Genomic DNA, 134,326 nt, shown 5'->3' with positions numbered 1-134,326 from the left:
GGACAGGGAAGCTCCAGCCCTGGTAACCGTCGCTTTTGCCAGGCTGCTCATTTGAGCTACATGCAGCCCTGTGCTTTTGCCCACGAGCTATCTGTGTTTGAACCAATATTTACTGACGGCTCTGTGTACCAAGATAGTCAGCAATCCCTCCGAGTGAGAGTGGAGCTGGAACCAGCCATCAGGCCAGCTTAGCAGCTCGGGTTGTTTACCTTTTTCTTTAAACATACTCTTGAATTTCAGGCTGGTGAAAGGTGGCAGCTTGACAGCTCTGGTGAGCCTTTACCCACGCAGCAGGTAGAGCGATGGCAACGCAAGCTTCCCATGCAGCACACCCCCTCCGACCTGCCCACCCGCTGCACCTCTTCAGTACCGTGTCCAGCTCTGGAGCCCTCAGCACAGGAAGGACACGGAGCTGTTGGAGCGGGGCCAGAGGAGGCCCCGGAGATGCTGGGAGGGCTGGAGCCCCTCTGATGGGAGGACAGGCTGAGAGAGCTGGGGGGGTTCAGCCTGGAGAAGAGAAGGCTCCGCGGAGACCTTCCAGCCCCTGCCAGTCCCTAAAGGGGCTCCGGGAAAGCTGGGGAGGGACTCTGGAGCAGGGAGGGGAGCCATAGGACGAGGGGGAAGTGTTTGAAACTGGAAGAGGGGAGACTGAGATGAGATGTGAGGCAGAAATTGTTTGCTGTGAGGGTGGTGAGCCCCTGGCCCAGGTTGCCCAGAGAAGCTGTGGCTGCCCCATCCCTGGAGGGGTTCAAGGCCAGGTTGGCCGGGGCTTGGAGCAACCTGGGCTGGTGGGAGGTGTCCCTGCCCAGGGCAGGGGGTGGCACTGGGTGGCCTTTAAGGTCCCTTCCATCCCAAACCATTCTATGATTCATCCCAAACCATTCTATGATTCATCCAGGAAAACCCCTCTGAGCAGCGGGTGGGGAGCAGCCGCTCAGCCCGTGGGGGGCTCAGCGTCTCCCCACCGCTTGCTCTGTAAGTGACAAATTGAAATTTAAAGACAGCCGGTGTTATTGTGGTGCTTATAAGGGATTGACAGCAAACTGCTATCAAATAAGCCACCAGGTTGTCAACAAGCTTAGGGGCGGAAGCTTTAAAATGAAGGCAGCTCTATTTCATTGCTAGGATTTTCCAGTTTTCCAAGAGGTTTTTATTTATGAAGCCATTCTAGGTACAAATTAACTTACCCTGTCTCCTGTTTGTTATTAACTCTAGAAGAAGCTGAGATTTGAAGGGTTCATTGCTTACCCTGCTGGAAAGGTGTGCTTTGCTTGGTGCACTGCAATATTTTCCAGAGGCGCTCGCAAGAGCATCGTGGTGCCCACCTCTAAGTTTCCAAAGTGACCGGGCTTTAGAGGAGCTGTTTATTCCCATGTGTCCTGCTGCGGGTAAGCCCAGCAATCTCACACAGACATGCTAACTCGACCCATGGGGCTTCCCGTTGCCGAGGCAGGGCAGCCTAATCTTTGGAGAGTGCAAAATTGTGCTTCCACGCTGAGCTGAGCATGGGCTCATAACTCTTAATAAGACCAACTGATTTCCTAAGGTGCTAGAAGATAAAGAGGTGGCATAAGGAAGGCAGGAAACCTTGAAATTACTGCGCTGGATTGGACAGATGACCTAGATAGTTTGATTTTCTGCTTGCAGTGACTTTTATCAAGTACCTCAGGTGACGATCTGAAAACCTACTGCTTCCGAGGTGTATGCAAAGCAAGGGAGCAGTTGTGATTACAGAAAATAAACTGGACAGGAATGGAGAATTAGTTGCGAAATTTGTTTTGGGGATATTTTAGCTACTGAAGCTCTTCCTTCTGTTCCTCTGGACAACTGATGCCCATATAAGCGTTTGTCCTTTCTTGGGTCATTGAGTTTCCATTTTGGATTGTCTCGTGGGGATGTCCTTCCAGATCGCAGTGCAGATTGTATCGGTGCCCTGCCTTCCTGATGTTTCCATGGACTTTCGTCCTGCGGCGCATGAATTTCTCAGCTCGTGGTTCCTTATTCCCCGTGACGTTCCCGTGTTTGTTTGGCTTCACACACAGACTTATCCTCGATCTCTGCCTGCCAGCCGTCAGGCAGGAGTGGAAGCCAAAGATCATACACTAGCCAGTTGTGCAGTCTCAGCCCATCTTCAGACTCATTGAGCTCATTAGGGAGGAAAATGTAATCAGCTGTCCTTCAAGGAACGGGATGTGACAGGAAGCAATGCGAGTCAGCAGGTCAGTCCTTAACAGCTGTCAGAACAATGTGCACAGTACAGCAGCTCGGTCATTCTGCTGAATCAAGTCACGGGCTCCATGGGCTGGAGTACGCACGTTCAAACCGATCCCTGCAGAGATCGGAGTGTGTCACGACAGCAGATCCTACACCATCCCTGTGGCCGCTTGTATTGATTAGACACTGAAAATAGGATCCGTGTTTTACATGTTTAAGCTTCCAGTGGTACCTCTCAGTCCTGGCAGCCCTCGTGCTCCTGTCGGAGGCTGGGACTCACTGCGCTTGTGTCACCGTGCGTTGGGAAACTGAGGCAGGGAGAAAGGACCGGCCTCAGGCTGAGATGGGAACTGCAGAGGTCTCGCACCTCTGTTCCCTTCAGGCTGCCTCTTCTGACCTCGAATCCTGTGAGACTAGGGGGTTTAGGTTGCTTTTAAAAGGTCTAGTTACCTCAAAGAACCTTTGAAATAAGCAAAATGATCTCTTGAACCTAAATTATCTGTCCTTATCCTGTCTCAGCTCTCATTGATAATCGTCTTTGTTGCCTTTAAAAATATTTATGGGAGATTATTCTTTGGCAATGATAGTCATGTTTCATTCTCTTTTCTATTACACTGGGCTTTTCTGTCAATGGTTTCCTGATGTCTTGCCGTTTGGTATTGTTAGGTTTATGTATTGCGGTTTTAAGATTTTAAATGGGTTCAGAAATACGCTTGCTTGTGGTAACCGGATAGTTTTCCCCAGGAACCGTTACGGAGGTGGCCACGAGATCTCAGTTTATACAAAACTATATTTTTTGTATTTTAGCGTTCTCATAGTGATGTCGATTGACGTGACCGTCACCTCTGCGCGGCTCTGACCACCATCGCTGCAGCTTGTGTCTTCGTCAGGCAATGCCAACGCGATGGCCTGGACACATCACCCCTTTTGCGTCACTACTCTCAGTGTCCCTGGGACTTTCAAAACTCTTTGAATTTTAACGACAAGCCTTTCCTGAGCCTTGAATGCAAAGCAATGCAAATAAAGTTTAATAATATGTAAGGCTTGATTAAGCCTTTATCGTTCCAGTTCAGACTGGAATCGAGGTGGGATCGAGGAGGTCAGACCTGCGTTAGGACTGTTGTCTCCGGGTCGCAGTGGGACGTGGAGGGCCTGTTGGGTTCGTACTGGCAGCCTTGAACATTGGTGATCGGAGAGGATGGTGGTGTCTTCACCTTGGTGCTGAGCTATTAGCACAGATGATAACAGTTGCCGTTTCAGAAGGCTATATAACCTGTGCTCCTGCCCCAAAAAAGGATCGGCTTTTCAGGAATCATTCCTGACGGATGTGTATAACCTGTTCGTAAAACCCTTCAGCGACAGGGAGGCCAACATTTCCCTAGACAATTTCTTCCAATACTTTTCTGTCTTTACAACTACAAAGTGTTTGGGCTTTTCCCCCTTCAATTTGTGACTGCTCTTCAGCTTTCTGTTACCATGGGAAAGAGGACAGTTTCTCTTTGGTCTCTCCTCAATGCATTCATACAGGACACATTCAAACTCTTTTTCTTTGGCCAAAATACTTCTCGCAGCAGTTCTGATGAGACCTTTTTTTCCATGACCTCCAGGTATAACATCTGTGACACATTTGTTTGGAGGAAACTGTAAGATTAGGAAAAACAAGCTGTTCTTAATTTTCCTTGAAAATAAGCTATTGTTGTAGCTCTCCAAGATCCGTGCTCATTATAGTACTTTGAAACATTCCCAATCTCAAGGCACACGCAATCCAAGGGGATTCAACTCATCTGTTTTCTCTGATTGACTTTTCATCTGGGAAGATTTCAAGAGCTCTTGGCACAGCTTTATGGGGACATTGAGCGCTGGGATGTCCCCATGCTGCGAGGATTAGCTTCCCAGTTGAGAGACCTACATGTGGGATGACTTTACTGGTGGAGGCATAGAGCTAGGAGAGACCTTCTGAGTCAAATCCAGACTGTCCATGCACGGTCCTAGGATCCCGTTCTTGAAGGTACAGTGCTCCACCCTCAGCCTCCAGTGTCCCCCCCCGCAAGGCCGTTCCATAACCTGAGTGCTCTCAGGGTTATGAAGCTCCTTTTAAATCCCAGTTATATTTATTTGTAGCCAATTTTTTTTTCCCAATTGGTTTAATGCCAACATTGTCCTTACGCTTAAATAAGCGTCTCGGCTCTCTCTTGGGTGCTTTTATGTGTAGCAATCCTTCCCCTTCTGGCCTTTGTTTTGTTAGGCTAAGCAAACTGAGATCATCTGCTGTAAAATCTTCTTTTCTCCTTGTTATGCTTCATGTCAAGGAAGCATCTCAGCCATCCAAAATCTTTCCCACACAAGCTATATATGTAAAGCATCTCTCCATGACCATGTAAGTGCCATCGCCTCTTAGGTAAACCCCAACTATTTATAACTGTGTTTGCTGGATGTTGGAAAAGGAGCTTTAAAAGCACATACGTCCAAGCAGAACAAGAAATGAAAAGTTTGGCACATCTACCTGGGGCGAGGGGGGGTGGGTTATAATTCGACAAGGATGCTAGGGCTTAGGCTGTTGTGCTTCTCGAAAGCGCTGTTGGAGCCCCAGTGCTGGATCCTGTGATTCATTTGGGTCTCTGCTTTGATGTTTTGTTGAAAGCCTTCTTCAGTGGTCTGGCAGAGGGAGACGTTGGTTTGAACCACTGGCTCGGTAGTATCTAGGTGGAAGGAGTTTGGCAAAACCTGCCTCTGCACCACAAAAATGTTGCTTAGAGATCTCCCACCAGTCTGGGCCTGAGTCTGTTTAGCTCCTATGTGCTGATCTTTGATAAGGAACTTTGAAAATATTTTTTTTTTTTAATGAAAACCGGTCGCTTTTCATCTTTCTTCGCACTCAGAGCTAGAGGTCCTCTTGACATGGTTCCCACGAGACTGGTGGTATTGCCCCTTCAGCCCTACAGGCTCCCAGTGAGCAGCAGGTTTCTGAGGACGGTGGGTTTAGTTGGCACCACTCGGGGAAGAGGTGCCAAAAAGGGCTCAGAAACGATACTGTGATTTAATGTGCAAGAGCAGTGAAGCCACAAACTTGCGTCCTGCTGTCCTGCAGGTCCTAGAGATGGACATTTAAAAACTCTCTTAGTTGCAAAGGCCTGGAGCTCTTATTTTGTGCAGATCTGTGCTATAAAGAACAGTTGTGCTTTTCATAGTCGTGTGTAGGTTTGACACCTGAGCAGGGGACATCTGAGGGCTCAGACCCCATCCTCCTTCTTCCTGGGGGGCCTGTGGGTGATGCTCAGAGCCATGGAACTGCATGCCAGTGACTGAAGTACATTCCTCCATGTGAAAGGAATGGGAATGGGAAGGGACTCGAGGACAAAGAGGAAAAAGGATCGTGGCGAGGCTTTGCATGACTTGGGGATCGCCCTGCTGTGCTTCAGGGCTCGGGCTCCACTCCCCAGTCTAATGCCCCCAGCCCCAGCGGTGTTCAGCCCCCTTTGGGCTGTGCTGCCCGGGAGACGATGCTGAGGATGCCCACGTCCCCCTGCTCCCCTCTAAAGCCTCTCAGCACCAACGTGGTGCCAGCGTCCATCCTCAGCACGAGCACGCGCTCTCCTTGCAGGGAGCAATCCCGCTGCCGGCTGGTGTTTGCCTGGAAGATGAGGAAGGGCCTCCCGTGGCCGTAGGGTGGCCGGACACCCTGTGTGAGTGGAGGGGCTGGATCCCAGGAGAAGCCGGGCCAGCGGCATGAGGCTGAAGCAAGCACTGCTGCGAAGTGGCTTCCTTCCTCCCCCAGCCTCCTGTCTGCCTGCAGATAGGATGGTGCCGCACCAGCAGCATTGAGCGTCGCTTCCCCCGAAACTCAAGCGCTGGTTTTCTCCGTGCCAGAGCTGCCCCGTCCCCTCTCCCCTCCCCAAACCAGCCCTGGCACAGCTGAGGCTGCGCCGGGGCTGAGTAAGGGTGACTCAGAGCTGGGTTCAGCCATCCCTTGCCCGCGCTGGGAGAGGAGCTGGAGCGGGTCCCACCTCGCGATTCAGCATCTCTCCCCCACTCCTCCTCCCCATCACCCCGCACCTCCACTCCTCACCACCGGCGGGTGGAGCAAGACTGAACTGGTCTCTGCATGCGTATCGCCTTTGTCTGGTGTGGGTGAACATAAACTGCTGGAGGGAAGCATTTTAACGATGAAAACCATGCGGGGCTCAATTGTTCCCTGCATCCGTGGAAAATTACTCCTGCTCTCTCTCCCCTTCACTTGAGCAGCTCCAAAACATGCTTGTAGGGGAGGGCGAGGAGGAGGGAGGTGTATGTGCTTGTGGGGTCGGAGCTGCTGCTTTTTTTTTTTTCCCCTCTGCCTCTAAATGATTTATTCTGAGAGACTCTCGCCTTTGTGTCATTGGGAAAAACACACAGCAATCAGAAAGCGTTTTGGGGCCAGCCATTTAAATGTCACTGGGAAAAGAATAGAAAGAAATGAATCCCCAACATCCCAGCCATGCGGCCCCATCCCCCCATCCCTCCCTCCCCTTCCCATCTGGCACAAGCAAAAACAGATGGGAGAGGTGGCCGTGGCGGGGCCGCGGCGGAGGGTGCTGGTCCTGCTGCTGGTCCCCCTGCCACCGCTGCCGGTCCTGAGCACCCACCGGCTGCGGGCTCCCCTGCGGCGGGGGGCACTCCCCTGGGCAGAGCGATGTCAGGGACACGGGGGCACACACTTGGGCACGGGGTGAGGTGCTGGCCACGGGAACCCGCTGGTGCTCAGGCTGCCAGTCGCCATCCCATGAACCTGCCCCAGGAGCTCTGGGGGTCTGTCCATCCATCCATCCCTTCTGCAGCTCTTGGCCTTTGGGACGGTCACTCTCCTCCTGACTTTTCCCCACGGATTTGCTTTGCCATGGTGCTCCATTTTTCTTTTTTTGCCTTTTTCAGACCCTGCCTTTTTTTACCGGAATTTCTGGCTCGTTCACTCGCCCACGTCCTTTATTCTTTTCCTTCTCCTTTTTACATTTCCCCCCTCCCTCCACTCCCGGTGCTGCCCAGCTTTCCTCTTTATCCCAGGTTTCCTCTTTATCTCCTGCTCTCGTTCTCGTTGTGTTTTCTTTGTGGTCCTGACGACCACAACGTTCTTGGGTATAAGAAAAGGAAAATCCCAGCAATATGTGGCTGCGAGGTTTTCATTAATGATCGGGGCTGACGGGGCTGGCTTTTTTATTCCCTGTGCAAACCATTCCTTCCCTCGCCGCCCCGCGTTGCCCCGCACTCCCTTCCCCTGCCCATCCCCGGTGCTGCGAGACACGCGCCAGCCGCGCCAGCTGCCTTCAGTTGTCTGCACTGTGAGGATGGAGGTGGGAAAGCTCAGGGCAGAAACCTTCCTGGGATAAGCTCTGTCCTGGGCTGGGATTTGTCCCCAAAAAGCAGGGAAGAAGGGGGCAGCTGTTGCAGGTCAGCCAGGCGATCGGTGCCGTAGCAAGTCACAAGCGGTGAGCGCCCGAAGGAGGAAGGCGGCAGCACGGATGATGTGTTGTGAAAGGCATTAAGCTAAATAAATGGAAATTATAGCCTGGGTGTCGAGGATGATTTCTGGCTGTGGGATGTGGCAAGCAGTGGATCGTATCTTGAGACAAGGAACACAAAAACCTGTTGTTTGGACGCTGGAAACTGAACTGAACAAAGCTCTGGAAGATACCATTGTATAGTTGGGGACGGTGGATTTAGGATTAAACCTGGCAAGAAAAAATGCAAAGTACTCCAGTAAACTCATCTAGGATCTTCTACAACCCGTCTTAGTGCATTTATTTACCTTTGAGTGATGCGGGGAGCATGGCAAATGTTATTCCCGCTATTTACAGAAAGGGAGGCTGTGGCACTGCGAGGCGCTGGGATTGTCCCTGGCCAGAGCCCGCAGCGGGTCTGGACTCAGTGCTCGGCCTCGGTCAGCCTGTGGCTCTGCCCCACACCCTGCTGCACCATTTCCTCTGGTTTGTGCGCTTCAGCCCCGTCCTGCTGCAGGAATGCAACGAGCTGCCCCGACAGGCTGAGCTTCCCTCACCCGTGGTGTGAGCTGGTGCCTGTCTTCAAACATTCCCCTCGCATAGGTGTTCCTGGCACCTGCAATGCTTTTTGCACCCAAGAGTCTTGGGCTGGGCTTTTTTGCATATATTTTTGCCTTTTCCATTTGTTTTCTTCTGCTTTGAAATCCCCGGTGTCCTGCCGGCGTCTGTCTGAAGCCTGGTGAGAGCCTTCTTCCCGAGGCAGGGACGGAAGAGGAGCAGCCTGGTTTTCATCCCAGGTACCAAGTTGCGGCGCTGCAGCCTGGGGCTGCCCGTGGGATTTTTTTTTAGGGATGGTTCATGAGCCACCTGATTCCTGTGTCAGTTCCTTCACTCTCTAGTACCCAGATTCAGGTTTGTGGCAAAACCCTGGTTCCCACAGGGAGCGAGGGAAGGGAGAGAGCTGGAGGCAGCTCCTGCTACGATCAGGGAGCTCCTGTCATTCCTCTCTGTTCACCCATTTTTTCCCCCTGAGACCTTGAGCTGTTTCAGCTTTCTCGACCCTGCCTGGGCCTGGGCAGGACAGCAGGGAGCGATATTTAAAGCGGTTGGGAAACTGCGGCTGAACTCTGAGCAGCTCTGCAGTGACCTCTCCCTTCTTGGTTTTGAATTCTTCACCTCCCCCTTTTCCACGTAAGTGGAGAGCTGCTCTATTTAGGGACCGGTGAACGCCCCGTCAAAGGCGTCTCCAGCAAGAGGTTTCTGTTTCTCTTAGGGTCCCCGTTCACTGGCTTCCTCATGGTTGCTAAAAAGCCACCAGAAAGATGGTGTGGGGAGGCAGGGCTGGAGCCAAGCTCATCTTAGGTGTGGCTCCCAAGCCAGGCTCTTTGGCAAGCAATTCCTCGCTCCAGCCTCCCCGCTGCCTTCCCCACAAACCCGGCAGCCTCTCCCTTCTCAGTACTGGAAATTATTTCACTCCGAGAAATAAAGAATCGTGAAACTGAGGTCATGGGACCAGTTAGTTACATGAAGGGAAGCAATCCCACAGCATTTTTTCCGTATGAATAATCCCGAGAATCCCTTTTTGGGCACACGTTGCATCCCGCCATGGGCACGGTTACACCGAGAGGCATGCACGGGGCGAGACAGCCAGAGCCCCGGGGAAACTGGAGAAACGTTGCCCGGCGGCGGGTGGGTGCAGGGGGCTGGGGCTGGTCTAAGTCCAAAGTAACTCTATCAGTTTCGCTGGAGTTAGCCCAGAAGTTACGTCCGTGCCACTGACATGGCAGCCTTGACGGTTTGACATCTAGGGTTAGAAGCCTGAAGGACAACATGTAATTTAAGCCAACGGGGAATTTCGTGGCTGTGTAAGATCAGGAACCTTCATGCCGGGAGGCAGAAACCAGGGCAGCAGCAAAACGAGCAGCTGGAGCAGAGCATAGGTTAGATCCTCCCGTCCTGCGCTGCCCAGGACTTTATTCACTGTTTTCTTGCTACACCTCCGCCTTCGTCTCATTTAGTTTGTCAATCAGCCTCCCTTTGCGCAGTTATTGTATCCCGGATTGGCAAAAGTTACACGATTTTACCGCTTATGCCATTTTCTGGCCTGTTTATGTCCCGTAAATTAAGTCAATGATGAGCTTGGCATGGGATCTGGAAGTTTTTCACAGCAGGATCAGTTTCACCCCTTTAATTAAACATTACAGGTTCCTCATGAATCATACTTCGTGCTGTTCAACTTTTATGAAAAGCCTTAACATAGTAATTTATGGGAAATCTGTTTTGATGTGCAGATCTGGGCCTGGCTTCTAGCCTTGGACGCAACTGCGAAGCTCCTGTAAATCATCTGACTTTGCTGGATTTGTGTCTGCCCCGTAAGTGCCGAAGAGCCGGCACAGCCGGGCCAAGCAGGCGAGCAGCGCCGCAGCCGGCCAGGCTCGGGCTCTCGAGTCTGAACTTGGGCTCTCGAGTCCCAGGGCACGGACCCATCCTCCAGGTGGGATTTTTAAACCCTTTTCCGAAGTACATCCTCACTTGGCTCCTAGCGCATCCCCTGGCGAGGAGACCCACCACTCCCTGACGTGTCCGTGCAGAAGACCCTTGCTGGTTTTCAACCTGTCGCTCGCTAATCCCATCTGGGACCCCAGTTTTTGTGCGTTGTGAATTAGAGAGTAACTGCTCCCTCTCCGGAGCTCTCTCGGGTTTTTGTTTCTCTTCCAAGCTGACATTTTCCTCTCTTCACTCTTTCCTCGTGTGGAAGCTCTGCCGTACGCACCATCTGCTCCCGCACCCACCCCCTTTTTCTTCCTTATCCGTGTCTTTTTGGAGGCGAGTGTGGCAGCGGTCGAGAAGTGGGTGCGCAGGGGATTTCTGCAAACACAGGATGGGCTTTTCTAGCATCATCTGCACCACTCGCCGCAATTCCCCGGGGTGCCTTTTTTACTGTCGTAAACCCCGCGCTGACATTTGCACAGTGACATCCACAGTGACTGGAAGATCTCTGAGCAGCGTTAGCTTCATTTACAGCCTCTAATTGCAGATGGGTTATTGCTTTTTAAAGAGCCAAAGCGTACGTGATCGTGCTGTCCACCCCACCCCGCTTTCTAATAGCTGTAGAACGCACTGACCAGCAACAGGTAAAGTGGAAGGAGGGATAAATGTCCCCAGGGTGGATATTTTTCCCTCTTTAAGCGAAAGAGAGAGATGCGGATCCTCATGTCTGTGCCTGGGAGGGCAGGCATGGCTCCGCTGAGTAGCACCCAGGAGGGCAGCAAGGCTGTCCCTGCCTCCATGCCCTCTCCTGCCTGCACCCCAGCCTGGGCTTGTCCCCAACAAGGGACATGAGGGGCGGCGGGGATGGGGACAAAGGACAGAAATGGGTGGGAAAGCTCCTCTGGGCACAGCAGAAGTCGTCCCATGTGATAGTTTGACCAACAGCAAATTTCGGTTGCTGTCCTGGTGCCTTGCCCCACGCACCGGCACGATGCTCTGGTCCAGGGACAAGTCAAGTCAGGTATCGCTGGACCGGGGTAGGATGGTTTCAGACAGGTCATCGGGCACGAGGTGCAACGGGACGTGCTCTCAGAGCGGTGCCTAAAAGTTGTTTTTAAAAAAAAACCCCAAAACTCTTTGCAATGTTAGCTTATGTAAAACATCTGCTTGGCAGAGACGGACACGTGTCCAATCGCGACGTGGGCGTCAGATCATTTCCACCCCTCTTCCACATTAGGTTTTTTTGCCCGTTATTCCCACTGCTCTGCCTACTTGGGCCTATTTATAGAGCGCCTTTCATTGGAGTCTCTAAGATTTTAACCTTTATTCTTGGAAAATTATTCACTTCTTGGACCTGCCGTGGAGCAATTACTCACCAACGCTCCTCCCCAGCCTGACTTCAAAAGAAATTCCCACGAGGCAGCCCAGAGCTGGGAAGCTCCCTGCGGCCAAACCCCAGCTCTGTCTTGTGCCGCGACCTGTCTCGGCTTGTCCCGCCGTTCTCAGCCTGGCTCTGCTCTTCATTCACCTGCAGAAATGGTTCGGTGCCTTTGATGCTTCTCCGATGAGATCATTCACCTCCGAGTACAGGAGCAAAACACTCCAAATGGGATTCTGGCGTGGGCTGGTTGGTTTCTCCGAGCTTCTTCCTCATTCTTATCAACGCTTATAAATACTGAAAGGGGGGGTGTCAGGAGGATGGGGCCAGGCTCTTCTCAGTGGTGCCCAGGGACAGGACAAGGGGTAACGGGCACAAACTTGACCATGGGAAGCTCCATCTCAACACGAGGAGGAACTTCTTTGCTGTGAGGGTGGCAGAGCCCTGGCACAGGCTGCCCAGAGAGGTGGGGGAGTCTCCGTCTCTGGAGACATTCCAACCCCGCCTGGACGCGTTCCTGTGCCACCTGCTGTGGGTGACCCTGCTGTGGCAGGGGCTTGGACACGATGATCTCCAGAGGTCCCTTCCAACCCCTATCATTCTGTCATTCTGTGATTCTCTTGCTCCTCACCTACTGGGCCACCACAGCTTCTGTTGCTGGTGCTGATCACCGTAGGACAGAGGAGACCCGTGGTGACCATGGAGCAGTTTGGGGGTGGTTGGTACCGCAGCTGGAGATAGCTTCTGTGGGCATGAAAGGGGGGAGTTGCCTCTCGCCCCACACATATTTCTATAGCCCCCTCCTTGCGTTATGTAGGGTTGGAAATAATGAGTGTTAATTAGCTGTTAGACGTGTGTGTCACCTACGTGGCTTACAGGTGGTGTCTGGGATCCATCCAGCGCTGCCCGCAGCTGATGGGGATGGCGGGGGCTCTTCCACCCCACATCTCTGGAGGGGCAGAGGTCATTGTGTGTGTCTTGTGCTCTTCTTGCTTTTGCTGTTAAAATCCCCAGATGCCTAGAATACGAAATCAGCTGCAGAGACCCGAGGCTGGCTTGGGGACGGCGCTCTGCTGTGCCGATGGGACCCGGCTCCTTCCCGAGACGCAGAGGCCTGAGCCTGGCGAACGTGGCGTTTGGAGACTGGGGGCTGTTGGTGCCTGGGACTCCTGCAGCGTTTCCTATGGAAAGAAACCCCTCGTGGTTTTGAACGGCTAATTTGGGGCCTAACTTGGGGCTTGAGGAGGAAATTCTTTCAGGCTGTTGTTTGCATTTCACTGGAACAAAAAAAAAAATAAAAAAAACAGCAAAAGGACTCAGCTGGCTTTGCTTTCATACCTCCCAGCGTGAAGCAGGCTGGGCACATGTGGGACGGGGAGGAGAGAGGGGAACCGAGGAAACTACGGGTATTCGTGTTTAAACATTTATCTCGGAGCTGTGTTGCGAGTGTGCATCCCTTTAATGGGCTTCACTCCTGCCCCTGAGACACCGCTCGAGGGCAGCCACGCTTCAAAGTCAAATGCCTGCCCCAGAGCTGGGAAAAGACAAGGCAATTCCTGCCCAGTGCCCTGCCAAAACCCCCCTTTCCAGCTGCTGTGCCTGGGTTTTCTTCCTAGGATGGAGCCTACACCTCGATCCGGGTCCCTGGTCCCTTAGTTGGGATGTACAACCAAAGTCACAAAATCTTCAGTGGTCGCTCGAGGAGTCCCTAGAGAAGAGACGGGAGGGTACAGCCGGGGGACGGAGCCTGGCTGGCAGGGATGCTGAGCACCTTGCTGCTGGAAGCAGGCTGTGGAGCGGCTCATCTCCGGCTCTTCTGCCCACTCACGCACCAGTGTTGCCATTTTTTAATAATTCCATCATCACTTTAAATAGCTGTTACTACCAGAGCCTGCAGGCTCCTGCCTCGAGTCCTCGCTGGCTGCGCACGCAAGCAAACGCCGGCACGTTGCCATCTCCCGTGCGTGTCTCTGCATCTACCTGCCCCATCCCGGGGCGCATTTCATTACTTTGTGCCTTCTTGCCAAGAAATACCAGACTGGTGGCGTAGACAATCATGGGAACTAATTCCGTCTGTGCCAAACTCTGCTGTGGTGATCCAAAGCGTGATCATGGAGGGCTGCGTCCTGCCCCGAAATATGGCATGGGCGTGAAACCGGAGTGAGAATGAGGTGGTTTGGTTTCTTCAGGAGGGAAAAGAGAAGGGTCAGTAGTCAGAACAAGCCTCGGTACGCACATTGCCATGTGGTATTGGTGAGAAAACAGCATAAAAACAGGGCAGTGCTCCAGAAAACAGCATAAAAACCAGGGCAGTGCTCCAGACTGAGTGATTGCTTAACTCGGGAGCCACCCGGGTGGAGGTGCTGGTCCAGGTCCCTTTAAAAACCTTCCCCGAGCCAGGTGGGCAGGAGCCCACTTCCATTCAAGGTGCCCATGTCCATTCAAGGAACCCATTTCCATTCAAGGTGCCCACTTCCATTCAAGGTGCCCACTTCCATTCAAGGTGCCCACTTCCACTGAAGGTTCATTCTTGAATCTTCTGCTCTGTCATTCATAAAAAAATTCTGCCTAAGCCTGTATCATTGGTGATCAGGTCATTGGTGATCGCAGGCTGGCTTTTCCAGGACATTCACCTTCTTCTGATGGCGGCGGGGAGCTGTGAACGAGCATCAGTCCTAAAGATGGGCCTTTTTGATACCAAAGAGCCACAGCTCCGTAATTTCCTCATCAATGTAGTATAACCCCATGGATTCAGAGAAGTTGCCTTGGATTTACACCAGCAGCACTCCTTCTGGCCTGCAACCCAACATCTGGAGCGAAGCATTTGCAATTCAGCAATGCCCTTGCAGGCTGTCGGTATCAACGGTGACCTCGGGAGTGTGAACGACAGCGGCATCTCCCCTCTCAGCGCCGCACGCATGGGCTCTGCGCAAGCTCCCGGCTGCGGGTGCCGACAGCAGAGCGACGCTCCTGGAGGGCTTTTGTGTTTGTGCTACGGGGTGGAGGGGAGATTTAATTGCTTGGCTGCTGACCGTCGGCTCCAGCCAAAATCACGCTGGCTCTGGCGGGGCAGAGCAGGGTGCTGGCTCCATGGGCTCCGGGTTTTTGGTGGTGTGGGGTCAGCAGAAGCTGGGTTTATGGCAAGCGGGGTGATGCCCCGTTGTCTGTCTGTCTTTCTCTCCATCTGCCCATCCTTTGCTTCAGCCAGCCACAGCCACAGGTTTCTGGTAGTTTGGTCACGGCTGTGGGGAGCCTCAAGCCTTATTTTCAATAGAAATCTCATTGCGTGCTGTTGGAGCAGGACATGGTTTAGGAACAAATGACCAGCAGGGACTCTACTCTGCTCTGGCGAGACCCCACGTGGAGCACTGCGTCCACTTCTGGAGCCCTCAGCACAAGAAGGACATGGACCTGTTGGAGCGGGTCCAGTGGAGGGCAATGAAGATGATCCGAGGGCTGGAGCCCCTCTGCTGGGAGGACAGGCTGAGAGAGCTGGGGGGGTTCAGCCTGGAGAAGAGAAGGCTCCGCGGAGACCTTCCAGCCCCTTCCAGTCCCTAAAGGGGCTCCAGGAAAGCTGGGGAGGGACTCTGGAGCAGGGAGGGGAGCCATGGGACGAGGGGGAAGGGTTTCAAACTGAAGGAGGTAGATTTGGATTGGATCTCAGGCAGAAATTGTTTGGTGTGAGGGGGGTGAGCCCCTGGCCCAGGGTGCCCAGAGAAGCTGTGGCTGCCCCGTCCCTGGAGGGGTTCAAGGCCAGGTTGGCCGGGGCTTGGAGCAACCTGGGCTGGTGGGAGGTGTCCCTGCCCAGGGCAGGGGGTGGCACTGGGTGGGCTTTAAGGTCCCTTCCCACCTAAACCATTTTATGATTCTGTGATTTTGGGAAAGGACTAGGAGACATTAAAGATCAGGAGCTTTGATGTCTTCTTATTTAGCCCGGGAGGATAAGAGCCAAGAGCTCTACAGTTCCTCCAGCGCTTCGAGCAGGTTAGATGCAAAAAATTATATATTTGCCTTGTTGCGGTGGAATTGCCTGCACTGGCCAAAGCCTTGTCTGCAGGATCATGCTAAGGGTGGTGGGTGAAAAGGAGAGAAAACTGAATAATTAAGGATGTGGCTTTGGGAAAGGGAGTTTGCTTCTATTTTAAGGCCCAAATTGTTTGTTTCTTGCTTGTTACTATCACATAATATATTTCATTTGGCATCACTTTATGCAAGTAGGGGGAGGGAAAGCTGGAGCAGAAGAGAACTTCACTCAAAAACCTTGTCCCCAGGTCCCAGCCTTTTCTGCGCTGCTTATAATTAACAGAGCAGTTTGGAGACCAGCTATGATTTTGGAGAAGGAAGGTCATCATCAAAGTTTCCAAACCTCGGAGAGGAGACAAAACACATCCGTGAGGACCCCAGCAAGTGCCTTACAGGGACGGGCAGCACCAGAGCAGCCGGTCCTGGCCTTGTCAAGGGGGAGATTTTATAGAGAAAGAGGAACCCAAACCTCTCCAGCCTTCCTTTGCTGTCAAAAAGAAACCAAGAAATATGTGGTGCGAGGCAGGGAGGAGAGAACAGACAAGCCTGGCGTGTATGAAACTTTTGCCCGTGGTTCCTGAAGTCTGCTGAATTTTAACTTGGGAAATCCGTGTCTGATAAGAGAGAGAGAAATGGGGAACTGGGCAGGGAGGCACTGGCAAACTGGGAAACCCCAGCCGAGGATCTGGGGGGGATTAGGAAATTCCTGCTATTTTTTGCTGTCGCTGCATCGCTTTCTGCTGTACTTTGCGGGGGACTTTGTACTTTTGTGACCCTTCTAACCCCAAAGACCTCTAGCCAGCCTGCCTGGGCCATCTCCTCCCGCTGCCACGTCGCCCAGCCGGCACGAGGGTGCTGGGGCCGAGACTGCTGAGGGCTCCGAGCATCCCCCCGCGATGGCAGAGGGGGGAAAAGGCATTTCTCTAGGCACGGGCTGATTGCTTTTGAAATAGCTGCTCGCTCCCACTGGGGCTTCATGGTGTTCTTAATGGTGTCAGGGCAACCTGGACCTGCTCTGCGGTGGGGTGCCATCGTCCCGGAGAGGATGGCTGCTGTGAGGAGCGAGGGAACAGCCCTGTGCCCGGGGCAGCTCCGGTAGCAGAGCCCTCTGGCTCCCGATGCCCTGTGTTGTTCGGAGCGGAGGGAAGCGGCTCCTTCGTTGGCTGGGGTTTGGTTGGGAATGGGTCGGCATCTGCAGCCCCCTCGGTGCCAGTGGGGGGGAACCGAACCTCACTGGGTAAAGGCACCAACAAACCAGCTGCTGCCCTCCTGCAGGAAAGTCAAAACGGGGAAGGTTTGTGATCATTGGGATATTCCCAGGCTGTCCCAGCACTCCTTACCCAAAGCTCCACTTTTCCTTTAATCTCCTTTTGCCTCAGTTTCCCCTGACATGGCTGTTTCAGACAACAACCCCCAGCAGTGGCCCTTCAAGGGACAAACATCGCGGCCGCTTTCCCGGGTCCCAAATGGCACTTCCAAGGACAGCGCGTTTGAAATGTCGTGTTCAAACACGGTCGTGTGCTTGTGTTCTCCTCGGAGGTACGAACAGCTGTAAATCTTCAAAGAGAATAATGATTAGCCCTAAGCGGTGCTGGGCTGTGAGAAAACAGATCATGGAACAATTACTGAAAGCAGCGGAGACTAAAAGTAGCATTTAATGGGATCCAGCGTCTTCTGTTCCCGCTGACCTGAATGCTGCTCCTTTTGCCAGGCAAAGGGAGCAAAAACCTCTGAGATTCGTAAGTTGGAGTATTTAGGTCGCACGTGGATTAGAGTGTGATCAGATTGGCTTTAATGTAGAGCTACTCTGAACACCTATAGATCATACGGCGCTGAGGGACCGATGCTTCCGACGGCTTTTAGCAAGGTGACGGGGCCAGCCCGCTGAAGGACTCTCCCTGCGGCGGCACCGCGGCGCTTTGTGCAGGTGTTATCAGCCGTGTGTGATAACGGGGCCAGGAGCATGGCATCCCCGTGCCACGCTCGTCCCTGCCCAGACATGGGTGTCATAGTGCGGGAGGAGGTGCGGGGCAGAAAGGGCTTCCCGCATCCCCTCTTGTCGCCTCTTCTGCTCTTCGCAGAGACCTAACAAGCTCATTTCATTTAAGAGCACATCTGGACAGCTCTCCCTGTTTACAGACATGTGTTTTCTGCCCCTGCCAGCCTGATCTCTGTCACGGTGCTGAGTGGCACCAGCCCGTCCTGCAGGGGCCAGCGTCTGAGGGCAGGAACGTGGCTGCTCCTTGTCTTGCTCGGCTCTGCCAAGCTGAGGCCTCTCCCCAGCACGATTCCTCCATCGCCACTGGGAAAGGTGATGAGACAACCCAGACCCTGAACAGGATCAGGTCTGTGTGTCTGGCACGGCCGCTGCCCTGTCCCTCCATGGCCAGCTGTATCTCCAGGCTGGAAAGCCAGAGGTGACATGGGAGAGTGTTTCTCTGATGGATGTGATCACCTTTGCCGTCCTGGGCGAACGAATATGCCTACAGGTGGTTAAGCTGGTGCTTGGTCTGCAACGTCATGCTCCTGAAGACCCCGTGGTGGTGTGTCCTCCCAGCCTGGGCCATACGCAGGATGTCCCCTTGCCTTCAAACAAAGACCCATAGTGTTTCTGGCTTGTCGTCCCACCAGGCTCACCCACGGCTGAAAACTCAGGGTAAGAGGAAGAAGAAGGTCCTCGAAGATGCTGCAAGCTGTGACTCTTTAAACCAGGGGCTGGCCTGAGATGGTCCTTGTCCCACAGAGTTCCCATCTTCTCCCTTTCCAGTTCCACACCATGTCAAACCCTCGCCCCAGGAGAGGAGGCAAAAGACAACCCTCAGCTGGGTTTTCCCGGGTACCCAAATCACTGAAGCTATGGGGAAGGGCCCAGGTCTGAGTTCTCCGCTATCAGATGCTTTCCATTAGCTGAACAGAGCGGGGCTGTGACCCGCAAGCATCCAGCCAGGGCATCGCACCGGGGCAGCGGAGCCCGGCCAGGTACCAGCTGCGGCCATCGGCTTGTGCAGAGGATGCTCCGTCTCTCACTGGCTCCCTCCGGCACGGGCAGCGCTGCCCGGCCCCGCTGCAATGCCTGCTGGCGTGAAGCCACGGGAACATCCAGCTTCCAAAATGCTCCGGGCTTTCAATTAGCTGCACCTCCACCAGGATATTGCTCAGCTCAACGTATCTAAAATCTCCCGTGATGATAGATCGTGACTTGACAGGAGAAGCACAGCTGGCGGAGGGAAGACGTCTCTTCATTTCCTGTGACTTCCCGAGCGCTTCTTAATAACGCCGGTGCTCGTAAAGGTCTGTGGTTCTTGCAATCACGTGGAGAAATAATCTCCCTGGCTGACGCTGATGTGTTGCTACCTCGGGGTAAGGAGGCACCAGCTGTGTTTCAGCACCCAGACATTGCACAACCGCCGAGGATGGGAAGAACTGATGGATGCTGCATCCAACTGAAAGAGGAATTTTGGGTCAGCAGAATATTCTTCTCAGCACTGGGACGTGGCCAGGTTGCTATGGGGACACCTGTGCCTTTAGGTTTTTGATTGTGCAAGGAATCGGGATGCTCTTTCACCTGATTTCCTTGAGAAATCATGTTTCCGTGATCCTCTCTCCCAGCTGCCAGCCCTGCTCCCCCCTCCGATGGCATCTCAGCCCGGTGGCAACCTCCAGCCACATCTGAGAGAAGGGTGGAGGGCTCTGAGATACAAAGCACTCCAACAAGCCCGTGCAACACCTGTCCTGAGCATCTCCGTCAGGTATTTGGTGCCGGCAGCGGGGGGGACACTCACCTGTGTAGCCTCGGATCAGCCGTCACCCACTGCCACCCCCAGCCGCGCAAAGGGACGGTGCCAGCGTGGAGGTGACGGGGCTCTTGCTGGAGCAGGGACTGACCTGCAGAGCTGTGCTTTGCCCAGGGGACCTGGGCTTAGCAGACAGCATCCAAACTCCCGTCTTTAAAATCAGGTCAAGAGCCCAACCTGCCTCCATGAGGGGCTGGAGGATGAAAACTTCAAGGGCTGGAAGGGTGTTTTTGAGTCCCAAGCCTTGGGAACCCGGCTGGGCAGGTCTGGTGGAGCCAGGGATGAAATCTGGGGGAAAAAGCCAGCCTTGTGAGCCAGTGGGTTGGGGCCAAGAGCCAGGAGAGCAGGAAACCCACCTGCACAACCAGCTTGAGCATCCCCGTGGCAGGAGGAGAAGGAGTGGGGCTGGGGCTGCCATAGCAGCAGGGGCTCTGGGGAGAGGGAGAATTGCATGGAGAAAAAGAAAATTCATCCCCAGAACTAACCTGTGCCGAAAATAATCAGTGACTAATTTTATGTCTTTGTGATTGCCTTTTAACTGCGAGTTATTAAAGACGGGGAGAAAGAAGGCGATGTCCTGGTGGGAGGATAAATGAGCGTTGCCATAGAAGCGAGGGGATGCTGCAGCACAGCTCAGTCCGCCTGGACCACAAACCCCGAAGCCACGGCCAAGCACGGCGGCCAGGGACGCACCCCCGTGAATCCCAGGCAAGCTGACAGCCTGGGAAGTCAGAGAAGACGGATTTGTGTTATCAAGCCAAAGCCAGAGAGTCAATATTTAGCTTGGACATGGAGCGCAGCCTGTGTGCAGCCGGGCCCCTGTCCATCACACTGCTTCATTGCCCTCCCGAGCTTTTCCACCAGCAGCCTTCTCCCTGCCTGGTCTCGCAGCCGGATCGTGTTTCCCCCTCTCCGAGCCAACCCCGTCCCAGAGACACTTTTATCAGTCTCGGGGCAAGGGAGAAGCCGAGATTTGGGGAGGGGTTTCAAGGGATTAGGAAAGAATTTGCCTCTGGGAATCTCTTTCCTCCACCTGCCTGGGATAAATTGTCCGATGGAGATGGAGGCTTTGCAGCTCGGCGGGGAACTGCTCAGAGCTAAACGTGTGGAGGCAAAAATGCTCCCGGTCCCTCCCTGCTGCAGGAACTGGGTGTTGAAAGGTCCTGGAAAGGGCGAGGAGAGCTCTCTGTCCCGTGGCCCCATGCAGGGACGAAGCGGGAAGGTGTTTTGCCTGAGCTCTGCGCATGCAAACGTTGCCCATTCCACCCCTGGGATCTTTCCTGGGCATCCCGGGAGGCAGGAACAAGCTTGCAAAGCTGCGAGCACCATGGGAAACATGATTAATGGGGAGAAGCAGGGATTTTTATTTGGCCTCTATGATTTTCTGCGTTCATTGTGTCCCTATGAAGCAAACGTGCCTTGCCAGTAATAGCCCTGACCTTACTGGGGCAGGAATAAAACTCTGAAAACCACCTTTGGCGTGTGCGCCCGCAGCCCTGGCACGGCGTGGGGGGGCGGCCTGTGGCTACGGCTCCATCCCTTCCTCCATCTGCGTTCGGCTTCTGCGGCGCGTTCTTTGTACCGCAGCAGGGCTCACGGCGTGCTCGGTCCTGTCTCCGCCAAAGAGGGGAAATCCCTGCCCTGGAAAGCAGAGGGCTGCTCCCGGGTTCATTTGCTGAACGGTCCTAACGCAGGACCGTGACCCAGTCTCACCGGGTGGCCGGAGCCCTGGAAAAAGGCTGAGTCCCCTCCGGGATGCCAGTGCCCGGTTTATTCCTCCTTTACATCTTGCCATCAAAGCCCTTTCACATCTCTGCTAAAGAAAAATGTTAATACTGCAGGCGTGAAATGTCAACAGTTTGGGGGTTGTTTTTTTTTAATCCTGAAGTCTTTCAGAAGTGGCGCCCTGTAAGAGAGATGTCCTCAAGGCAGGATGCCTCCAGGATGATCCGGGCTGGTACCAGCCATGGCTGCACCACCTCAGGGACAGGCACTTCTGCCTGAGGCTGTACCTGCCCCAGCTGAGCTGGGGACCCTGGGTGACCTTCACAGGCAGGGCCGGAGCCCGATGGTCCTTTTCGGCTCCCCAAATCAGAGATGCTTCAACTCCTCGCTACCTCCTGCGAGCGGGAAGCTGCACTGAGGACCACATCCCTCCCCGCATCCCCAGGAGGTGCCAGTGGCTGTGGCAGAGCCCCTGGGGACCTGGCTGTGGGAAGAGAGGGGCCAGAGAGCAAAGGACCTGCTCTAAACACTGGCAAAAAAGTGGTTTTCACTGGGGTTGTCTAAGCACTGCTGGTCCCAGGGGGTTGCTCCTCCTGTTTCTTGCACCACCTCCTTAACTGTGCCTGGTGTCTGATCTGCCTCTCTGCATCCAGGGTCCAGCAAAGGGCCCCGGAGATGCTGGGGGGGCTGGAGCCCCTCTGCTGGGAGGACAGGCTGAGAGAGCTGGGGGGGGTTCAGCCTGGAGAAGAGAAGGCTCCGGGGAGACCTTCCAGCCCCTTCCAGTCCCTAAAGGGGCTCCAGGAAAGCTGGGGAGGGACTCTGGAGCAGGGAGGGGAGCCACGGGACGAGGGGGAAGGGTTTGAAACTGGAAGAGGGGGGACTGAGATGAGATGTGAGGCAGAAATTGTTTGCTGTGAGGGGGGTGAGCCCCTGGCCCAGGTTGCCCAGAGAAGCTGTGGCTGCCCCATCCCTGGAGGGGTTCACGGCCAGGTTGGACAGGGCTTGGAGCAACCTGGGCTGGTGGGAGGTGTCCCTGCCCAGGGCAGGGGGTGCCACTGGGTGGGCTTTAAGGTCCCTTCCAACCTGAACCATCCTATGATTCTATGATTCTATTCCCGGCACTGTGTCCATCCCACAGCTGGCTCAGAGACCCCGGGTTGGGGAGCAAACGACCCCTTCTCCCCGCTTCGTGCTCACCCGGCGGCGCTCACAGAGGGACAGTCCATGTCCCAGGTGCGTCCCCTGGAGAGCCGCATCCCCCTGTGCCTGCCTTGCCGGCGGCAGCCCCTGCTTTCGATGCCTGGGGCTAAACTGCCTTTTCTGGGGCTGAGGAGCGGGTGCTCCGGCTCCTGGTGATTGGGTGCTATTTTGCTCCGGCACCGTCCGGCAGCTGTTGCTGTTTATTACCCCGGAGAGCCGGAGCCAGCCGGGGGGCTGGAGGCAAGGCAGCAGTCGCGGTGGTCAAGCACCAGGTACAACTTTTTGTGGCTTTTAACCCTTTCAGTTGGACGTGGGGCAGCCCACGGGCACAGCCCGCAAGGCAGTGCTCGCCCCACTGCCGGCCAGCAGTGGGTCGGGGGCCATGGGCCCCATCCCGGCGCTGCCATGCGAGCGCGCACAGGGAGAGCGGGGCAGGCGGGGGGACTATTTTTGGAAGTTTCTTTGAAGTGAGTCAGCGATAGAGGCAACCTCGGGAGCTCGTGCAGGAAAAGTCCCAGCGACGGCGGAGCAGAGCCGATTTATTCATTGAATGGCTGTGGTTTTGTGCATTTAAGAGAAGATCTGGCATGCGGAGCATGGCGTCCGAGGGAGTGGGAGCGTGGGCAGCGCCGGGGAGGGGATGGACGTGGCGAGTGGTCGTACGGGAGGGCTCCTGAGCAGGAGTCAGTGTGAGCCAAGGGCTGGAGCTGGGCTTTGGGGCTGTGTGACATGGGCAAGTCATCCCTGGCATCGGTGGCCATCCCTGGCATCGGTGGCCATCCCTGGCATTGGTGGGCATCCCTGCCCTGCTTGGCCTGGGCAGTGGCCGCTTGCTTGGTACGTCGGTGCTGGAGCTGGTCCCATAGGAACCAGCCCCGGGAAACCTGGTCCTGCGGGTGACATGACCCGTCCTGGTTGGGGATGAGGATCCTGCGCGGGCTGTAGAGCCCTGAAATGCATCTGCCTTCTGCCGGGGCACCACCCCACCTCCCACCCCGGGGGGAACAGCCCCAGGCATGGAGCCGGTCGGCTCTGGGACCGCGTTAACGCCCGCGGGGAGCTCGCTGCAGGGGGAGGATGGCTGCCTGCCCGGCCACGGCACGGCTGTCACAGAGCCCTGCAGCCGTTGTGGCACAACCTGGAAACGCACCTCGGGGGCTGGAGGCGGTTTGGGCTCCTCCTTTGGGCTCCTCCGTCCTGGTGCAGCCTGAGGGATGGAGGTGTGGGAACAGCCCAGCCAGGGATCTGGGAGCGCGGCGAGGCCGTGGCAGGACAGCCGTGTGCCGCGGGGCACTGCTGACCGCCCGCCGTTTGTTTTATCCCTCTCGGTTTAGTGAGAGTCCCTCGAAGTGACATGGCAGCGGGTTCCCGGGAGGTGTTGGAGAAAGACTTGGGATGCCCCGAGGCTACCGACGAGCTGCCCGGGCAGGTGGGGAGCCCTCAGAGGCAGCCCAGGAAGGACGGGAGAAAAGGTACCTTGTCCTCACCACGAGTCGGTGGCCAGGAGGTGCCGGCTGTGGCCGTGCAAGCGCCACTGCCACGGTGTTCGAAGCCCCACAGGAGAGGGCTCGGCACGGCAGAGACGGCTCTTTGCGGTGCAGTGAAATCAAGAGGCAACTTCGGACATCGAGGGGCACCCGCACGGCACCGACCCCACAGGGACATCGGCCACGGCCAGGGCGAAGAGGAAGGGAGGCTCATCGCCTCCTCCGTCTTCCTCGGGCTCATCTTTGCTCAGAAACAGCGTGTAGCTCAAAAACACGACAGGCACCTGGGGGAAAAACTCTTTAGGGAAAAATTCACCGTCTTTGTTGTTTCTTTGGGGCTGGGAACCCCCTGAGCCAATGCGAGACTCCTGGGGCAGCTCCTTCGCTTCCCAGCAGAGAAAAGACCAGACTCACCATCGCTAAAACAAAGCCGAAGACTTTTTTTTTATTTCCTCTTGAAAGCAAAGACCTTTCAGGTCGCGGTTCCCCGGCCAAAAGGCTTCCTCTTATTTACCTGTTTTGCTTCCAATATCGTGTCTTAGATTCCATCCTGGGAGCTGGTGGTTTTTCTCAGCGTTCATTCTTCCACCGGGGGAAAAATAAACTAAATCCGGCTCCAAGGGGGCAAAAATTCTGGTGAGGGCTTGCAAAGATGCGGCGTCCAAATCCCAGCGGAGCGAGGGCTGTGCCCGGAGGTGCCGGGAGGGCTGAGGCCGCTTGGCGTTGGGGCAGGTCGGTGCATTCTCCCCCCCCCCCAGAGACCACCCCGGAGCCAGGGGCAGAGAGACCCCCAGGGAGCCCAGCACGCTCCCCAGCCCTTTGTTGCGTCGAACCCCTGCAGAGCCCTCGGGACCCCTCCGGTTTTCTCCCCCACTTCACAACTGGGAAAAGCCCCGAGAGTCATCCCTGCGCTTCGTGGTCCTCTTGGGTGGCTTGAAGTCTTCTTTGAGGTCTGGTTGCTCCATGGTGCCTGGAGTTTGTCCTACTGTCCTGGCTACAGCCCGAGCTGCCTCCAGCCACGTGTTTTCAGGGTGTCCACATGCACCCTGGGCAGTTGGTCCCCCTCAGTGCGTCTCGGCACGGAGGTCACCGTCCCCCTCGGCTGCAGCTCCCCAAGGACATCCAGGATGATATGGGCTTGAGCCATGTCTGTTGAGTCCCATGATGTTTTGGGGCTCAGCAGCCACAGACCTGTGTGGTTCCGCTCTTACACCCCGACCTTGCCGCGATGGCCGGGTGGCTTTTTGCCTGTCTTCTGAAACCTCTCCAGGGGTGACCCGGCTGCGCTAACGGGAGAAACGTGGCTGTGATGTCCCCGCTCTGTGGGCTGGGTGGCAACGGGAAGACACCTCGTCCCCAGCCCCTGGTGTTTCCCACCTAATGAACGGCACCGTGCTTGTCTTTAACAGATGCCGACGCGCCGGTGAGCAGCGACGGGGAGAGCGGTAGAGCCCATGTAAGTGCGCAGCACCCCGGGGCCGGGGGCTGGGGGGGGACTGTCCCGCGGTGGCATTCCGCCCAGGAGGGCTCTGCAGGGTGTAGCAGAGTGTCCGTCCCAGGGGAGCCGAAATCCGTGTCCCTCAGCTGTCGCTGTCACTGATCCGTGCTGGTGGGCAGCTCTCCCTCGGGGCACCGATCCGCTGACACACACCAGCAGCCAGCCTGGCCACCAAACCCCCCCGTCCCCAGCAGCACCGAGCCCAGACCCCCAAATCGTTGCGTGCACCCCCTCCTCGTGGTGCCCTGACCCCACCAGCCAGCGTGCCCTGCATCCGTCCCGCTGCCCTCGGCGGGTGTGCGTAACCCTGCTCATCGGGGGGCGAATCCAGCCCCAGGGCTGCTCTGGGGTGGGCTTGCTCAAGCGCAGCCCGGGGGGTCAGCAGCCGCACCCCGGCGCCTGCTCTGCAGCATGGAGCCAGCTAGTGGCTAAATCCATCTTAGCAGACCAAAAAAAAAAAAAAAATCACCCCAACGTGATTTTAAGGCTGTCGATGCAAATACACGCACTGGGGCTGGGTGCTGGAGGAGCCGGGGATGAGCCTTGTCTGGGGGTCAGCAGGGGCATCGGCTCAGCCCTGGGGGACGCGGGGAGCACCCAGGGGACCCCTGGGTCCCTGAGCACCCCTTGTTCTGGGAGGGGGCACAGACATGCACCGTGTCCCCCATCCTGCCCGGCCACGCTTCTTCCCTTCCCCGCGGGGCCATGCGATGCTCTTACACCCCCGGCCACGCTCGCCCCCTTCCCCGCAGGGGCTAGAGGAGGCGAGGACCCGGCTTGGTGTCTCTGAGCAGGATCCGGACGAGCCTGAGCTGAGCATGCCAGAGCCAGCGCCTCTCAGCGTGGACAAGAAAGTGGCGGAGAAGAAGCGGGCGGAGAAGGTGGGAGCCAAAGGCAGCGCTACCGCACCTCCAGGTAGGTGTGCGGAAAAGCCCTTTTCTGCCCCAAAATGGCCAGCCTGGTCCCAGGTGGTCACAGAGGCATAGATCCTGTCCTGTGTCCCCGGCCAGCCCAGGAGCACGGTCTGGCCGTGGAGCAGTGGCGGGATGAGCTCTGCTCTCCACAGTCCCCTGGGAGCCCAGCGACATGGAGATGGGGCTTCCCATCCACCTGCCAAACTCTGCTCCTTCACCTCCTCCTCCTCCTCCTCCTTCTCCTCCCCCGGGCAGGGAGCTGCAGAGGCAGGAGCACGGAGCAGGGCAGAGGCTTTCCCCGCTTGAGCCCCAGGGGGCTGTAACGCCCTCGTGGCCCAAACACCTCAGCCCCAGCCCCCCATGACACCCTTTTCCCCACCCCTGCAGTGCAAACGCCTTATGCTGGCAGCGGTAGGGCCGGCAGCTCCTGCCCCTGCCCGTGTCCTTCCCAAACCCACCAGCACGGAGCCCTTTGCCGCTTCCCAGCTCCCCCAGTAACGCTGTTTCCCTTGGGGGTTCCCCAGTCCCCAGGAGCCTCCCCGTGCAGAGGAAGGTGGAGCCCCCCAGCCTGGACCCCGCGGAGGAGCCGCTCCTCTGGGAAGGGCTCACCCTCAACAAGTGCATCCTGGTGGCCTCCGTCGTCGCCCTGCTCAGTGTCACCTTCCAGGTGCTCCAAGGTGAGCCGGGAGCCGGACGGAGGGGGACAAGGTGGCCAGACCCTGCTGCCACCTCCTGCCTCCTCTCCCTCCTCTCCCTCCTCTCTTCCAGCGCCATGCTCCAGGGAGGGAATCAGCCGTGGCAGGCAGGACCCTCCACCGCCTCCCCTTCACGGTGGGTTCGGATGCTCCGGGCTGCCCCGATCCCCAAGACGGGGACACGTCCCAGGGTGGGGTGGTCCTGGCACCCCATGGCTGGGACATCGCACCCGAACAGCCTTGTCCCCGGCTGAGGGTGGCCTGTCCCTCTCCCCTCCCAGAGGTGGTCAGTGCCAAGGAGGAGGAGGTCCAAGAAGTGGTGACTGCCCAGCCTGCCCAGCCAGAGAGCAGCATGTTCGAGGCCGGTGATGGTGACGATGATGGTGGTGATGACGGCGATGATGACGACGAGGCTGACAGCAACCTGGTACGGGTCCAGGGTGGGGGGAGAAGCAGCTTCCTCAGGGGGGAGCATCTCATCCATGGCGGGAGAGATGGAGAGAGGTCCCAGTCGCTTGGGCTGCATCACCTCTGCCTGGTCCCTTCTGTCGCCCCCCAGGCAGAGCCCTGGATCTTCAAGAAGTGGTTTGGCCGCTCAACACCAAAGGATGAGGATGAGGATGAGGATGAGGATGAGAATGAGAATGAGAATGAGAATGAGAATGAAGAGCCTGTGGATGTCCCCGAGGAGCCACCAGCTGTGATGGAGGTGAAGAAGAGCCGGGAGAAGAAGCCAGAGAAGAAGGAGGAGAAGGCCCGGGAGGGTCGTGCCACCCAGGCGGAGCGGAGCAGCCGGAGGGAGGCACGAGCCAAGGACAGGGCACAGGGGGACAAGCCCAGCAGAGCCCCCAGGGCCCCCCGGGAGCCGGAGCAGCAGCCCCAGAGGAAGCGGGGCCGGGAGGGGAAGGAGAGCCGGCGGGAGCGGGACGAGCCCAGGAAGGAGGGGTGGAAGGGCCGTCCCGGCAGGACCGACGGCGGCAGGGAGAGCCCGAAGCGGGACTGGCGGCAGCAGAAGGGCAGGAAGCCCTGGGAGCCGGTGGCCACCCCGGGGAAGGACGGCACCGCCAGGCACAGGGAGGGCAAGAGGCGCGACTGAGGCTGGGGCGACCGGGGGGCTGGATGATGCTGAATCCAGGGGGGTCCAACCCCGCTGCTGCCCCCGGCAAGGGCACCCTGCTGCTCCCCGCCTGCTCTCCAGGGACATCCATCCCCGGGCAGCGCTCCAGGATCGCCGAGCAGCGGCAGAGCGGCCCGAGAGCCTGGCACAAGCCTCCCCGGGGACTTTGGGCCCCCCTGGATTAAACGCACAAAGGCAACCTGAAAGGACCGGGGGAAGGAGCGTCTTCGTCTGGGCTTCATGCTATTTCTCCATCCCCACCCAAAAATCCCCCTTGCAGCTGGTTTTTCACTCGCGGTCCCCGAGGCATCGGGGCGGCGCAGTGGGCACAGGGATCCCCGTGAACAGAGTTTGGCTCCAGACTGTGTAGCTCTTCGCTTCAGTTAATGGTTTTATTTAAAGCAAATCAAGAGAGAAGTGGATTCGGGGTTAAGGAAGCCAGGCTGCAGCCGTCCTCGGAGGGATGTTGGGGGAATGACCTCGCCGGACCCCGGTGCCATCGCTGCGGGGTGATGCGAAGCTTGCTGGTAACACAAGAGGGCTGGAGAGCCCATCACCCGGGGATCCCTTCGGGCCTTCCCTTCCCAGAGTCGCTTTTAGGAACGGAACACAAGTGCAATATCACGCAGCGCTGTAGCAACTACAGGAGACGTTCACAGCCCCAACCCACGGCAGGTTTCAGTATTTGCTAAATCAATAGAGGTTAAAATAAACTATTTTCATTTTTAATAAGGTATTAAATTGAATGTTTTAAAGAAAAAAAAAACCAAAAACAAAACAAGAAAAGATCTTGGCCCTGGTTATGTTTGTGTGTTTTCTGTGCCCTCCCACCCCCATCCCCAGCACACAGGGGCTCAGGGCTAGTGGATCCCTGTGTGGGCTACGGGATGGGCCCGGTGTGTGCTGTGCCCCCGCCAGCCCCGTGGGGACACTGCAAAGCACCAAAGCTCCCAGCACCGGCGGGGCTGCAGCCGGGACGAGCCCAGGAGCTGCTTTCCAGGGCATCGGACCCTGCGGAGGGGCCGGGCTGAGCTGGGAAGATGATCCGGGGGCAGGCGGGCTCCGTGCTGACGCCGGCGGGGACGCGGAGCAGGTGCTTTGGCAGCCGTTTGCAGCCTCTCCTATTAATGGCGTGAGCAGCCCGGGAGGTGTAACAGGATCGCTCCCCTCTCTCAGCCCTCCCTCCCCTCGTCCCCCGCTCTGGCAGCCCCCTGGGAGTGGGGTCAGTGGGGGGCGACGCAGACGGGACCCAGCAGGGAGCCCCGAGCCACCACCAGCGGCTCTCCATGGCCCCTGGCTCACACAGGTCAGGGAAAGGCAAAGCTGGTCTCCGCTTTGGGGGATTTTTTGCCTCTTGTTCTGCTTTCGCAGGTGGAGCCACGTGGCCGGCGGGGGCTTAGAGACAGGCCGAGGGCTGGGAAATGGCCAGAGGATGCTGCAAGGGGGGAACTTGGAAGAAGCAACGTCTGCCCTGCCCAGCCGCGACAGGAGCAGAAGGCAAGGGATAAATCAGCGCGATCCTGGACGGATCAGCCAAGCCTTGCCCTCCTGCGGTGCCGCATCCAGCCCAAGCCCCGCCACGGGGTCGGAGCCACGCTGCGGCACAGCCCCATGGGCACCTGGGGCATCCCAGCGTCGGGAGCCAGCGTGGGGCAATGCCGGGCTGTGGAGCAGCCCCCAGGGACCGGCACGGCTGCAGAACCCAGAACCAGAGCGATACTAACGAGCCAAACCGCGGGGAAAGGAGAGGCGGGGAGCTCCCGTCTCGGCGAGAAAAGCACCAGCTCCCCGGCTGCGAGGGCGAAACGGAGCGGGAGCAGGGCCAGGGCGAGCGGGGAGGCGGCGGGGGGGGGCACAGCTCTACCGACAGCCGCACTCCTCTGCCACCATGTTGGGGAACTTGCGGACCTCCAGCCCCTCCGCGGAGAGGCTGATGATGAGCTGGTCGGAGTAGCGGACGGGCACGCAGCAGGGAGCCCGCTGGAGGGGTGAGCCCCGCTCCTGCATGCCCAGCAGCAGCACCGTGTGCGAGTAGAAGCTGGGGACGCGGGTGGAGAGGGGCAGCTTGCAGGGACCCTCGCAGTTGTTGGCCGCGTAGATGGTGGGCATGACAATGAACTTGCGGTCGTGCAGGTCGATGGTGAGCTCCTGCAGGCGGCAGTGGGCCTGGTGCCGCGCGCTGCGGTTCTGCCGCAGCACCTTCCGCCGCTCCTGCCAACGCGCCCGCACCGTCTGCAGGGCCTTCAGCAGCAGCAGCGCGTGGAGCTTCCCAGAGCCGGGCGGCCGCTCAACGGCTTGACCCTCTCCCGGCCCCGGCGGGTAGTAGCAGAAGCTCAGGAGATGCTGGAAAAGCCCCGTGTTGGCTTGGAAAGCCGGGATGTCCCTCAGCTCCTGGATGACCGCCTGCAGCTTGCCCATCAGCAGCTGCAGCACGGTCCCCTCCGGCTGCCAGTCCCCCAAGTGCTGCTCCAGCACGGCTCCGCTGTCCTGGGGGAAAAGCAGCACCGAGGGCTCCTCCGACTGCACCAGCCGCTCCAGCGCCGCCTCCTCCGACAGGTTGAGCAGCTGGTGAGGGAGGGTCTCCATCACCTGGAAGTCCAGCCAGTGGCGGGAGCTGGGCTGGGGGGGCAGCTCGCTGGAGGGGCTCAGGACCCGGTGGATGAACTGGGTGAGGATGCCCAGGAACTGGCCGCTGCTGCTGCCGGGCGCTGGGGACGAAGCGTTGGCTTGGCTCGGGGCGGTGGGGGACAGCAGCTCCTCCGTCCCAGCCTGGGGTGGGCTGCGAGGAGAACACAGCGAGGGTCACAGGGTCCCCTTGTACCCCAGGGGTCCCTGCCCCACATCGTCCCACCGCTGACCCACGGCAGAAGGGCTGGGGCTGCCCCTTTCTCCCCCCAGCTCCCAGCCCCTGCGTTTCTCCACGGCTGCGGCCAGGGCCACGGACCTGAGCTGCGGGTACGGAGCCATGTCCACCACCCCGTCGGCAGAGAGGTAGGAAGAAGGGGCCAAAGCCACCTCCTCTTCCTCCTCCCACCGTGACTTGGCCAGCAGGAGCAGCACGGGGGTCATCCTGGTGAAGCACTTGTCATCGGAGCCAAAAAGGAGCTGCTGGGTCTCCGTGGGGGACAGGGGGGCACCTGGTGACGAGAGGAGCCGGTGGGGAGGATGGCGGTCAGGGACAGGCTCATTACAGACGGGCTTGGGAGGATCCCAAATGCCCAAGGCAGGATGCAGAGGGCACGGACACCGGTGTCCCCCACCGCCGCGGGCTCCCCGTGTCCCTACCTCCGTCCCCGCGACGCCTGATGGCCAGGGAAGCCTGGAAGCTGAGCTGCTCGCTGCTGCGGGCGACGGATGCTACGGTGGCTCCCAGGACCAGGTACTGGGTGTCCCTGGCGAGGCAGAGGCTCTGCAGGGAGGCGAAAGACCCACCGAGGCCGTGGGTGAGGCGTCACGGGGGGAGGACACCCAAATGAGCCCCCCGCTGTGGTCCCCGCTGGCTCCGGGTCACCCAGTCCGCGGTGGCCCGGGGTGCAGCGAAGTGGGAGGCTCGGGACCACCGGGAGCAGAGCGGGCAGGGGGGCTCCCCCCCAGCCCCAGAGCTGCTCGGGGGGCCGTGGGGGGCAGGGGGGACCCCCGGGTGGGCAAAGAGCCCCGAGCGGCCCCAGACCCGCTTCTCCCGGCAGCGGGGCCGCGGCTGCCGCCCCCGGGGAGGCTGCAGAGCCCCGGGGAGCCGGGACCCCCAGGAGGGGCTGGGGACCCCGGGCCGTCCCTCCGGCCCTGCCGGCAGCTGGGGACAGGGCAACAGCACCATCTTCAGGCACGGCTCGGCCCGGCGGGAGGGTGCGACAGGGCAGGGATGCTGGGAGGGGACGGGAAAGGGACTGGGAGGGGACGGGAAAAGGACTGGGAGGGGATGGAAAAGGTGCTGGAAGGAGATGGTAAAGGGACTGGGGAGGGGATGGCAGAGGTACTGGGAGGGGATGGGAAAGGGACTGGGAGGGGATGGGAAAAGGACCGGGAGGGGATGGAAAAGATCCTGGAAGGAGATGGTAAAGGGACTGGGAAGGGGATGGCAAAGGGACTGGGAGGGGATGGGAAAGGGGCTGGGAGGGGATGGAAAAGGTGCTGGAAGGAGATGGTAAAGGGACTGGGGAGGGGATGGCAAAGGGACTGGGAGGGGATGGTGAAGGGACTGTGAAAGGATGGGAAAAGGACTGGAAGGGGATGGAAAAGTGACTGGAGGGGATGGCAAAGGTGCTGGGCCAGCAGAGCTCAGACACCCCCCTCCCACCTTCCCTGCACCCAGGACTGGACCCCCCCAGCCACGGCCACCCACCTGCTCCCGTGCCAGCCCTGTGCCCGTGGCCAGCAGCTCCTCCCGGTGCCCGGCCCCCGGCCCCTCTCGCCGGCCCAGGTAGAAGAGCAGCAAAGCCACCCGCAGCTCTCCCAGCGACCGGCCCACCTCCGCCTGGAAAACCAGCTTGAACGACAGCTTGGCCTGGGCTTCCCACTGCACTGGAGAGGAGAAGACAGAGCGGGGTGAATCTCCCCTCCGGTGGCTGTGGGCATCCCGGAGGGCGATGGGTGAGGAAGGGGCTTCGGGCCGAGCACCGGCCCCACGCGGTGGCCAGAGCACCCAGGAGCCAACAGGGTGGGGGGACCCAGCAAATCCCCTTTCTGGGTTCAGGGAGGGGGTCAATGGGGCAAACCCCAGCGAGCCGGGGGCTGCCTCGCTCCCGGAGCGGCTCTGGCAAATTTTCACGGGCAGATCCCCATGGAATTCTCTTCTCCCACGGCAGCTCCACCGGTGGCTCGGGGACATTGCGGCCGTTGCGTCGCAGCCAGCAGCGCTGCCTGGGGAAATGCCACTTCTCCACCTGCCCAGCACCGGCGAGTTCAGCCAAAAACCCAAAATCCAGGAGGGGAGGAAGAGATTTCAAGAGAGGAACAACCGTGACCCTCTTGCTACAGAGGATTAAACCCGAGGGGTCAGCCAGGGTGCCGTCCCTCGCGCACTGCACTCACCACTGCGGCGGGACGGCGGGGTGCACGTTGCTGTGTTCCCTACAGGGCAGCTGGACCCCGCGCTCCCCGGCGGCACCGAGCGCCAGAGCCCGGCATGTGCTGCAGCCGACCGCGAGCAGCCGGGGCTCACCCCACAGGAGGAGCGGCCAGATCCACCTGTCCGACCCTCTCTTCACTTTTCCCCATTGGGCAAAGTTGGGACGGGGCCCGAACCCACGTCATTAAGGCAGAAAGTGAGAAACACTCGTAATCTCCAAAGCAGAGCAGACGCCGCCGAGACTGCGGCACCTGGGCATTAGCCACGGGCTGGGACAAGGCACCCTGCTGCACACCAGCTGTCATCACTACCAAAGCTTCTTAAAAATGTACCCGGAAAGACATTTTACGGCACCGCTTGCCTAATTTTCAAAGGAACCCAACCCCGCCCATTTAATTCTGTGTTTAAATGTCTGATTTAGGGCAAGGAAACAGCGTCGGCCTGCCCGAAGCCAGGCTCGGGCGCGGGGGTTTCGCACCAACCTTCCTGCAGATGCAGCACGAGGAATCGGTCCTGCCCCGGCTCCAGCACGTGCGCGTGGATGCGCTTGAGGGGATGGAGAGCGGCACCCGCCGCCCCGGCCGGGCAGAGCCCGAAGGTCTCCAGGTGGCTTCCGTCCCAGCTGCTGCCTTGCCTCAACAGCTTGATGAAGGTGCTTTCGTAGTGGGTGAGAACACCCACAACTTCCAGGTGCCTCGGGGTCGGCCCGTCCTGGTCCATTTTCACCCTGCACACGGGCCCTTCCAGCCCCCCCAGTGGCCACGGGTGCAGGCTGGAGCTGGCCCAGCTGACGGCCCCATCCTCAGCCATCCCCTGGAGGCACCTTTCTCCTGGGTCAGGCTTAGAAAAGAGGCGAGTAGCCACAGCCATCCTGGATCTTGCCGCCGAGCTGGGTCTCGCTCTTTCCTGTAAACTCACGTTTTCTCTCTCGCTCTCCCCCGCTTCCAGTCCCAGCTCCTCCGAAAGCCTTTCCCCCGCGCTCCCCTTCCTGGGCAGGGCTGCGGAGGGGAGCAGCAGCACCAGGCAGGGCAAAAGCACCCCAAGAACAGCCCTCATGGTCCCACTTCAGCTCCTCCCCAGGCAGTCGCTTGAGCGGCTCACGCACATCTCAGAGCACTGGGGCGGGAGGGGAGGACGGCGTCTCCCTTTTAAAAACCGGTGGCCTTGAGTTGACAACACACCTCCCTCGAGAAACTTGAAGGCTGTCAGGCCGGAGAAGAGGGAGGGATGTTTCAAAGAAACTTTTTTGGTTCTATTTTTGGGTTTGCATCTAGTATTGGAAATGTAAAAAAAATTAAAGCTGTTTCCCTCACTCGTAGGGATGCACGTCCTTGACTTCAGATGTTTTCTAAAGGAGGATGGACGTCTAGACTTGGATCTTCATGGGGACTGGCACATACTATTCCCATCAGCAGTGAAACACCGGGAGGGAAGAATTGGCCAGACCAGGAGGAGGGAGACGAAGACAGATAATGGGCAGAAACTAAGTAAATGTATGGAAAGCGCCGGCCTCTCTCCCCCCGCGGCTGGCACCTCGCACGCTGCAGTTTGAACACTGAAGTGTTGACTTAGAAATTCTCACGACACATGTATTATAAGGATTTTTCCCTCTCTAAGATGCCAGTACTCACTCTAACACTTGGAATTAGCAAATCCATCCCAGGGAAACCTCCCCCCCCACCCAAGGTATCGCCTTTTTTTGGCAACAGAGGGCAGGGGGGAAGGTACCTGCAAAAAAGCTCCAGAGCACACTCGGACCCTTCTCTGGGGTTCCAAAACTTTGCAGTTTGGAGCTCAGGGTCTGGCTGCAGCACGTCACGAATGGGCTGCGCACCCCAACTGGAGGGGGACAAAGGCACCGCACCACGGGGCTGGTGAGGGTGGACCTCTCTCTCCTCCAGGAGCTGACAAAGGACACGCAAAGGGGAGACCCACAGAGGCTGACTCGGGCATCGGGCAGCTCCGCTCGAGCCAAAGCGCTTCTGGGGCAGCCAGGAGGGGCTGGACACACTGCCCGGCTCCGGGCGGGACCTGCGTCAGGCCAGCAGAAGAGCCAAAGCCTTCGATTCCTCCATCAAAGGGGCACGCAGCTGCAGGGCTGTGGCCAGTAAAGCCTCCCCTGCGGTCCGTGAAACGAGCCAGCCACTGGCCAAGAGCCCGGGTCGGGCACCCCGTCCCCCACCAGGCACCCCAGCATCCCACGGCGAGACGTCCCAGTTCAGCGAAATCAATCCTGGAAAGGACAGAGGGGAGAAATCTCAGAACTTCTTTTCCTTTTGAATGGGAACCAAATGATAGTTTGAAGGAAGTATTTAGTATAAATAAAACCACAGAGGACTAAAAGCTTGCCAAAACTAATCTAGGCGTGGGAGGATATATACAATAAAAATCAGACATGACAGCAGGTGCTTCGTAACGTTACGGACAACATTTAATGAACTATAGTAATAAACAAAGACTTAATATCACTGCAGCTTTGGTGATTTCTTTTGACTAAACATTCCCAGAGATCTCTGCCACCGCCGCAGAGGAGAGCACCGGGGCTGCGTTTGTGAGCCCACCTTTGGCATGAACAGCCCAGCCAGCAGCTGGGGGGGAGCCGGGCAGCTGCGTGCTGGGGAAGGATGGGGATGGGTGCCTCTCTGAAACCGTCAATGAAATCCTGGCTGGTGCTTTTCAAGGACTCCCAAGACACAGGTCAAACCCATTTCCTCCGTCGAGATGTTTCCAGCTTTCAGCTGGCAGCACCGGAGCTAGAGTACGGTGCCCTGGCACCGGGCCGAGAAAGGTTTCCGAACGCAGCGGGAGCGATGCTCTTCCCATCGCAACCGTAATCCAGCAGGAACACAGAGAAATTCTGCTTGCCCTCCAATCTGCCCACCGCTGCCATCACTGGGGATGCAGTGACAGTCCTCACCGTGCGCCGATGACAAGTCTCCCCACCACCGAACGAACGGCTTGATGGCGGGCTGGAGTTGAATAGCCACTGCTGAACTGGCCGGTGATTTCTGGGACGCACATGAAACACTCCAAGAGGGGCAACACCTTACGCCAACACAGCTGAGCCCGGGCCGATGGGGCTGTTCAGTTAGAATGAGGTGAGGAGCCTGGAGATCTCCAATCCTTTGCCTCCTCTTTGGAGAATTTCCAAAATGTAACCAGACTGGGAATGTTTTATATGTTTAAGAGCTAAAGAAAGCGAACAGACGGCAACATTTTTAACCAAGACGCAGGAAAATTGAAAACCTTTTAATGAACCTACGGGATCTAGTCAAATTCACGGGCATACAAAACAGGAATATTTCTCAGAATTAGTCGTGATCTGCATATAAAAAGATACGAGCTAAAGGAGTCCAATGGGACCGAGTCCAGGAGGGGCTTCAGTTGGAGGGAGGCGGAGGGGGGATAGTGCCCGGCCCCTCCGCGGGGAGAGGTGGCCTCATCATGGGGGGCAGAGGAGCAGGGGGAGGTACACCGGGTGCTGGTGGCAACTGAGGTGGCACTGGGGGCGGCGGCACTGGTCCAGAGGGAGGCATGGGAGGCAGGGTCATGCCTCCCGGAGGAGGTGGCGGCATGGAGTCTGGCAGAGGTGGCCTTGGGGGCAAGCCATTCATCAGCGGAGGTGGAGGAGGCCGCTTCACGGTTGGGGGCCCTGGAGGGAGGTTTGGGGGAGCCGGGGGCTTCTCCATCTTGAAATGGAATTGAAGGAAGAACTGGGGAGGGGAGAAAAGCAAAGAGAAGGGAACCATTAATCCTCAGGACAGCTCAGACCTTTCCTGACCTCCGCAGACCACGGCTGCCTTCCCACCCTGGCAGCATTCACGACCTGCACCAGACTTGTCCAGTACTTTAACTCCTCTGAAACTTGTTCTAAGCACTAAGCTACCCGTGATGGGGTCAGTATTCCCCCCGGGCATTCGTCCCCTGCTCTCACATGCGACACCCAATGAGTACACCCACGCCGCAGGCTCACCAGAGACCTGGGTGCAGGAAGCATGCAGCGAGGAGCCCCAGGGAGGACACCGTTGCAGGTTTCTGCACCGTTCCGCTGCTGCTGGCAGCAAGCGAGGATTCTACCTCCCAGGTTAAATTCCCACACAGATCACACACAGGAAGCTCTTTCTGTCAGGAGGAGCAACTGCACAATTGCATTGAAGGAATGAAGATTTTTAGCACCAAAGCCAGCAGGGATATAGTGGATGCGCCCTCTCCCTGCACTGCCTTTCCCCCCAAGCTGCTCTGCCCCCTGCTCACTCTTTAACCCTTAAGAAAGACGTTGCGGTGCTTCAGCTACCTGTTTGGTTTCCCTGTTCCAGTGGGTCCAAAACTTTCCCTCTGCTTTGTCGATTTCTCTGCTTGGCACCTGCAACAAAAAAGAAGAAGGAGCTATTATTAGCACCACCAGATTAGCTCAATGGCCCTTTTTAGCACCAGAGCCTGCAAGATAAGCACAGCTATTCCAGGCCTTTGTGAGATGCACTAGTCTCGGATGTTATTAGATAGAGATGGGGACAGGAAAGAATTAAGTTACCTCCCTATCGGTCAAGGACAAGTGCGCTGGCAAAAAACCCTCTCCTAACATCTGCACAAAGGCTGAGGAGCAAAGCCCAGAAGGCGCCTTTCTGTGCCAGACACCGCGAATTCAATGGCTCCCCAGAGCGCAGCACACAGCCTAGTTTTCATGCCAGAGTCCTCCACTAATTCTCAGCAGGGTTTAATGACTTCCAGTCATGTCTTCTTGACCCCCTGCTTTCCACTCCATTAACACCCTGAGGGCTAGAACAGAAGTCTATAACAATGTTCACTGGGAATTAATGTCTTGGAAAACATGGGATTATTGGGAACTTTCCTAATAATCGGTTAATCCCAAATCTTACCTTGAAAGCTATGGTTTCATAGGGCTCCGCTGCCATCAACAGGTATTGCCAGCGTCTGTCGGGGGGCTCGATCCTTTGCTCGTAGGCTGACATGAACCGATGGCGAGGCATGATACTTTCTGCAATCTCCGGATAATCAATCTGTTGGGGTGATATTGCAGCATTAAGGGGAACATCCCCTTTTCACTCTCCCTTCATACAGAACAAATCCCTCAGCTGTGAAGCACAGTGAGGTCAGTTCCAAACAGAAAACTTAGTGCCACCAAAGGAAACAGCCCAACAACTGCCATCGTGGATTTGCTTGACACAATCAGCAGCAGAGGACTAGCAAGGTAAGGCCTTTCTTTTTTTTTTTTTTTTTAAATTTTATTTATTTCATGAATCCTGCAAAGAACTGCTCATTTAGCAGCACTCGGATAACCCAAACACCAAGAATTTAACAGCAGCCCTACCTGGAAGAGAAGGCTCTGCTGGCCTGTTTCTGGATCTCTCTGTTTGGTCACTGTAAAGAAAATACGAAAGCTCAGAACATCACATAGCAGGGTTAGAGCAACATTATTTCTGCCCTAGGAAACACATAAAGCTTCTAACAACAAAGCATTACAAGATTTTTCTCCCATTTATTTAAAAAAAAAAACCTGCCACATTGTCTTTAACCGAAGCTACTAAGGATCTCTAGCAAAATTCAGCTGCCATGGGGCAAAGACTCTGCGCTGCAGAGCAAAGCTGGGAGATAAAGCAGCCAAGTTTTGTACTGAAGGCCAACACAAAACAATGGGGAGTTCAGAGCAAAAAAACTTGAGCTATACATGCAATGAGTGATTTAGGAGCATTAGTGAAAGATGGTCCAGCGCAATAAAAGAAGAGAGTCTGAAATAATGTCATCGTCTCCTGCATGACTACTTATAAGAGCTGAAAGCCTGAGACATACCAATCTATTATTAAAACGGTTCTCACTCGGCTGTCAGCAATAAAGAGATGTTCCACGGGTAATTTAAACAATAAAGGACGTCAGGAGATAAGCCCATATCTTATTCATGGACAGATCTGCTAAAAAGACTAATTAATAATTCACACCCACAGCACTGCACTTCAGGCAAGCTCCAGCAGGCATTAGGTGTCCCCGACGACAGACAGCCCTGACGTACCTTTATAACCCGGTCGTCCAATTTTCACAAATTTCTTCACTTCCACTTTGACTTTTTCTGGTGCGGGCTGGGCAGGGGCTTCCTTAGCTTCCTTGGCAGCTCGACGGGCCCTGGATTCATTTGAAATGTGCCAAATTTAAAAGGGTAGCCACACTTGCTTCTAAAGGATACGCAGTGAGCAGTTTGAATCCCTCGCCAGGGAATATTCGGCGCTTCACAGAAAGGATGCCAGGAAAACCTGCATTTTCTCTTCCACATGCACCACTACAGGCCAGTTGTATCCGCGCCCTCCCCCGACTAAAGGCTGTCATCTCAATTATGTCATCCACCCCCAACATGACCTTGGTGCCCGTCTCCACAGACGGATTTGAGAAGATTTACTTTTTGAAATAAAAAAGAAAAAAAAAAAAACCACAAGCTAGTCATCTAAACCAAACCAAACTGGATTTCTTAATGTAAAACTTACAAGCTTCTCCCAACCTGTATTCACAAAACCAGATGCTTGTAACTAGACTCAAGACGGTTTTAGAACTGCTTCTCCCCCTTCCTTCAGGAATCCCACAACTGGCTTTGAACTTGAGCTCAAAATGGAGCTTGTCAGCGGCATTTTTTGGAGCAGATCTAGGCTGTACCTCCTGGCTAGTGCCAGGCTGTTCACTAGGAAACAAATTCAGTCAGAGAACACTTGAGCACCATGTGCTACTGTATAACGGAGTTCAAGATTTATAGATGCACGCAGGCATTGTTTTAAAGTGCTTCAGTAACGGAGAATAAAGCTACAGTGCAGAATGACTTACAAATTGGTCTGATGCTTCTTCCCCTGGGTATGTGCTAAGTAACTTCCCTGAAATAAAAAACAAGGCAGAAGAAAGTTAAACGAAGACAGGACTGTTCCTACACTGACAGATACTTGTCACAGGAGAGAGGATATCACACGTTGACAAGGATATTTTAATCCTTAGGAAAGAGGAATCTTACTCAAAAATTGCAGAATGTTCTCAAGTGCCGAACTGTCAGAAACTGTCAGGCTTAACACACACACGAGCCGGTACCCACCCATCATCTCTTCAGCAGTCAGCCATCAGGCACGTCCCCGGTTCTTGCGTTTGAAGCTGCTATTATTCTAAAACACCTGCTGCCGCGATCAAGACAGACAGCTCTTCAACTCACCTCATTGTTGTGCAGCGTTAGGCAAAGCTTGCATTCATAAGAGCCCAAGTGATTTTTCATAAAATAAGGGTCCTGGAAAAAGAATTGTTAAAACGTTACAAGCAAAATACATGGCAAAACAACAGAATAATCAAAATACTGCCCAACTTTTGCTGCACTGGAAGAACTGAGTTTGTAGATTTAAATTAATAGCATAACACTGCTTTAGGACTATGAAAACAGAGAGAAACAAGAGCAGCTTTGTTAATTGGTGACAGCATACCAACTGCAGGCAAGAAACGGCAAAATACAATCCAGTCCCGAGAAGACTGAAAATAATGTCGTAACAGCTACTCGAATACGCAAATGCTGGCACCTCTCTGGTCAGCCCCATCACAAATGTTTCTCGTTTGGCTCACACATTACCAGAAACAGAAATATTTAATTTCAATCCACTAAATCTCTTGCTATTTCGCTCAGGCAAAGCTCTAAACCTGTCCTCACAACGGTCTGCAGGACGGCAGCCCCGTGTCTTTTCTCTCCTGCACAGGCAGAGGCCAGGGCTCACCTTGTTGATGTCGATGGTTTCCAAAGCCAGCTGCCGGAGCCTCTCCCTGCGGTCTCGGTTACTTTCTGAGGCAGAGGCTACGCCTCCGCTTCCAGTTTTACCTCCAGGACGATGCTGAAAATCCATGATGGGGATATCTGTGCTTCAGCTACTTATGGAGAAAGAGTCTGGAAAAATGAGGAAAAGCAACATGAGTGATAACCAACGCTTTTCCTACCCTGGAGCTCACACCACTATTTAGACCCATCAGGAGCACCACAAACCATGCCCTGGAACTCCCCACACAATGCCATTTCAAACGGAGCTGGTCTTGTACCACTGACACAGTAAGTTGAGTAGAACTAAAATGATCCAAAATAACAGGTCCCCAGAGCCCTTCCCATCTTCTCACAGCCCCTTCTTCTCCAAAGAGACGTACTCCTCCCCAAAATGCGCAGCGACTCCCCCCAGCACCCCTCACCACCCTCCACCTCGATAGCGAGCAGCCCCAGAAGTTGCCACGGGCCAAAGCCTCTCTTCACCACCGAGGTTCGGTGCTGCCCCACCACCCTGACGCCCCCCCAAGGCCCCAGAGCCACCCCCACAGTCCCAAACCCTCTGTGAGGGTCAGAGGCTCCCCCTATATCCCCCCAGCAAGGCCAGGGCCTCTGCACACTGTCCCCAACCACCCCGTGAGGTCTCAGAGTCGCCCCTTCCCTCAGCAAAGGTCTGTGCCCCCCCCCCCACACACATCCACCCTCCAACAAGGAAGACCAGGGAGATCCCCAGCTGCTCAGCAAGGTCAAAGCCCCCCTCAAACACTCCCCTGCAAGGGTCAAAGCCCCCCCAGATACCCCTCAATTCCTCAGCAAAGTCAAAGCCCCGCTCCAGTATCTCAGCATGGGTCAAGGCCCCCCTCAAAAAGTGCCAGCTCCTCAGCAAGGGCCAAAGCCCCCCTCAAACGCCCCCAGAAAGGGTGGAAGCCCCCCAAACACCCCTAAACTCTTCAGCAAAGGTCAAAGCCCCCCCCCAGTATCTCAGCAAGGTCAAGGCCCCCCTCAAATGCTCCCCAGCAAGGGTCAAACCCCCCAAATCCCCCCCAACACCTCAGCAAGGGTCAACTCCCCCCAAGCACCCCCCCCCCCCCCACCACAGCAAGGATCACACACACCCCCCAACCACCGCCCAGCCCTTCATCAAGGAATTAAACCCCCCCAAGCACCCTCAACCCCTTAGCGAGAGTCAAAGCCCCCTCAAACACTCCACAAGCGCCCCCCTGCACGGACGGAACCCTCCCCCACCCCCCGACAAGGCCCCCGGGCCCCCCCGACACCCCCCCGGCCCGTACCGGCGCCCACGGCCCCGCTCCCGCGTCGCGCTTGCGTCCAGCGCGCGACTTCCGGCTTCCGGCGGGAGCGCTTCCGGGGCGGGCGGGAGCGCTTCCGGGTGGCGGGGCGGGGGCGGCCGGGGCGATGGGGCGGCCGTAGGGTCTCGCCATGAGGTACAACGAGCGGGAGCTGCTGTTCCTGGCCCGGCAGCCCGCCGAGAAGGCGGCCGAGATCTTGATGCGGCTGCCCAAGAAGGGGAGCGGTGAGGGGGAGCTGGCGGGGAGGACTGGGAAGGGCTGGGAGGGGGCTGGACGGGGAAGGCCTGAGAGGAAGGACGAGGGGAGGCTGGAATGGGGGGGGCGGGAATGGGGGGAAGCTGGTAGGGGCGTAGGGCAGGACCTGTGGTAACCGGAGGGCCAGGATTGGAGAATCGGGACTGGAGTCGTTGCGGGACAGAGATAGAGGGGGACTGGGGGAGAGGGATGGGGAGAACTGGGCGGCAGGACTGGTTGTGCTGGAGAAGCGGGATTAGGAAACTGGGAGTGGGACCAGAGCAAGACTGGGAGTATTGGATAGGGGGTAGGACTGGCTGTATTGGGTGGGCAGGACTTTGGGGTGTTGGGAGGCAGGACTGGGAACAGACTGGGAGGACTGGTGTGTAGGAGTGGGGAGCAGGAGTGGCGGCACGTAGACCAGGGGGTACAGGATCGAGGGGGGCTGGAGCAGAGGGGTGGGGTGCGGCTGGGAACAGCGTGGCTGGTTGGGGCCACAAGAGGCCGCGGTATCGGAGGAAGCTCTTTCCTGAAGTCTCCCGGCAAATTTCCTTGCAAACCAGCACTGGAGTACAAGTGTTAAAGAAGCTCCTTCCCTTGTCCTGGGCCTTTCCTGCGCCCGAGGACCTGCAGCGTTCTGCTGGACTGTGTCCCTCAGAGGTGACATCTGTGCTGGCAGCCCCAGGCAGGGGCTCCCCCAGGGTTTGGAGTGTTCCCTGGGAGTGGCCGAGGTTCCGTCGGCCGCGTCCTGTGTGTGTCCATGACATGGTGCCGTGGGTTCTGTCTGCCCAGAGGCCACTCGAGAAGCTGCAGAGTGACTTTGTCGCCTTGTCACCCTGTGGTTTGGTTGATTGGGTGCCATGCTGGGCGCTGACGGGTGGAAGGGGCTTCCCTCTGCCCCCCCCCAGTGCCGGCTGGCTCAGCCCTTCCGCCCACCTCAACGTTCTTTTTCTTTGCAGTGTTAAAGAAACGCCTCGTGAAGCTCGTTGTCAACTTTCTCTTCTACTTCCGGACAGACGAAGCAGAGGTGTGGAATCTGCTTCTTGTTGTTGTTGTTGGTTGTTTTCCTGCCTCTCTCTCCTGTTTCTGTGAATTGATTGTGTGGGTACAGGGACAGAGCCAGGACAGAGCACCCACGTTTCCTCTTCCATCAACTCAGTGAAAACTCGTAGGGGTGAGAAGCAGCACTCCCATCTCCCTGCACCCAGGTGCTTCTCCCATGAGCTTGGAATGAATCTGTTAAACATTGCCCCAAAACTGCAAAAGGTGGAGTCTGTAATGTTTGTTTGTAGGACTGTGCCTTATTGTGCCAAACTGTGAGGGGAAGCTTATGTTTTGCTCTCCCAGGAAAAGAATTAGCCTTATGTCTTCTTTTTTTATGCCAGGAATTTAACTTGTGTGCAATGCTGATTGTTACTGGGAAACTTTTGTGGCCGTACCCTGTCTGTATTGTTATTTTGGGCGTGCAGAAGCCCTGCTTGGGTCTTTCCCCAACACTGGACACTTCTAAGATTCAGGTGGACAGGGTGCTGGGCCATCTTGTCTAGACCGAGCTTTTGCCAAGAAAGGTTGGACCAGATGGTCCTTGAGGTCCCTTCCAACCTGGGGTTCTATAATTCTAGAAAAACAGAAATGAGGGCTGGGACCTTGGGGTTCCGTTTCTGGCTTTGCCGCTGCTGAGATCTGTTGATTTTTAACGAATCCCTTGGTAACTGTTGCTAAAGATTCTCTTGTCCGAAAATGAATATAAAAGCAATGTTAATAATGCGTGCAAAGAAAGCTACTGTGTGCACACTGGTGCTACAAACAAAGGGACTGGAGAGCTTTTAGTGGCATTTTTAGACTGACTCCATCATGAATATTTTATCCAGATAAAGGCTGAGCTCCTGTTTTCAGAAATACCCTTTTCTTCCTTCTGCCGAAGCACAGTCACTAATTGCTGCTTCGCTGAGCTGCAGTTGTGGTTCCCTGGCTGGGGCCGAGGCGCTGAGGGGTCGCTCCGGCACGTGCCTGCGGCTCCTGTGCGGGTGTAGGACGAGGCTCTGAGGACACGGCCCGTCTCCTTCGCTGTCTCTTCCACTGGCTCCTCTGCTCTCTTCTTTTCTGCTGGTTATTTGTAAGCACTTGTGTGTGTTCTGTGGGAGGTGAGTTCTTGAATGGATCAAAAAGAGTTCAGCAGGTAGCTGGAGGGTGCTGATGTCAAACCATTGTACCAGAAATACACCATAAACCAGGGTTTTCAGTCTCTTCCCTGCTGCCTTATTTGCCTCTCGCATTTTGTTTGGCTTGGACAAAAGAATTCGCTTGTGGGTTGCTTTTGTTTATAGCTTGTATCACCCTTTGGTTCTCCTGTCCTTGCTCAGTGTGTGCTGGGTAGCAAATAGTTCCTGCCATTTGTCTGTTTGTCCTGAGCTGTTCTAGTTCATGACACACTGTTAACCTCCTGCAAGGCTTCAGGACTTACAGAGCACAACGGGAGTCGTTCTGTGTGTCATGTTAAATATTTCGTCTTCATTTGATTTACTGAGCAAGGAAGCAAACTTCTTTGCTGTCTTTGCATCACAGAAATGAATGCTAAAGCCCAGACTGAATCTGAGCAAGTAGAAATGATTAACACCTAATTAATGTGCGCAAAGTGTTACAGGTAAGACTAGCCCAACGAAGCAGGTCAGCAGACACAAAAAGGTTGATTAAAAGAACATGGAACTTTCATGCAATTAGACTGAATTACTTTAAAAGTACCACCAGGTTATAAAACTTGCTTAAAAGGCAAACTCTGTGGGTTTAGAGCACTGTCCCACTGGTGGATGGCGCGAGTTAAACCCTCTCTCCGTGTCATTTCCAGCCCATTGGAGCTCTGCTGCTGGAGCACTGCAGGATCATCAAAGAGGAGGAGAACGTCTTCTCAATCAGTGAGTTCTGCCGATGCATTCCCTTTGCGTTCCCCTTACGGCAAATAGTGCTACGTGAAAGGAAATATTTTACTGCTTAGTTCCTGCTTTTCCCTCGGGTTCTCTGGTAACAGTGGGGTTAGTGCTCCTCAGCCCTTCTCCTCACTGGGATTTGTGCTCCTCAGCCCTCTCCTCCTCAGCTGCTGGTTGTTCCTCTGGCATTGCGTCCCCCATCCCGAGGACAGCTGTATTTCAGCCGCGTTTCATTGCTGTATTTCATACAGCTGTATTTCAGCCGCGTTTCATTGCTGTATTTCATACAGCTGTATTTCAGCCGCGTTTCATTGCTGTATTTCATACAGCTGTATTTCAGCCGCATTTCATTGCTGGCTGAAAGAGTCGGTGTGATTCGCGCAGCTGCACGTGAGGAGAGAAGCAGTAACAACAGACGAGACAACGGCTTGTGGCAATCCCTCTCTGGGAGGGTTCGGTGCTGACAGATCGCTGCTTCTGTGCTATTGCACTTTATCAGAAAAAACGTGAGCCTCAGATAAACCACCTGTCGGGCTAATCTAGCACCAGTCCTCCCGCCACGCCGTTTGTCCTTGTGTTGATAGCCGTGGCTCCAGCTGGTTCGTGGTGTGTCGTCCTTTGTAAGCAGCCTTTCATCCAACAACTAATCATTGTGCGAGAGGTATGTGGCGAAAATAACAGGATGTTTCTCCAAGGCCATCCCCGTATCTTTTGGCCTGGTTGTCGGGCACAGCTGCTTTTTTGTGCAGAGCCTTGTCTCCTCTTTTAGCCGGGAGAGGTGGTGTTCTCGCTCTCTCCAAAGGACCCTCAAACAGCCTGAACGTACCGATCTCTCTAAGCACCGCGCTCCGAATTTCTGGGCGTTTAGGACTCTTGGGAGCTCTGGTGAATGAGGATTCACGAGAAAAGTGTTAAAACCGATGGCAGTTGGTGTCAGATTGTGTCTCTGCACAGTAGCCCTGAGGGGTTTGATGCAGCCTGACCCAGTTATTTCTCGGCAGCAGCCTAGATCTCCGTGGACTCTGTACTAAAGAGCAGAGCTCTGGGGACAATGTAATTAATTAGATGTCCTGATTCTGTCTTGGTAAAGAACTGGAGTTGCATGGGGACTTGCGTTCCACTGTGCACAGTACCAAATTCCCAAAAGCCTCGAGCAAAGACAGGTCGGTGCCTTCTCCAAGTGCAGTTGAACTCCTCAGATGGCTGCCCTCTGCGTATATCGAAATCACTTCCTCGGGGCCATTTTCCACTTCGGTTACTAAATCTCTGGTGACTGCTTGCAAGGAGGTGCGGGGAGTTTCAGTCCCGAATCTGGCCTTGCTGGTCTGGTTCAGTTCCAAGCTGTCGCTCTTGGTTTGAGAAGTCGCTCTTTCCTCTCCGAAGTCTTTGGCTGCTATAAACTGTGGGCAGCCGCTCTGGGCCAGGCACGAGCCACCCAGGCTAAGGGGGAAGGGACAGAGGCCTGGGTTACCAACTCGCTCACAGATCATCTTAGTTGATCAGAGGTGCTAATTGTGGCCTGGCAGAGTCTGGCTGTTGCCAGGGAAGGAGAGAGTAGAGCGCAGGCAGCTCCACCAGGACCTCCCACATCTCTTTTCCTTATCCCTGGCAGGTTTCGTTGAGGAGCCGGAGAGGAAATACTGCTTCGAATGTGACAGTGAGGAGCAGTGTCAGGAGTGGATCGAGGCACTCAAGCGAGCCAGGTAGGCAGAGCCACCAGCACGAGCTCTGCGTTCGTCACTCTGTGCTGTTTTCTGGGATCAACTTGTGGTGAACCCGGGGCAGAAAGTGGTCGTCTCCTCCCGAGCAAGCTTCCCTCCAGCTCTAAATAGCATCTGAAACTTCTCCACATCCTTTTCTGCTCAGCCTGCCGCATGCTCTGTTCCTGTCTTACAGCTATGAGTTCATGAGGAGGTGCTTGATTTTCTACCGGAACGAGATCCAGAAAATGACAGGGAAGGTGAGTCCCTTGAAGTCAGCTTGTGAGGTGGTGACCGGTGGGTTTGGACTGGACCTGGTGGTCTCCGGTCCTGCCCCCGGCCCTGCGCAAGGCTGTTTGCTGCCGTGTGTGTGAAAGCGATCCCGTAGCAAGCCAGCTCCTGGAGCCATGGTCAGCCAGACCTGAGACTCTTCCTCTGCCGAGCAGCCCACGTTGTCGTGCTCAGCTCCAGCCCTTGTACACGCACGCTTCCAGTGGTGGAGCAGCCCGAGGTTTGTAGCCGGACGGGTCTGGCCTGGGCTAGCGCAGACTCCCACGGGTGCTCTGGAAGAGGTCACAGGCAGCTCTGGCCAGATCAGAGCGTACGTGGGTTGAGATGCTGCTCACAGCTCTGCCAGGCTCCTCGGAGCGTCCTGGGCAGAGAGGGCTGAATACAGCCCATGAACCTCGGTTATCCGCTGTCCTCCTGAGGGCTGCTGCACTTCCTGCACCAGAAACGGCAGCCAGGGGCTGGACTGGGGTAAATCCAGCACGCAGCCGGGAATCAGTGCCCGGCTCAAGCCCAGCCCCAGCTGCAGGCTCCCCCCTTGTCTCATCTCACTGGTGCCTTCCCTGTACCTTGCTGCAGGACCCCCTGGAGCAGTACGGGATCTCCGAGGAAGCCCGATTCCAGCTGGGAACACACAAGCAATAACCCCCTCGCCTGGGCTGAACTGGCTTCTTGCCCCGGAGGGTCACCCCCAAGCTCCCCCAGGAAGAACAGCAGCAGTTCCCCACAGCGGTGACCAAGTGACTTTTTAATTTATTAGCCAAATAATTTTGTATGATTTTTTTTTTTTTTAAAAAGGGAATTCATTGCACATTCCCGCTTGCCCCAGCTGTGGGGTCAGCCAGGCTTAACTGCTCCCTGCAGCCTGTGCCCTTGAGCCGACACCGCCCTCCTGCAGCGGTGGGAGTAAAACCCAGAGCCGGGGAGGCAGGGACTGAGCAGCTCCCAGCACCTGCTGTCCTGTCCTCCAGCTCCGACGCAGGCCCTGAGCCAGCCCCGGCCCTCCTCTTCCTCCCTGGCCCTCTCCTGCAGGGAGCTGCTGGGCTTTTCTGGCTCAGGATCTTCCCGCAGGCAGGGCAGCCCTGGCGGGTTGTTCATCCCCTTGCTGTAAGAGGATGCTCCGGCTGATTGCGTTTCTGTGCTTGCAGGGTTAACCCTGTCGTGCCCTCTTTTCATTCCAAAGCCATTTCGGTTGCCGAGACCCGCAGGCAGAGCCTGATGGCCAAGCCTTTGAGCAAGGAGGAGCGGGAAGCCTTCCTTTAACACGGGGAGAGCTCAGCCACAGCTCGGGCTGGCAGGGAGGGGGCACCCACTCCCCCCTGTCAAGGCAGCAGTGTCTGTGCAGCCACCAGCACCTGCCTCTTGGGGTTATTTTCTCCTTTTTCCTTCTCTGGGCAGGCGGTGCTAATTCCTAGAGGCTTGATGAAGCTCATGCTCCAAACCATTAGAGCACTCTCACAGATGCATTCGAGAACAAAGCTGCGAAGCACAAGGGAGCCGAGCCAGGGCTGAGCGCTCTGTGGTGTGATCCTGCTTCCCTCTGCAGCGCTGGGGGCTGGGCTAAGCCCTGCACTTGGCTTCCCGGAGAGGAAAGCCAGATGGAGGGGGTTGCAAAGACAGGAACTGCTCCGCTTTGGCTGGGTGGTTGAGCTTCAGGGCATGCCGAAGTTAAGCCCAGGGAGCGCGCGAAGGCTGGGCATTAACGCTTCATTCCCTGAGCCGCCGCTGCAGGTTTTCTCCCCTTTGTGAGCGTCCAAAGGGAAAGACCAGAAAACTGCGCCAAGGTCACGGCGAGCTGCCAGGAACAAGGGCTGCCTTCCCTGGGGCTCCTGTAACCCAGAGATAAGCGTTAAGGAACAAAGTCTCTCCTGGAGGCTCTGCACCGTCAGCCATCGCTCCGGCTGCAGGAAGGAAAGCTGCGCCCAGCGCTGAGGGACAGAAGGACACTCCCCACAGGGACAGAGAGACATTCCCTGCGGCGGCAGGGGTGCAGCTGGCTGCAGCAGCAGCCCTGGGACTAGACTGGGAAAAGCTCCAGGAAAGGCCCCTTGGGAAGGTCCCAGGTAACGTCGTCAGGCAGTTGATGACGGAAGGAACTCGAGTCGCTGCTGGGGCAGGCGACCGCAGCAGAAGGGCAGTGCCCAAGCGCTGGGCATGGCAGCTCTGGGCTTGGAGGGCAGTTTTGGGTCTCTTCCCCTTCGGCCGGGAATCGACACCAAACCAAGAGCCCATATTGCGAGCTTTAAGTGGCCTGGCCTTTCCTCTTTACCTCATGCTGCTGGGTACCAGGAGAGTGGCAGATGTCACTGATGCTTTATTTTTAACCTCAAAGCCAAGATTTTTCCCTTTCCCTCCGATGGTTCCAGGTGCTTGCTCCAGAAATTACCAAAATAAGCAGAGGGGCAGCTGTCCTGCATAATAAGCTGAGGCATGACAGGGTGGCAGCAGAAAATAGGGCAGTTTTGAAGACAGATGGCAACTCTGGGGGAAGCAGCAATGAGGGATTAAAAGCAGGAAGGTTCGAGAGCCTGTGCTTTAGGGAATTAGTGTCCTCAGATGACTTCAAAGTGCATTTTAATCCTCACAAGCCTGCTCTGCTTTACCTCAGCACAGGGGCACGTTCCTGCCGTGCTGGTGGGGGGTCACGCAGCAGCTTTACTTACTGTGAAAGAGGGATGTGTCTGTCTGGTCGCTGGAGAGAGGACGGACGGACGCGCTCCGGGCGCGGTGGCAGGAGGACCAGAGCTGCGCTGCAGCCGCTGCTCCCTCTCCGGCGGCGCGGGCCGGGCCGACGTGGGCTCCCTGTCACAGGTCTCCCAGCTCCGGCGCTGGTTTACCAGCAGCGAGCGGTGCCGCAGCTCCTGCCAGCCATGTCCAGGGGCAGAACATCCGCGTCCCCCCACTCGGCTCCCCGAGGTTCAGCATTAGCGAATTCTTCCATACGCAAAGTCAGCCCGCCTAGAAACGAAACCCCGGGAGTCCTGCCAACGTTCAGCCATTTCTAGCAAAGAAACCCCCAGTGCTACAGCGAAGGGTCACCGTTTCTGCCAGCCACCTTCAGCGCTTCCCACCCGCGTGCCTTCGGGACTGTCACTCCCTACGCGCCTTTCAGAGCTGACACCCACCAGCTCCACTGTACGTACAATGGGCATTTATTGGGTTGGTGTTTTTTTGTGGTTTTTTTTTTTTTAAGATGTTCTGGGGAACAGTTGGGCGAGCGAGAGATAATCCCAACACTTATTTAAGAGGCAACAATGACATTTCTTAACTGAATGTAAGACAAATGCTGTGAAGAGTTACACGGGCCAGGGGCAGGCCCAGTAACGAACTTGGATCAACTTGTAGAGTAGCGCGAGGACACTGGGGTAGGTTTCAGGAGTGAGGGACGATGGTACTTCTAGACACTTCGAGATCTGCATCAACTGCTGGTGATTTATAGACAATTGTTTATTTTTCACACTCTGGTCACTGCATTTTGTATGTCAGTTCCCAGGAGCGCAGCGTACAGGCTCCCTGACTGTGGACTGAAGCCGTTTCTCTCTTGTACAGTGACCATTGCCAATAAAAACTTGTTTTAATCTTTTGTGGCAGTCGGAGGTGGTGTGTGAAACCCCAGCCTTGGCCGGGGAGGGGTGGCTGGAGCGGGCTCGGGGTCCGGCCAGGGCGGTGGCCGGCAGCCCCTGGGGTCAGCACAGCCGGGATCGCCTACGAGCTGCAGGGGCTGCGCTGGAGCTGCACCTTCAGCCCCGGCTGCTGACGGCTCCGTAACGTGATTTTTAGAGGCCTTTTGCTACCGGAGCCGAGCGCTTGGCTGTGGCTCGAGTGATGAACACGGTGAGGAAGCTGCGCTGGGTCAACCTCGAACCATCTGAAAACCTGCCTCGCGCCAGGAGCCGTGCGAGGGAAGTGGGGGCTTCCGCTCGTTTTTGGAATCCTACAGCGAATTCACCGGGGAAGCCTTTCGGCCCCGTCCCTTCCCAAGTGCAAATCCGTCACCTGGCTGGTTTCGGTTTCATTACGCTGGTGAAATTACGGGCTAAAAGGGAAGACGGGAAATGTCCCCGGGGTGGGGTGTAATGTCACCGGCGTGATAAACCCCCAGAGCTCAACCGTCCCCAGCGCCGCCCCGGGCCGGGGGGAAGCGGGGGCTGCCCCAGAACGTCCCCATTCCTCGGCGGCCACGGAGGGCCGTCCCCGGCTGCCGCAGTGACACTCCACAACAGTACGGTGTATTAAAATACATACACTTTAATATAAAGACAAAACTTCCAAAGCATCGTTTCAATTACAAATCAAGGTAAAGACACAAGAAATTAAGTGGAGGGAGGGGAGAAAAAAAACCTAACTCTTACATTGTGGAGAATTAGAAAGGCAGGGTGGAAATATATATATTATACATACATATATACACACCAGAAGAATTCACGCTACTTCTATGGAAGAATGAAAGGAATGACAGGACAACTTACCGGTATAAAAAAAAAAAAAAAAAACCAAAACAAAACAACAAAAAAAAAAACAAACCAAAGAAAAAAAAACCAAACCAAAAAAAAAAGATAAATTAGGGGAGTTTGCATTTTAAATAATTCAGTTTAATAGGCTAAATTATATAAACTAATTCCTATTCACTAGGAAACATCCCATATCACTGTTCTAAGAAAATGGGTTTGTTTTTTTTTAAAAAAAAATCCATTGAAAAATGGATTTTTATTAGTAGTTAAAAGTTTACTAATCAATTCCTGAGCAACAGCAACCTCATAATCTACCGCTTTCCCCATCGAAGTCCCACTCAGCGAGGGCAGGCGCTCACTCCTAAAAAGTTTTAAGTAGAACAGAGACCTAAAAAGTTGGGTTTTTTTTTTTTTTAATTGGAAATGGATCGCTTCAACAATTAATAGGTTAAAAGAAAAAAGCCAAGCAGGATGGACCGACCCACTCCGCCACCTCAGCAACGCCAGAAACGAGACCTTGCTCGCGAATGATTCGACTGCACCCGAAAAGCCGCCAGATGTACCATGGAAAACCCAAAGGATCACAAACTTGAGAACTTCAGGGTCAACAGCGTCAAGCTTTGAATTTTAAGATGTGATTTTGTATTTTAAACGATAAAAAAAAAGCTTCCGAAACCTCTTCCGAAAGAGAGTCGCAAACAGCAAATATCCGGGAGAAGCGTTTCCCATTTTTTTCTTTTGTCTCGGGTTTAAACCCTGAAGTTCACAATAACAGCAACTTTTATTGCAATGTTCAGAGTAAATAGATATTTATATATTTATAATGCATAAGGATAAATAAAATATGGCACAACAACATTTTTAAAAACTGGTAATCCGTCTTTCAGTGAAAACCTGATATGCAAGCTACGGAAGTGTTGGAGCAAAGAAAGGAGGGGGAAAAAAACCAAACCAACTTATAACAGCCATAAAACTTCCAATACTCGCCCGCTGACCACACATCTGCGCTTCCAAAAAAGCCAATTCTTGCAATATTTTTTTTTTTTTCCTCAGTGCTGCAAAGATAGTTCACAAAAACACTGTCTAGTTTCTTCTCCCCCCAAACTGTGATTTTTAAGAGCCGTTCCTGTTGGTTCGCCGCCCGCCGTACAACGGCCGTCCCTGGACTGACGACACCGTCGCCCCCGAGCTCCCGATGCTCCACCGCTTCACGCCTTTGGCTCAGGCAAACCAAGAGCAGCAGAATTTCCCCGGCCAGGCCCCCCCTGAGCTGGGGCAACTCCCTCCCAGAGCAAACCAAACCCCAACAACGGTCAGGTTTCCCTGCCCTGTCGTATTCAGGACTGACTGCAGCCCAGAAAGCAAACGGCTGATACAAAGGACGTGATCGACCACAGCCGCCCGACGTCGGCGCTAGGACAACATCGCCGAGTCCTAACGAAGGGCTCCTCTGCCATCGGCCCCGGCGAGGGACCGCGGTTGTTACTCGTGCTCGGGGTGATCAGCACCAACCCCGGACCCGGCGGGGAAGGAAGGAGACGGGGAAGTCCCCGCCGGGAGCGGAGTCACCATCAGCAGCTTGAGAACAAGCTCCCGGCGCTGGACGTCTCCTCTCCCAGCAATGCGGCAAGACCTGGAGCGGGGCAGGGGACCCGGGCTGATGGAGCAGCCTTGTGTCATGTAAAGGTCCCATCCTGCACCCCACCCCGGCCCTGGGTCCGCAGAGCCACCCTGCTGCCCACAGCAACGAGTCCCTGCTGCAGGAGCATCACGAGGGCACAGGTCCCACAGCTCCTCGTGCCGGGGCCACCAGCGTGGCCACAGGAGTCACAAAAAGGTGGGCCCTCTGAATAAAGCCATAGATGGAAGTGCATGGTGGCCCTCAAACTGCTGCCAGTGACTCTGTGTCCCACCAAAAACCATCACCTGAACAAGAGCCAACTCTGCCCCCTGCCCCACGGCAGATACCAGCTCTGCAGCCACTGATGCTCTCCCCTGCTCAGCCCCCTCCGCTCCCACCCTCCTCCAAGCGGAAAAATAATGGGGGGGGGGGGGGGGGGTGGAGCAGATGTTGCTTTCTAAATACACAATCCTAGCAAGAATCAAACCACGAGGGTCCCCTGGAGACAACCCCAAGCTGCCTGTCCATGGCCTCGTCACTCCAGAGTAAAGACCTTTTCCCAGCAGGGGAAGCCCAGCAGCGCGGGAAGACGGAGCCGCGGGAAGACAGAGCCTCCTCCGCAGGAAGGCTGGGGTGAGGCAGAACGCGGTCACCGTGGGGAGTACATCCACCCTGGTGTGGAGCACCCAACCTGCAAACGCCGTTGTGGCCCTACCGCGTCTGGGATGAATCTGCACCCCAAGAGAAGCAGAAGAGGCAGGTCTGGCTCACACCCACCTCCCATTTATCTTCCGAGGCAAAGCGACAATCCCAGCTAAGTCTGCACGGAGAATCATAGACCAGCCTGGGTGGGAAGGGACCTTTAAAGGTCGTCTGGTCCAACCCCCGAAGAAGGGGGCTGAGGAAGAAGTGTCACCAGTGCCTCTCAGAAGGAAACTCTTGTCCCCAGCAGGGTGAGGGCAGGCACCTACACGCAGCCACACGCCGGACCCCGCTGCACCGAGCCACGCCGTCAATCCCGACCCGCCGCGATGGCCAAGCAGCATGGAGGCAATGCTCCCTTTGGAGATGTTAGAGTTGGATGCAATGGAAGAGCTTATCAAGCCTGAAACCCATCTGCTCAGCAGATGTCAAGCGAAGAAGTTACTTGCTTGGTTATTAAGTTTGACCAAAGACAGAAAAAAGCTACTCAACACTTTGACTTGAGATTCAACATGTGACGAACAGGTGGGTGAGTGTCAGGCTGAGGAGCATAAAGCTCTTGAGTCACAAAACCAGTGACTGGTAGATCCCTTCACGACCAAGTGATACAACCTTCCTGCCCGGGGTACTCCAGCGGCTGTAGGTTCTATCGCAGTTCCAGACCCTACAAGCTCATCTCCATCCCCACATCCCCATCCCACCAGTGAGTCCTGGCACCGGGGGAACTCGGGGTTCACCACCCAGTCTGAGCTGAGCCGAGCCGAGCCAAACCCCCGCCAACAGCAGGGTGACCACAAACCATGCGCTAAAAGATAAAGCGGCTATCGCCACGAGGAAGGAAGGACATGAGACGGGAGCACAAAAAAATACTTCTTTGTGGCCAAGGAGACAGGAGTTCCTGCTATTAGAAGAAATTAGTAGGAGGCAGCGCTCTGTCTCCAAGCGTGACATACATCTAGGATGGGCTACAGCCCTGTTGTCGGCAGCTTCTCCAAAAAGCAGCTCCACCTCTCTCCCATTGCACCCACAACCGGAAGAGGAGGGGTGAAGATGCTTCCCACCATTCCGGTTGTCCAGCCCGATCCATGCCTTCCTAGAGGAAACAGCCTTCTTCGCCCCAAAACAAGAGGTGACACAGGGACAGCTCGACTTCCCCGTCGTCACCCTGCACACCAGCTCGGGTTCAGCAGCCCAACCCTCCACCTCTCCCGGCCGCTTTCTCCTTCAGCCCCCTTGCACAGCGGCGAGATGTGACTGCTGGGTGCCCCACAGCCCCTGGCTAACGGAGGGATTGTTGCCGAGTGACTAATCGGCAGCAGACGGGGAGTTTCGGTTCAGCGCTCTTGGAGCTCTCCCAGCTTCACAGCACGGTGGGTCTCGATGGACCCGACCCGAGAAGCGCCAGCCAGAGGTAGCGAATCACCAAAAAAGGAAGAGCGCAGGAGGCTCGTTCCCCAGGGCTGACATTTAGCAGCGGGGCACAGGTTTTGCTCAGCACAACGCTCAGGAAGTTCCAATTTTTTTTGGCAACGTACGCGCTGCAAGATGTATTTTAGCTTCCTGATGAGTCCCTCGCTGGCAGCGGCAGCGTGGAGGAGAGGGAACACGTGTGACAGCCACGAAAGGACTGGACCCGGCAGGATGTGGTAACGCAGAAGGAATTCCTTTTTGGAACTGGCTGTTTGGCTTTGATTACTCAAAAGTATCTCCCAATTATTGAAAACAGGTTTCAGACCTCTGGCAGGGCGCTCCTACAGTAGTGTCACGAGGGTCTTGTTCTTGTAGCCATATGGATCAGATCTTCACATCTCAAAGAGCTGCTCCTTCCGCAGCCCTACAGCGAGGTAAAGGCTCTCCCCGGGTTGCAGACAGAGGAGAAACAAGTTGAACTTGCTCAAGATCATGGTAAAGCGATAAAAGATCAGGGAGTGGGGCAGACGACAACACAAATCTCTTGGCGACATCTCCCAGCTAACGCAACACTAAGACATCGGTCCAAAACCAGCACTCGCCTGGCGTCCCATCTCCCGCTGCTCCCTCCAAGCGTTAGCTCCTGGAAGCACATCTCAGTGGGGATCACAAGGCGAAGGTGCCAACGGGGTCAGGCCAGGGTGGAAGACACTGGCCAGGCCAGAGCAGCCCCAGGCTCCTGCAGCATGGGCTGCCAAGATGGAAACGTCAGGTCACTGGGAATGACAGCACTGAGGCGATGCAGAGGTAGATGAAGGCCCGGTCCCAGCGGACCCCGGGAGGCTGAAGCAGATGCTCAGCAGGTTGGCCAGCAGGCCAAATCCCTTTCAAGTACGTCCCAAGTACACGTTTGTTCTTGGGTCAGCGTCTGGTTTCCTCTGGCCTTCCCAGCTGACAGCTGGAGAGTCACAGGCTCCAAAATGTCGGGTCGTTGAAAATGCCTTGATAGCACACGCGTGCTGAGCAGCTCGTGCAGCCCATCCCTGGTGGTTGCTCCTGAGCAAGTCCTGCAACAGACCCCAGGTGACCACCCATCGCCAAGGCACCCGCTACCACAGGGGACACTGCGGGACAGAGGGGGTTTTGCTTTTCCACAACATCCAGCAGCGAGAAGATGACAAACTCCTTGCCTGGGGCCTTTGTTCAGAGGGGTCATAGAATCATTTAGGTTGGAAAAGACCTTTACGATCATCGAGTCCAACCGTAAACCTGACACTACAAAGTCCACCACTAATCCTTGTCTGTCTTGCTCTGCAGACACCGATTCCTGACACGCTGTGAACCTCGGGGCAAAGCAAGTCATTCCTGCAGCAAGGACCTGGCCATCCCCGGCAGCAGCGGGGCGATACCGGCCTCCAGGAGGTGTCGGAGAGCACAGCAGGTTCCACAGAGCTCTGGACATCGGTTCCTCCTCCAAACAGGACATCTTTGGCCGTGTCCTGTGAGCACCTTGGGTGCGAGCAGCAGGGAACCTTCCCCATACGGAGAAAGGGATGGCGACCGAGTTCTCTTGTTGGACGTCTTCTGTGGTTTGAGATGAAAGGGTGGGCACAAGAGGCCCACGGAGCACTGTATCTTGGTCCCTTTTCAGAAAAGGATCTGATAAAAGCAGGGGAAGTAAAGCTTCTACTTGTATTTGCTCACCTCTCTCACCGGGGGTATAAAAGTAGCGGGGAGACGCAATTAAGGCTGCTGCCCCTCCAGCAATTGCTCAGGCACAGCCGACCGATTTAAAGCCTTCCGAGACCCGAGCGCTCTGCCGCTTGCTGAGAAGGATGCTAAGGCAGCTCCGCAACTTCCAGTTACCTAAGGATCTGGAAGAAGCTGGAGCTGCCCAACTCCCAGCTGCAAAACATCTGGGTTACATTGTCTTCCTGGATTCCAGGACATAAACTGTGTACGGCTTCCACTAGAAGCTACTGGATGTTTCTCAGCTCTCACCCTCTGAGCATTTTTGGCCTTTTCCAGGTTTTCATCTTGCTGTTAATAACTCAGCAGGACGCACCACTGTCAAGTCCTCTCCCACACGCCAAGCAGAAAACAGTTCCAAAGTGTCCCTAATTTCCAGGGCTATCAATCCCTTCCCAGTGAAGAAGGCGGCAAGGTTAGATCAACGGTTTCCGCGCACAAAGGCTGCCTATGGAAGACACGCTTCGGAGTCAACAAAATAACTGCACTTTGTCCTAAATCTCTACTACGATGGATGAGGTACAAGAGAAAAGGGCCCAAGTGACGTCTGCAGAGGGCGGGGGCTGCTACGGCACCTCTCCCCCACCGCTCTCGAGAACACGACCAGCATCGCGCTCACAACCCTCCCTCCCGGATCCCGGGAGCAGGAGAGAGCACCCGAGGGCAGAGGTATCTTGCCGACTTCAAGCACAGAGGCAGGAGTTAAACACCTACTGCGTGTTTAACGCAGCAATTACTGAAATGCCCAGCTTTTTGTGCCCGCGGGATGCTCCATCAGGGGGCTGGCGGGGCAGGGCTCCGGTCTAAGGTAACTGCCCCATTGCTGGAGGTGGGAGACTCCTTCAGGAGCTCTAGCGACCTGGAAGGGATTTGAGGCCAGCGAGCGCCTGACGCAGAGCGGTCAGTGCCGCCCCTCCGAGCCCAGGGCCAGCAGGCAGATGTTTCCCCAAACCTAAACGTATTTTTCTTCTAGTCATTTTGCTGTTGCAATTCCCCTTCTTTTACTGTAGTTTCCTTTATCGGTGCTCGGTCCAGGCTGAACTACAGACCAGCGTGATTTCTACTTAACGGATCATCCTTCTCCTCACTTTGTGCACTTGAATAAATAAGTCTTTACAAGTTTACTGTGCATTGTACAATCTAAAAAATAAATGAAATAAAGTATATGAAATTTATAAATTTTCATCACATCTCTATAAAATACAGCCGCTGCCGCGAGCGGCGCTTTCTGTACACAGAACACCAAGTCACAATACAATTAACTGCACCAGTTTGATAGTGTGGCAGCACGGTAAGCCAGACTGCGGTGTTTTTGTGAACTACCATTTAGACCTACTTAAAGCAAAGGAATACAAAAGCAAAACGCACTTTTGTCAATAAATGTACACGGCCAAGCCATTTCTGAATCAAGTATCAAAACCCTACTAACAAAATACATCGTACTTGGAACGAAAACAACAAGCTGAGAAATTCTGCTACCTGCACCAGTACAGAAGCGCAACGTTCAGTCTTCCCAAGGTCGGTAACAAGGGCCTGACCAACACCAGGGATTACGCACCCTGGTATGCCAATGACATCCCAAAACCAGTTCCCAGGCAAGCTACCAAAATTCACAGTGACTTGAGTGCCACCAGCAACTGCAAATGGCCCAGTGAAGTAGTTCCAATGGGGCAGGACTTGCATTTCTTGTGTTCAGACTGTGCCTGCGCCGTCCCAGTCGCCCAGGGCCACCCCAGGGACTCCAGCTGCCACTCCAGAGGGGAGCCCCGTGTCCTCCTTCGGAACGGACACCATTCAAACCCACCCAGTTAACAGAGCGCCTGGCTCAGTTCAGATTAAAACAAAGCGTTCGAGAGAGAACTGCCTTTCCCTGCAGCTCACACCGCTGCCAGCCAGGTGGATTTTGGTATGTGAACAGAGTTAAGTTGAATAAATAAACTGCAGACCTTTCTGAGAACTGGGTTTGGCGTTGGTCAACCCTCCGAATTCAGCACCAAGGATTCAAACTAGAGGCACAGTTCTGACGGATGAAATAGCACCGAGAGGAGGCTCTTTACGTCTCTGCTGGTGTGCCAGTCCTTTATTATTCAGAGAATTTAATAATAAGTTGTATTTATGATTCTAGGTGGAATAAAATAAGTCAAAATTGTTTTCACTTTAAAAAAAGATAAATACTTTATCTAAACTATCAACAATACAAACTGGAGCTTTAAGCATTTCTTTTGCCTTTTTTTTTTTTGCCTTTTTTTTTTTTTTTAAACTCAGATTCACAGTAAATATTTTCTCTGTCGTTTAGGTCTTTTCATGTTTTTATTTTGTCCAGTAGTAAGAGAGTAGAAACCCCTGCACAGGCCAGGTGAGCACCTTTCAGTGGAAGCCGAGTGAAGTTGGTCCACGTTGTCCTTGCATAGGTCACATTGGGTTGAGGTAGAAATCCTAGTTACCTGCACAACAGGAGGAGAGGAAGAGACTCATCTAAATAAAAGAGAAAAATCTGCTGTGCGTTAGATGCGTTAATCATTTCTACTTTGCTCCAAGGCCTCGGGAGCAACTCTCAACCCAACCGCAATTAGACAGAAAGGATGTCTCCACGTGACGCACGGCCCCTCCCGGCTATTGCAGTTTTTAGAGCTTTCTGACAGTGTCACCGTATTGAACTCTGTCCTCCTGTGACGGCCCTCGAGTCGGGGGGGAAAACATATTCCTCCACTCAGTACTTCACCTTTTTCTAGCACACACTAACCTGCTTTGAATTTTTTATTAACCTGAGGGAGCAACATTATGAGAAATTCATTTTAGCCCCTGATTCCGGATTTCAACCCTGGTTCATCAAGGACTCTGAGCACCCGTATTCACACCAAAGTCAGTGAAACTGCTCAAATATTTGACCTATGCTCAAGAGTCACAGGCAGCGGGACAGTACGTCTGTCACGCACCGTCTCCTGGCAGCATTATTTCTGCTTCTTTGCTCCACAATCCAGCTTTGTCATCCGGCTACTTTTCTCCGCGTGTCACTTTTGTGCCTATTTTGCTCAGAACCTTTTTGTGACAGGGACTGTCCCATCCGATGGTACGGAGTCCAGCCCAATACGACCCCAGTTCCAGGCAGGGCAACTGCTTCAGCAGAAGGCTCCACGCTCTTCTCTCACTTGAGTTGCTCACATATACAAGGCCCCAAGCTTAACCCTCTCCCTTTTCACAGAACCACAGACTGGTGGGGGTTGGCAGGGACCTCTGGAGATCACCCAGTCCAAGCCCCTGCCAGAGCAGGGTCACCCAGAGCAGGTGGCACAGGAACGCGTCCAGGCGGGGTTGGGATGTCTCCAGAGACGGAGACTCCCCCACCTCTCTGGGCAGCCTGTGCCAGGGCTCTGCCACCCTCACAGCAAAGAAGTTCCTCCTCGTGTTGAGATGGAACTTCCCATGGTCAAGTTTCTCCCCCGTCTTCTTTCTATTCGGGGTGTTCCACGCCCCTTCTGTAATGGCATCACACAGGGACGCAGGGAGCACATTACTCAAAACTCTTCCTCAGCCTCACTTTCTTGCACAGGAGGGCAGAGATAATACTTACGTGCCTCACAAAAGCCTAACAAGGATTTGTTCATGGAGCAATTTGATGATGAAGACACTATACACAATGCACAGTCAAAAGAATCTCTCAGGTATATTGTAATTTGAGTCATACGTTTTTATAAGCGGCAAAGAGTATTCAACCATAAATTGTACGTAGCTTTGGTATCAGCGAACAGCAACAACATCAAAGACCTACAAGAAAAGCATGGAGCAAGCTCTGGGGCCTAACACACTGATTGAACTTCGCAAGCGCAAGCCGTTACATCGGGATGCCACAGAGTATTTTCATTAACAACAGTACCCAACTCTGTGGTGGTACACTTTATTCGGGAGGTGCTCTAAAGGCATTTAAATACTTGCTTCAGTAGAAACGCATACAGTCTGCGGAAACTCTCCTCTCTTCTACGGCCCCAGCCTTTATGAAGCATGGACCAGTTAACCCTGCAGATTCCCTGCGTTCTCATTCACAGTCTACCCAGTAAGCCAGTGGTTGCATAAATACAGCATCTGGTGGTTTCTGTCAGCCCTAGCAGGCAAGTCCGATACAGCTGCAGTGCACAGAGAAATTACAACCCCTCTTTGCTACCTGCGGTTGTGTGTTCCAGTGATGCAGGGGGCACATTAACTGCAATGCAAGATCAGTGCATTTGCTCTCCAAGACAAAGCTGCAGCTTGTAACCTAGAGATTTTTGACGTTAGGATTATTTAGAGCAGCTGTTGTTGGCTGAGGGTGAAAACAAGACCACCACATTGCCACGTACAGTCACAAAGCAGCACCATCCCGCGTCCCAACGCTACGCGAACATGGGCTTGTGGAAATGCAACAGTCTGCGTCGGAGAGGGGAGGGGGGAATCAAAGTAGGCAACAGCCACTTCCCGTAAGTGTATAAAACCATACTTAAAAATAGACATTTCCTCCTGATTGCTGATCTTTGGAAATAAACATTTTCATAAAGTGATCCCAACCTGAACACAATCCTAATGTCAGATGAGCCAGAGCAGAGTTACCATTGCAAGCACTCCTTGTCGAGAAATCCTGACTCCCAGAACAGAGAGCGTTAAGACTCTCCATCCTCTGCCATCAGATCATTTGCTTCCCACACTTTAGAGGTTTCTCTGTTTCACAGAGCCCACCCCCAACCTATCTCTGCAAAGGAAGAAGCATCATTCAGCATCTCGTACAAAACTCCTCTTTTTTGTTCTCTAGCCTTACCTTACAAAATAAGAACTGTTAGCTAAGCAAGCTCTTTATCGTGGCTTAACCCCAGAAAGGTGCGAAGCATAAGGAGACTGCATGCCAAGTGTAACCCACATAGCGGAGGTGCCGGCTGCGTTGGACTGCGTGATCATGGGCGCGGACTGGGCCAGCGCCAAACGGGGCAGAGGCGGGTGATGGACTGTAAAGGAGGGGCGGGAGGTTTTGTGCTGGAGAGAAGCTAGCTTAATAGACAAAGAAGCGTTAGCAGCTTGGACAGAAGCGGCAGAAGAGGATGGCAAAAAAGCGTCGCTAGGTGGGATGGATGGCAGGTTCTGCAGAAGCGCAGGCTCGGAGTTAGAAGCAAGTAATGGAGGAGGTGGGGGCAAGGAAACGTTAGGAGGGGGCGGAGGGGAATGGAAAACAGATTGCACTGGCGCTCTGTTGAGGTGCTGAGCAGATCTAGTCTCACTAGATGTTACTAAATTAGAGGAAGGGGGTGGGAAGGATGAGGATGAGGTGCTGGCAACAGCCTGCAGAGGGTTTAAGCTTAGCACTGTGCTGCTAGAGACAGCACTGCTGCTGAAACTGGCTCCAAATTGATGAGGAGAGGAGGCAGAAGGCACCGCATGGTTAAAAATACCTGCAAACAGGAGAGAAAAACTCAGCTTCAACAGATGGGCTTTGTACAGTCTCAAGTGACAAGAGAAACAAAACAAAAAAGAAAAAAAAAAAAAGAAAAAAAGCAAAATTATAATAGTTACAGCCCCATACAAAAATATGCAGCATGAGAAGGCAGCAAGCAATGAGAGATAATGGTGCAGGCCAGGAGGTACAAAAGGTTTCACTTACCTTTCCTACTGCCAACCTCTAAATGCCACGAGGAAAAATGGTCAGACCCAAGAACTGTCAGTTCTACACCACACGGGTAGACTTTTGATGAGATTACGTGGTCTCTAGAGTCGTTTATCTGAAGACTCAAACTGCTGCTCTTCCCTCCCCACCCTCCTGCTTCCCCACTTACAGGGCAGCAGGGGGGAGATTGTATTTCCAGCAAATCTACGTGCTGAGAGATGTGAGAGTTAGGATTTCCCGACATGGTGCCTGAATGATTATGGACAGGTAAGAAAAACTGCCTTGGACACTTAGTAAACGGCAGGTTCAGACTATCTTCTAGTCCTGCCAGCTTGTCTCCGGTTTGGGCCACAGAAGCCAAGCTTGTGCAGAATCCCAGAAGCGCAAGGTGCATATGGCATTGCCCTTCCTGGCAAAGAAACGCTCTTCGTGTCCGTTCAAGAGCCAGAATGCTACGCAATTCTCAACACCATCTCCTCTGAAGAGGCACTGATGTTTTGCTCTTCCTGGATCATGCTAAATCCATTCAAGGCCTAAGCTCAACCTTTACTCAAGTTGACAAGTTAGAGATCCTTAACTTGGTACCATGAGACAAGCGAAATCTTTTACCTGCCGGCGGACCTAAGTTGGTTCCAACACAGCAACATCTGAACAAGCATACATTATGAAATCACAAAGTCTGGGTGCATTCTTTCATTAAGGTGATACAACAAGCTCATCTAGTAGACAAAGCTCATGAGATTGCATTGTGGGGAACTGAACTCATCCTAGCATTTTTCCAAGAGATAGAGGAGACTGGTTATGTGGGACAGATCTGCTTCACATCCTGCAGAAATGAAAGGGTTTCACCCCTGGAGAGGCAGTGTCAGACTTTCCTTTAGGCCCTGTCTTATACCAGAGAAAGAGTTCTGCCTACCTCCAACTGTTCCACCTGTAACCCCAGGAGAGAAGTTCCCCATAGTGTGAGAATTAGTCAGTCTGGTTGCAGCTGATGACACGTGGACCAGACTGGCAGCAGCTGGCATGGAATTAAATAAGGACTGCAATACTGAGGAATTTGTCACCGAGTTGAGGTTTGCTTGCAAGGCCATGGGGCCGAGGGGAAACTGCGATCCAGTGGTCAAAGTGTTTAGGAAAGGATGGTGCGCCTGAACAGAAGATGCTGGGTTGCCTGCTGAAGAAACAGCAGTAGAAAGGCTTTTACCATTCAGAAGGCCACCAGACGAAACAGCAGCAGAAATGAAAAGGTTGTGGCCATTTTTAAACTCCACATCTCGGTCCCTTCCTTTGCCGACCTTTCCGTTATGCTGCAAAGAGTTTTTTTCCGAAGAACCCCCAGCACGAATGCTTATTTCACCGAGCTCTTTGCCTTTGACCCCCGACCGATTTAAGTCTTCTCCTTTCGTGCCGCTGAGGCCTTCGAGTTGCCTCTTGTTCAAAAAAGGATTCGTTTCCGATACCCCCACATCTTTGCTTCGCTGCGACTGGAAACCCAGGGAGGAATTGGAAGTCGTCACGTCTGAAGCTTTATGCGTAAGAGAAGCACCATCGATAAAGCTGTGTAAACCAATGTCTGTTGACAGTCCACCATTGTATGTGAAGCCGTTAGTGGAGTTTGTACCGGGGCTGAGCCCGTCTGCCCCAGCCGAGGGCACGGCGATGCTCTTCCTCGCGTGTGCGGTGATCTTGGCGTCCATGGCAAGGCCATCCTCGGAGGACGGCCTGAAGGCAAACAGCGAGTTCTGGCTCAGAGATGAAACCGACTGCAAGGGACTATCTGTAGTTTTGGTCAGGTTGATGTCAGATATTGGTGAAAAAGTAGATTTCCATTTACTGCTGTTCATGTTCTCGTTGCTTTGTGCTTGTTTCCTCCCAGATAAGCTGCCGCCTAGTTTGGAAGAAAATGTATAAACATCAAAAACCAGCATTCACTGAACCTGCTCGTTAAGGACAGGGGTTTATCTTTCAACACCCACATTTTATCAGTCTGTAATTCTATTTCTGATCCCAAGGTAGAAATATTTGTGAAGCCTCCAAAAGTCTTTACAATTTAGTTTCATGCCCTGAAAGCATTTGAGAACGCTGATCTACTCTTTCCTCAGCCTTTGTACTGTTCGTCCCTCCCCACACCCCGAGCCAGGAGAAAAACTGGTCAGATCTTTGGTGACCTGTGACTACAGAAAGAACCGACCCAAAAATCTGTAATTATCAGCGACTTGTCTTAATTATGATTATGCAAAGCCCTGGCAGAACTGCACTCTGCTCAGCAGCACAGAAGAGCCCGCTCCTGACTAACAACTTCAGTCAGTGGCAGACACCCGTTCCCAAGTTCAACCGCGACAACAAGTAATTAACGTTCCTCACACCTACCATTTTCAACAGTCTTCTGTGGAGATTTGCTTTCCAATGATATGGTTGCAATTTTCCTTTCAATTCTAGTGGGAAAACAAAAAGGTTATAGCACTCACTGCAGACCTTTCGTTGCACATTTCCCCTCACAACCCTCATCTTCCGCACGTTCACGTCTTAACAGCTGACTAGAGCATATAAAGCCAAGTCGGCCAGAAAGCTGAATGTTACTAAAGGAACTTAAAAAATCCACCACAAACTTTAAGTAGAAGCTATTACAGAATTTGTGCTCTTTGCCAAGACTAGTGCACGTTCACAGGACTTCACTGTTGCTGCTCTTTATCAAGAAGCAGTAGGCTGTTGCTCACATTTCTACAGCGGTTACTTTTCCAGCACCTTAAACAAGTGAAAAAATTGCACCCCACAGGCAGGCAAAGGGTGGCAAATACTCAATTTTCAGAGCCACACGTCAACAGTTTGGGGCAGGAAGCAAGGAATTTTGAATCAAGCTGAAACTGGGAGTGAAGGGGAGACAGATTCTTAGTTAAAGATTACACGCACAGCCTCAGTACTCCTACAAAGCAACGCAATAAAAAAAAAAAGCCCCAATCATTTCTACAGTAATTCTTTCAGAAGGCAGACTCTGTCAGCCTTGCAAACACAGCAACAGCAGGTTCCCACATTCAAGGACCTTCCCCGTTCGCCGTTTCAGCCGCGTAAGAGGCGGAGCGTAATGGAATCGCTCTGCAGGCAAAGGGGACAAAGGCGGCTTCGCGCACCTCTCCAGTTTAGAGCCCCGTTACCGACTCTCAGAGAAATCTCATCCTGAAACCTATGCCTGGGTATTCACCTGCTGCTATTGTGCTCGTCTTCAGATCCCTGCTCTTCGTCTGACGTTAGAGGAGAGTAATGAACGCCGTTGGTCTGAATGAGGGGCTTTTCCTTTTTCAGCACCGGGGGCTGGTCATTGTCCTGGTAAGGAACAGGAGAGTTCTTCAGGGAGTTTTCAGGAGAGGAAATGGCTGTTATTTCTAAAGGCTGGTTAATGTTATTGACCTGGGCAAGAAGGAAAGAAAGCAGTTACAGATGAGAGCATCCCTTTAGAAACAAGGCATCTTGTTGAGGATATTAAAAGCAGGCTTTTAACTTGCTCGGCTTCAGGACATGCCAACAGCCGCTCGTTTAGTACTGCCGTTGTTATACCCCACCACCCTGCGTTACAGCCCGGGATGAAAGCTTAAATAGGGCTTGGAAAAATATCTAGTTTTCATTCTTTGATTTTATGTTTAAACACAGAAATGAAGGCATTGGATAATCACGTTTCTTTTCCAAGTACAGGATCACATGAACACAACTTGTATAGCTGGCTTAATTATGCAAGAATGCCATATGCTTCTGGCACTCTTATGCTATTTAGTCGATCTTCATTTAAACTATTTTCAAAATATTTAACCTACAGCCTAAAAAAAGAAAAAAAAAAAAATCAACTTCACTGCAGAAACAAGCTTTTTGTCATAAGAGATTATTTTTCATTTGTAATGCTCTGACAGCAAAGAACTCTTTGCAGAAGTTCCACCTATACAGAAATAGTTCCCCAATTTTTCAGCAATTCTCTCGCCTCTCAGAGGGGCCGTTTTCACAAAGGGTCCTCACACCAATTCTAGCTACTAGCACTCCAACGGCCTGAGAGTATGCTAAAGAACAGAAGAGTTAAAGCTTATTTCTAATTCAAAGAGCTTCCCAAGCCCTTCTCGCTTGCCAGAGCTCTTCTTTTTGCCCTTACCATGGAGTTGATATTGAGCGGTGAACCTGATGGTTGCGTAAAGAGTCCAGACACAGTAGGTAAGGATTTGCGTTTAGGGGAGACCCCGGAGTTCCCGCTGAGATTCCCGGTGGAGGATCTCTTCCGCCGGCCTCGCTTCTTCCCATCCTGCGCGTGTGCTTGGCCACAGTCCAGCCGAGCGCTCGTGGGCAGCGGACTGTGCTTGTTGGAAGGGGATTGTTTTACATGTCCTGTATTAGGAGAGATTGTAAAGATGATTCTTCTCTTGGCCTCGTTCTCAGGATCTGAAAACGCTGCATCAGACTGAAGATCCCCCTTTGTTCCTTCGGCAAACATCTTCTGAGCATCTGCATATTGCAATACCCCTACCAGGCTCTGGGAGGTGCCATTTAACCTGGGGCTTGTTGAGTGCTGGTGAGCAGGGGAGTTTTGCCCAGAGTTCCTTGACTGCATCATTAGCAAAGGATGTTGTGGAGTGGAACTCCGAGACCCTACTGAGTTAAAGAGACTCCCAGAGTCGTCCAGAGCTGCCTGATCAACACTATGGTTAAGATGGGCTGGGCTGTTTGTAAGATTTCCATTGACTGCCACGGAGCCAGAAGAGTAAGAAAAACCTGTTGAAAGGGAAAGTATACATCATTGCTTCTGCTGAGCGATAGTTCACAGTGCTAGATTGCTGGGATGACCGGGAGCGGTTTCAGCTCTACCTGCGTTCCAGCAGCCAGCAGCCGGGCGTTACGCGGGAACTGCACGGCTGCTTTTTACACGGTGCAGCTGAGAACGTGGCTCTGTGCGCTGACAATTTCAGTCAAGGGCGAACGATTTTCACTACTCTTTTGCCAATTCAGGAAAATTCATGTGTTATATGGACATACCCTATGCTCTGCTACGTTTTTAAATGGAATTCAAGTGTGTTTCTTTTGAGCTATTACACCTTTTGGAATCAGGGCTCCTCTTCTCTCAACTCCTTCCTACCGTCAAGGAAACAGACGGCCAAATTCAGCCTGTTCCCTTCCCCGAAAAAGAAGGGGTTGTGTCATCTATACAGCCCACCTCCTTCTCAAAATTAAACAAAAGGCTGTGGCTTAGGAAGTGACAGGGGATCTTCAGAGAAATCGTGGCAGGAGAATGCCACATGGGAAGACGCTTGGAAAGAGAATTAAGTATTTGTCATGGTGTATCATAAATGGCTTTAGTGCTCTAGTAAGGCCTTGTCTCTGGGCTGTCTAAATGAAAGGGGTAGAAGGAACATGGTATTGTTTTACAACAAGGGTTTGTTAAATACTCTGTTGGTTTTCTAGAAAACTGCAGCCAAGCTCTTCTTTGCAAAACAGATGCTAGAAACAGCACAAGCCCCTCGAGGTGGTAAACGCTAAGAAGGAACGCACTCTCTGCTGAGGGATCGGCTGTGGAATAGCTGCTGTATGCCAGAACCTGCTTTGCCTGGTCCACGACGTTTCCACAGCCTGAACAGCTAAGGGCCACAATTTCAACAGACGAGTGAGTTCAGAAGCAACGTCTGGACTTAAAGGTATCCCCGCCCTCTCCCCTTTCACCTTCCTTCCTACCCACGTACTTGTGCCTTCACAGCTGCTCACGAGGCACCATTGTGACCTCCATCAAGCAATTAATTTTGCTATCATAAAAATCTCCACCACCCTGTAAAATAAAACTTTTAAAGCCAGATCATCAGCTCATAGCATAGCCATGCAACACTTTGCTGGTTTGCCACATTGTACAGGCAGGAGTCTCTTAATCCACGTAGAAGAATTTCTGAAAGCAATTATTTATTTATACTGCAAGGTGCCGCCGTTCAGGTAGAGGCACGTCAAACCAATATTTTATGCCAGGATGCATCAAAGCTGTAGGCACATACTGTCTCAAAGCATCATCATCCACGATTCTTTGGTCTCGTTACAAAACACCCATTTATCTAGCCCTCTACTGCCTGAATGACCTGACAAGAAGTGCTCAGAAAACTCCGCCGCGTGCACGTGGGGTGCTGTCACGACAGGCCAGCGCGCCCTCGCGTAGATGAGGCTGTTACCTGAGGTAGCCAAAGCCAGTGGCTTGTTTCCAGCAGCATTGCTTACGCCATTATGAGAACTAGCACCAAACTGCTTTTCAAGTGTCGACGAGTCTCTACTCTGATGAACTGGGCTAGGTGTGCTTCTCTGGGGGAAGAGAAACAGGCATTTTAGTACAGGAAGGATACCCAAAAGCCAACAGTTTAAACAAAATTCACATGCATTAGTAGATCTCCCAAGGAAAGTGGCTCTACTTGCTCAGTGTCCTAGATTTTGCTTGCTTTGAGAAAACCATAGATCGCCATGTTATGGGACAAAAATAAATATATGATTAATTACACTGCAATAGTATCTAGCACACAGCAGACACCATGCAGACAGAGGGACAAGAGGCCCGTCGTCCCAGTAAGTTTAGGCTCAGGACAGCACTGCGATCAGAGAACAAATGCCTGTTTCACGGACAGCCGGAAAGGAAAGAAATGGTTGTATCATGTCCCCAAGCCTGCGCATACAAAGTTCTCCAAAAAAACCCCAAAAGGAACATGAAATGCATTAGGCTGTGTTCTCTGGTACGCTATCTGAGGGCATGACCAACAAGCGGCGTTTTCCTAAAGCAGGAAAACAAATGTGAAGTGGTAGCCTGAATAAACAATGTGTTGCAGGGAGAGATGCCATGCAGCGCTAACATTCTCTCTCGCTGAGGACATAGGGCTTCTGCTCGGAGCCAGGCAGACTATAGTTCTGCTACAATTAAAACTCCGCAGCTGGGAAAAGATAATGGATTCAATACTATGAAACAACTCCAGTTTTCCAAATGTGGGATTGTTAAGGCAGGCGCTTCTGGATGGATTCTAAATTCACAGCTCTGACGCGAAAGCAGCAAATGTTTCTCAGTTCTCTACTGTAACACTTTTGTGACAAATTTTTGTGAGAAACTGGACCAGGCTTTTTTAAACTCTGCGAGTAGCATAGACTTATCAGGACTTCAAAAAAAAAGATGGCCCCAAAAGTTCTCTAGTTGCTCTCTGCTGCTACAGAGCAGTCACTCGCACATCAGGCATTACAGCCTGAAGGCACTACTCAAGTTCATCCTACACACGTACGTGATAAAGAAAGACAATTTTAAATGACCAATGTGTCTCCCAGGGTGACATAAGGAGGCAGGGGCTAAGAACAAACTGACACATGTGACTCTCTGCTTCCACTGCCACAAACTCTCAGGCTCTGTGGCTCTTCCACCCGGCCAGACATTTAAGCCTAGGATCTCTTGAGGCATGTAACTTTACTCCCCTTTCCTGGCTCAAATCCCACCACCCCACCGACAAAAGAGAGTAAAAATCTACAGAATGACTAAGAGCCAAGAGGACGAATCCCAACAGCAGCCTCCCCCGAAGTATGGACAGTCGAGATTAGCAGCCCACTAAGGATCCTGGTGCACGGCACCCCGTTACTGCCCGGTGTGATTTTTAGTTAGGGATGGAAAGTGTTGACAATCCCTTACTCACCACCTTCTCAACACGGCTAGGTAGGACTACGCTGGCCAGAGGGATACTAACAGGGAGTTTATTGGGCTGCACTGTGCTGAGAGGAATACTGATAGGTAGGCTGGTGATAGTTTCTCCATTACTCACAGAGGTTCTCTCTCTCAAAACCTGTAAACGCAGAAGAGACAGTAACGATCTTAGCGACATGCTATTACTGAAAAGGCTTCTGAAATTAATGGTAACCTGCTCATTTATATTCCCTCCCTTTTTTTAAAAAACAGAATTGCACGATTAAGTGTAATGATTATATAGCAAAGTTGACTCGGACAGCAATATCCAACAGCAGAGCAATATGTAAAATAAAGCTACCGCTGGCCCCAAGCACAAGGAAAAGGCTGCCTCAGGCAAGTGCATTTCCCAGTGTCTTTGTTAGAGCTCTGTGAAAAGCACACATCTGACAGAATTCCTATCTTGAGGCCCTCTGTAACGCAGAAGACGCAGTAGCCAGAAATATTTCCATGGTAACCTCCTATCGGAGGGCACCTGCTTGCTCTGAGATGAGCACCAATATGATTCATGGCTGGACCAATTACATGGACAATTTTGTGTTATTTTTACTTTTTTAAACCATGAAGGAGTCTACTTTTCAACTTCACGTAGACGCACACCAGATCAAAAAGAAGTCCTACTGCATTACTGGTCCAGTTCACACGCAAACCAGTAACTCAGAGGTAAGCACATCTTTGACGAGCACAGTGTTCTCTTCCTCTAGCCAGCTCCTTCTTTTGGTTGTACCACACCTATTGTATTTCGTGTTATTTTCCACGCCAAGCTGACCACAGAAAGGAGCCTGCCCGCATCCCCTAGTTTGGCCAACTTTGTCTTTGTTCTACCATCTCCGCACTCGAGCACACGCAGATCTCTTACCTTCTCGCTTGCAACTGGTAAGGCCGCTGGGGAAGAGGGCCGAGTTTCCTGAGGACTCAGCTTTATGCCATTTGAAATACCAGGGCTTGGATATGTAAGGCCATTCTCTTTGACATGGTCAGCTCTGGAACAGAGATGATTACGACGGTTAGGATACAAAAGCGAACGACTTCTCTTTCGCAAGGAATTCCTCCACCAAACCCAAGGCGCTGTACCACCTTATCTACCCAATCAGCTGCCACTGCTGGTTTTCCTGACACAAAACTTTTAAAAAAATGTAAAAAACACCACTTTTAAAATATTTTTTCCACAATCCAAGCAAACCACTGTTATTAAAAACAAGCAGTAGTATTACCCCTCCTTTCCCATCCCAGGAAATGGTCACTCTCACCTCTGTATCTCATTAGTTGTTGCTTTTCCATTGACTGCATGGTCTTGATTCAAGTGTCTCCTCAGTGCTATTTTAGCTGGGGAAAACCTGGTATAATCAGGTAAGGACAAGCTCGTCATCTTGTCTGCCTTCTGTCTGCTGCTGTGGTTTGGGGTACACGGAACTATTTCTTGGTCCAGGTGAGAGGTCGTGTACTGCGGGGTGTTCTGCTTGGAAGAGGGTCTGCTAAAAGTGTTATGGATTTCGTAGGGAGTAGCATGGCCATTCATGGACAGTTCGGGGCTCATGCCATTGATGTGGGGCATAGGAAACTTAGAGCATTCAAGCTCCAGTTGGAACCTGCCGTGATCAGGCTCAGGATCGCGGCTCAAATGGGTTTTATTGCGTAGCTGTACTGACAGTGACTCATCAGACGGCGTGTACGATTTCAGCTGCATGAGCTCCTGCTGTCTTTGACTTTTCTCAAGTTCCACAATGCTGATCTTTAAACGAAGAGGAGGACAATGATTAATGACCACACTTAACAATTCTATCACATTACAGAGTTTTGCCTAGATGTGCTTCTCAGGAAAAGCGGCCCCATTTCTGGGAACAAGGCAGGACAATTGACCCAAAACTTGAGAAACAAATTTCAACATGCTGCTCTGAGCTTGAGACCAAAAGGCGCAGGTAAGGGGAATGGCTCGGAGACTCTTAGAAAGCACCTTTCCGATCTCGAGAGCAAACATAAAATATCACCAACTTATATAGAGAGTATGGAGTAACTCGGTACTGCCAGCCATTGAAGGAAACACTCACTCCACGGCAAGGCATCCAGCCAAAGGCTGGGTTAGCTCTAGTGCTAATCTCACAGGGAAAGAGAAGTTCTTCCGTCACAGGAGTTTAATTTCTTTTCACTGCGGAAAGTGACATTTTGTGGGAACCGATTCCTGACTCAAGACATCAGAGCACACAGAAGACAAAGTGAAGCCACATATTATGCAAACAAGCAGGACCTTTCTTTTCACCCGGTCATGCTTTTTAATTCTATTTCATGACAAACCATGATTCCTTCTTCCACAGCATTACCAAGGAATCAGGTCATAGCACCTACTTCCTTTAAAAGTTATTTACATCCTTATCTCTCCAGCTTAACAAAACCCCCAAGCAAAAAAAATAGTCTCTGGGGGAGAGGGGTTGGGGAAGAAAAGCAGTCACCCAGCTTATCCTTTAACATCATATTTCGCCAAATACCCTTAACTGCCATTGCCCAAGAGCTATCCCAAACTGGTGACTCTAGATTCGTTTCTGGCTCTCTACCTGCAATTCCAAACAGTGCTTTTGTTTCTCAGAAATCTGATTCTTCAATGCCTGCTTCTCTTTCAGCAAGTTCTCCAGTGACAATGTTGACCAGTCCAGCTTCAGTTCTTCACACCGTGCCTTAAGCTGCAAAGACACCGGACAAACAGATCAAAAGACAACTTTAACCACTTCACACCACCCAAGGTGCAAGCTGAAAGCCATGCACCTTTCAACTGGATACGTGCAAGAAGCTTCTCAGCCCACTCAAAACTCCTCTCAGCTTAAGCCAAATGCCACCAAAATGGTCCTGTGGTCACCACATAACGTGGCAGGAGGTGGCCTCATTCTTTCTGAAAACAGCATTATCACCCAGCCTCCCTGAGGGCTCCCACATCCAGATTTCCCCCTCACCTGCCTTAAGAGTTTGAGTTACCAGGATGAACAGCACAAGTTACGGCCACCACAAAGCAAGGACTGGACAGATTTCTTGGCCAGCGAGATCCAGATTCAGTGACAAAGTGCACATTCAGCTGCTGACGGGACAGGGCTGAGGCCAGAGCCAACTGTCACCTCAGCATTTGGTTAGAGGTAAATAAAGGTCACCAAGAAAAAGGACCACCTTCATTCTTTCCTCCATCATTCTCCTCTGGTACAGAGGAGCTACAGCAGCTGGATAATTTTTTATTCATTAAGATACCTTGAGGACAGGGGCAGCCCGTGGCTCCTGACCTGTCCTCCTTACACAAACGGGAGCATCACCCCGCTACTTGGACACCAGCGTTGTACGCACCAACTGTAAGCTCTGGTTCCTGAGTTCGCTGTTGTCCTTCTCCAGCTGTTTCGTCTGTTCTTTCAGCTGCTGATTGTGAGCAGAGATTTCCTTCTGAGCCTGAATCAGGTCGTTGTATGTCAGAGCTTTAACTCCCAACTACAAGACGAAGGGTGAGAAAGTAAGAGCTCATTCAATAAGGCCTTGACACCCTAATTCCAGATGACTGTCACATCCAAAAGTGACATTGAGGAGATCCACAGAACTTACGCAGCTCACAGGAAGTCCCACAGCACCCTCACAGGCACTTTGTCATTGCTAGGGGATAACAAGGACAGAAATGCCTCACTTGGATCTGCCTTTCCAGCAATTCAACTTTAAAACTGGCATTTAGTTGCTTGCCAGCCAAAAGAACACTATTTTTGTAGAGAGCCACCACGTTTCCTTCTGCGCTTCTGAACTCGCATTAGCAACACAGGGCCCATTCAACCCACAGGGGATGCATCCTTCACTAAAATACCACCGTGTCTGTGGCCTGTCACCCCCTTCCCCTGGATACAGACTGGCACACAACAATTCCGACAACGAAGGAAAAAACCCAGCTAAAGAGTGATACAGATTCCACATTACTTAGCACGATCTGCTGCAAAATGGAGGCCGAAGACCTGAGATTTACTCTGGTCTCACTTATTTTTATCAAAACCGTTTGCGTGCAGATGACTAACAAACATCCACTTCCACCAGATCAGGGCTACCTCATCAAGTTTCTGCTGAAAAAGCCGTTTGATTTCCTCTTTCTGTGCCTGGCAGTGGGTGAATAACTGCTGTGCTGTCCCCAGTAGCTGAGCATTCTTTTCCTGGAAGAGGGAAGAGTAAGAAAATACACTTTTAGCATCAACTGCAGCACGGTCCCATCTCAGTGAGATGCTTACACCCAGTTGGTATCACAAGTTGGGAGTGAATCTGAGCTCTGAGGGGAGCTGTATGAACTAATCCAGCTCTGTCTCAGACTTCTGTGTGCCGGGATTTGTTAGTGTTCAATGCTTGGTGAAGTTAATTAAGCTGAGAAGAGCTTTTAAGTCGTTTTTTCTGCTATATGGTAAAATATAATCAGGACAGTCTTAAGAATTCATTTTTATCCTCCTAGCACATTGTAAAGAGGTAGTAATAATCACGTCCTACAGAGCAGAAATGGAACTGGAAAAGATTATCTGTATGAAATCTGTTACTAAACTGGGAACAGAATCTAAATCTCCAGAGTCCCAATTCAGAGTTTTCCTACACAATGCTCATGGAAGACACGCAGTAAATGAAAATACACTGTGGGGGAGGTAGGAAGAAAGTCATAAATAAGACAAACCACTTGTACTTCTAATGCCAAAATTCCTTCAGCAGCCCACCCAACCCCTCCACTCGCAGAACATTTCCTGTCCATAACGTCCCTTAACTAGATACTTGATTACTCATTTCATGGTCGTGCGCTACGTGAGCAGCAAGGGCAAGGGTAGGACTGGCTAAAAGTCTCATTGATTCAGTTCCCAGTTGAAAGACGAGCACAGTGAGAGGAGCGGGCTCTGGAGATTATGCTTTTCTCCAACTTTTGCTGCTGAAGCCAAACAGGAATCTTGCAGAAACTGAGCCATCACTCCAAAAAAAGTGGAGGACAAGGGCAAAAAGCAGCTTGATCTTCCAAGCAGCCCAGTGTGTCAGCAAACACAGGGCCTGGCATACAGTTTTTCTTGCCTCTTACGCCAAGGACTTGGGCAAACAGTTGAGTCTCTGCAATGCTAACGGGGCTGCCATAGGTGATGCTGAAAAAAATCATGTATGCTTTTCAGCATCACTCCCTTCACTCAGCCTTTGGGAGCCCTGGAGGAGCTGACAGCTCCATCTAAGGGTAATGTGGTGAACTGGCAGCCCACAGCACCTTGTTTATTTTAAAATCCTATTCCAGAAGTGTTTTTCTTGTACTTGAAAAGCCTTCAGGTAAAGAGGGAGTTCTTTAAATAGAACATACAACAGCACCTCCTCCAGCAAACTTCTGCTTCTGCTTTAGTGAAGTTTAACTCGCCGTGCTCTCAGTGTAACACTCCATTAAAAAACTATTCTCATACTGAATCCCTCATCCGAATGTCTCAAAGCAGAAACCAGCTGTCAGACACCAACACGAAGTGATTACTTTTCCACACCCTCAATTTATACTTTCAACGTTCAGCACAATCTTTGCACGCTATCATTTCTCATGCTATTTTCTGTGAGAGGAGATAAATTAACTTTATGCTGACTTTCCACACAAATACAGAACAAGCAGAAAAATATGCTGCTTAAGGAAAAAGTTGAAAAGTCAAAGTGCTGTTTGACAGTGAAAACAAATGGGAACAACCCTAGAAAAAAGGTTTGCATGAACATCACATCAGCACGAAGCAATTCTCAGTAACAAAGTTAGTTTCTCTCATCTGGAAAAAGAGTTCCCATTATGGAAAGCCCCAGGAAACAAAGCTACAGCTTCACGCTGACACTTTCACAAAGGCCACAGAGCAAAGGAAAGCTTCCACGGGGGCTACCAAAAGCTAGAACTGGCCAGAAGTCAAAGATTCTTGTTGAGTTCTATGGGTAAAGCTTCCTCCGCAGAAGTAGCAAGCACAGTCTCCCTCATCATTAAATTACTCATTAATTGAGGTAAAGCAACACAAGAAGAAAAAGCATTTAGCCAGTAAATCTCCTCCCTCTGCTGGGGAGATGGCTCCATAGCAGAGAAAAACGCCACGCTTCACAGCTGCAGGGTTTTCTTCATCTTTCCATGTATTTCAACCCCCAACTTGGTAAATTTACACTTTGTTCACCAGTGTAACCGTAAGACGTTAAGATTACCAATACTAAGGATGCTTCATTAAGTCAGTAATGACTGTTTGGATTTTTTAATCCCATACTTGAATTTGTTAAAAGTGTAGTGAGGCATCCTGATGCCAGAGCACTCAATTCATTTAGCCCTTCCTACAGTGGGAAAAGAATAGGATGTCAAAAACCAAAAAATTCAGCTCCAAGAAATTAGTATCGGTGTGTTTTTCAAGGTGGTCATTCAAAGTTGCTAAAATCTTTAGCCAGATTAAGGACAATTTAATAATCTAAGAGCAGTCTGGCCAGCAGCTCGCGCAGGATGCATCCCTGCAGGGAAGCCACCCCTAAGCGGAGGGCAGGAATGGCCTCAGGCAGGGCATGCTGCTGGAGAGGATGGCCACCGCCTCTGCTCCACTGACCCAAGAGACATTTCGAGAAGAAAAGCAGCTGCCAATCCCAAATGGGAGAAAAGGAGAGGGTTCAAGACACCAGCTTCCTGCGTAGGTGTGCACAGCTTCATGTCAAAATAGAGAAGAAAAAAAAAACAAATTACTGAAGTAAGACATACCAGGTGGAGGGGCACCAGAGGGAAGGTACGTCTCTCCCAGTTTGCAGATGGGAAGCTGAAGCACGCAACGACTAACCAAGTTAGCAATAAAATCCCCAGGGACAGTCATTCAGCCTAAGTGTTACTCCGGTGGAGTCTCTGTAATTGGCCTCGTGCAGCACTGGTGTGAAGTGTACACAATTCCCATCTCCAGCACTTTCCCCCCCACATCGAAGGTATCTGGTAGCCAAGCAATTTTGTTTAGAAATGTTAAAAGTGAGACCTACCTTTTCCTGCTCCAGTAACTGTTGCAGACTTGCTTTATACTGAGGAGTTTTCATGTATGCCATGAACTGCATGTACTGGATCTTAAAAGAGTCTGCGAAATAAATAAGGAGATGATACATTTCAAGTGAGCGAAAGCGCAGTGCTCCTATTTACCCCTGTTTGCTCCCTTGACACCTCTCCCTCCTTTGCTCTCTCTTGCTTTTTATTTGGACTGCAGGTCAGCCCAAGCCATTAAAGATCAATTTAGAGCACGCTGAAAATCCATCTTCTGATGCAAGCTGAACCCTTGGATCCATTAGCTACCTCTGACAGGTACCCCGATGGAAGCCATGACAACGCCTTCAAAACCGCAGAGGAAGATGATGGGTGCTAATGGTGCATTTGCATGATGAAAGAGGAGCTGAACAGCTTTTAATGCCATGTAAGTAGAAACAATACGAGAGATGAGCTTTAACAGCCAAAATCAGCCCTGAGCTCAGAACACTCATTCTCCCAGAGCCACAAGACTCGGCTTGCTGTGCTCCTCCGACCTCCTGACAGATGTACTCTCCACCCACATCTACTCTACCTCCAAGAAGCGCTTGTTTCTCATTGTCCTTCTACCTCCAGTCTCCTTTTACGCAGTGAACCTTCCTTCGCCCCAGCCCTCACCACCGGGGCCCTCTCAGCATAAAGCCAACCCCAGGATTAAGCCCAGTCTGCTGCAATCACAGGCAGCCAAAACGTGTAAGAGCCGGCAGACGGGCTTTTGCAGCGAGGTTTACTCCACACAAGTGTCATTCTCCCCACCCCCCACAATGAAACATCCCTCTAACTCACTCAATCAGACACCACAGCAAGAGAGCAGGAGTTAAGGACATCACAGATGCCCTTGGTCTCTACACAGATGGGAACGTTACACCAATTTCCCAGATGATCCCAGTTTGGCTCACGCCCAATGCCAAAGGCCAGAAACAGTTGTGGGGGGGAGGAACCAGAAGACCCAAAAAAACACCCAAGTTTTCCCTTAAATCACCTCTTGCACATGGAGCATATTTTCCAACCACACCACCTTTATGACCTCAAAAACTCAGGCAACATCTCATTTACTTTGCTTTGCAGAGAAAACGGAGTGGTGTTCTCCAAGATTGTATCATTTAAGAATAAGAGAATGGTTTCATTTAAAATAAAGTTATTTCTGACTAGCCATTTCCATTTAAAGTTATTTTGGATCTCTGCTAAACCCAAGCTTATTTCCTTTTGTGCCAAACGAGAGCTGAAACAATGTCAAAAAACAAATGCAGACCAAGACATCAACTTCAGCAGCAAGCACGAGAAGAGACCTCGTGGTGATGCCAAGAGAAGTAGGGCGTGTGGGGGAAGACGGGGGAGAAGCTGTCCCCCTCTCCTGTTCAATACACAGCTTTCCAGAGTGGCTGGAAAGTAGCCCTTTGATTTACCGTACGTTCAGAAACCTCGAAGTGGACGTTCCCATGACAAAGACGGTGACGTTACAGTCTTACCTAGCAGCTTCTGTAGTGCGGGTGGGGTAGGTGTCACCAGTAGCTGGTTAGATGAATGCCGTTGCACTTTAGGAGGTAGTTGGTAATATGGACTATGAGGTGACTTGTATGCATCTGAAGAGGCAAACAGAGAAAACCCTTCAGATTATGGAAGTCAGTGTTTCTGGCAAGTACTTTACCACTAGAAAGCATGTCGTTTACAATGCAAGATTCAGTAACTTCGCTAGATCAACACACTAAAAGAGTCTGGAAGGACATCTACAGTTTATCCTGCCACCAGCAGCAGCAGAGACAAGTAATCAGCCACGGCTCAGCTCCAGCTCCTGGCCAAGTACCTACAGACAGATTCAAGCACCATCTTCTCACAGAGGCATCCCCCCACCTCAAAGGGAGCTTTGCTTTGGTGGCAAGGGAGAAGTTATGACACAAAACCAAACTCAACCCAGCAAGGAAGGAAGAACAACTTCCAAGCACGCATTCAGAGCCTCAGAGGCTTATCTACACTCATATAGAATCATAGAAGAATCACAGAATGTGTCGGGTCAGAAGGGACCTTTAAAGGCCACCTAGTCCAACCCCCTGCAGCGAGCAGGGACAGCTTGAACTAGATCAGGTTGCTCAGAGCCTCATCCAGCCTGGCCTTGAACGTCTCCAGGGATGGGGCCTCCACCCCCTCTCTGGGCAACCTGGGCCAGTGTCTCACCACCCTCAGTGTAAAGAACTTCTTCCTAATGGCTGATCTAACCCTGCCCTGCTCTAGTTTAAACCACTGCCCCTCGTCCTGTCGCTACATGCCCTTGCATATGGCCTGGAGAGGCTTCTTCCACCCTCAGCCTTGAACTCACCCTGAGGAGAGGATGAAGATGTCTGTGAAACAGTTTGAGCATGCAGAAGTTCTAGTGCAGTTTGGTTCTTCTTGGTCTTGCGCTCTGTATTTGCAGTGTTCATTTTCTTGGGACGTCCTCGTTTCCTGCCTGCCATTTTCCTTCCTTTTTTACTTAACTTCTTCTTCCGTGCTTTGGAGGGAGATGGCTTTTTAACAGAATTTGCCCCAGCCTTTTCTTCTTCAGCACCAGAATCCTACGAGATTTTTAAAAGCCAAAAGCTCAATAGTCATTTATACCTACATCTGCAGCATTCCTTTTAAGTAAGCGTTCATAACTTTGTTTAATAATATTATGAAAGAAAACTGATGCACTGTAGTTAAATAACTTGCCAGGGAAGTAGACTTGCTTGGGGTAAGAGTTGTCCCCAACACCCAAGGAGTTGTGCTCATTGTCTTCTGGACTTACTCATTCCAGAAAAGGAAATCTGTAACTGTTGTCTAAGAAAAACTGATCACTCACCCTGTATTCTTCAACTGAATGTCATCAAAAAGTCAAAGCACATTCAACACGTGATACCTCTATGCCTGAAGAGTCCCTGCATTGCTAAGAGTATTATGCAACAGAATGAGAAAGGAAATGAGTCTTTGCAAGAGACTCAGCACACTTTGAACCCCATTCAATGGGTTATGACTCAGGGAAAGCTCAGTGAGCTGGTGCTGAAGGTACGCGAGGGTGGACGCCCAACTGTTCTATTCATCTTCCAAAACCCTTTTTTCCAGAATTAGTGGTGCAATTCCCAAGTGCAGCTTTTAAGTCACTCCATCGTATTTTTGTCTACAGCAGCAGCTACACCAGTTTGCGTGTTCAGAACACACACAGACAGTCTTCCCACAGAACCAGGCTTTTCCTGACAGATCCTGAGTTCATGCACAGCTAAAGAGAAAACACATTCACTCTACAAAAATGCAGGACGTTCACCTTGTTTTCTTGAACCTTCGTTGGAGTAGTTGTGTTGCTCTTATTTTCTCTTTGTTGACGACGTCTAGCTGCCTCTTGTTCCTCCTGGATAAATGTTTTAATAGATTTAATAATTTGCTCATATATTTATCACTTAACACAGACCACTGTGTTTCTCAGCTTAGACTTCCACAAGAGCTAGGTGAAAGTGCTCTTATCATATAATGCCTAATGAAAAAAAAAAACAACCCTCCCTTTTGTTACCAGCAAGGGAAAAAGCTTACCCTGCCCCAGGCAACACGGAGGGGAAAAAGGAAGATAAATGGAAGTCCCCCTTTTGCACGTTACCTACATGAATAGGTTTCAAACACGCAGCCACAGGGCAAAGGGGATTAACCCCCAACCTCTTCCCTTGTTCTGCCCCCCCCCAGTCCCACCCCCAGATCACACACCGGTGTTATACATTTGGGTTTGGTTTTTTTTAAAAAAAAAAAAAATATAAAATATTTCAGTAGCTTCACCTATATCCCAAACGTTTCATGTGTTGCTACATCACTTTAAAAATCTTACATGACTTGAAATGGCAAAGCCATTTATCATCAAATTCAATTTTAGTCAATTCTGTAGAGGAGACTAAAACCAACACAAGCAGCAGCTTTTAAGCTTGATTTTCTACTAGGCAGTAAGGACACAGAATGGTGAAAAGCTCACTCAAAGCCTTTCTTGTACCTTCCAGGTGAGGTTTCATTTGCATAAAAATTCTGGCAATTCCAACCCCTCTTCAATTTAAGCACGTTATCAACCAGACCGTGGAAATGGAAGACTTAATAGTCTCACCATGACAAGCAGAGAAGTTCAAAAGTATATGGATGCCACTCTGCATTTTTTCTTTTGACTCTGAAAAGTCTTTTTTTTTTTTTTTTTCCCTCCCAAGTTTGAATTCAGCCGTCTGAAAAACCTCATCTCAAAGCTACCGTTAATCTGTTTTCAACACTAAGTCACTCTGAAGAGTAACATTCACCTGAACTTTTTAAGTGGCCTCACTTAATTCTCTTACTGGGAATACCAGCCCCATGGGTTGGTTCAGATTAATCCAGCCCAGCACAGGCTCAAAAATCCTCTGGCATTTTAATTCCACGTGTGATAGCACAGACTGCAGCAAGTGACAACACATTTCGCGTCCCAAAAGGAACATCCCAGAGTGCTCTTCAGCTTCATTTTCACTGGGACCAATTCAAACTATCGTTTCCTTCTTTAACTTCAATTCTTTAATGAACTAATAGTTCTTTATAGACCCCCAATGCACTTTGTGGCTGCCCCATTAATTCTCTACTCGAAAGCTCTTGAACACGACTGTATTAGTGCTCGATGGCAAGTGATGCTTCATTTCAATTAGCTCCACACCCACCTTTTCCTTGCTTATCAAGGAAATTTGACTTTCTACCAATTAACATCATTAACAAGCGACTAAATTCCTCACGGTGGCTACTCCAGTACTTTTGAGTTTTCTACAGAAAATGACTGAAACTTACCCTGAGTTTTGGATTTTTGAGACTAGAAAAATAGTTTTCAAGCTGAAAATAGAAGATAAGAGAGTCATTTTCAAAGTCACGACAGAAGAATACATAAAAACGAAATATCAGCTTAAGACAAACGCAGAACTGCAGAAATTCTGACTGGTTTTCTTCTGATAAGCTTCATCAAGAAGCCGTTTACATTAATTTTTTTTAGCGACACAGACACGTTGTGTAGCCAGACATAATCCAAGCCTCAACAAGGTTTTATCATCTCACCACTGCCTATCCTTGTTTTAAAGCTTTTTGTGTCATGTATCTCTACCCAGCAGAAGGTAATTTTCAATGAAGCTACTTCACTCTTGTACTCCACTAAAATATTTATCTGCGCTCCAGCATATTCTTTAAAAAAAGCAGACTTAGAAAAATAGTCTTACTATCGGATTGCAAAAAAACTCGGTGTGGGAATTGACTGTTTCTCCACAAAAGTTTACAGTTCTACAGGCTTGTTTCTTTTTCTTTAACCGGAAAAAAAAAAAAAACAACCCAACAGTGAGTGCACCAGCATTGTTACGGAGCTTTAGCTGGTTCTACAGCAACTGAAAGTTCAACTAAAATTGAGATTTACTGCTCAAATAGCACAGAATGGCATGGTCTGTGCAGCACAGAGCAAACTCAAGAATTCAAGACCCACCGCGTCTTTGCTCAGTGTGGAAGCTGTAGCACAAAACCACCATTCTGCAGAGCTGCATATTCCGGAGCACAAGAAGGAATTACATTAGCAAATCTATGCACCTTCAATTAATTAACAGACTACCGTAGCACCGCCCCTAATTACCCCGAAGCAGCCAGAGGCTACGCCATGTGGTACCATCTGCACGTTCAGCGGGACTGAACAGGTAACAGGGAAATGCACCCATTCTAATTAGGTGCGCAAACAAATGTGAAAACAATCCCCAAGAAGAATGGATCTGAAGTTGGCATGTTGATTCCAGAGCAGGTAAGGCAGCCAGGGATCTACTGGCTCGTGTTTATACTCACTATGGTTCGGTCAATAGTATGCAGGTAGTAAGAAACTGGTTTCCCGGTCCACGACACAGACCCTTTCAGTGGTGATAGCTCCACAACTCTCATTATAGTGCCAATGTCTAAAGGAAAAAAGTCAGGTTACGGAACCAAAGTTTGCCACTCAGTTCTACTCGGCTGAAACCAGCCATGCAACAGGACAGGCATACTCAAACCAAACAGATAAATTTGGTATTCGGATAGCAACGTCCCAGAAGAAAGCACTGCAGTGAGTTTAAAAAGCAATTTCTGATTCTCTTGCGACATGCACCCTACAGAAAACTTCAGAAATGTGAAAGATCTACCTTCTGTCTCTTCAGAGTCAGCCATTCTAGAGTAAAATTAAGGGCTAGTGCAAGCTTTTAACAAACAGAACTTTCCCGTGTCTCAGAGACAACGTTTACGAGGAGCCCAGCAACAACACATCTGTAGTAACAGGCAGGATTTAATTAGGTAGAACCAGTAACAGAGCGTCATTAGAGCCAAGCCATGTAAACTGTAACTGCACTATATTTGGACTGGGGACAAACATGTTTTATATTTGCTTTCTTGCCTGTATTTGTTTTGTTCCCTAGAATTAATAGGTATGGGATGTGTCTAAGCATTTCCATAAGCACCGCGCACTCAGTGAGTGGCAAGACTGCCGAAGAAATCATGGCACACTTCTAATTAAATAGAAAATTACCCGGAAGAGTCAAAAAGCAAAGTTTAGGATTCAGCAACCTCAACCACCATTTTAACCACATTTTAATACTTGTTTTGGTTTGTCCCAACTCTTTCCACATTTCCATTCCTTTTTCCAGCTGGAACTACTACGGACAAAAATGGCATTGAGGAGAAAAAAAAAAAAGGCTGCCTGCCTCTTAAAACTTTATCTTCTCCACTGTATTTGTTAAATTATTTAAATTGTAATTTAATTAAATTATTTACTTGCATAACTGTTCGTACTTTAGATTGCAACATTCGATAGACAGGCAAGCCACGGGACTCCAATCATGCTCAGGCACAAAAAAAAAAACCCTCTGCTGAATAAAAGCATTATGAAAAACCTCGCAGGGCAGCAGCGTAATGCTGGCGCAGCAGAGTGACATCTCCTCTGAACGTGATGGCTCTCGGCCACATTCGATGCCACAAGCTCCCCGAGGATGACGTGTCCCTGGAAGTGGCCCTTACACCGGGCCATCAAGAGTGGAACAAGCCCCAGGCCCATCCCATCCCACGCCTCTCCATTTCATACTGGTATTTCCCAAGTACGAGATGGCCACAGAATGGGATTAAGACCTAAAATTTATTCCCACAATTGTTCCCTCCCCGGTCTGTAGCACACAAAGGTAATTTCTTTTCAGGACCTTTTATCCGAATCCCTGGCAGAGTTTCCTATTAGCCGAAGCTATTATCTGTTCTTATGCCAAGCAATCTCATTCTCCCAATTCTCTATATAATTTTAACATCAACATTCACGCTAAGCATTGAATAACTGTTGATATATAAAATTTCATCATTCTAGAAAACTATTCCCACTGAATGCACACGGGGGTGAAAGCTGAAACGGGATAAAGAACTGGCTCAACTGATAGTCAGAATCAGGGCTTTTATTAGGTGAAAAAACTAAAACTAAAACACATTGGCCCCTTTGCCTCCCCCCACTTTTTTATAACAGCAGTTGCCCAAACCTAGCAAAAGAGATAAAGAAATGGTCAGAAGCCAGGAAAGAAAAGGCTTCAGAGGCCAAAAAAATGTATTTTTACGTGGGCAGGTCTAATTGAGACTTTAGAAGTGCCTTATATTTCATCTAGTCCTAGTGCGCCGCAGAAGAGGGAGCAGCTTTACTGAGGGGCTCTTTGTCTGTCAGCAAACTGACAGACTGATCCCAGCTCTCTGGAGGTTCGAGGATTTCCACAAGTACCGTTCTGCCTTTTTTTTTTCCCCCCCTTTTATTTTCAAGTACCTGTCTCCAAAGGGTTGGCAAACCAGGACCCAATGGTTAATGAGGTTCCAAACAATTAGATGCCACAGAGAAAAGTATCAAACGGGAAGGAAAAGGGCAGTTTTGGGTGTCCGATGCACGGGACATTCACAACAATTCAAACCTTAGTAAAAATAACTCACAATAGCACTATTTCAGTGAAACGTCTTAACGACAGTCTTCAAACTACTATTCTTGAAAAGCAGTTTGCCATGAGCGTCAGGCCAAAAACAGAAAGCACAGCTTGAGATTTGTAACTCAGTGTGTTACTTGCCATGTTTGCACAAGGAGGGGAATAAGGCGGTTTTTAAATTTAGGGAATGTTTTGCACTGGACACAGTAAACACGCGTAAAAACCCAGCTTGGATCATTCTTTTGTTTGAAAAATTTCAACTATAAAAATTGAAAAAAAGGGTCAGAAGCAAAACCAACAACGCAGGGTATTAGCGATCTCAAAAGCTCATTAAGCTGCAGTTCCCACACTCGCAAAGGACAACATTGGCAAATAGCAAGTCTACTACGGTCAGAAGAGAAGAAAAACACAAAACTTCGTTGGCAATAAAACAGACACAGCCACTGGGCGTTTGTGGGATAGGTCTGTTTGAGCAGCTTACAGTACAGAAGACAAGGCGAAGCTGAATGTTTCAGCTTCTGAGCCTCGCAAATCACAACTAGAGGATTTACCTGTCCAAATTCAGACAGCTCCGGTACAAGGAACCTGCCCACAAGTTACTCACTGCAGCTCTTTGTACTTAAAGAAATGAATCACGCCCTCGAAACACCTTATTCCTTTTCAACTATAGAACATGCCCGGCCAGGGAACCATCAACTTTATAGACATCTAACCACCGTGGGATGAACCCCATAAAAAGAGGCTGGGTGGGGTTTTTGTGTTTGTGTGATTTTAAATTCATGTCGCTTTGGCACGTATAGTGTAATAATACAACAGCAGTTTTCTACTTGCTTACACAACTCTTTGAAGAGCAACAAACCCCCGCTCCAGACATGTTCAGATAATGAATACAGCACAATTATAATGAAGAATGAAAAGGGCCATCATACCACTCAAGTTTCGACTGTTAATTCGAAAATTTAGAGGTGCAAAAGGTTTTGAGGACACAATTCTCCCACCTGGAAAAAGAAAAAAAAAAAAAAAAAGAAAAAAAAAAGAAAAAAGAAAGTCAAAACCAGCAAAGTCAGCTACGAGTGTTTCTTCTAGAAATGACTACTTATTAAATATAACCCAGTACAGAGCCCTAAAGAGCAGCCCTAATAAAACTACCACTTGTGTATCATTATAAAGAAAAATATACATTACTTCAAGCTCATTCCAACAGCATCCAAGAAAGTCAATCTGTTCCTCCTTCAGGTAGCTATGGACCTCAAGTGACCTCAAGGATCACTTTGAAGTGACAGATCTTAAAACACTTCCAAAAAAAAGGAGTGCATTAATTCTCAGTGGCAATCTGTAGAAATTTCAATTAGGAACACTGCTATCACATTCCTAGTTAGTGCCTTTTATACACAAGCCCCCAAAGCCCTTTTATTTAAAAAAGGGCCAGTCTCCGCGTCCCAGCTCCCTGTGGTCCCTCAGCCCGGGGCACGGAGCCCGAGCACCTTCTGGGAAGAGAACTCAGGTTTCTTCATTTTGTAAAGAGCTCTTGAACCTTCCCCATCTGGCCAATCCTCTCCAGCCACCGCTAAACAACAGTTTTTAAAAGCAAAACAAAAAAAATCAACCACTACAGTTAATGAAAACAGCTTATGTTTTGGGGTTTTACAGTTTGCATCAGAGCCCAAAAGTCACATTATTTACTTCAGCACGAGGCCATGCTATGGGAAGCCACAGCTGCTTTGTTCGTGCCACACATTTTTCTTTTCAGAAATCCTTATTTTTGTAATTTCTGCCATAACCAAATGAAGTTGTTACTTATCCAAGCGGTTAAGAGGAAAGACAAAAGACACCTCGGGCAACGTAAGGGCCACAGAGGGGTTATTGAACATCCCTAGTCACTAGTGTCCGCAATGCAGCGTCTCAAGAAGTAAACAAGACATCCAGTGACAGTGTCCCCATTTTAATACTTATTAGGTAACATCCAGTACTAAATGTGACAATTTTAAACAGGAGAATCCAGTAACTGAATTCGGTATGCAATTACAGAAACTGGATACACAAAGCCATGCCTGTGCAGTCAGGAAGCTCTGCAGTCTTGACTGTTGCATGTTTTGCTGGCTCCAGTAAGAGGTAAGAAAGGACCAAGAGTTCCTCCTGTCCCAGCAGAGCCCCACAGACAGTCTGCAGATGCAGAGCTACCTCCCAGGATTCACAGAATGGTTGGGGTTGGAAGGGACCTTAAAAAGATCATCTAGTTCCACCCCCTGCCCTGGGCAGGGACACCTCCCACCAGCCCAGGTTGCTCCAAGCCCCGGCCAACCTGGCCTTGAACCCCTCCAGGGATGGGGCAGCCACAGCTTCTCTGGGCAACCTGGGCCAGGGGCTCACCCCCCTCACAGCAAACAATTTCTTCCTCAGATCTCATCTCAATCTCCCCTCTTCCAGTAATGGGGTAGGTCAGAGTAGATGGGAAATAAAAAGTCCAAGAAATAACCATCGCAGTGCAGACACTTGCCCGCAAGGCACAAAATGAAACCCATCTGGCTTCTGACGGCTGTAACTAAGCCCTTACCACCAGCAGCTGGAAAACCAATGGAAAAAAAAAAAAAAGGGCAGGAAAGCAATGGAAAAAGGTTTTAAGTTTGATTTGTTACCTTCCTTCATGTTCGCAAATCGCTCCTTCAGTTGATGATCCACCTCAGGACCAAAGGCAAAATTATTCACAAAAATAACACTGCAAAATAATGGTTTTGTTAATAAACAGGGACGGGCAAACGGCAGCCAAGTAAAGACACACAACTACCCCCAGAACCACAAGTCACGGTCACTCAGAGCCTTTACAGCCACCTGGGAAACTGCAAAGCGCTGCTTGTCCCTGATGTACAGCTATTTCCATCTAACAAAACGCTTTCTCCTTGCACAGTGACACAAACCACCTCACCTTAAGCATTCGCAGACACTGCCCACGTCATTACACCTATGAAACGTGGAAGGCGTCCTGCTCCGACGGCTCCTCTCAGCACTCGGCTGAGTTTCGCACCGTAAGTTTCAACATAAAAACAAGGTGCAAAATGTTTTCACCCCTCTGCCATGGTGAGATCAAACACCAACACACTTACAGTAGTTAATCCGCACAGGAAAAGCAATATTCCAACACAACAGACACACGTTTCATCCCATTCCTTCTTCACATGCATTTAAAATATTGCAGCAAAATATATTTTCTCCTCTAGCTCTGAATTCCCCCATACTGCAAGGCGGCAGTTGACATCTCCCAGCAGGTTTTCCCTGTCCTAACCCCAGCACTTCACCCTGACCCACAACGGAGGGTTTGCATCTTTCTGTGTTCAGAAATCCAATGAGGGGGGGTTTATTCCTGATTAAAAAAAAAATCCCAGTCACATGGACACAAAGAAACCTGCACATGGGTAGAATCACCCAAATGACAAAAATGTTTGGGAAAGAAACAGAACACGTCACAGATTAAAAAAGAAATATCCCTTTATTTTTAAGAGCCTGGGATTTAATGGTCCCTGGTGCCTGTTTCCTACCAGCTTCCAACAAGAGTCCTCAACATCCCTTGGAAGCCGCTGAGGCCCCGCTCGCGGGAACCGTGAGCGCCAGCCCCACGTATTGCTTCAACATGGAGAACTCATTTCTTCGCAAGAAAATTCCCTTCCCAGTGCCTCCACGCATTAAACATGTTCAACAAGGACACTGAGTTTAAGAGCAGCAGCCAAAGCTATTAAAAACCACGGATGAAAAAAAAAATGTTTATACACCAAGAAAAAAAAAAATAATAATTTATTCTTGCTATGCCTTGCTCTTGGAAATTTGGGAAACCCTGCCTGGCAAGTCAGGCGAGCAGGGGTTTCTTCCTCCTCCCTCCCAGCATGTGCCAAAAAGGGCCTTGCAGAAGAGCCAAGCATATTAACGGGACTAGAAAACATCCAGGAAAGGAAGGGAAAAAGACGTAGCTTGCCAGCTAGATTTATTTTTTTGTAAGTGTTCATTCTGGCCGAGTATTTTGTGTGCACATGACAGTAGCACAGGAGCCCCCGGTCCACCTCGATTCCAGCTCTCTTTCCAGCACGTATTGCTAAGCCACAAGTACAGTTATTAAGAGGAATAATGTATGGTTACTAACAGGAATACTGTACAGTTATTAAGAGGAATAATGTACAATTACTAACAAGAGTAATGTACAGTTATTAACAGCCTGCGCACATCCCAGCACTCAGCCGGGCAGAAGCGCCTCATTCCCCGGAGCCTGGCCATCGGTCCCCGCTCACAGGAAGGGTGACGCTTCCACTTACATGCTGAGAGCGGGTGGCCCCGATGGGAATTGAGCAGCCAACCTGCAGCCTCGTCCGAGAGTGCAGACGCTGAACGGTTGGCAGGCTCGGAACAAACACCAACACCTAACAGTTGTGTGCAAAAACCTACTTCTCTTTGAATTTTTGTATCAGAGAGCAAGGTGGCTGTGGAGCGGTAGGCGTGCAATTAGCCGCATACCATAACAAAATAAACATCTACCGGCATTTCTGCATGTACTTCAGCTAAAAATAATAATTAAAAAAAAAATAATTAAATTTGTTCCAAGGGAAGTTGCAGAGACAGCAGAGGAGTGTGCACTCGGAAGAGCAAACGAAGCAAAACCCCCCTGTGCTGCCAGGCTGGGACAAGGCTGTCCACAAATTAAAAGGCACCTCCAGAAGTTTAACCGAGGTGCATAATAACACAAAAATCATCAGCCCGGCAGACGCCTTCCTGATGGAGTACTCTTAAACCAGTGTCTTGGAAGCAATCCATACACTGCCACAAGGCTGAAGACTTTCAGAGAGCCCTCTTTGACAACGGGCTTCCATTCCCACACGTAACAGGGTGGCCCAGAAGGTCGTATAAAAATAAAGACTTCATTTTCTGTCCATAAAGGCTGAAAGGATGCAAAGCCTTGAAAAATACAGAAGAGTATTTTATTGCTTTTAACGAATTTACTCCCTTTTTGATACCATCAAAAAGGAGTCTGACGCTCTGTACAGACCTTCACAGAAATAAATCCTCAAGACACTCGGCTTAAATGAATTCCCAATTTAAGTTGGAACAGACTCACTTGGGTCTCTTTTTTTTTTTTTTTGAATGGAAAACAAGCTTAGCTGTATGCACCAATAGCCAAGATAACTAGTTTTTGCTAGAATCACTGACACGAACTACAAGGATATGCAAAACAGAGGTTTATATTTCTCTGTATAACCAGAATTTATCTTGGATACACCCTTGCATGTAACATCATGGGACGTGCATTTAAACCCATTCTTCTCGTCAGAAAACAGGATCTAAAGAGGCCAGTACAAAAGTTGGCAGATAGGCTTTCGGTATTTGCTATGGAAATTCTATATAAAAAGCTGGCCAGCCTCCCAATTTCCATTATATAAACTCCCAAATATTCAGTTCATAAAGCAGCATTCAATGGCTGTACTGTACCTTGTGTTTGCAATTCTCTCTCGCCATTCTTCCGAGAGGAAGTCACCTCTTTCCAGCTTAAAAAAAGACAAAGAACAAAAAAAAAAAAAAAAAAACACACACACACAAGAGTTAACATTGTTCCTTTCCGCTCCGTATCCCTTTTCCTTTGGAGAGAGCCAAACACTCTGTACCAACTCAGTGATACTGCTACGAATAAGGGCAAATGAATTTTTTAGGAAATATTGAGGAGACGAAGCCCCCAGAGCTCGGCCGCTGGCTCTGCCCGTCCCAGAGGTGCCCCCCCCCCCCACCTGCTCCCACCCTCTCCGCTCCCCTGCCACTGCAGGAACAGGGAAGGGTCTCCGGGGATCAGCCGTGCCCAAGGAGACTGTGCTCCACGGGACAATGCCATACAGCACCCATCCCACAAACGGTCCCCCATGCCCCCTCCCGTCCCCGCTGGCCCCCAGGTCCAGCCAGCTCCGATAGCGGGGGGTATTCGGCACAGCGCGTGCGGGAAACACCGCCTTGAAACATCTTTGTACAACAGGCAGACAAGCATCTGATTTTTCTGCGGTGCTAAATATAAACCTTGAATGCTTCTAACACTTTCAAGTTGGAAAACAACTAACACAAAGGCCTTATTTGAAAATATTTATAGTTATGCCTTCAGTGAGTTATACACTGCCTTTCTGATGAACCCACATCAAGTGCCAGGTTAATACCCACAAGCTTTTCCTACAGATTAACACTTGCTCTTTTCGAGATGAGAGCGGAATCTATGGCCATGCTGTTTTGCTGTGCCACAAGTGAGGCAGAAGGAAGGTTGGGGGAGGAAGATAAGAGGAGAGAAAAAATAATATGCGACTGTAATTAATGATGATGACGCACTTTGAAGGGGCAAGTAAGATGATGGCTTATATTAGAACCTCAGGAACATCAAAGCAACGACGGTGACTGCTTAGCATCCTTTTTCTGCATCTGCTCCTTTGTACAGAGAGAAGTGAGCGTTTCACCTGCCAGCACTTGTTCTCGTTCAGTGACAACTCCAACAGAGGTGCCTGCGCTGCAATGCGGACACGCTCCAGCTACTTCCACACCTCACTCGCTGAGCCAGGATCCCCGTCCCAGCGAAGCACCGGAGCCCGGCGTCTCCCGCCATCGCTTTCTCTTCCCAGCGGAGCACCCAACGCCGCTCAGAGCCACAGAAGCGATGACAAATGGAGGTAAACCTGCCTAAGCCATTGCGGAGGAGAAAGCCACAGTGGCCAGCAGGAGCGGGTCTGCCTCTTGGGAGGAAAGGAGGAAAAACAAAAAAGAAGTTGTCCAAATGCCCTAAATGCCCTGCTGCTACATGCTGCGCAAGAGGTCTGAGAGAAGTGAACACCTACGGTTCTCAGGAAGGAGATCAAGAACTTTGCCAAGAGCCTTAAGTCGTAGAAGCTAAACACGCTGAAAATGGCAGGTTAGAGTAACTGAAGTTAGTTCGAATTATCTGTTCCGTCAAACAGCCAGGTGGAAATAAAATTTGAAAAGAGAATTACTACCTGTGCTCTCCTGCCTGCTGGGAGGGGACGTGTGTTTCGATGTCCCCACCATAGGAAAAACAAAGCACACGTTGGAGACCAAGTTCAGAGAGATTCAACCTAACAATGTACTAGTAGGTATTTTCAAAATCTGAAGCAGAACCTCAATGAAACATCAGAACAGTTCTAAAGAGTACTGAGTTCTTCTCACCTCATAAACTGAAACATTTTTTCTGGGTCTCTAGATGCCCCATTTGTGAACGGAGACCATCTCAAGATTATTTTTAAGAGAGAATTTTGTCTTAAAGTCTTATCTGTTCTTGTAGGAAATAGTTTCATGCTTGAGTAACCAAGACGTAGTAGAAGAAAAACCACGGGCAAGGCAATGATACTTATTTTACAAGTTTTGCAAGTCAGCTCCTATATCGCAGTCCTCCACACCACACAGTCAGTTTCTAACGTCTACATGAGGTTTTCATATGCTAACAGGAGAAAGAAAAACATTTGAGAAATAAGGAAGCACGATTACAAAGCCATTGTCTAACAAGAGAACAAAGAACCAGCGTAACATGAGAGTATTTTGAAATACTAAGCTTCGTATAAAGGTCTTGAAATCTAAGCTAAGTGGCTGTTATACTTTATTGGCATCCAGTTACGCTATATGTTTGTCTTGGCTCTGTGGTTAGGAAGAGCCCAGTTATAACCAAAACCTCTGTGCTTTAACCTGGTATAATACATGGAGGCTGAAGACTTTTCCCCCATCTACTTTTGCAAGATATAGCCGTGTTACAATTCAAACAAACCACAGCCCTGTTTAAACCCATCTATTTTTATATTGTAATGCTGCCCTAGCTCATCCTTAGCCAATAGCTGAGGGAAAAATCTCACCAAGAAAAATAGCGGGGGGTACAGAAATAATCAGATGGTCAACCGTGGCTGGGAGAAAATTGGTTATTTTTTCCCCTCTGGAAGCAAGATGGTGATTCCTGGACCAGCGGTCTGCTGAATTCAAAACAGAGTACAAAGCTACCTGATTGACTACTCACAACCAGTTTCTTCGCCTACTATATTTGGGAAGCAGCAATCAATAAATGGTAGCCAAGAAAGAGGAAAGCAGGGTCTTCCCCATCTACTGACACAGGGAATCCAACAAAATTCCCCCAAAATCCCAGTCAATTCTGTGGTTGACAGTAATTTTGAGAGTGAAACAAGAACTGGTAAGGAAATTCCAGCTGGACTGGAGTCCAAGGGCTGCAGTAGCTAAACCAGTAGAAGAACATGGTCCATTATGGTCACGCAGGGAGGTGGTGGCACATGCAAAGCGGCAGTGACAGCTACGGGGACTCAATCTCTTCCCACCAGTGTCCCCACCCCCGTCGTGTTCCTCCTCTCTCTGCGAAACTTAATCTCCTTAGTGAATAATGAATGGAAGGGACCATCTGTAATGCAGATATTTTCATCTGATTAGACAATGCAGGAGACCTGCTTTATCTAAAAGGATAATTAGCTCAGTGAAATCCGCTTCAGAGAGCTGCCAGCCTGCATTGTTTCTAAATTTAGAAGCCAAAACAGGTTTTTATTCAGGGTGGGTTTTTTTTAAACAGATAAATTTGCTCGACAGAGACTGCAGAAATACGTTCAACGGCATCCGATCCCTGTAACTGGAAGCAAAGCAGCAGGTCACTGCCTGGGGGAAGCAGGAGAGGTGGACTCCAGCAAGTACACTCATCACGTAGCAGAGCAACAGTTTGTGAAGGTCAAGCCCCTCGGCGGCAGAGGAGGGCTCCGTCCTTATCCTCGCCCCCGCGCTGGGCTGGGATCTCTCCGGTAACGCTCCGTTTGACTGGCTACACAAAGCCATAAATTCACACACAGAATGTCTCATTCCAGCAGCCTCCCTGCAAACTCTTGGCTCACCAAAAACCCCCAGTCATTTCTGCCTGGAAAAGTACACATGGTTATTTTTAGGTTCCTGTTCTTTTCAAAAATAACTGGAGGCATGAATCCAAACCTCCGAAATGTGGCATCATTTCAAAGCCACAGGGGACGTTTGGAGGGCTTTTCAAATACCAAAACAACAAGTTTCCCGCTGAAATAGGGCATTCAAAAATATCTGGGACAAACAGCTATCTTGCCCTTTCCTCAGCTGCGGTGTACCAGTAAGCAGTGGAAGATTTTAAGTACAGGTGATGTCAGTTATCCCCACAAACCATCAGCTGCTATCGGGCAACAAGAGACAATGCTGCTCCTACACAAACCATTCTGCTTCTGCTCAGAACGGAGATTTCCGGGAAAACAAGCCAGACAGGGCACCCCAAACAGAGGGAAGCCTGCACGCTTACAGATGCCAGGCTTCCGCTCATCTGTGCTCAGCAAAAATCACCTCTAATCCACGGGGCTGAGCCACGGGGCACCTGCAGCAGCAGAAGCTACTGGGGTTCCTCTGAGCAGACAGCATGCGCGTCAGATGTCCAGCCAGCATTTAGCAACGGCGACCCGTGTGTTCCTGCACTTCTTTTGAAGACTTGTGGATGACTTCCACCTACTGCTAGAACAAGCTTTTATGGAAGAGAGGAAGGTATTCTGTTATAAGAACCCCGAGTAAACAAAACCAAATCCCTGTCTTCAGCAGAAGTCCAATACGTGACTGCAGCTTCCACCAACTTCTCTTGCAGAGACCTGCTCTAACCCATGACTGGGCAATACCTTCCCCCAGCAGAAGGGGACGACAGGGACTGAGGACACACTGGAAACTTTCTTCAAGAGTACGCCAGGAAGAACGCTGAAGCACTTACTGCTCACAGCAATCTCAGCATCGTGCCCTACATACCTGGAGATGGCTCTGATTTTGAGGCCACATGAGGATATTTACAGTTAGAAACCATGAAACCCCATCTGTCTCTTAATTGCAATACCGCTTTTTAATTTGATGACTGCACATGTGCAGAAATTCCCCAAGACAGACTCTCTAATTATCTAGGCCTAACAACCTAAGAAAAGTCTCCTGTTTCCTTCAGACAACAGTTTTCTTGAAAAGAATGGGGGTAAGGCTAATCTTGGAAACTGAGTTCCATGGGAAGAGAAACAGGAAGATCAAAGGAGTTGAAATAAAGTGAGATGTGTTGGAAGTGGGACATTCTAGGCCAAAAAGCTGAAGCAGCTGATGATGGTCATATAACGCAGTCCCTCTGAATACAACAGAGAATGCAAAGAATACGATTATCCCTAAACCCATCAGGAATTAAGACAACAGGGAAGTTGAGGAGCAATTGAACCTAAACACTAGCACAGGAATGTAAATATTGCAAGTTGAACCATATCGATTGGATATAAAAACTAAGAAAGATTCTTATCAGAAGGTGTTATTCTCTTTTTGGGTTCTCCCCCGCAGTTAGAATCACGAGATTGAACAGCCTGTCATTTAAAATGAAACTCAGTTCATTTAACAGGATTATGAGATACGATTTCCTACGACAGCTGGAGATCAGGAGACTTACAGGCCGATGTATGATGAGCAACCTTTCTCCCGCTCCTCTGGTGCCCCACATGCACCTCCCCACTCTAACGCTGCAGCCATGACCCGTTGCTGGCAGGAGCCTCAGGTATCCAACATGCCTCAGGACACTTTGCCATCAGCTACTGGAGAGTTATCACCTGAAAGGGACTACGCAACCATGTTTTGTTTTACTGAAAAGATCTGCACATATGTGTGACCGAGTATTTTGTATGGAACCATTTCTCAAAGGAGCCTCTTCTTCTATGATTGTGGGCAAAACAGATTGGAAATATACTTGGACAATCAGGGTTTATTTTAAATATTGTCACTGGACCGTGCCCATCAGAATTCATGTGTGCAAGCTCAGAACTTCCAGCAGTAACAAGAACATTCCGGTGGGGAAGGCAAGGAAGCGAATCCAATGGTTGCAGCGCTGGTAATGGCATCGACTGGTGCCTCACCAAAACAGTGACAAGACTTACGACAAGCAGCAGATCACTTTTCAGTGAGAACGCAAAAATCCATTTGTACTGGAAACCTATAACTGTACTAGGCTCTTGGCTGTTAAAAAGAAAAAAAACAAAAAAGAAACCCACCACATCACAACCCTGCAGGCCCAGCTCCAGGATTTACTGCTGCCTCATGGACCACAGTTTTTGCTTTTACAGCAAGGCAGCCGTTACGTGCATGAAGTCAAACCCACTGTCTACATTATTCAGGCAAAGCTGCAGGTAAGATCTGAGACTTCTTCCCACTGAACTTCTGCCAAGTGTCCCTCCTCCCACACTTTATTCTTCTCAAAATATTTATTTTTCATACGACTGCCTAAAACATTAGGGTGGAATTCACAAGTTAAGCTCTGCTGATAACAGACTATTTCAATTTGTGCTTATTTTGTCTCCAACATTCGCAATTTTGGGACCCCACTAAGCATTCTGCAGAGACAAAGTTGTTTCCCAGAAAGATAATGATACCAAGCTTTTAATTCCGTGCCTTCCAGTGTCTTCTAGCTGCATTATGAGACAAGTTTGCTCTTCGTTTAATGATAGTCACCTATAGAAGATGCTGTCTAAGGAGTTACTAAAGAAAATACACTGTTTGGCAAGAAAGAGCAAATGTAAGCCGAGGATGTTCGCTGAAGCAATAAAAACGAAATAACATCTGCCCTGTGTGTCTGTGTAACAGACCAAAATCTAACTTCGAGCATCACCATGAAAGGTGATAGGAAACCAACTTCCCCTAAGACAAGAAGTGCTGCAAGTGTTCAACTCTTCCCAGAAAAGCAGACTGCATAATTAAGAGAGAGAAATTTTACTCTAAACACTTTTCAGAAAACAGAGTTATAAAAGCCAAAGAACCTAAGCAAGAAAGAAGTAGCTTTTTTTCCATATAGCACCAGACTCTGTCACTTGGAATGCACAATATGGAAATGCTCGCTGCCTACAGCAATCAATATGCTTTCAATATTTTAGTCCAAGTTCCTACCCTATTCTTTAAATTACACAGCTCATAAGCGGAGTATCTTCAGTAACAATTCCTTTCATGTAATGCCAGCTGGGTGACACAATGGAAAAATGCCATATGGCCATTTCATGAAAAGTAAAGCATTCACAGTCTTTCCACAGCAGGAAAGAGTTAGCAGCCTGATATCAATCCTGCTACAAACTAGTCCCACAGCAGGCCCAGCATCCCTCTGAAGAAAATCGTGCTATAGAGTAAAGGCATTTCGGGAAGAAAGCGCACCGAGGCAGGTGGCACCGTCACCTTCGCCTGCCTGCCTCCCGAAGGGAAAGCTGTAGCATCCTTCGTTATAAGATAAGCCCTCTAAAGAGCACCAGGGATCCCAGCAGACACAGAAAATTGGGAAATAAAGGCTAGCCATCAAGGACCTGCCATTTGATCCCACACTGCTGGAACGCTGTAGTTTAAACCATTCCAGTAATGGAGCAATAATGGCTCTGTGCAAAAGGAAAATGAAGTAGTAGTTCCCCAAACACTCGCACTTCCACTGCGGCACACATTGCCAGCTGCTACTTCTGAGCAGGAAAGAGTGACCCAACTTCTCTGGGCACGGAAGAACAACCCTCATCCATCCAGCCTCTTCCCTGACCATCGGGAAGTGGTAGGAGCAGCATAAATACATGTACTTTCAGAACTCCCAGTGGGTTCCTATTGTACTACCATTACATACGTGTCCTCACTGGGGAGTGATTAACTAGGGAGTAGATTTTCTTGATGACATTTAAGAAGGGGGAGAAAAGGAAAAGGGGAAGGAATGACGCAAGATTGCGTATGACTCCACATATGCTTTAAACTATCATTACAGAGTGGAAAACACATCCACAATGATGAAATAGCATCCAGAGGAAGGGGAAAGCTATGTGTCCCTAGCCCCAGGTAGAGAGATGCCCTGTGACGCCCCCTTTACTCCTTCCCAGGAGTAAATTCCAGGAGTAATTCCCAACCTTCCCAAGTCAGAGCTAAACACCCACCATCCTTCCTGAGCCCACAACCCACCCCTTACCTCCAACCACAAACCATCTACCCTGTTAATTGGGGCTGGGGTTTTCTGCTCTCATCTCACAGAGCTGGCATTCACCCAGAACTTCAGCCCCGTGCTCCCCAGCGTGGAAACCCCGGCCATCCCATCTGCTCCACCACCCGTCCCAGGCGACCACACCTCCACCTGCCTGCACAAGCCAAGCTTCAGCTTTTGTTTCTAGCAGGAGGTTTCAGAAACCCAAGGAGGAGCTGCCATTTTCAACAGTCTACCCAGCAGAACCCCCGCACCATGGAAAGAGAGAGAGAGGGGGGAGAAAAATAAAGGAGATTTAATACAAACAAAAGACACATGGCAGCTCCAGTTAAAACGACAACGTTTTAGAAGAATAAATCTTCCAAGAGCTTCTGAAAAGACCTGAAAGTGCTCCCAATAACACCATATCACATGTCAAGCAACACAAAGAGAGGAGCCCGGGAGGATGCCTCAGAGAACACCATCCTCAGGATCAAGACAAAAGCCAGGAAGCAGATACGACAGCAGCCATGCTGCTGCTTGGCTGGCGACAGGCTGAAGAGGACTTTGCAAATTCTGTACATCAGCATGGATCACAAAGTTTTTCAGCTGAATTTCACTCACTGTGTATTCTGCATGTTTTTTCCCATACCATTTCATCCACTTTCTGAACTCTCTGTCCATCGTCTAGAAGAGGGAGGAAAAACAAAACCACCCGTTAGGACATCTTGTGTTACCAGTCACATCGCAATAAAAGGAGATGCAGCTCTGACAGTGTTCACTAACCCCCAAGACTTTTTTTTTATTTGTTTGTTTTGGCGATGGGGTTTTTTTACCATTAGCACTCAAAGGATACGCAGACAGACAACTTAGTTTAGTTTCCTTAAAAACAAAGCTTCTTCTCTCCCACCTTGGTATCAAAGTTACACGTTATAAACCAGGCAATCTGGGTTGACACTAAAAATTGTGCAACCTTAAGTAGCTGCTGCGTTGTGGTACGTAATCCCGCAGCCAGTGGGAGGCACCGAAGGCAGCCCGGTCTAAGCCCAGAGAGCAAGGGAAGACGTGGGATAAAGACAGGTCTGGTCGGGTGACTGAGAAAGCAGAAAGCAGCATGCAGAACATCGCGCTCGCCAGGAAGAACGCTTCAAACTACATCTGAAGAGACCAGGGCTGCAGAGAATGGAAGGCTGCTACTACCCAACCAGGGAGCTGGCACCAGATTTCCATCACCCAACTACAGGAGAAAGGAACCCCAAGCCCCATACATCAAGATCTGATGTACGTATGCATCTCCACATTTACAAAATCTTGTCCTCAATATCAATTGACAATAATATGCAGCATAAATCATCGGAGTGGCAGTGAGGGTCCAGCTACACCTATACACCAACACATTTGAAAATGAAACTCAAAGGCCTTGGAAGACGGAAAAAAAAAACCCTCCTGGATCTTTAAGATTTGACTCCACATACGGGAGGGCCCAAATTTGGAGGTAGCAGGGAATGGAGAGAAGGGAGAGCAGCAGAGCAGGAATTCTGGCTTTGCTGACAACGTGGAGATGGTGGGGACCTCCATCAGCAGGTCAATAAAACAGTGTGTGCTGACAGATGCGTTTTTAAATTCTTTATGTTTCAAAAGCACTCCAAAGCTTAGTAGGATAGCTCACAAAAAAATCTTCAGTATTTTCCTATGCTGTGTGAACTTACATTTTAATATTTTTTTTTTTTTTAAGACAACTTGACTAAAATCCATAACGTTCTTCCTCTTTACTGAAGCTTTTCAAAGTCGTCTGCATTAATTATCATAGTAACCAGAGATGTGTTGCCACAGCCAATCTTAACTAGCAACTTAATCCAATCCTTTCCACCCATGTTTGTCAGAGGTGGGGAGGAAAACTGCTCCATTACACCCAGCACAAGGCAGATCAGCTGTACGCAGGCAGCTTCACACCCTCTGACACTGCAGCAGCGGTTTAGTTGTTAAATCTGACAGGACATCGTCTGTAACCAGAAGAATAATGCAGTATATTTTGTTCTGCCAGCAGTCTTAGGAAATACCAGTGTACTTCTGAAACTGAAGGTACCCCATGAGTTAACACTCCTCGTATTTCTGTGTAATTTTTTTTTTGATTGCTAACCATTTTTACTAAAGCCTTGTGTTTGCACGGTGACACGAAGGGGTATTAGTCAAAGAGAGAATTTAACTTTCCCTCTTTAACACTGATCTTTTAGTTTACTAGTAAACACAGGCGGGAGTCCAGGCCTTGCAAGGGACTCCCTAATGAAACCACAAAACTCAGGCAGAGGGACTACAAAGCACGCTCCAGTTGGAAATTTCCACTGGGTCATGGCAGGGGAAACAAAATGGATTTGTAGACGCTTGTCTGATCCCCTTCGCCACTGTTTATGCATTTCTGCCCACACCACTGAAAAGGAGGATCAAGGATTTGTATTTTTTTTTCCCCCTCCCTTCATAAGATGTAATTTTCCAGCCTGGAGAGGCTGAGTCAGCTTGTTTTAACAATACGGAGGGATAAGTTTCTGTTCAGTCTACTGAAGAAAGTCAACTTCTTACGGTAAGGCCTGACTAACCTTTATTGTTTGCTTGTAGCTTGTTTGCCTTCCAGGTTTGTCTTGGAACCGATTACCTTTGTGTGCCCCCATTGGCACAGAATTAGAAGTGTAAAGAAAACTGTCTGCCTAAACATTATGGTTTTCTTATAGCAAGACTTCAGTTAGGTGCCTACTAAGCAGTTATTAACCAGATACCCAACGCAGGCCTCATCAATTAGCCTCCAACAGTTTAATAACTAAGCTGAACTTCAGATTTAGGACCGCAAAAAGGGGCATTGCTGACGTAAGCAGAAAATAGCCTTTAAGAACTATTTGTTTGGTGAATTCATTCCTAGATTTGCTTGACGCTATGGTCTCTGGAAGCCGCGTATTAGAGCCATTTCGGACACAGAATGATTGCGGGTGTTTAGGTGAAGCTTAGACTGTGCTTCCTCTTGAACAGGTCCCACGCCATCCCCGTAAAAAGGGCTTTACGTCTCCCGGTCCTGAAATCACTTCAGAAACATGGTAATGCTCCTTCTGTGCCCTCCGCAAGCACCACTGGCAAATGATTAGATAGATACGCTTCTTTCCCCAAGCATGCTGTGCTCCAGGTCTTACCGACCCCAGAAGCAAAAGCAACCAGGACTGAACACAGCACTTAACAGTAATCCTGAACCACTCAGCCTGCAAATAAGGCGTATACACACAGCTCGCTTCAAAAACACCTCACCTCAGCATATTTGGCTGGAATATCAGCTTTCTCCACACCATAGTGATGTTTGCAGTTTGTGGCTGCAGCCACTTGAAGCACCACCTGACCCACACCTGCAGGAAAATAAATAAAAAAAAAAAAAAAACAAACAAACCTGAGAAGAAGTTTCAGTAGAAAACCACTGCAAGGGGAGAGAAGGGCTTTTGGAGCAAAGGCCACCAGGAAAAATACAGGTAAATCTGCAGGACTAGGCTTCAGGGTGCATTAATAAAGTCAGTCCCATTTTCCTACAAGATGTGAAATGTTAAGAGCCTGTTTTTCAGTAAAAAGGGTTTACATCCTAACGGGAAAGCAAGCAGCGCAATTCCACTTCTCTAACAGAAAAGAATTTCTAGCATTGTAGTCCTGAGGTTTACGTTTTTCAATATATTGAGCACTTTTTATGATAATAGCAAAAGACTACAACTGTTACAGCAAGGTTTGTATTGTTAATGGTGATTTCTATTAAATATTACAGGCTCATTTTTTCAAATTCACACAGGTTTCAGAATAGCTGCGTTTTTATCCACAAATTTTATATGCATTTCATCAAATCTACGGGTTTTACGTTGCAATTCACTATTTAGTTAATCAGAGAGTCAGAAAAACCCTACCACATCTCAAAAGAAATACTAGTTGGTCACATACCTATGCCATTAATTTAAAGATTGGGTAAAATGTTTGTCATAATCTAGCAATATTTGCACTGGTTTTCACCATGAAACGCAGCACAAAGTCTGAGAACACGTAAAGCTTATTTATATATGAGCTACTTTAGAATACTACTGCAGAAAATAGTACAGGGTTCAACACTCAAAATTTCAAAGCAACCACCCTGGCAAAGCTGAGCAGTACTTAAAAATGCATGAACTTCTACCTGCATCAGACGCAGCAGTATAATTAGCTGCCATTTCTACACCTTGCCGGAATGCATTCCCTCTCCCCCATCCCAGCTTATGTTAAACAGAAAAGAGACAAAATATTCATTCGATTTCTCTCTGCGTGAGCGACCCACATTTTGCGCACACTACAGCAACGTCGTTCCACATTTGTTACAGCAGTCACTTCAGATTTTCTTAAAACATCCCGTATTCATCAATAGTCCGTTAATGCATCACTTTTTGTCTCTGACTAACACAAACCGCGTTCTCGTCTCACCAGGGCACTTAATCATTCCACAGATGACCACATGGGAGAGAAGAGGGAAGGGGAGAGGAGAGCCCAGTCGCACAGAAAACATCTTGCCGTTTTCCATGTCGTTGGCTGCCGGCGGGGAGCGGCGCTGGTAATTGCAGGGGTGGAACTCCTGCATTCAAACCATCCCCACTAGAACGTTGTCTGGCACAATGAGAACTGCAGTGCTGACAGAGGGGTTCGTTGTTGGGGCTTTTTGGGTTGGTTTTTTGTTTGGGTTTGTTTTTTTAGTTGGTTTTTTTTTTTACCAATTCCCATTTTGCATACACATGCATATTTTATAGACATGGAAATATGGATGTACAAGTTTCAGGGTGGCAGGGAACATGGACAATCAAAGATCTGAGACAGAACTGTTTTATTGTTTCTTATTTATGAATCAGAGAATCATAGAATGTGTTGGGTCGGAAGGGAGCTCTAAAGGCCACCTAGTCCAACCCCCTGCACTGAGCAGGGACAGCTTGAACTAGATCAGGTCGCTCAGAGCCTCATCCAGCCTGGCCTTGAATGTCTCCAAGGATGGGGCCTCCACCCCCAATCTGGGCAACCTGGGCCAGTGTCTCACCACCCTCAGTGTAAAGAACTTCTTCCTAATGGCTGATCTAACCCTGCCCTGCTCTAGTTTAAACCATTGCCTGTTGTCCTGTCACTCCATGCCCTTGCAAACAGCCCCTCCCCAGCTTTCCTGGAGCCCCTTTAGGGACTGGAAGGGGCTGGAAGGTCTCCGCGGAGCCTTCTCTTCTCCAGGCTGAACCCCCCCAGCTCTCTCAGCCTGTCCCCACAGCAGAGGGGCTCCAGCCCTTTGTTCATCTCCGGGGCCTCCTCTGGCCCTGCTCCAACAGGTCCATGTCCTCCTTGTGCTGAGGGCTCCAGAGCTGGACACAGCACTCCAGGTGGGGTCTCACCAGAGCAGAGCAGAGGGGCAGAATCACCTCTCCGGATCTGCTGGCCACGTTTTTTTTTGATGCAGCCCAGGATGCCATTGGCCTTCTGGGCTGCGAGTGCACATTGTTGGCTCATGTCCAGCTTTTCATCCACCAGGACCCCCAAGTCCTCTTCTGTAGGGCTGCTCTCTATCACATATCCCAAGAGCAGGACCTTGCAGAAGAGCAAGGAGGACGAAGACTAAAGGGACAAACAAGAACACACTGCATTGTCAGGTATCACATGATATGGCATAAGAAGTTATTAATCTCATTGGTCTTTGGCTTTTCTTTTTGCAAGAACTTAACCATATTGTCATTTCAGTTGCCTAATGATGATGCATACCTCCCGAAATTCCTCCTCCAACAAGCCCCATATTCCTGGCATCACACACAAAACTAAGAAAAGCAGCCACGGCGGCCAGGGGGTGTTAGCCCTGCCGTACGCATGGAGTTATTGGGACGGCATTAAATTTACTGATAGAAATAATACGCTGTGACAGTGTTTTCATTTACACGGCACTCAATACCGCACCGATTACAATTTACAACAAGTTTATTCCTTCAGCACAGACTCAACAACAATATTCTGGTTTTAATTGTTTCAGCGCTCCAAACATTAAAAGTCAAAGACTTCTGAATTTAAACCATTTCTTTCACACAGGCTTTTTAGACTGCAGATTTTTATACCGTTGGTCAATCTCCAAGATGAAAGCGGGGAGGTTAGCAATAAATACTATTTATTTCTGATGATACTGGGTAAAAGCATCTAACATTTGAGCTTCTTATATAATCAGCAGAACTTCAGATATGATCTTCTTTAACCTTCCTGAACAAACAATTGCCAGCATCTATGGCAATTTTTTTCTTCCAGATGGAAAACAGTTTGTCAGATCTGATGCCTTTCTAAATGTCTCGACTGAACACAAGTCATTCAAACAGGAAACTTCAGACAAAAGTTCCACTGAGGAAGGGGGGTAAAAAAAAAAAAAAAAAAAAGAAGAAGAAATTTAAAAAAAAAAATATCACTGAAGATATATTAAATCGGGGGGGGGGGGGGGGGAGGAAATCGCAGTCCTGCTATATTTAAATTTAAAAATATATTTGGTTTTTAACAACTGAATAGATTTTAAAATATTTTTCCCCAGAAGTCCTGCATCATACCAGCAACAAAACCAAAACATACTTCATCTAAAACTTTACAACTCATCCAGTAAAAGGGGAAATTCTCATTACTCCTTTCCTGCTCTGAACCAGATTTTAGCAACAAAAAGAAGAACATCGTCTTCTTACTCAGTATATCTGTTCCACATGTGTTTGAGTCACATCTAGTTTCTTTACCAACTAGAAACATCTATTTCCTTTTAAAACCCTAACTTGTTCACGATGCGCAGCTGTAGTTGTAAGCTAGATTTTGTGGGGTCTCACAAGGCAGATGAGAAGTATGTCAGAGGAAAAAAACTGTTTAATTTTCAGATTCCGTACCAAGCGTTTCAGGCCGGCATGGGAAGGGTCAAGATCCCACATTTTCAGATATGAAGGGCATAAACTGAATCCATTGAAAACAGAAGAAACCTTAGAAAGGGAACTGCTACTGTTATCTTTCAAGCATCATTTTTAATATTGTTCCTCTTTATAAGTGTTATAGCAACAGAAAACAAGAGTTTTCTATAATAAGGGTTTATTGCATTTGTAGGCTGACAATCCACTAACGCCACGGGGAAGAATGTCTGGGATGTCCCTTTGGTGTATTTAATCTTGTCATAAAAAGCAAGAGCATCAGTGGGGATTATCTAGAAAAGGTGCTTACCCTGTAACACAATCCTTAGTCCTGGTTTACTTTCCAAATATGAATTTCACTTTTTTTTTTTTTTTTTAAAGAAAGGAAAAAAACAGTGAGCAGAAAGAAAAAAAGAGGAACAATTATTGGTCACTTACCACTGCCCAAGTCAACAAACAAATCATCCTCTGTCATTTTAATTTCATCTATCATTTGGGCCACTAAGTCAAAGGACGTTTCTCCGTAAACCTCTGGGGAAAAGGGCTCGTAGTTGTTGAGTTTCTCTGGATCGGTCACCGAGTGGTTATACACTTGCTGCAGGATGTGCCGGAGGAGCCCGTTGGAGGGACGAGTGTTCAGCTTCATCGGTTGGGTGGTTCCCTTCCACTAAAGGTAAAGAGCAGGAAGAAGAAGAAATGAACCCGAGATGAGGACAAGAGAATTATCACCAAAACCAAGTCTGCACTGGCGTAATGTAGAACTGAGAGAAATTCCCTCCCACGTGCTCTGTAAAGGTAAAACCAGTGAACGAAACTAAAGAAATTACGCAACACCGACTGCTCTGTACTTTGTCTCACCTCAACCAATAGGTAACTCCAAATACGCCTGCTGGAAATAGGAGGTAAAGGGGAAATTAAAGAGATGTAAAAATCAACAGGCAGTGTAAAGCTTAATACTGAATATAGCTGGAGTAGCTGTAAAAGCTTGTTCACTCATTTTGTATTTACTGGTCCCCACTGGAGTGCTGTTGACTGTGCTGTCAGTGTAAGAGCAGTTTCATTTTCTTGCAGGAACCATGGGATGGGAGGGATCAGATGTACTCAAACAGGGAGCGGCAGGAAAGAGATGGAAATCAAGCTTCCTTTCTTCTTCTTCAGAAAAAAAAACTGTCCTAAATATAAAAGTTGTTAAGTTTTAAAAATGTTTACCTCTCCCTTTGATAAGGAAAAACAAGCAGAAAAAGGACAACTCCAGGATCCCTCCTAAGCACTCCTCTATTTGAGATTCAGATGGCAAGAAGAAACCAGGCAGGTTTGCCACTTCAGACAGCAATTGCAAATGCCGAGTACCTTCAAATTTTTAGTTATTAATTGATATACACATGAAGATGCCTGAATCCAAACAAGCACAACTTTGGAGAAGTTGTAGGCCAAAGTGAAATAAATCCTTGCAAAAAAGTCTTGTTGCCATTAATACTGCACACTTCAAATAATTCCCACAAGCACAGCGGAGAAAATAAACCACCCATACTTTCAAAATTAAACAGAATAGTAACATTCATTCATCATTCATGTTTCGCTTCCTCCAGTTCAACCTTTTATAGAGGTGGGAAAACCAAAAAGCTTGTTAAATTGGTCTGAAAAGAGATTACATTCTAGTTTGCCAGAGTGATCCCGCAGAACTGAGTGGCAAGCGAGGAAATTCCTAAGCCGTGGATCACTTCCACAATACACAGGAGAGTTCGTATGGATTATTTAAGTACCCATAAGCCACAGATTTCCCCATGCAAACGTAAATCTATATGATAAATCCCCGTGAAACATCTACACACTAAATGCGGAGAAACCTTTTCTTCCCCCTAAAGATAACTCAGCTGTTTCAAAGAGCCAAAACAACGGTGCCAGAAGTGCACACTAAAGAGTAATAGCTTACAAATCTGCAGTTTGGGGGGAAAAAAATATTTTTCTTTTCCTTCCTTCCTATAAGAATGCTCCTCCAATACCAACTCCTTGACTGCCCAGGTGGGATCAGGAACATAAGGTTTAATATCAAACTTATTAAATCTCTGAAAGTATGGAAGCGCTGAATACTGGTGCTGCAACTAGGCTAACACCAGCATCCAGCAATCGCTCACTGCTTTCTGGCTGTTATTCACTCTCTGTGAATTCAAACCAGGTAGAGAAACATCACGGCACGTAAGGAAGGTAAACACATACCAACTGATGAATGCTGTCAATGGCTCGGTTGTACTTGTCACAAAGCCTCTGCATGCTTTCAAAGCTGTGTGGGGAGAAAGAACCCAGGGTCAGTTAAAAACAGAAAACTCCAAAAGGCAGGTTTGAAAGTACAATCTTGTGGTTTTTTTGTCATCGCACTTGCTGTAAGTAGGTGGCTATTTAGGGTTTGTTTCTTGCAGAACACGTAATTACATACACAGCTTTAGGACTTTGCATACTGTCCCCTTTAAAAAAATTCCTCAGTAGACCAGGAGCATACAACAAATAATAATAGTTTCTTTAATTAAGGGAAAAAGGACTGAACTCAAAGCACAACTTATTAGAAAGCTTGTATTCTTATAGTCCATTACTTTCCAGATTCTCAACTGCACAGAAATTTAAGACATCTGTAAATTTTTCTCCTTTGTTCCATCATCTCTCCATGATAATCAGTCCCGGGACAAGTAGATGCTTTTCTAGAAATTAACTCTGGGACTGAAAATGCAGGCAGACCCAGGACACAATCTGAAGTTTCACCCACCAGAAACACATACCGACTGCTTCAGGGGTTGGCTGGGATTACAGCAATTCAGGCAGATGCCTTAATGACAGAAGCTGAGAGGATTAAACAAATTCATCTCAGGCCAGGAAAGAGAAGATATTACCAGGAACATCATCTGCTACGTAATCAGACCCACAAAACAGCAGGGAAAAAAAAAAACCAAAAACAATCCAAGGAGTTGCAGGAGCAAGATAATTAAATCACGGCCATCCCCAGATCAGGAAGGGGCAGGGGGACCAGGGGACATCAGAAGGAAGTGGCTCTGCAGTCTCTTGTGACCCCCATTGCCTCTGTGCTGGCTGGGACGCTCTCCGAGGCGCGTGGCTGGCTCCCACCACAAGCTTTCAGCTGCCCACGGTCAATTCCACGTTACGGCAAAGTAAGAGGCTGAAATGGGTTTTTGTCTGCACAGCACCTGCGCTTCTATAATCTGCTGCTTTTCATTCTCATCCACGCGTCAGTACCTATCACAAGTAATTTTTCTGACAAATTTTTTCAAAGGAAGTAAAAAGACTAAAATCATTACCAAAATTACAGGTTTGTAACTTCTTGAAAAGAAGCAGAAAGGTGCAGGGTGTGACTCTGGGGAACAGACGGGTTTCTCCTTTACTCGGTATTGCTGCCGACCACACTGATGCTACCCAGTTCAACATGCCCGGTGAGGGTGCCAGAACTACAACAGTACAGTATTGCAGTGACTGCGAGTAATCCACAAATCCGAATTAATGGATTTGATGACAAGGGATGCTCAACCCTGATTTCTCCTTTTGAATTTTTCAGGAGGAAGAGAGGGACTACCAAGTCTTGCACTGAAGCAATTAAAACAATATTAGGAGAGGAGGAAGCAATAGCTTAAGCAGATCGTGATACAAGTGTCTGTGCTCAGGACAATAGCCAGTTATTAATTAGAGCGATGCAGTTTCATCTGTAAACCTCATTCGAGAAGTTTAGCCAGGCTGTGGACTTGAACAAATTCAGTCTTTGCCATGAAAGCCAATTAAGGAGGCTTTTGTAAACTGCAGCTTGAGGGTCATCTCTTTTTCCAGTCTCAGTGGAGCCAAGTCAATACGCAGAACCTCAGATTTCTCCACAGATAGACTGCAGGCCAAGAGCTGCCTCTCCCGGCCTCAAGGTGAATGCCACATTCATTGTAAGCTGTTTGTGGAAAAGGTGTTCACATATCACTACAGGTATCTTAAAATTATTTCTAACTGCCCAGAAGAGCGGTACGAGTAGTTTGCCTTTTAATTTAGCCCCCCACCTAAACCGCATCCCACTTGCGCTGAACCCAGAGGAGGGACGGGGAAGGCTAACCTCCCCCCAGCAGCGCAGGCGGAGGACGTGGCGCTGACAGCCAGCTCTGGCATGCCACTTTCTGAACAGGAATTCTTAGTTACTACAAAAGTAGAAACCTCAGTGCCATTCAGATTCCTAAGACTGGACGCAGTCCAACGGCGCAGATACCGATCATTGTTTCGGAGTGAGTAATTCCAACGTACACCAGAGCTCAACTTTCTGCTGTGTGGAGTTTCCAATTATGTCCTTAATCCAACAGCCTTTGCCAATATTGCTGTTACACATTTCCTACCAAAATAACTCTGCAGAGTCTGAAGCCAGTTCTAAAAGAAAAACTTCAGTTCACAGTGTCTAAGAATAACCAGTTACAAACTGACTCACTATAAACCGTGCTGGCCTGTCCTCCTGCTGGGAAATAAAATATTCCTCTCACCTTTTTGTATCATAGTCAATTAAAACGTAGTTTTCCATAGCAAGCTTGAGATCTGGGATTTCTTCACAGACCCACCTGCAACAAGAGAAGAACTAATGAATAAAAATATCTCCAATTAAGTATAATAAGGCAGTCTGTCTCAATTCTAGACTGGCACTGCTATATGTTAAGACGGTATACTGCAGCAGCATACTGAAAAATCACAATATTGTTAGGAGTAAAGCAGACAGGACAAAACGCTAATTGGAAAGCTGCAATAGTTCACATTTGTACTGAAGAAACAGTGAGGGGCCGGCAGACACTGGCAGTAGTATAAAGCTCTTGAAACGGCACAACTTCAAAACCAGGTGATAAATGTATTCAATGTGTCTAAAAATACTCAAAGCCATGGCTGATGCTAATCTAACACAAAAGGTAATGCAGAAGTGCAAAATTCTGAAAGAATTCTGATACTGTAACAAGCTTTGACAAAGCAGAATGCGGAGAAGACATTTCCAAAACAAATGCACCCCAAAACAATGCCAGCATTGCGAGGATATTCCCCTCTGGGTAGTGCTCTAAACTGCTCTTACACCTCCCATGACCCAACCCAAAACAGGTTTTCAAAAGTCATTTGGAGAAAAGATCCCTTTTACTTGCGGAGTTAACAAAGCCCCGTGTGCTGTTGCCATCAGAAATGGCAAAGCACGCACCCGCCTGCAGCCAGCTGACAACAGCAGCTCAGAGAAGAGCAGATCTTTGCTCTTGCAATGTAGGAAGATTAATTCCTTTCAACGACAACGTAAGCTTTGCACACGCTTTCTTCCAAAAGCATCGAAACAGGAGAGCACTACCATCATCAAAAAAACTCAGAGCATGTCACAGGATGAATTCCAGTAGGAATGGCAGCGTTCCTGATTGGCGCACCTTGATGCATGCTTCACGTTTAAAATGGGGGGGAAAACAGAAAAAAAAAAAAAATCACTCAAGATCCAACAGTTCTGGTTCCTTCTGGCTGATTCGCTCTTATCAAAGAAATATATAGGCAAGTAAAAAATAGAACTTCTACATCTATGACTGAGTCTCTTCTGACTAATACCTCCCATCTCCCTAAAATTGTTAGGAGTCTGATCTCCGCAAATTTTTGTCTCTTATATTAGGGAAATGGACAGTCAGCAGCTGTTTACCACTGCCTTGACGAGACAAATACTTCTTTGCATTCTTCTACCACCGCTTTCATAACCACATTGCGGTTACTTTGCACAAGGCAGGCCAAGGCAGCGTGAAAGCCTGCTAACACACTGCATTCGCTGCAATCCTGCTTAAAACGCAGTTGTGAAACACTACTTTGGCCCAACCGCTTTCTAACACAGTTTTCCCCTTGCCTTCAGCCAGCGTGGCATGGAAAGCACCGAGGACTCCGGCAACCCCTTTTGGCACCACGTCTGTTTAAATCCCTTCAGAAACGGTCTTCTCAATAATCAGACTGACAAATGATGCCACAAGTTCCCAAGGCACAGAACCTTAGCAACATCGGTACAAGCGAACTGGAAGTGGCAGTGCCTCTTGTGTCAAGGCTTTGTAGTTAGAAAAAGAAATTTCTAAGAAAAATTCTCAGCTTTAGCCCCTAATCCCCATTACACTTTCCCTCCCACCACAGCCCATGGGAAAACGCTATGATTTCATGTATGTAAGTGATATTATCCACCCCACCGTGCAAGGACTTGTCTCTCACACTTGTGCTGGGAGCAAACAAGACTCACTACCTTTCCGTAGGCCCTACGTGACCGACCAAATTTCAAGCTCAGGAGGCTCTGCAGACAAAACACCCTTCTTTGTACCTCACCTCTATCTGCACCATCCAACCATTAAATCCTGCTGCAGATACAGCCCTCAGACAAGGGAAGCCTGCATGGTAAGCATCTAAAACAGTTATCAAGAGCAGCTTTAAAACAACCTAATGTGGATAATACATTAACACGCCTCAGGTGTTTGGGGAGTTTGTGTTAGCATTTAATAAAAGTTCTACAGCAAGTCACCTCCTATCCCTGCTGAAATAACAGCAAGCCATGGCATAACCACTGCCTGTGTTGGGAAATGCTCAGACTTCCTACTCTTATCTGTTTTTCACCTTTATCCTCCCATTTTCCCCACATCTGTCCAACCCTACCAGTAGAATTAAGAGGAATGCTAACAGGGACATCATTGCAAATTAATGCAAATGCTAACAATGCTGCAACACCACAGCAACAAGGGCAAAGAAAAGGGTGGGGAAGAGGATATGCAAGACCAGAACTTAAGACATCATGCCAATGAGGTTTTCTTAACCTTGCTTTTCTAAAGATCGAATACAGCCTGCTGTCTCTGGTTACTGACGCAGAGCTTCCTTGAAGCATTGTAATCTTCATTACATGCAGCCCCAGAAGTTGAATATCACTATTCATTTTTAATTCTGTTCAAAAAAGAACAGAATATGGCAAGTTAAAAAAAGTCTATTTGACAGGGAGATTTGTATTGCAACAATATCAATTCCGCTTAGAAAATAATTCAGAGCTGCTAAATTACAATTATAACTGCTGCTCTCCTTTATATCTTGTCTCAAGACACCCATTGACAGAGATGCAGTAAGACACAGGAAAGGATTCCAGCCATGTCTGCATTCAACACTTACCGAATTGTCTCAATAATTTCGTGAGCAGCATCATGGTGTTTGTCCTGAAATAAAAAGAAAAGAAGAGACATTTTCAAAGAGACATCAGGTGTGCCGTGTTTCAGAAGATTACAGGAATCACAATCTTTTTAAGAATATAAATGGCAGGCATACTAGGAAAGGAGTCTTTGATTGCCACCCAGGCCATTAAACCCATTAAAACGAGCCCTCTAAGAAAAAATAAGGCTTAAGGAAATACATTTGTCAAGTTTCTATGGAGTAGCAGAAGATTTACATGAAGGAACTGTCATTCTACTTATTTCTTTGTCATTTTCTGAAATCGGGAATTGTGTAGCTGATACCCTTGAGGATTATTGGTATGCAGTAGGTACTTGACTGCAAGTTCCACAATGAACAGCTGATTTCATGGCCCCAGCATCTGGTACGTGCTCACATCTCCATATGGGCACTACGATTCTAGCACCGCAAATGGCTTTCTAAAATAAAGCATCAAATAAGCAGCAGGAGTGGGTATCAGCGTAGGGAAAAAAACCACCTCACAGCACACAAAAAAGAAAAGGGGGTCTGCATACTCGGACCTTTTCATGAACGGAAAAACAAAAGACACATCCACAAAACACATTAAACCTTGTGCATTACAAGTATAAGCTAGACTGTGAGGCACAGATGTTTGTCGACTTTCATTTGGGAGTTTACTCAGGAGCACAAGCAAGTTTAGCCATTCCAAACTCGTACTAATAAAGCCCTTGGAATTGCTCGTATATGCACCATGCTACAAAAAAATCTATTTTAGGGAAGTTCCAAGAGCTCCTGTATATATTGTTGTATCCATCGTGTGAAGCCTTAGCTACCAGACATTTGTTTCTTCAAGTCGCTTTGACCTTTTAATTAGCAGTCCAGTATCTAGGGACCTTCTGGAGTTGGAAGTGTAAAGGCTCACTCTCCCTCAAATAATTTCCCTTGTCTTCTAATGCAGAAATGTCATTTCTGTAGAGTTACCCGTGGGCAGTTCTACAGCAAAGGGTAGGGACAGGCCACAGAAGGCAGAGAACTGGGGACAGGGGAAGGAAGGGAATGGGAGGAGAGAAGCACTAATGGACAGATGACAGAAAACGGCTGGGATTATTTATTCAGGACATGGAATGACATGATATAAGCCAAATAGAAGCTTTTTCCATGGGTATCACAGCTTTTATATTTGCACGAGGAAACAGATTTCCCCGTGTATAACCAGTTTATATACTCAAGATCAACCAGTCTTGCAGATGTTCTCATTCCAAGAAACTTCCACACAGCCCTTAAGATACCCGGATAAAAATCTCATGACTGGGAGGGATAGAAATAAGGCAAACATTTCTGAAGTCTGTTACAGTAAAGGTATGAAGGAACATGTTGTATTTTACTAGGAAAAGCTTTTATTTTCAGAATGCAAAAAGTTAACCCTGTACCTAGGAGTCACACGAGAGGCTGACCAAAGAAAAACAAACCATTCCAGTTACAGTCTCAAAAAGGAGAAAAAGACAACGTAAAAGCAGTGGGGACACTTGGGATGTTTCCTAACAACGTGCCAATGCTACGCAAACACCCTGAACACCACAAGCCATGCGGAACAGATCTGGGGTTGTGCTTCCTCCCATCTACGGGGCTCGCTCAGGGTCTGGACTGGGACAGCCCAAACCCAACAGGAACCAACAGCACCAATAAACCCAATTTAAATTCAGAAATGTCAGGTAACTCATTCTACTGATAAATCCTGGCCTAGAAAACAGGGAAGCAACAGAACTAAAACCTGCTCCTGACTCCCAGTGCACATATAAAAGAAAGAGCATAGAGGAGGAGGACTTCTCTTTCTTCTCATTTCTTATCTGCAAAGTATAAAAATAACCCAGGACAGTCAGCTCATCCATAAACATCCCCTATAAATTTTCACCTTTCGCTACACACAGAATTATCACAGTAGAAACCCCTTGGGCTGATCTAGCTCTTCCAGTAAACGGTGTTCCTGTATAGTAAGAATGTGCTTTATCAACATAAGCACATTATACCGGAAAAGTGAATTCACGCTTATTCTGGCATAACCATTTTCTCCAAAGAAGTTATATTCTTCATTGATGGTTTTGGCCAGTGACAGTGCTAGCAGAACACATGGAGAAACCCCTTGTCCTATAGGTCTTCATGAAAATGCCCAAAAATGCTCTAATTAACAGAGTCCTTTGTCTTGGGTTAAGAAGTGAAAATTAAATTTAAAAAAAAAAACAAACCCACAATGCACATCCACAACTACAAATCATCCAATTTAAGCAAGTGAGTTTACTAACACAACCTCAAGTGGAAACTCCAGCCAGAAGGGTCCTTTCTGAGGCATTACCTAGGAATAACGAATTTGAAGACCACATTTATTGAAGTTCCACATTTACTGCTGCTAATCTGCTCATGTTGAAATACTTAGCAAGTTTGCTATACTCTATAACTAACAGACTTTGTCTGGGCAGAGCTCCCACGATCTCGTGCAAGTCTTGCAAACAAAATCAGAGATGATCTCCTAACATTTCTTCAAAGCAGAGGTGGCCATGGAAAATGGAGGAGGAAGGGGGGAAGAAGATCTAAAGGAAATACAGAGCGGTTTCCCCTTCTTTAGAGAACACTTTTGGTCCCATTTCAACATTACAGTTGTAAGATTTAATAAGAATAGACATTAAACAGCACCAGTCATCACATCTGTATTCATGCAATAGTTTATGACACTGATAGAGAGTCTTCAGCAGCTCCAACGGCAAGCTGAATAGAAACCTCACCAAAACCACAGGCTCCGCTCTGACCAGCGCCAGCCTCTGCCCATCAGCCCTTCCAGCAGATGCGCTGGTTTTGGCCAGACACACAGCTGAGCTCTGTGCAGCAGGTTTAACCCAGATCCTTTCACAGACCCGGAACATGAACACCGAAACCAGCAGGTTGGGAGGGAGCGCCAGTAGTTCCCAGTGGCTCTGATGCAGCCTCAGCAGGGTGACACACCTGAGCCCCGCAGCAACAGACAGCCCAACACTCTCAAAGGCCGCCTGAAGCTCTTCAAATTCAGACATCTACTATTTTTAATTTTTCAAGCTGCAGTGACTAACACCAGCATGCCAGCTACACCTCTGGGGCAGGCACCTCATACAAGCACGTTGTGTTATACTGGAGAGCACAGCTTTACGCTGCATCTGCACCCACGCTTGCAATGCTTCGTCAGTAAGGTATCCCGGTAAAGAGCCTCCTACAACCCGACTGGCCATCAATCATGAAATACACTGTGCAGAAGCCTTTTGGACCGGTCTCAAGGAGCATGTTCGCAGTCACGAGATGATGCCACGGTACTCTCTGTCACGAAGAGCAGCTCCATTCATCCTCCCAAGTCTGTTCCAAGCTCTTCTCCCTCCCCCCCGTCCCTCCTCCCCTGCACACTGATGTGAAGCACAACTACGTGCTGCTCCTTGGCCTGGCTGTACTTTTGCAATCTTCTTATATTTATGCCGTTTGAGAGGCCCTTCTGGGCCACATAAATGGAAGCTATTTCATGAGACAAGACCTTATCTCTTTAATGTGGTCTATGCACTAAGTATTTAAAGTAAAAAGTTGCAGTCCATTGTAATTATTGAGAATGCCCAAAGCTATTCATAACAAGTTTATAAAAAAAAAACAAACCCTAAACACATATTAAAAGTTAGTTATTGCAGTAAGTTCTCTCCAGCTGAACTTTATAATCAAGGGTTCTTATTTTCAACCTAAACGTTCAATTTAAAACTGAAACGTGAGCTCCCAGAGAAAATTCAGTAGTTTTTGCCACGACATTTCATTGGAAAAATAATGGAAAGAAAGCAGACCTTCTCTTTTTTTTTTTTTTTTTCCCCAAAAGTCACTTATAAGAGAATCCAATTTTCTATGGAAAACAGTGGAGAAGAGTTTCAGCCAGCACAACTGAATAGCTTCACAGTTCCAATTCTTACAACAGATTTCTCCATCCACATGTTACTACAACTCTAATCACAGGAGTTTCAAGTTTGAAGCCAGAAACACACCCACCGCTATTACTCTTAGCACACTAGTGCCCAGAAGCCCTACCAGCGTGCCCGACTCCTGCTTACACACCCTGCCGAGCAGACAGAGTCCTGCCGCAGCAGCCAACGAGCTGCACTAGCGGTTTTGCCCTTTAGGGCACAGAGGTTTGGCCACCAAGCGATTTTTAAGAGTTTGATCTTTCCTTTCACCTCATCTCCAAAAGTACCCCATCCTGATGGTTCTCTGTCAGGACCTTTTCCTGCAGTTTAGGCTCAGCTCTCTGATCACAGGGAGGAAAAAAAAAAGAAAAGAAAAAAAGGGGTAATGAATGTTTCTGCACGCTTCAATACTCGGTCAGCTAGCCCTCTTTGCACAAAGACATTTTGTAGTTTGCAGATAGGAGAAGCCCTACACTAGTTTTTAAAGGCTAAATAAGACAGTAGTGCCCAAAAGCTCTTTCCAAATATGTACTTTTGTGCAATCACTATCATTTTCTATGATCACATACTCTGTTAATCCAAGTTAAAAAAAACCTCATTAATATGACCATAATTTATAAGTTCTCAGTAGTAATCACCGCTATTACTGTAACACTTACAGAAGAAAACTAAAGGACGCGCGGTCGTACTGTGCATCACACGAACCGCACCAGGCAGGTTTCAGTTATCCACACATAACTTGGTTCTACGAAGCACCAAATCTCTAATAAAACCAGCTGAAGACGAAGTTTTTGCAGCAGGCTCCACAAGAGCCAGGGGAAGTGAAAATGACAATTTGCTACATTTTTGCCACAACACGAGCTAGCTGTTGTCACGGCTTGTAATTCACACTGAATACAAAGCACTACACTCTTCCACCAAGCATGGCTGGTTTGGCTACATTATTTTTCCAAGTTAACATCCCTTAGGATATATTAATGGCTTTATTTTGATATAATTCTGTATTCCGGTCCTGTATCCTAGACTCTCGGGTGTATTAGTCCCGGACTAGTTACCTCACACTGCAACGATTCATACTCTAAAGTGAATCCCTAACCTACAGCAACAGATTTAAACATTATACGTTTCTTCGTCAAACACAAAGAACATGTTGAATTAAATTGGGCAGCCGTCATCGCCTGCAGCAAGGAACAACACCCTAGTGCCCTTCCAAATTCATATCTTTTTATATTTAGGTTCTTCTTATGAAACTATGCTTATTCTTGGGGATAAGGTTAAGTTGGGGCTTGGGAGCAAACACTGCATTTTTCTGAACTTCATTTCCCCACTTGCAAAGCAGGATCCGTGTGAGATCTGATCAGTCTCCACAGTGCTACAGAGCCCAAACCCGCAAACCTGAGAGAACAAATGGTTTGAAAATCTGGATGTGGTCTTGAAAAAGAGAAATATAGCTATGCATGAGCTGTATTTCTCTTGATCTTCAGTCAACAGCTCTCAAAGCATCATTTGCAGAACTTTAAGACTCCTTAGCTACTCGTGATCGACATGAACATTTTTGTGCATAGAATTGACTGCCCAGGATTGAACTGTCCCACAGCAAAAGCAATTCTTACCTTTGCAGAGCCCGTTTCGCGTTTGACTCGCCAGACCACACTTCCTCCCCCCAAAACAGGGCAGGTGACCAAAGCAGCTCTTCAGAAACGTGCAAACAAGCTGTGGTCAAGCATTTACAAAGCAGGAGGAAGAGACGTCCTACAATTTCCACTGTCCACCACACGAGTCCAAACAATTCAGAGAAAACAAAACCTGAAACAAGCTAGTTGAAAATAAATCAACGGCAACACTCATGTACCTTTTAATGATTGTCTTTAGATACTGTTCTGTTTCCAACACCAACCATCCAACACTGGCTCCCGAGTACTCCACTCAAGTATTAACAGAAGTCATTTTGATTTGCCAAATTCTGATCTGCAACTGATCCATTCAACTCGCAGAACAAAAGATGTCAGTGTCGATAGCCCCTGGTTTTGGAGAACAGCTTGGTTGCCTGTAGTGGCAGCTCTTTCCCCAGGCAGGGGTCCATAAATCCAAAGCAGAGGATGTTACAGCTGGAGACAAGATGGTTAGCAGAGATCAAAAAGATGGATTACGAAAAGGCAATCAATCTTGCAGAAGACTAGTGGGACAAGTGCCTCTAACGTCCCCTAGGTTTCCTCCATCTGTGGAGCACGATAAGCGTTTCTCTACACACCAAGAAAGGCAACGTGAGCTACTGCAGCTTCCCCCCAGGAGCCCGGAAAGCATCCAGCATTCTGCGTGGCACACGGGTGCCCTCTCTAAACCACCGCCTGCAGCCTCTCAGAAGTTCGCATTCCTCCTTCCCCAGGGCTTCGCTTAATTTACACCCTGTCTAGAAAGATCCGCCACTGCAGCTTCTATGTCCAGAGCACATCCATATTCCATACACCTGCAAACAGTGGGTGACAAGAGCCCATGAAGAGCTGAAACAAAGTACTTCCAGCTGCTGCAGTGGCAAAGAGCTGCCTGTGGGCCAGCTGAACAATGGGAATGATCTCAAGATCCACAGTCCTGCCAGCGTGTGCCTTCAATCCCTTCACATTTTAAAGTCTTTGCCTCATGCTCAAATGCCCATTACACTTTGAGTAAGGAAAAGGGAAAGTCTGCTCTGTGCCATATTTCATACGGTATAGCTAGACTTTGTTTAATATTACCTGATTTCATCCTAAATCAAGATAGCGTCATTTAGCTTCCACAAGCTAAAGCACAAGCCTTCTTACCGAGTGAGACAAGGACCAAAAACCTTCTTTGAAGCATCCGATTACTGTTGTTGCCTTACATCAAGAAAGCATAAGGACATTCACAAGTATACATATATATCAGTATGTATAAAAAGAAATCTACAATGAACAGCTTGTGTCCATTCTTTCCCTCCCAGCCTCAGAGAAGCAGCGAGGGAAGCGAGAGCTACCAAGACTGTATTTTGAAACGCATCTCCCACACAGCAAGAGCAGACAAGTTTGAAGCAGTTTCAGTAGTTTGTAAGTTTACTGGCACACAAAACTAAATGGAAAACGTGAAGGGCATTATGGCCTCCATAATGGCTACACAAGGACTTCTAAAGAGGAAAAAAAAAAAAAAAAAAACACCACACACACACACTCACACATTTGGCCCAATACTCAAAATAAACTCAAACTACCACGTTAACAAAGGAAAGAGGCATTAGAAAAGAATTAGAAAAGAAGGTCCAAACTGCTCCAGGTAATCCTCGTATACTGCGAGGACAGGTGATCCAGAATTTGTTGACAAGACAGTTGTGGATCTGTTTGCAACAGGGATTCGCGCTTTCATTGCGGTACCTAAACCACAATAAAACCGTTCTGCCTTTCCACACAGCAGTTCCAACTGTGGCTACAGACACTGCGCCAACACCAGAGGGAATGGTTCCCATGATCGAGTGGAGGAGGGGCTGGATAAATATATTAACGTGCAATCGCTCTGCAGGAGTGTCTAAGGCCACATCCACATGGGACAGTTACAGCAGGATGACCTACCAGCTTTAGTCTGCGTAACCCAGACACAGCCCAGATGTAAGTAAGAAGCAGTTCTATTACGCAAAGAGACAGACTAGTTAAAAAAAATCCAAAATATTTATAATAGAATACATAGGGGAATGCAACTATTTTAAAATCACAGAATCATAGAATCTTCATGGTTGGAAAGGACCTTTGAGATCATCAAGTCCAACCATGCACACACAAAAAAACCCAAACCCCCTACAATCTCTGCCACTAGAGCATGCCCTGAAGTGCCACATCTAGACGTTTCTCAAACACCTCTAGGGACAGTGACTCAACCCCCTCCCTGGGCAGGCTGTTCAGTGCCTGACCACTCTGTCAGTAAAGTCATTCTTCCTGATATCTAATCTAAACCTCCCCTGCCGCAGCTTCAGACCATTTCCTCCGGTCCTGTCACTATTCACCTGGGAGAAGAGCCCAACACCCACCTCTCTGCACCCTCCTTCCAGGGAGCTGTAGAGGGCAAGGAGGTCTCCCCTCGGCCTCCTCTTCTCCAAGCTGAACATGCCCAGCTCCCTCAGCCTCTCCTCACATGCCCTGGTCTCCAGACCCCTCCCCAGCCTGGTCGCTCTCCTCTGGACACGCTCCAGCACCTCAATGTCCCTCTTGTACAGAGGGGCCCAGAACTGAACACAGCACTCGAGGTGAGGCCTCACCAGCGCCGAGCACAGAGGCACCAGCACTTCCCTGCTCCTGCTGGCCACACTGTTCCTGACACAAGCCAGAATGCTGTTGGCCGCCTTGGCCACCTGGGCACACTGCTGGCTCATGTTAAGCTGGCTCCACCAGCACCCCCAGGTCCTGTTCTGCTGGGCAGCTTTCCAGCCACTCTTCCCCAAGCCTGTAGCGTTGCTTGGGGTTGTTGTGACCGAAATGCAGGACCCGGCACTTAGCCTTATTAAACCTCATACAATTGGCCTTGGTAAAAGGCCATTTTGGTAAAATGGTACCTTGCACTGGTATGTATTATTGCCCTTTCAGTTAAGTTTTAGGCAATCATAAACTGTTCCCACACGAGGACAGCTGGAGGGAGCATGCGGATGCTGAAGCACTATGTGTGCAAGCAAAGGAGTCCAGTGTCTGCTTCTTCTGGGACGGAGTGGGCTGCTGGGCTTTCACTCGAGCCAACAAGAAAGGTGGCCCTACCATCATTTCACAAACAGTTTAAGCCAACACAGCCCCCTGCTTTGCCAGTACCTCCCCAAAAGCCACCTCTTGCTTTGGGCCAGCAGTGCTTGCGCACACACGCACAGCAAATTCAGGGGAGGCCTGAGCTAAAATTAAAGGCTCAGTTACCTTTCAAGCAGACCAGTTCACCGCACCAGTGTACAGATGCACTGTTTTAAGTGTGGGAGCAGCTTAAGACACAACAGCAAGTGGACAGAGATGGCAAGCGTTATTTTGACTTGCAGACTTAGCATGCTGTTTCAAACTTTCACATAACCATGAACCACGATCTGTGCAAATAAATGCAGCATGGGTGGGGGAAGCAGAAAAGAAAACAGCCATATACACCCCCACTGCCAGAAACAAACCTTTATATGAAACCTAAGCAAAGGGTTACTGCTGGTAGAAATGAATACCTGGTCCCAAAACTGCCGTTGCCAAAAGTGGCTACCATCTTTTTCTCAAGCCCAGAGTCCTCCCGCATCGCTGGTGGGTGCTGGGAGGAAGCTCATGGCACTGCCTGGCTCTTGGGTCAGCATCTGCTGTCTGAACAGCAGGTCCCCACCTCCTGCAGGGAAAACCAGCCGGCCAAGGGGAAGCATCCTGTAGGACAACACCGCCTTGAACAACCACTTCCCATTCTGTAAAGATACTCAGTCTTGGGCAGCTTAGAAATTCGGCTCCTGCTTAACACACATAAATATTCTACTTAACAGAAGCTCGCAATAAAACCTTGCATTCTTTCCGAAGACCACTGAGTTCCTAAAGAAAGCTGGTTTGTGAGGTACAAAAGGAGAATACGAATGGTTACGGTGTGCCCCCCCTACGCTTCAACATGTGCTGCAGAGCAGCGACACGGGCTACGCCCAGTGCAGATTCTGAAACGTACACACAAACTTCCAAGTGCCAACCACTTTTAAAAGCTTCCATTTTCAAGACTTGTAAATGACCCTACAATATTACAACATATGCTTCCTACACTGCAAATGACTATTTGTTCTAATAAGCAGGGAGGGAAGGAAAAGCCAGATGAAGGCAGACTCCATCCCCAGCTTCAGCGGGTTGGGGACCACCCTGCGCCAGCACCGATCTCTCAGTACCCAAGGGCTTGGCTGCCACCAGACAGGCAAACAAGCAGGAATCACCTGCACCCCCACAGAAACCCCGCTGAGGAATGAAAATGCAGCCTCAAAAGCTCAGACTTTTCAGGATTTCAGAAGTATACACTGTCAAACGCTAATAATATGGCTGAGCTCTAAGAAGTAAATGATAAGTTAATGCCAAAACCTCAGGAAACCGCCCTTCACACTACACAGAAAATATCAGAAAGTCTCTCAATCGCAGAAACAGTATTAAAACTTTTACTAAGAACCTTATTCAGAACTTTCCATAGTGTTTTGTTCTTTTAAACTTTAAGTTTCCAATGCTTCATTTAGCTGTCTTCGGTAGTTCCTTAGATTTTGTATCTACCACTAAAAAGTTCTTTCAGTGCAGATTTTTAGGAAACTCTCATTCACTCATGAAATGAAACAAAACAAAATACTCAGAACAGGAACTTTTTCGTTATTCATAGATCTGTTCCTATCTATGAAGCCATCATTTCCTGCTGTAAAATATACTCACCCTCTTCCTATGCTCTAAAAATAGCGCCTACTCAATTTGATATCTATAGCAGCATGTGGCAAATATTATCGTATGTTCAGCTTTATTTCTTGTTCCTCTTCAGAGTTAGTTTTGTATTATCTTTAATAAGTATTACAAAAGTAAATACATTATGTTCATGATTCCTAACATGAACTTCTCTTGCTCCTGTGGATCCTTCTGTTAGGAAGGAGAAAATAAATTAAGGAAAAATATTTTAAATGTGTTGAGACATTTTATGATTATCCATCTGTGACAAATACACTGTAAGGGGAAAAAAAGCACCCCACCTCTGGTCCTTGTCTTGATCATTACAGTAAAAAGCTTTAATCAGACAGTCAAAGGTTAACTCAAAGCAGGAAGAAAAAAAGCAAGGCAGTATGAAAGGGGTAAAAAAGAAAGAAGGACGAGTAGAAAAGTAGACATATGGACGTCTGGGGAGAAGGGTGATTAAATTTCCCATAAATCTTGCATACCAAGAGGTAAGATATTTTGCCTAAATTCCCAGGAGAAACACAATTCAGTCACATATCTGAGACTTGAAAGGATAATCATCTCCATATATATTAAGGCTGCCATGAAGGACAAGAGTTGGAGTTGGACGTGGTGGCATGGATTTCCCTTGGCACACTAAAAGCTTTCAATGCTGTGTCCAACTGTAACTGATGGGTGAATTTTAGGTAGATAAATTTGAATTGTCTGAGCTGGAACTCTGGCCAGGACAGGAACATTCATCCTCACTCATCTGCTGATAGAAAAAGAGGAGGGGGGAAAAAAAAAAGCAATCTTGAACAGCTACTCTGTCTTTCAACAGCCACCTTCCAGATAATTCGGTTATATGAAAAATAAAGAGATAAAGAGTACTGTGGTCTTAAGATGCAATACAAGAGAACAACCTTTACTTTTCATACAGAAATACTAGGAAAGAAGCATACGTTAACTGAACTCATGATTTATATTGTATCCAACGGGTCAGAGCTTTGAACAAAAGCCAGTCTCAAAACTGAACAAGTACTGATTGTCACTCATGGCAAGTTACACTTCAAAGGGTAAAGCCCAGAAGAAAACTGCTATTCTGTAATAACCACGTGCTAGGCAATTAAACGCTGTACGGTTACGGTCTTCCTCGCCTTGTGAGGCCACCTCACCTCCCAGCAGCACATTGCTGGGTTCCCTTTGCCATTTGTGAGAGCAGAAAAGTACAGAAAAAAATGATGCAACTGTGCCAACTCTGTCATTTGCTTCTGTTTATCTGCCGGGCAGCAGAGAAACTCGAGTACTTCTGAAATGACTGAGTCAATTATTTCCCAGTTTTACACTATTCACTCTCCCCACTGCAGGTTTTTTTACAACTGGGAAGGGCAGAGGAGTGTTGAGAAATCGGAAGTCTGCTAAAATTTTCAAACCTTTTCTTCACTAGAGAAGTTTCTGTAAGTAATTAGTCATCCCCACAAACATTTCCCAACAAGCTGCATCGACAGCATCTATTAAATCAGAGAAAATCCCCTAACCTCTGCCACCACTGCCGAATTTCTGGGCGATTACTCAGGGTGTGAGGAGGTTTTGCCTGGCAAAGTCAGCTCCGCAGTTTCCTCCGCTCACCACCCCCTCCTTTGTACCAGCGGGGCTGCCCTGGGAAGGCAGCATGAGTCAGATTACAGATCAGGGCGGAGGGGGGGCCGGCTGTGAAAACACTGGAACATTTTTTTCCAGCCCAGATATTTTCAGTGATCCAGTTCGCAGAGACACCCCACACACAGCTTCACAGCAGCAGCACCACAGAGGGGATGCCACCACGTGTGGCGGCTGGGGACAGCGGGCAAAGGGACACCCCACCTTCTCACAGAATGATAGGGGTTGGCAGGGACCTCTGGAGATCATCATGTCCAAGCCCCGGCCACAGCAGGGTCACCCACAGCAGGTGGCACAGGAATGCGTCCAGGCGGGGTTGGAATGTCTCCAGAGATGGAGACTCCACCACCTCTCTGGGCAGCCTGTGCCAGGGCTCTGCCACCCTCACAGCAAAGAAGTTCCTCCTCGTGTTGAGATGGAGCTTCCCATGGTCAAGTTTGTGCCCGTTACCCCTTGTCCTGTCCCCGGGCACCACTGAGGAGAGCCTGGCCCCGTCCTCCTGACACCCCCCCTTTCAGTATTTATAAGCGTTGATAAGATACCCCCTTAGTCGTCTTTTTTCCAGACTGAAAAGACCCAAATCCCTCAGCCTTTCCTCATTGGAGAGATGTTCCAGTCCGCTCAGCATCTTTGTAGTCCTGCAGCTCAAACTGATCCAAAGGGAAAAACCACACACACCTGCAAAATGTGAAACTGGTTTCCAGCAGCTCATCCTGCCGGGGTGTAACAGAGTGTGTGGTAAGGAAGGGCCGCATCCGTGCAGGGGGAACAGCAAGAGCAAGCGGCCGGGGGAAAGGAAGAGCAGCCGCCCTCGGCAGCAGCCTGCAGCTCCAGCAGGTTGGGTGACACGCTGAAGGGATCAATTAGGTCCAATTTAGGATCTTCCTAAATTGATCTTACTGCACTGTGCTATGGCACTCAACTTCAGTGACCGCTCCCACATCTACCTCATTGTCTCCGAAGTCAAAGCTAGTCATCAGAAAAACTATTCCAAGTAAAGCTGAGTGACACACACACACACACAACACATTAAATTCTTAAACAAGGTTTGTTATTCGCCTCTACCATTGATCTTTAATTTTAAAGGTGACACTCCCTGCTGGGCTGTGATTTTCATTATCACTGCCTGCCCTTGAGCTTTTTGAGCACAGCACATTCCTTTGGTGACAGAACGGTATCAGCTGTATCACCCACCAGTGGAGAGAGGAAAGAAAAGAAAAAGCCCCACCCCACACACATGCTCTGCGCCCTTCCACCTGTACAAAGTCCAGTATTCTCAGGCTCATACCCATTCCTCCTCAGCAGCACACACGTACACCTCTCAAACAGCTGCAGGGTGATGCTTGGACAACGCTCAATTAGCAAATGAGAATTTTTTGCCATTACAGCTGAGTGGAAAGTCAGCAGCAAAGAGAAGGAACACAGACAAATCAATGAATTATTCAAGCCAGACTTAGCATCACAGTTGCTAATTTGGAGGCTTAAGCTTCAGCAGCTCATGGCAGAGGTACCTCACCCTGGTAAGATGTGCACAACCAGGACTGTCCCCTCCTGGGACAGAGTTGAGGGCCTGAGATTTCCAGGCTGGAAGATGGTAGAAGATACTAGAGCATAAGCCTACCCAGTTCCACAGGGGCTTGCCCATCAGTGCCCTGGGCTGCAGGAGGAGCTCCCAGGCACTATCACAAGAAGTCAAACAGGAAGGGGAGGGAACACAACAAACAAAAACCCGACACACAGGGAGGTTTGCAGTTATCTTTCAGGGGAATGCTATTCAGCAGGCGAACAACAGGAAGGCCTACCAGGAGAAAAGAGCAAGGCAAGACAGGCAGATGTCTAATTCTGGAACTTGAAAGGACTTGCACACTACTTAACATGACAGGCAGCGAGTCATTTGCAGCCATCCAGGTGAAGGACACAGTGCCATGACAGCGTCAGCCACTCAAAGTCAACACCAGTCGCACCCTGCTCTCATCACCTGGCTGTGCCTCCCCATCCCCCCTTTGTCACCAACGCTTACTTTGATCACGCTGCAAACCCATTCAGTGCAAGCCTAAAGGAGAGGAGATAAATGAGCCACCGTGTCCTCTTATTGATGCACGTGCTACCAGAGAACAGGCTTTTCCACATTCACAAACTCCTACGTGGCAATGGGGTGCAGCTCAGCAAACATCGATTTTGGTGACAATAATCAGCTTCAGCAGCTCTGAAGCCTCCTGTCGCTCAGTTCTGTATGAAAGCAATCCCTCTGCCAGAGACGTATCAGCAGAACCATGCCAGATCAGATTGCAGAGCTGATCCAGATTTTTTAAAAAATAATGAAGAAATAAGAAATACACCCCCCACACCTTTTTTTCCCCACACACACAGTAGGCTGGGATTCTTTAAGCAGCAACTGTTGTCAAGGGGAGTTCAAAGTACAACCTCAGACAATTCACAGATTAAGCAGAATTTATCATGGTATGAAAAATCCCCATGTTCAAATCTAGTACAGATGCATATTTAACTACAGTAAAAGTCAGAGACAAGAGAATGAACCAATTTAAGGACAATTCTCTGGAATAAACCTGAACATCTGAAAGTCTTAGAACTATAAGGGGCATTCACCCCTTGTATCCATCAGAACTAAGTACCGAGTCGTGCATATCAATACCTGAAGTATGACTACAAATGCCATACCCTATTGGCATTAGCCTATTTACAACTACTTAGATCCATTAACTCTGCTCGCTCACCCATCTGAGCACATCTGAGCACATCACGTACTTCCTTTTATCCAGGCCTGTATCTCACCCGATATCAAAATCGAAATTTTTAACGCAGCATCACAGGTTTCTGAGAACCTAACACAAGGGAAAAATGGGGCAGGTATGTGGGAGTCAAGGAGTTAAACGGCATACAAAAGAATAAACTCACTGCAGCTCTGATTAAGCGGGGCACTCATAAAAACAGAGGTCAACATCAGAAAATATTTTGTGAGTCATGAGGAGAGATTACTCACCATGCACTATTCAACTTACTCATCACAGTGTGCTACGGACAGAACTGCTCACCATGTATTCATTAGGAAACCGTGGCCTTTCCTTTGAGAAAAGCAGAAGGCGGGGGAAAGAGTCATACTTTCAGTTTTGTGTGTAAGCCAGTGGGAGGCTGTATCTGCAACACCAATGCTCTCTCCTCCCACGGCCCTAATTAGACTCGGAGGGAAATACATGTTTCACATCACCCTCCCAGGCTCTTTTAGCATCCCAACAAGCACCAGTTTGTCAGCTGAGCTATTATGCAAACTCAGCAGTCTGAAGAGACCCCACTTTTCCTATTAAACATGAAATAAGCAGCAGTCCTGCAATAAACAGACACGTTATTAATCCAGGCATCCATTAATACGAGATTAGATCCTTAGCCTTTTACGCAGCAATACCGATGCCGCTAATTTAAGATGTAGTAAAAGCATAAAAATAACCAAGTTACTCAATACAGGGTTACATCATGCAGTGGCGCCCATCCACAGCAGGTCTACAACACCACTCAGCCTCTGACGTTGGGAGAGATGATTCCCTGCCATTCCTGGCACTCTCACCAAAAATAATTAGCAAGGACTGGGAGCTTCCCCTCCCCTTTCTCTCCAGCTCTCTTTGGAAAAACATATCTCACGGCATACAACAAAAAGCAGCAAGAATGTTGCTAAATAAAACTACTTGAAGGCTATTTTTTACCCACACACACAGGTATCCCACCTTGCTTCCTAGGAGCCGCGCAGCAGAAAGAGTGGTGAAACTAAGAAATGTTCTGCTTACGTCAAACAGAGCTAAGCTCTAAAACCACAACGGTACATACAGCCTTGCTGCCAACTCCAGGCTGAGCCAACGAGGGAAAGAAAGTCTCCGGTTCAGCAGAGTACAATGTTAGCAGGCCAAACGCTGCCATGTAGAGAGGAGGATTTATTTCTAAAGCTCCAGAGTTCATCTGCTGCTGCTGCAAAGGCCAGCGCTGGCGAGCGGCGTGCGTGTGTGGATGCATGCCTGCCCCCGCACGCAAGCGCACGCTTCTCTAGGACGCGGGCGTGATCTTCTCACCAAATTTCTGCAGGAGGGAATATTGATTGGCTCCAGATGAACCATCCACTTCTGTATGACGGTGGAAAAATTTGCAAGGCAAAGAGGCCAGTTTAATGGGCAGGATGTTCGGGTTTTGTGGTATTTCCTAATACACGCAGATAGCACATATGGATAAGCGCCCCTGCCCGTTGCATTTGTGAGTAACTGGAAAAGAAAATCTATGTATTCTGCCATCTCCAGAACCGTCTGCCCAAGTTTTCCTAAATTAACTAAATCCTGATTTCCCACGCTGCAAACCGCATTAAAACACACATTTTAAGGGGTGGGGGGGTGTTGGGTTTTTTTTTTAAGCCTGTAGGAAGTTTTGTGAATAAATATAAAGCCATTCCTTCCTTCCAGATTAATCCCTAACCTATGTAATCTTTAACCTACGCTTCACACAACCCGCTTGGAGACACAAGTTAATATTTGACGACATGAAGAAAACTGAACCGGTCATCGTTATACTTTCAGTTTCTGTCAATTTAAGCAGAGCGCGCGCCCGCCAACACGCAGACACGAATGACAGAGCTGCCCAAACAGGAAAGGCTGCATTAACCAGTGTGTGCTGGAGGCTCCGGGAGCAGCCGATGAAAATAGCACGCCAGCGTACATGGAGGATGTTTTGGAAACCACGGATACAGCAACAGCACCAAAAGGCAGGCGGCAGACATGAAGGCACAGCCATCTCTCCCCTGCCACAAGCGATATATTTCTAATCATTGACACACACAAGCGCGTTACGATTGCCAAGCGAGCAACAATATCAGCAATATCAGCTGCCCCAGCCTGTGTGTCCCAGCACGTTCTCCCCGCGAAGCAGCACACGTACAACAGCAAAGCCTGAAACACAAGGAGTAATCAACAGGACTCGGGCCAAGTAAAATATATATAGAGAGAGAGAGAGAGAATTTTTTCCCTTTACAAACTGTTCTCAAAGGTGCTACAAACAGGGTGAGAAACCGTTCAAGGATTGGCACGAACCCTACATTCATACAAAAAAAAAAAAAAAAAAAAACAACCCCTCTGAAGCCTTTTGCCTCTCGTGAGATTTTCACTAATTCGAACACGGACATTGTTATCAAGGTCACACATCTCTCACTCGGAGCTCAGGGAAAAGTCAGGCAAGTTCGAAAAAAAAAAAAAAAAAAAAACACACCAAAAACTGCCGCTCACGTAACTAAGCGGGGACAAGTGACATTTTATTTGAAAGCATGCGGAATACGGCTGCCATCAACTGACAAACCTGACTTGAATTCTGCTCAGGCGAAATAAGAGCAGCTCCAAGGGCACCCGTTCGGGGGAGGCAGCAGCACCGACCCCACCAGCCCGGTCCCCACCACAATTAACGCTTCTCCCCTGCTTATTTCCACTCCTCGCACTGCTTTTTTGGGGTGTCGACCCCCCCCGCCCCCCGACCACCCCAACCATCAATAATTTAGGCGATATTTATCCGCCAGAAAGCCCTCTCGATGCCACCCCGCTCCGGTTATTAACCAGTTACACGAGCCGAGCTCAGGAAAACACGAAAACTTTTCATTAACCAGTCCTCCTCCTCCCCGCCCTTAAGTTTAGTCAACCAATTATAAAAAGAAATTGGGGATTTGACTTCCCGGCGAGCAGCAGCCCCCCGGGCCGGGGGAGCCCGGCAGCCCCTCACCCTCCGCCGCCGGGGGGCTGCTCCCGCTGGGGAAGCGCTACCGGATAAATAACGCCAATTCCAACGGGGGAAGGACCCCCATTAACAGATTGATTAACAAGTGACAGAAAGCGCTCGGGGGGGAGCCGGGGCGGGCTGGGGAAGGGAAGGGGCCGGGGGAGGCGGGCTGGGGCCGGCGGCCCGCGGGGCTGATCGGGGCCGGCCGGGCCCGGGGAGCGGGCGGCGCTGACAGGGCGCGGGGGGCAGGTGCCGGGCCGGGGCCATACTCACGTAGACGGGCAGCGGCCAGGGGTAGACAGCGGGCTCGGCTCCCACGGGCGACTTCAGCCGGAGCTCCAGCCTCTCGCCCATGTCGGCAGCCGGAGGAGGAGGCGGCGGCGGCCCCGCACCATGCTAGAGGGGCCGGCCGGGGTGGGGTGTGGCGGCCGGGCCCGGCCGGGGGGCGTGTGCGAGGTGCGGCGGCGGCGGCTGCGGGGGGCGGGAGGGGGGAGAGGCGGGGAGGGGAGGCCGGTGCCGGCGGGGGCGCCCGCTCCCCTCAGCCTCCCTCTATTGTCGTTAGCGGCTCGCGGGGCTCTCCGGCGCCGCCGCCATCTTGGGCCGGCGTGAGGCGAAGCACAATGAGGCGCCGGGGCCGGGCCGGGCCGGGCCCGACCGACGCGCCAGACGCGGGGGGCGGGGGCGGGCGCGGCCTGGCGCTCCCTCCCCCTGTCCTCAGCTGCCCTCCCCGCGCGCGCACCCGCCCCTCGCGCGCGCGAGCCCGCGCCGCCACCCACGCGCGCGCCCGCGGGGGGGGGAGGGGGGGGGCGGGGGGATGGAGGAGGGGGGAGCGGGAGCGGGGGGGCGAGGCGGGAACGGAGCGATGCGGGGACGGGGCACCCCCGGGAGGGTGCGGGGACGGGGCACCGCGTCCAGGTGAGGGTGCGGGGACGGGGCGCTCCATGGCACGGCGCGGGGCTGGCACGCGGCTGGCACGCAGCGCTCGCACGGCCGTGTGAGCTCCCGTGTGACCGTGCGAGGACGGAGCTCCCGTGTGATGGTGCGAGGATGGAGTTCCTGTGTGACGGTGCAAGGACGGAGCTCCCATGTGATGGTGCAGGGACCAAGCTCCCGTGTGACTGTGTAAGGACGGAGCTCCCGTGTGATGGTGCAGGGACCGAGCTCCCGTGTGACGGTGCGAGGACAAAGCTCCCGTGTGATGGTGCGAGGATGGAGCTCCCATGTGATGGTGCAGGGACCGAGCTCCCGTGTGATGGTGCGAGGACAGAGCTCCCGTGTGATGGTGCGAGGACAGAGCTCCCGTGTGACGGTGTGAGGCTGGAGCTCCCGTGTGACGGTGCAAGGACGGAGCTCCCATGTGATGGTGTGAGGACGGAGCTCCCGTGTGATGGTGCAGGGACCAAGCTCCCGTGTGATGGTGCGAGGACGGAGCTCCCGTGTGATGGTGCAGGGACCGAGCTCCCGTGTGACGGTGCGAGGATGGAGTTCCTGTGTGATGGTGCGAGGACAGAGCTCCCGTGTGATGGTGCACAGACAGAGCTCCCGTGTGATGGTGTGAGGCTGGAGCTCCCGTGTGATGGTGCGAGGACAGAGCTCCCATGTGACGGTGCGAGGATGGAGCTCCCATGTGACGGTGCGAGGCTGGCATGCAGCGCTCAGGTGGCCGTGCAAGGCCAGAGCACAAGGCTGGCACAGCGCTTGAGTGGCCCTGCAAGGCTGGAACCCTTCATGTGACGGGACGGGGCTGGCACGCAGTGCTCAGGGTGGCCATGAAAGGCTGGAACCCTCCATGTAACGGGATGGGGCTGGCACAAAGCGCTGAGGGTGGCCGTGCAAACCTGGAGCACCCATGTGATGGTGTGAGGCTGGCACACCGCATTCAGGTGACGATGCAAGGCTGGAACCCTCCATGTGACAGCACGAGGCTGGCACACAGCATTTGGGCAGCCGTGCAAGGCTGGAGCCCGGCATGTGACAGCACAAGGTGCGCACGGTTCACTAAAACGACGGAAGGAGCCCGTGTGCCACATGGCTGCTGGTGCAAAGTCCGCACGCAAGAGACCGTGTGAGCTTTGCACGGCGCCGCGAGGTCACAGCGAAAGGCGTGACACGGCCGGGGGCTTCCCCTTGCACATGGGCGAGCGTGCCACGTGGGCACGGAGGGAGCCGGGCAGTGTCCTGGGTGAGGGCTGGCATCCCCCTGTCTCCTCTTGTCCCCCTCTCATCTCCTTGTCCATCCTCATCCCCCTGTCCCCTCTCGTCCCCCTGTCCCCTCTCATCTCCCTGTCCCCTCTCATCCCCTGTCCCTCCTCCTCGTCCCCCTGTCCCCTCTCATCTCCCTGTCCCCTCTCATCCCCTGTCCCTCCTCCTCGTCCCCCTGTCCCCTCTCATCTCCCTGTCCATCCTCATCCCCCTGTCCCCTCTCATCCCCCTGTCCCCTCTCCCAGCCTGTGGTGCTGGCCCTGGGAAGCTGCCCCGGGGGTGGCCAGGGGCTGAGTGACACCATTCTGCATCTCTATAGGTGCAGGAACGCATCCTGTGTCCCCCCCTGGGATGGGCGGACCTCAACGACATCACTTTGCATCTCTATAGGTGCCCAGCAGTGGCCGGGAGCAGAGCGATTCCATTTTGCATGTCTATAGGTGCCCAGGCACCTGAGTGCATGTCTATAGGCACCTGGCAGCTGAGTGATAAAATCAGGCCTTTTGGGTGCTAATTTCCCTTATCTGGGGACATGCGGATGCCCTGGGGTGCGGGGACATCTGTGTGCCCTGCCACCCTGTCCTGGGATGTGGGGACATCTGGGGGCTCTGCCACCCTGTCCTGGGATGTGGGGACATCTGGGGGCTCTGCCACCTTACCCTGGGATGCAGGGATATCTGTGTGCCCTGCCATCCTGCCCTGGGGTGTGGGGACATCTATGTGCCCCGCCACCCGGCCCTGATGTGCAGGGACATCTGGGTGCCCTGCCACCCTGTCCTGGGGTGCGGGGACATCTGGGTGCCCTGCCACCCTGTCCTGGGGTGTGGGGACATCTGTGTGCCCTGCCACCTTACCCTGGCGTGCAGGGACATCTGGGTGCCCTGCCACCCTGTCCTGGGATGTGGGGACATCTGTGTGCCCTGCCACCTTACCCTGGCGTGCAGGGACATCTGTGTGCCCTGCCACCTTATCCTGGGCTGCGGGGACATCTGTGTGCCCTGCCACCTTGCCCTGGAGTGCGGGGACATCTGGGTGCCCTGCCACCCTGTCCTGGGGTGTGGGGACATCTGTGTGCCCTGCCACCTTACCCTGGCGTGCAGGGACATCTGGGGTCCTGCCACCCTGTCCTGGGGTGCGGGGACATCTTGCCATCCTGCCCTGGGGTGCGGGCCCTGGCTCCCTCCCCCTGCTAGCAGAGCCTCGGAGCTCCATCCCCCTGCACAGCGGGGACACAGGGACATGGCCCCATGCCTGTCTGGGACCGAGGGGCCTCCTGCTCCCGAGGCTCCTCTGCTTGCAGGGACGAGATCATTCAGGCAGGAGGAAATGCTGCTGAAATGCTGCTGCACGCTGCTCCCTCAGATAAGCTGTGGCTTGCGAGCCCTGCAGGGCTGGAAACATGGGCAGGCATGGCTGCGGGTGACATGGGTGTCACCTCGCCCCACGCTTGCACCTCAGCAAAGGGACGGTGCACCCCGACACCCACTGATGGCTCTGCCACCCTCTGCGGAGATGCCGGTGCCTCGCAGGGCGTGTGTCTGCCTGCAGAGCCCCGCGGGGTCCTCTGGGGCGCACATGTGGGACCCTCCTGAGAAATACCTGTCCCCAGAAGGTGGAGTCCATGCCGAAGGTTGAAGCAGGGCTTCAGCAACTGCTCTTGCAGCATGGTGACAGCTTGAGCCAGTCTGAGCTGTCAGAGACCATCCTTGCTCTGGCAGAGGAGTGTTTCCAGCCTTGTAGTGCCATAGAATCCTAGAATGGTTTGGGTTGGAAGGGAGCT

The 134,326-nt window shown here is 50.3% G+C and overlaps 5 protein-coding genes across 16 annotated transcripts; 2 read left to right on the top strand and 3 right to left on the bottom strand.

Moving 5' to 3' along the window:
- Positions 1–23,634: 23,634 nt before the first annotated feature.
- Positions 23,635–28,807, top strand: JSRP1 (junctional sarcoplasmic reticulum protein 1). 2 transcript variants are annotated; one of them, XM_074565907.1, is made up of 7 exons: positions 23,635–23,767; positions 25,192–25,238; positions 26,075–26,195; positions 26,719–26,871; positions 26,963–27,025; positions 27,171–27,316; positions 27,449–28,807. In XM_074565907.1, the coding sequence occupies exons 1-7, from the start codon at positions 23,650–23,652 to the stop codon at positions 27,983–27,985; spliced, it is 1,185 nt and encodes a 394-aa protein (XP_074422008.1). In that variant the 5' UTR covers positions 23,635–23,649; the 3' UTR covers positions 27,986–28,807. The 2 variants fall into 2 exon arrangements, with proteins under 2 accessions (XP_074422008.1, XP_074422006.1); XM_074565905.1 differs by having other exon boundaries at positions 26,033–26,195.
- A 240-nt stretch (positions 28,808–29,047) lies between these two features.
- AMH (anti-Mullerian hormone) lies at positions 29,048–34,290 on the bottom strand. The gene is made up of 5 exons (XM_074565904.1): positions 33,554–34,290; positions 32,346–32,524; positions 31,292–31,415; positions 30,951–31,143; positions 29,048–30,785 (listed from the first exon to the last, which is right to left on the bottom strand). Exons 1-5 carry the CDS (start codon positions 34,125–34,127, stop codon positions 29,867–29,869), a joined length of 1,989 nt encoding a protein of 662 aa, XP_074422005.1. The 5' UTR covers positions 34,128–34,290; the 3' UTR covers positions 29,048–29,866.
- Positions 34,291–36,299: 2,009 nt separating this feature from the next.
- On the bottom strand, positions 36,300–42,215 carry SF3A2 (splicing factor 3a subunit 2). Of its 2 annotated transcripts, none has more exons than XM_074565771.1 (9): positions 42,141–42,215; positions 40,814–40,980; positions 40,267–40,338; positions 39,894–39,940; positions 39,097–39,206; positions 38,401–38,450; positions 37,949–38,089; positions 37,366–37,434; positions 36,300–36,784 (listed from the first exon to the last, which is right to left on the bottom strand). In XM_074565771.1, exons 2-9 carry the CDS (start codon positions 40,937–40,939, stop codon positions 36,452–36,454), a joined length of 948 nt encoding a protein of 315 aa, XP_074421872.1. In that variant the 5' UTR covers positions 40,940–40,980; positions 42,141–42,215; the 3' UTR covers positions 36,300–36,451. The 2 variants fall into 2 exon arrangements, with proteins under 2 accessions (XP_074421872.1, XP_074421873.1); XM_074565772.1 differs by lacking the exon at positions 42,141–42,215 and adding an exon at positions 41,077–41,170.
- On the top strand, positions 42,216–50,887 carry PLEKHJ1 (pleckstrin homology domain containing J1). The gene is made up of 6 exons (XM_074565770.1): positions 42,216–42,382; positions 43,352–43,419; positions 45,238–45,304; positions 46,929–47,019; positions 47,213–47,276; positions 47,884–50,887. Exons 1-6 carry the CDS (start codon positions 42,289–42,291, stop codon positions 47,947–47,949), a joined length of 450 nt encoding a protein of 149 aa, XP_074421871.1. The 5' UTR covers positions 42,216–42,288; the 3' UTR covers positions 47,950–50,887.
- An 8,402-nt stretch (positions 50,888–59,289) lies between these two features.
- DOT1L (DOT1 like histone lysine methyltransferase) lies at positions 59,290–130,827 on the bottom strand. 10 transcript variants are annotated; one of them, XM_074565761.1, is made up of 29 exons: positions 130,618–130,827; positions 112,578–112,621; positions 109,928–110,002; positions 107,637–107,700; positions 105,858–106,086; positions 101,782–101,876; positions 99,118–99,180; positions 90,975–91,030; positions 88,145–88,224; positions 86,438–86,506; positions 83,386–83,492; positions 82,363–82,404; positions 80,852–80,935; positions 79,892–80,126; positions 79,047–79,160; positions 77,544–77,635; positions 74,627–74,728; positions 73,893–74,030; positions 73,121–73,246; positions 71,822–72,303; positions 71,431–71,554; positions 70,525–70,671; positions 69,040–69,166; positions 66,993–67,606; positions 66,060–66,181; positions 65,231–65,295; positions 63,777–64,748; positions 62,024–62,648; positions 59,290–59,681 (listed from the first exon to the last, which is right to left on the bottom strand). In XM_074565761.1, the coding sequence occupies exons 1-28, from the start codon at positions 130,696–130,698 to the stop codon at positions 62,059–62,061; spliced, it is 5,139 nt and encodes a 1,712-aa protein (XP_074421862.1). In that variant the 5' UTR covers positions 130,699–130,827; the 3' UTR covers positions 59,290–59,681; positions 62,024–62,058. The 10 variants fall into 10 exon arrangements, with proteins under 10 accessions (XP_074421862.1, XP_074421861.1, XP_074421860.1 ...); XM_074565760.1 differs by having other exon boundaries at positions 66,060–66,265; positions 70,528–70,671; XM_074565759.1 differs by having other exon boundaries at positions 66,060–66,265; positions 130,618–130,826.
- Between the last annotated feature and the right edge of the window lie 3,499 nt (positions 130,828–134,326).

The sequence above is a fragment of the Larus michahellis genome, chromosome 23 (assembly GCF_964199755.1).
Source record: "Larus michahellis chromosome 23, bLarMic1.1, whole genome shotgun sequence".
Classification (NCBI taxonomy): Eukaryota; Metazoa; Chordata; class Aves; order Charadriiformes; family Laridae; genus Larus; species Larus michahellis.
Note: the sequence above shows the minus strand (reverse complement) of the source record. Positions and strands in the feature narration are given on the sequence as shown.

Excerpts from the sequence above, each read along its gene's own strand:
- JSRP1 (XM_074565905.1), top strand. The coding sequence starts at position 23,650 with ATGGCAGCGGGTTCCCGGGAGGTGTTGGAGAAAGACTTGGGATGCCCC. Across the intron at positions 26,196-26,718 it reads CAGCGCTACCGCACCTCCAG|TCCCCAGGAGCCTCCCCGTG; the intron begins GTAGGTGTGCGG and ends GGGGTTCCCCAG. Across the intron at positions 27,026-27,170 it reads TCCACCGCCTCCCCTTCACG|AGGTGGTCAGTGCCAAGGAG; the intron begins GTGGGTTCGGAT and ends CTCCCCTCCCAG.
- AMH (XM_074565904.1), bottom strand. The coding sequence starts at position 34,127 with ATGAGGGCTGTTCTTGGGGTGCTTTTGCCCTGCCTGGTGCTGCTGCTC. Across the intron at positions 31,416-32,345 it reads CAGGGCTGGCACGGGAGCAG|AGCCTCTGCCTCGCCAGGGA; the intron begins GTGGGTGGCCGT and ends GCCTCCCTGCAG. Across the intron at positions 31,144-31,291 it reads CAGGCGTCGCGGGGACGGAG|GTGCCCCCCTGTCCCCCACG; the intron begins GTAGGGACACGG and ends TCTCGTCACCAG.
- SF3A2 (XM_074565771.1), bottom strand. The coding sequence starts at position 40,939 with ATGGATTTTCAGCATCGTCCTGGAGGTAAAACTGGAAGCGGAGGCGTA. Across the intron at positions 39,207-39,893 it reads AAGAAGCATCAGACCAATTT|GGCCCGTCGAGCTGCCAAGG; the intron begins GTAAGTCATTCT and ends AAATGAATCCAG. Across the intron at positions 37,435-37,948 it reads ATGAAACCATAGCTTTCAAG|GTGCCAAGCAGAGAAATCGA; the intron begins GTAAGATTTGGG and ends TTTTTGTTGCAG.
- PLEKHJ1 (XM_074565770.1), top strand. The coding sequence starts at position 42,289 with ATGAGGTACAACGAGCGGGAGCTGCTGTTCCTGGCCCGGCAGCCCGCC. Across the intron at positions 42,383-43,351 it reads GCTGCCCAAGAAGGGGAGCG|TGTTAAAGAAACGCCTCGTG; the intron begins GTGAGGGGGAGC and ends TTTTCTTTGCAG. Across the intron at positions 43,420-45,237 it reads TCCGGACAGACGAAGCAGAG|CCCATTGGAGCTCTGCTGCT; the intron begins GTGTGGAATCTG and ends TGTCATTTCCAG.
- DOT1L (XM_074565759.1), bottom strand. The coding sequence starts at position 130,698 with ATGGGCGAGAGGCTGGAGCTCCGGCTGAAGTCGCCCGTGGGAGCCGAG. Across the intron at positions 101,877-105,857 it reads GTTTGTTGACTTGGGCAGTG|GTGTGGGTCAGGTGGTGCTT; the intron begins GTAAGTGACCAA and ends ATTTTCCTGCAG. Across the intron at positions 74,031-74,626 it reads TTCAGCAGAAACTTGATGAG|TTGGGAGTTAAAGCTCTGAC; the intron begins GTAGCCCTGATC and ends TTCGTCTTGTAG.